This window comes from Xenopus laevis, chromosome 6L, assembly GCF_017654675.1.
Source record: "Xenopus laevis strain J_2021 chromosome 6L, Xenopus_laevis_v10.1, whole genome shotgun sequence".
Classification (NCBI taxonomy): domain Eukaryota; kingdom Metazoa; phylum Chordata; class Amphibia; order Anura; family Pipidae; genus Xenopus; species Xenopus laevis.
Window position 1 is genome coordinate 162038444 of NC_054381.1, and position 143327 is coordinate 162181770.

At 44.4% G+C, this 143327-nt stretch overlaps 10 protein-coding genes across 23 annotated transcripts in view; 4 read left to right on the forward strand and 6 right to left on the reverse strand.

Annotated features, from left to right (window-relative positions):
- Positions 1-4861: 4861 nt before the first annotated feature.
- On the reverse strand, positions 4862-19670 carry XB5759208.L (protein brambleberry-like L homeolog). 3 transcript variants are annotated; one of them, XM_041567018.1, is made up of 13 exons: positions 19531-19670; positions 14653-14932; positions 12827-12955; positions 10909-11094; positions 10211-10433; positions 9842-9958; positions 8815-8994; positions 7597-7803; positions 6877-7024; positions 6509-6570; positions 6193-6374; positions 5634-5734; positions 4862-5455 (listed from the first exon to the last, which is right to left on the reverse strand). In XM_041567018.1, the coding sequence occupies exons 2-13, from the start codon at positions 14908-14910 to the stop codon at positions 5317-5319; spliced, it is 1932 nt and encodes a 643-aa protein (XP_041422952.1). In that variant the 5' UTR covers positions 14911-14932; positions 19531-19670; the 3' UTR covers positions 4862-5316. The 3 variants fall into 3 exon arrangements, with proteins under 3 accessions (XP_041422952.1, XP_041422950.1, XP_041422951.1); XM_041567016.1 differs by having other exon boundaries at positions 5634-5737; XM_041567017.1 differs by having other exon boundaries at positions 5634-5737; positions 19425-19544.
- pycr3.L (pyrroline-5-carboxylate reductase 3 L homeolog) lies at positions 19665-29782 on the forward strand. Of its 2 annotated transcripts, none has more exons than XM_018268328.2 (6): positions 19665-19797; positions 23214-23278; positions 23965-24144; positions 24839-25051; positions 25544-25636; positions 29341-29782. In XM_018268328.2, exons 1-6 carry the CDS (start codon positions 19704-19706, stop codon positions 29521-29523), a joined length of 828 nt encoding a protein of 275 aa, XP_018123817.1. In that variant the 5' UTR covers positions 19665-19703; the 3' UTR covers positions 29524-29782. The 2 variants fall into 2 exon arrangements, with proteins under 2 accessions (XP_018123817.1, XP_018123818.1); XM_018268329.2 differs by having other exon boundaries at positions 24839-25027.
- Positions 29783-33185: 3403 nt separating this feature from the next.
- LOC108719470 (tigger transposable element derived 5-like) lies at positions 33186-35874 on the reverse strand. Its single transcript, XM_018268324.2, has one exon. It carries the CDS (start codon positions 35149-35151, stop codon positions 33547-33549), a length of 1605 nt encoding a protein of 534 aa, XP_018123813.1. The 5' UTR covers positions 35152-35874; the 3' UTR covers positions 33186-33546.
- Positions 35875-36010: 136 nt separating this feature from the next.
- Positions 36011-49849, forward strand: eef1d.L (eukaryotic translation elongation factor 1 delta (guanine nucleotide exchange protein) L homeolog). 8 transcript variants are annotated; one of them, XM_018266404.2, is made up of 11 exons: positions 36049-36177; positions 38901-38925; positions 41483-42709; positions 43651-43783; positions 45096-45170; positions 46940-47011; positions 47721-47808; positions 48062-48171; positions 48313-48534; positions 48646-48840; positions 48978-49064. In XM_018266404.2, exons 3-11 carry the CDS (start codon positions 41496-41498, stop codon positions 49014-49016), a joined length of 2148 nt encoding a protein of 715 aa, XP_018121893.1. In that variant the 5' UTR covers positions 36049-36177; positions 38901-38925; positions 41483-41495; the 3' UTR covers positions 49017-49064.
- Positions 49850-56389: 6540 nt separating this feature from the next.
- XB22062350.L (provisional ortholog of N-acetyltransferase 2 L homeolog) lies at positions 56390-72111 on the reverse strand. 3 transcript variants are annotated; one of them, XM_041567027.1, is made up of 2 exons: positions 72036-72111; positions 56390-58211 (listed from the first exon to the last, which is right to left on the reverse strand). In XM_041567027.1, exon 2 carries the CDS (start codon positions 58198-58200, stop codon positions 57379-57381), a length of 822 nt encoding a protein of 273 aa, XP_041422961.1. In that variant the 5' UTR covers positions 58201-58211; positions 72036-72111; the 3' UTR covers positions 56390-57378. The 3 variants fall into 3 exon arrangements, with proteins under 3 accessions (XP_041422961.1, XP_018123819.1, XP_018123820.1); XM_018268330.2 differs by lacking the exon at positions 72036-72111 and adding an exon at positions 58614-58756; XM_018268331.2 differs by lacking the exon at positions 72036-72111 and adding an exon at positions 58601-58699.
- LOC108719471 (E3 ubiquitin-protein ligase TRIM11) lies at positions 70390-72876 on the forward strand. Its single transcript, XM_018268325.2, has one exon. The coding sequence runs from the start codon at positions 70989-70991 to the stop codon at positions 72570-72572; it is 1584 nt and encodes a 527-aa protein (XP_018123814.1). The 5' UTR covers positions 70390-70988; the 3' UTR covers positions 72573-72876.
- Positions 72877-80815: 7939 nt separating this feature from the next.
- On the reverse strand, positions 80816-84535 carry lrrc14.L (leucine rich repeat containing 14 L homeolog). The gene is given in 4 exon segments (NM_001094425.1): positions 80816-82276; positions 82911-83543; positions 83919-84265; positions 84522-84535. Coding segments are annotated over 3 exon segments (1530 nt in total). The 5' UTR covers positions 84248-84265; positions 84522-84535; the 3' UTR covers positions 80816-81708.
- Positions 84536-84704: 169 nt separating this feature from the next.
- LOC108719472 (ranBP-type and C3HC4-type zinc finger-containing protein 1) lies at positions 84705-112914 on the forward strand. The gene is made up of 14 exons (XM_041567015.1): positions 84705-85182; positions 85943-86117; positions 91936-92067; positions 92551-92692; positions 93824-93914; positions 94508-94766; positions 96244-96362; positions 98332-98505; positions 106308-106468; positions 107725-107836; positions 107910-108089; positions 108182-108280; positions 109427-109570; positions 110776-112914. Exons 1-14 carry the CDS (start codon positions 85024-85026, stop codon positions 110854-110856), a joined length of 2028 nt encoding a protein of 675 aa, XP_041422949.1. The 5' UTR covers positions 84705-85023; the 3' UTR covers positions 110857-112914.
- A 3821-nt stretch (positions 112915-116735) lies between these two features.
- On the reverse strand, positions 116736-121865 carry cyc1.L (cytochrome c-1 L homeolog). Its single transcript, NM_001086910.1, is given in 7 exon segments — positions 116736-117126; positions 117821-117921; positions 118222-118382; positions 118588-118745; positions 119030-119156; positions 120339-120529; positions 121726-121865. Coding segments are annotated over 7 exon segments (930 nt in total). The 5' UTR covers positions 121813-121865; the 3' UTR covers positions 116736-117021.
- A 9354-nt stretch (positions 121866-131219) lies between these two features.
- nxpe3l.6.L (Neurexophilin and PC-esterase domain family member 3 like gene 6 L homeolog) overlaps positions 131220-143327 on the reverse strand; it is a 23268-nt gene continuing 11160 nt past the window's right edge. The window contains exons 7-8 of one of the 2 annotated variants that reach the window (XM_018268335.2): positions 135164-135220; positions 131220-131839 (exon numbers count right to left, since the gene is read on the reverse strand). In XM_018268335.2, coding sequence (XP_018123824.1) covers positions 131301-131839; positions 135164-135220 — 596 coding nt within the window. In that variant the 3' untranslated portion in view covers positions 131220-131300. The remainder of the gene's footprint in view (positions 131840-135163; positions 135221-143327) is intronic. The other variant, XM_018268336.2, reaches the window with a different exon arrangement.

Genomic DNA, 143327 nt, shown 5'->3' on the forward strand with positions numbered 1-143327 from the left:
CCCTTGATAAATCTGCCCCTTAGTGTATAACTTGCATTTATATTATTTTTGCCAAAGTGCATAACCTGCATTTTTCACCACTCTTTGTAGTCTATCTTTTAGCCAATTCTCTATCCAGGTACAAATACTATGTTCCAGGCCAACATTCCTTCATTTAACCAGTAACCTTCTGTGTGGCACTGTATCAAATGCTTTAGCAAAGTCTAAGTAAATCACATCCACTGCCATCCCAGAATCCAGGTCCCTGCTCACCTCCTCATAAAAGGAAATTAAATTAGTCTGGCATGATCGATTACGCATAAAACCATGCTGGCACAAACTCATAGTATTATGATTTGAAATTAAGTCCAGTATGTTATTCCTTAAAACCCTTTCAAAAAAAACTTTCCTACCACTGATGTCAGACTTTGAATTTCCTCATGCGTGAACCATGCATCATTAGTTGTATTACTAGGACTGGGACTATTTAGAAAGAAACCCTCAGTAACTAGTTCCTTATTTGTGTAAACAGATACAAAAATAACAGTTAAGAATCTCTGCTTTTTCTCTGTTCTCATCAACCAGCTGACCCCCCTCTTGTATTAAGGGTCCCACCCCTTCCTGCTTATTTTTTTCCATTTACATATTTAAAAATAATTTTGGATTATTTTTACTGCTTGCTGCAATACCCCTTTCCATATGGATTTTAGCTTGCCTGATTTTTTTGAATGATTTATTGGCCTCCTTGTACCTTAAAAATGTTTGATATGAATTCTCATGACCATCAAAGATCCAAACTACTTTTTCTTTCCCTCAGACGTGGAACATCTCTGAAGCCACCATGTCTTTTTAATGTAATGGGATGGGGGGTCACTATGTGAGTGTGGTTATTCCTGGGCGCAAGGAATTTCTCACACTCTGTGAAGTGGAAGTTTATGTGGAGAAAATTTACACTATAGATTGGATTTTTCATATGCCACTTAAGCTACCACCAGTCAATATCTGTAGGAAATAGAAATCCAAATAAGAAAACAAGTTTGGTTGATGACATTCACTTGGATGGATGGAGTCAGTTCATAAATAAGGCTGATAAATGCCTTTTTCTCCTGTTAAATTCTGTTGAAGTTAATGGACAAAGATGCAAAAAAAAACATCCCTGATTCTGTAAACCACAGCCCCTAATCTTTTATAGACCTGTAAGAATAATAAAAAAATCAAACATCTGATTGGTTCCTGTGGGCTGTAGTCAATCAAAAAAATATATGATTTCAGATATATGGATATAAGAATTAGTAACCAATCCCTAGAACAATTATTTCAAGAGTAAAACACAAATGTGGGCACATTTAAAATATTCAGATATGTTGGTTGTTTGCAGTTTAGCCAGATAATTGGTTTAAGGTTATTTTAAGAACAATTTGGTTAAGTTGGTGTTAGATTTCCCCCTCCATACGGAGAAGCAAAACACTGCAACTAGTCTAAAAGAATATATGGATAATGAATTGCATGGACTCATGAGAACTACAAAATAGCCCAGAAATAGAACATCTCCTGCTTAGGGTCTATTTTTAGGAGTGTCAAGCAGAGGGACCACCTCTCAGATGTGGTTAGTGGATCTTTGCACTTTGTCATGTCAACATCTCCTTTATTTGGCTATGGGATCCATTATCTGGAACACTTGGGACCTTGAGTTTTCTACAATATAAATCAACACACCTTAATGCTACTTAAGAATATTTAAACACTGAATAAACCCAATGGGATTGTTCTTCCATTAACATGGACCTCTGCTGCTTAGTCGCCATTGGGTACTAGGTTTTCTGTGCTCAGATACCACTACCGCATACGATGGAATATTCAGGACGGATCACTGTGCCATTACTACAAATTTATACGTAATCCAAGGAATTGTATCCATGATCCAGTGCTTAGTTTTCTAATCCTCTAATGAATTTCCAGGGACTGCAGGGTCCAGTATTTAGTCCTGAGTCTCCTCTAGGGTAGGACTGGACCACTAAGAAAAAGTTATTGACCCCAATGGGCAATGGAATCTGGAGCTCTAACCTGCTCTTTTCAGAAAAGGGACCGGTCTAATAGACCTTCTGGGGAATACAAAGTAATCTCCTAGGTCCCAAACTGAGTCATTGATCTGCAGTAGCAGGAATGAAGGCCTATTGGAACAGACACCTAAGAGACAAAATGCAAGAAGAATGAGGTCCTCCTCTGACTGACGCACTAATGGGCAGATTTATCAAGTAAAAAAATCTGAATTTTGAAGTCTAATTTTGAATTAAAATTTCAAATTTGAAAATGGAATTCAAATCTTCAAGTTTATTCTAGTGTAATTCGACTAGGGAATATTAAAATTCAAATAGCGTTATTAAAAACATATGTAATTTAAATTTCAAAATGTATCATGTACTGGCCCTTTAAGAATTCAAATTAGACTATTTGCCACTTTAAACCTGCGGAATTGCTGTTTTAGGCTATGGGGGACATCATGGAATCAATTTGGTGGCATCTGTAAAATCCATTTTTTTTTTCAAATAGATTTGTGTTTGCAGGTTGATCTTATTCACACAAATTTAAAAAATTAGATTTTTTTTATTTCAATTGGATGTTTTTCACTTAAAAATCTAATTTATGAGAGTTTTTATAAACTACCAAAACTTTAAATTTGACCCTTGATAAATCTGCCCCTAAGAGTAACAGGGGGATCTACCAATATTGCAGCCTTTTCTGCACTTTACTAAAGAGCCAGAAGGAGAAGCCAAAATAATTCAAAACTATAAAAAGTAATTAACGAAGACCAACTGAAAAGTTACTCAGAATTAGCCATTCTAGAATATACTGAAAGTTAACTTAAGGTTGAACCACCCCTTTAAATGTTTGAAGAAAACACCACTGCCCCTTACTTTCATTCATTCTACTTTCACCTTGTTTCGTCTCATTTTATTTTTGGAGACAGCACTTTGTAGAATCACTATACCACTTTAGAACACACAAGAAAAATCTGTGCATAAAATTTCTATGGTTCAAATTCCAAATTTCGCCATGTGCAAATTTTTTTTCAAAACTGCAACGAAAATTTGCAGCGAAAAACGCGCATAAGAAAAAAAGCTTTGACTAATGCATTTGGACAAAAAAAAGTCGCCATAAGAAAAAACACCCATTGACTTTAAGGGTCTGGACACTGGCAGATTGGGGAGATTAGTCGCCAGGTCGACAAATCTCCTTGCGGCGACTAACTTCCCGATCTGCCTTCCGTCGGCTAAAATGAAAATCGCCTTAGGGTAGGCACTCTGAACACTTTGTTTTCCAAAGTCGCCCGAAGTTTCCTTGTGAGGAAGTTATGGGCGACTTTGGAAAACGAAGTTCTAAGTGCCTGCCCCCAGGCAATTTTAATTTTAGTCGGCGGAAGGCAGGGGAGATTAGGCACTGCAAAGGAGATTTGTCGCCTGGAGACTAATCTCCCCAAATCTGCCCGTGTGCCCCGACCCTTATGCATTAGGACAAAAGTCACCATAAGAAAAAACGCCCATTGACTTTTAGGGTTGTGACACAAGAACAGATTCGGGGAAATTTAGTCACTTGGCGACTAATTGCCTCTTCTTCTGGGCATTAATCTCCCCGAACTGCCTTTGCGTGTCTTCCCGTCTGCTATAATGAAAAGTCACCTGTGCTAAAGCACACGTGGCGCTTTGTTTTCCAAAGTCGCCCGAAGTTTCCTCATGAGGCCAACGCCTATCGACTAATGCATTAGGCCAAAAAAAGTCGCCATAAGAAAAAACGGCCATTGACTAATGCATTAGTACAACAACTTGTTGTAATCTAGCATTTTTTTCCACTTTTGCAAATTTTTTGGCGAAGTGAAATGGGACAGATTCGCTCGTCACTAATTGTGACATATGTTGATATTGATTTGAGTAGAAGCTCCTGCAGGTTGCAGCACTTGTGTAGTTTGTATATTGAGTGATACTTCACAACAATATAAATATAGGATACAAGAATGTTTTTGGCACAGCATCAGCCAAGAGCACCAGAGGAACTAAAAATAAAGAGTGGGGCCTGTGTGAAGTGTATAGTAGTCAATGACGTTGTAGAAAGCCCAGTATTATCTATTATAATTTAATATACATTTGTCAAGGAGAATCAGGTATGAGCATTTTGACTACTTGTCGTGCACTTTGGTCTTTGCAATGTACACCTGTATTCTTTATTAATGGTCTCCAACGATCTTCACCAATTTGTGATTGTGTATCTTGATATTTAGGGCTCATGAATGGCAGGGAAAGTGTGACCCAAATAGTAATTTATGCCATTCAAGTATCTAATCTAGAGGTTGAAAGAAGACGACAATAGAAGTTCTGTAAACCCTCCGTACATGCCTCATCCTTACAGAGAGCTCAGTTGAAGAGTTTCAGTTTTCTCTCCAGTCTTCAATGCCCACTGCCCCATGGAACTTTGTATCTGTGCCAGGTAAATTGTCTAGATCTCAGGAACTAACCAGGGTCTCATGTAGAGCCCAGATGTTTGTTCCTTCTCTGGTTTGAAGCACCAGAATGGTCTTCCTTGGGGCAAAAAGGGCAGTAAAACAAAAGTAATGGGAGACAGAAGAATCTTATGCAAATGTGTTTTGGGTTGGATTTGGAAGACTGATGGCAAAGCAACCATCTTTCTGCTGGAGAATGAAATATCACTAGAGATCGGTTGTGCACTATATTAGCCAATCATTAACCCCTTTCTCATTGCAGCCAATTGACATCTCCCAGCATCCTCTCCACCAATGCTTTTAGATGAGACTAGTTATTCTTCCCACCACTAAGGAAACTAGAATATTGCCTTTGTTCACACGGTCCCCCTCAGAGCGGGTTCAAAAAGATATTTTTTTAAAAATTTATTATAAATAGACAGTATGTAACGACACGTACAAAAGTGACAGACTGTGGGAAATAATGCTTAAAATAAGTTATAAACAGTAAAGAGACCATTATATAATGCCTCAGTCTCATTAACTTTTCAGGAAATGCATCTATTTCCAGAGTCAAATATAAAAACTTGCAGGTGAGTCGGTGAGGGGGAAGCTCATATACATGGGGATAAGTGCCAAGTTGTTTTCAATGCTCGGAGAAGCTATTTCCATCCAGGAGGGTTGGCTCTTAAAGGTTCAGTAGATGTCCAAGTGTGAGTCATTTATCCACCGTGAGACAACCACAGAATTTGCTTTACAGAATTCCACACATTCTGTTGGCTTCTAGATTTTTATATATGTCATGTCTTGGAACATTTATGAAAAAGAATCTTCTATAATGGAATGATCCAGTCAAGAGAGGACCATCACGAGGCAATGTAGGACGCTTGGCCATTGGTATGCACACGGCAGAACTCCTGGCCCCCGCTGGCCTTATTGCGACAGGGTTGACCTGCCTTTGTGGTGGCCTGGCAGAACTGGCGAGGGGACATGGAAGAGATAGACCTGTGTTGGGAAGAAAAGAGAGTGTAGAAGGTGTAGAACAGCAGTCTGCCCACCAATCTAGTAATTAACTCTTAGATATAGAAAGGAGACGACTTAAGACAGAAGTCTTAACAGCCATGTTGCCCAGTTATCAGTATAGGTAAGTCTTCCTCAAGTTCTCAAGTCTCTAAATACTCACGTATTGCTGCACATGGAACTGTTTGGACTGTAGTTCTTGGATGAGGACAAGGCATCAAAAGCAGCTCCAAGGTGACGTTGGGAGACTGTGTCCAGCACCCCCTGCTGAAGAAAATTGTAAGGAAAGTACATTGCATATTAATATCATCATCACTTAGAAGAAGAATGGTCAAAATGTGTTTCATCCGCTCAATGATTACAATAAGGTCATAGGCAGGGAAGCAAAGAGACAAATGATTAGGCCCAGGCAGGTTCAGATCAGGGGTAACAGTGAAGACTTACAGGACCTCTGCTATAACTTCAACCTATTATTATCTTATACAGAGTTATACAACACTCAGATCATAGGTTCATTTCCACCCAGAAAACAATCTGCACACAAGTTCCTCTCATGTCTGATAAATCCAGAGATCTTCGGTCCCAAACATAAAGGCTACTAATTAAACAGACCTTTGTGTAAGTCATAGTAGAATTAAGATTTTAGGTTTAACAGCGGCAGAGACTGACCTCACCATACAATGTAATATGTCTGAACTACAAAAAACATTAACCCCCCCCACCTGCTTTGCGGAGATCTCACTGGATCGGATAGATCTGGACACACTGAGCCTCCGTAGTTTCATGGCGGGGGTAGAGTGGCTGGGAGTCTTCATTAAACTCTGCTGAGCCTTCCAGTTCATGGGAGCAGAAGCCACAATAGAATCATCTTTCACCAAAGAGTCGTTCTCCAGAAGAGAGTCATCTGTGTGACATAATAAATGGACTCGGCACATATGGAAATAAGGAGGCGCTGTGCCGACTCAGTACAAGAAGGGTTCCTACCAAGAAATTAGCCATTCATCAGGAATAGCCAATCAGAAAACTACTCTTACTCACCTTGTAAATCCTTGTCCTCCAGCTTCCTTAGCTCCTCTTTCAGCAACGTCAAATCACCAGCCCTGTGAGCAAAGAAAGACAGACCTGAGGCATATTTGTGGATATGTCACCAATAACTACCCACCCCCACCCTGCTCCCCCAAAGAAAAGCCAGCAGGGAATAATGGAAATTGTATTTCTAAAGCAGCTGAGACAATGGCTGTTTCTCCACATTAGAGAGGCTGGGACAGAGAACTAAAGCTAACCCAGGGCACTGGCTCCTGTAGGACCTCTGTGTGACCAGCAAGTGATACGGGCTAGTGAGACCATACAGACTGCTGCATATCCCGGGATTTAGTGGTACCAGTATTACTGGCTAGAACACGTACCTTTCTGGGGTAGAGGAGCAGTAGTCTTTGTCCCCAGCTTTGCAGGATTCAGTCACTGCTGGAACATATGGCGGTGGGAGAGCTTTGTGTTTTTTATGATTCCGGAACTTCACCAGGCCCCGAATAAAATTCACCAACATCCAGTTAGCTATAGGGAAACAGCCAGGAGATGCAATTATTGCAGCCTCATATCTGCATAGGAACATCTCAACTGACCCTCCTATCTGCATAGGAACATCTCAACTGACCCTCCTATTTGCATAGGAACATCTCAACTGACCCTCCTATCTGCATAGGAACATCTCAACTGACCCTCCTATTTGCATAGGAACATCTCAACTGACCCTCCTATCTGCATAGGAACATCTCAACTGACCCTCCTATCTGCATAAGAACATCTCAACTGACCCTCCTATCTGCATAGGAACATCTCAACTGACCCTCCTATTTGCATAGGAACATCTCAACTGACCCTCCTATTTGCATAGGAACATCTCAACTGACCCTCCTATCTGCATAGGAACATCTCAACTGACCCTCCTATCTGCATAGGAACATCTCAACTGACCCTCCAATATGCATAGGAACATCTCAACTGACCCTCATATCTGCATAGGAACATCTAAACTGCATATCTGCACAGTAACATCCTTAATGTGGAGAGGAATCAACTGCTCATCCCTGGAAGAAAACAGAAGGACTGAGCTGCGGAGAACTTACCTATGACCACACACACCAGCAGGACAGTGAGTGACCTGAAGCCCAGGGAGACATGATGGTTGAGTTCTGACAGAGCATTGAGGAGCACAAGGAAGAGAAGGACCGCTCGAGAGAAACCAGGTGTCTGCAGGAACGTCATGAGCAACGCCAGCAGAAGGAAATAGGCCCCATGAAGAACACATGTGTAAATGGCATTCAGGTTCATGCCTGTGGAACACGGATGTGGAAAGTTCCAACTTTACTTATCTTATTGGCCTGTTATAGGTCAAGTGTTATTAGACATTGGCCAAAGTGTGGCATGAGCACCTCATTTTTTGTAAAAAAAATTTTTAAAAGCAAACTTCAATTTTTCTTTTTTGTGTACAAATATTGGCTTTTTATGGTTTATAGCAGCTGGTCAACTCCAGAATGTGGGTTAGGCCAAGTGCTGGCACAATGGTGTTTATTGCAGCTGGTCAACGCCACAGTGATTTAGACAGAGTACTGGCGATTTCTTTCTGTGTTTTGTTTACAAATTCTAGCCAAATATTGCCTATAGCTGCCATTCAGCCTTTAAAACAGGGAAGCACTTTCAGATGTATGTTAATTGGCTGGGGTAAAAAGCTCCTTGCTTTCTCACTATAGCCCCTAAGTTAAGGGGAAGTGCACCATGGTCTTATTACTCAGTCACATGTTTACTGGGGGACTTTATTTTAAATGCACCACAATTATTCACAGGTGTATGTTTCTTGGCTGGGGCTCAGCTCTTTCCTTTCCCACTAGAGCTCCTGAACTAAAGGTAAGTGCACAATGGTCTTACTACTTTGGTTGCTGGGGGATAAACTTCTAATGCTCGCGTACAATGAGGAGTGCTGGCGTTTTCTTTGTGTTTTGCAGGCAGATTTAAAAACCCTGCAGGATCAAGGACAGCATTGGTTTGTTAGTGTCACTCATGACCACCTCCTGCATTCCCAGTGTTCTGATCTAACCAGTGGGCCCTAGGGCCCAATATCATCCACCCGATGGGCACATGGCCAAATAAGCGGATCTTTGCATGCATGGCCACCTCATATTGCTCCTTATAAAGTGGTGATTTAGTATATACATCAGTGCAAGGGATTCTAGAGCTGCAAATAGTACAGACTTGGAACCTGTTGCAATAAAGTAAATGGGGGTGCTCTGCTTTAATGGCCCAGCAAGATGTAGAAATGAATTACATAATATTCTCTGCTTTGTTACCTGCCCAACCAATGAATCCCTGGATGTACCCCAGTCTCTGTTCCACACTCCTGTGCATGTGCTCCATAGCGTAGAGAACCGTCCCCAGGCTCTGGTTCATTCTGTGCAGTTTCTCCATGAGGACATCATAATACTGGGACGTCTGGTTCTGGTAGGACAGGAATAGGGACAGGTCCGACTCTACAGGGACACAGGTTAAAGCTATAATTTATACTGCCGTTACCCCCTGGTATAAAGACTTGCTGTGCCAACTGTTACACGACAGTCCCTAAATGCTCATCAGTATTGCGCAAATCAAGTCCCACCCCCAACGGAACCAAACATTATATTCATGTGTATCAAGTGCTCTTCAGCCTGCAGAGCTGCACATAGAGTCATCATACGAGACAGTTTTCTTATAAAAACATTTGCAAAAGAAAAAAATTCTGTCACAGTAAATCCTAGAGCTAACTGCTAGGGGTGCTTAACCCATGTGGCTCATTAAGGGAATCACAATTATCCTTTATAATCACCTGATATCGATACATATAAACACACATTTTACTGTATATCGTATGCAAGCACGGTTGTTATCTTTGTACTGTTCCGGAGAAGCGGGGCCCCACAGTACCATATAAGGCCGGCCATGGACAGGAGACAAACGACTGTAGATTATGGTTATTCCAGTAGGTTTTATGGTAAGAGGAACATACTTGGGGGGGGGGGGTTCAACCCTATACATTGATCTCACATTAGTCTGCATAAATCCCCAGTCCTTGCCAGTAGTGATGAGCAAATCTGTCCAGTTTCTCGCTCCAAGTGCATTAAAGTAAATGTCCTTTTTTCTTTCCTGTGCGACTTTCCATGGCGAATTTTGTGGCGCAGCTTTGTGAAAAAATTCAAAGATGGCGAAATGCTGAATTTTGAATGCTGGAAAAAATTTGCTCATCACTAATTGCCATGGGAACATGAATACTAGGCTTCTATTGCCATTGTGGCCTCAATAGAAAAACTTTAGAATAAGCTGGAGGTTGAGGGGAGAACGTACCAATTTTGGTATAGACGGCTTGAGATCGGCTCCTCACCTCCGATAGGTCGGCCAGGATTGCTTTGTGCCCTTCCTGCAGCTCTGTGTCCTGCTCCACCAGTTGGCTACTCACATTCTCTGCAATGAAGCCACACAAAGGAGTTGTAACGTCCAGGTGAGTCGGAAGCCCACCAAGTGCCATTTACTAAAACGGCCGAAGACTAAGGTCACAGTGAGAATCCCCAAAGGGCTTTAGTTGGCCTTTAAGCTAAGAAAGGTCATGGTACAAGTACAGCAGTGACATTGTGGTGGTACCAATTACACCATTATACTGGGAAATTATACTGGGATACATTTTCTTGTATATGAGATTAAAATGAAGAACCTTACCCATCTTTTTTGTGATGCCTTCAATCAACTGAGCAACCAGCTGGTGCCCACTGGCAATAAGAGCTTTTTCCTCTGCCAGCATCTCCAGATTCCCATTGATGGAACCCTCCATCTTCTCCTGATTGTTCTGCAGAAGCTCCTGTTGGTCCAAGAGCTCATTCTGACTGCTCACCACCTTCTGCAGGGACTCTGACGTCAGCTCCCTCAGCTCTTCTTGTCCATCCTATAAAGTCATTTCTACTTCCTCAATCTAAAGAACTCAATGGACAACTCTTGGACATTAATTGAGCAATTTTGTGTTTAACATTTTACCAATTTATCTTCTTCTGCCTCAACCCAACTGCCAGGTTTGAGAGTCCGTTACATGGCCACAACGTTGGCAACTTAAATACAAGATCAGCAGGTCCACACAGTGGAATTACATTTTACATTAACAATGTATGGCACAGAACCCTCTACTATAATTTGCAATTGTGTGTTTTTAATTCCTTCTAGTATTGAATGGTGTCACTTTATTCTGCAGTTCTCAAGCTTTCATTTCAATACTAAGCACAGATTGCAGTTATGTATTGGGTACAATATGAATCTTGACTGTGATTTATTATTTTCCAGTTAAGCAGCTCCTATAAATGTGTTTAGAGTTGTGTCACAATATTAACATATAACAGACTCCCTTTGGTCTAAACCCTAGCCGGTACCTTCAGCAGCTTCATGGCTTCCAGTTGGCTCATGGCAGTTGACACCAGAGTGTTGACAGTTAGTTCAGTGCGACGGCGGAAGTGGAGCTGCCTTGTAGCATAACAAACGGACCGAGCCCTGTTGCTGACAATATGATAGGCATTCCAAGTGTCTGGATCCATGGGCTTTGTGCATTCCGCCAAAGTCTATCCAAGGGGGAAAAACAATTGATCAGTAAAACAAGCAACTCCCAAATGAAAGTTAAGAACAATAATTATCATTAAAGCTTCCATTGGAGGTCCAACCATTTGTCAGTGTTGCCCAAGTATCTAAAACTGTTACAAGAGAACATTGGGGTATCAGTCACTTATTAAATCCTGTCACTTCCACCTAAGGAACATGTCCAAAATATGATCATTTATCACCCAAAATGCTGCCAAAATTCTTATTCACTCATCACGTCTAGACTACTGTAACTCTTAATTGGCCTTCCCCTCCAGAGACTGTCACCTCTTTGTCCATAATGAAGACTGGCGCCAGGCTCATACACCTCAGCAACCGCTCCTCCTCTGCCAGTCACTGTGCCAATCCCTACACCGGCTTCCAATACCTTTCAGAATAAAATTCAAATGAATGACCCCGACATTCAAAGCACTTCATAACTCCCTACCCTACATCTGATCTCATCTCTATATACTCACCCAACTGCTTACTACGCTCCTCTACTGACCTTCTACTCAACTCTTCTCTCATTACCTCCTCACACACTCGCATTCAAGACTTTGCAAGGGCTGCACCCCTCCTCTGGAACGCTCTCCCACGGTCTGTCCGACTTTCTCCCAACCTTTCTGCTTTCAAGAAATCTCTTAAAACACACTTATTTAGAGAAGCCTACCCTTGCTCTGTTTAGCTACCAAATGAAATACCATATGTTACATCTCTCACCTGCTTATTTATTTCTTATCTTGCCCACACCTTGTCTCATTCCCTTCCCCTTTTAGATTGTAAGCTCTTTTGCACAGAGCCTCCCTCACCTTTGTATCAGTTACTGGTTGCTATGTATGTAACTATGTCCTATGTATGTAATTCTGTAAGTTCTTTGCATAAACATTTATTTTACAGCAGTGTGAAATATGCTGGCACTTAGATGTTCAAATTCAGCCATTGGTCAAAGAGATCTAGGGCAGTAAATAAATCTTAATTCAGAATGTCACTTGAACCGACTGTCAGGTAGAACATGCCCTATTAGCCTTCATGCTGAGCCCCCCTTGCAAATAGAGATGGAGCTGCTCCAAAGTTTGGGGGTCGCTGCTTTAGACTTATTGGGTGGAACTGTCCTTAGTGCTGACGCTCAATAGGAATTGCACTGGCTGCTGCCCGGAGCTGTCCCTGGTACTGAAGCTCAATATGAGCAACTGAAATGCGGGTTCTTACAATACACAATCTCACTCAGCACCTGCCATAGATACTGATACAGAATATACAGCTTCACCCGGCATCACCCAAACTGTACCCCTAAATCTAAGTCATGAAAACATTATATGATGAGAGAATGAACTTCACAGGGAAACCCCAAACACTGACACTTTTATCATTTCTCAGTAAAGTGCTGATCCAGGGACAGGTCCGTTTTAGGAGTTGGAAAGGTTTCATTATTTTACCCCCTTTTCTCTACATAATGGATAGAATTTACTTGGGCAAAATATAGAGGTGTCTTTTCTTTCAACCTCAGCTTCAATGCAATGAATGTGTCTCTGGAAGTTGTAAAAATTAATAAACAAAGTTTATATTTGATTCCAAATGCAGAAAGTTTTCCAAAGCAAAGGAATTTTATGAGATTGTTTCCATGAGACAAACATGGAGATGAGACTTAGTGACCAGTGAAAGGGAGAGTAACTAGGGTGGGCTTGAGACTCATTGGCCAGCAGCTGTACTTACCATGTCTTCTGTGCAGGGGTAAGTAGGGCGCCCCTCCACCTCAGCCTGGCAATTGAACAAGGACACCCCGAGTTTTGCTATCTCCTCTTCAGACATCTCCGTGCACGAAGCCTGTAACTGGCTCACAACCTGTCAATCACAAATATCATCATCATCAGTGGTTATATATAGTGCCAGTGAGTTATTAGAATAAGTTTTAACAAATAGGGGTCTTACAAGTGAGATTACAACCTAAAGGTGCATACACCCCGTAACCCTTTTAAGTGTCTGGTGATTATTTACATATGGATCTTTCATAAAACATAGAAACAATGAATTGTGGGGATTTCTATAATATATATGAAATCATATTCACTTCCATAGAGACCAGATATCAGGATCCACTTATGGATTTCTAACTAAACTGAAGGAATGTTCTGGGCACACATTAAACTATACCCTCATACTGTACTGTCTAAGGGAATCAATATGGCCCCTCCTCCTCCCATATGTATAAATACAAATCTACAGAGAAGGAATGTTCTGGGCACACAATAAGCTATACCCTCATACTGTACTGTCTAAGGGAATCTCCCTCCTCCCATATGTATAAATACAAATATACAGAGAAGGAATGTTCTGGGCACACAGTAAGCTATACCCTCATACTGTACTGTCTAAGGGAATCAATATGGCACCTCCTCCCATATGTATAAATACAAATATACAGAGAAGGAATGTTCTGGGCACACAATAAGCTATACCCTCATACTGTACTGTCTAAGGGAATCTCCCTCCTCCCATATGTATAAATACAAATATACAGAGAAGGAATGTTCTGGGCACACAGTAAGCTATACCCTCATACTGTACTGTCTAAGGGAATCAATATGGCACCTCCTCCCATATGTATAAATACAAATATACAGGGAAGGAATGTTCTGGGCACACAATAAGCTATACCCTCATACTGTACTGTCTAAGGGAATCAATATGGCACCTCCTCCTCCCATATGTATAAATACAAATATACAGGGAAGGAATGTTCTGGGCACACAATAAGCTATACCCTCATACTGTACTGTCTAAGGGAATCAATATGGCACCTCCTCCTCCCATATGTATAAATACAAATATACAGGGAAGGAATGTTCTGGGCACACAATAAGCTATACCCTCATACTGTACTGTCTAAGGGAATCAATATGGCACCTCCTCCTCCCATATGTATAAATACAAATATACAGGGAAGGAATGTTCTGGGCACACAATAAGCTATACCCTCATACTGTACTGTCTAAGGGAATCAATATGGCACCTCCTCCTCCCATATGTATAAATACAAATATACAGAGAAGGAATGTTCTGGGCACACAATAAGCTATACCCTCATACTGTACTGTCTAATGGAATCAATATGGCACCTCCCTCCTCCCATATGTATAAATACAAATATACAGAGAAGGAATGTTCTGGGCACACAATAAGCTATACCCTCATACTGTACTGTCTAAGGGAATCAATATGGCACCTCCTCCTCCCATATGTATAAATACAAATATACAGAGAAGGAATGTTCTGGGCACACAATAAGCTATACCCTCATACTGTACTGTCTAATGGAATCAATATGGCACCTCCCTCCTCCCATATGTATAAATACAAATATACAGAGAAGGAATGTTCTGGGCACACAATAAGCTATACCCTCATACTGTACTGTCTAAGGGAATCAATATGGCACCTCCTCCTCCCATATGTATAAATACAAATATACAGGGAAGGAATGTTCTGGGCACACAAGAAGCTATAACCCACAGGTCCCTATAAGAGAGAGTAGGACCCACCTTGTAGTGACAGCTGTCCAGTGGGGAGAGCTCTAGGCTTTTTGCCTCCGCCAAGAACTTTTCATCTGCCATGATCATTTCAAAAGGGGCACTAGGGAGAGACTTTGGATCAGCAGGAGCAGTGGATTCAGAGGAAGCGCCATGGGAGTGACTTGGTGATGACTTGCGGGTAAACCAGCCAAAAAATGCCAACGAGGGCCCGGCCAGTGAGATGAAGGTTAGAAAGAAGAGAGTCCTTCGGATTTGGGCTCCGTGCATAGCTGTGTTTGGGCCAGAGATTCTAAAATAATGAAACATGAGAATTGGAAAGGTTTCAGTCGATTAGAGAGAGAGATACTGTTCAACAGTATCCTAAATAGGCGAATCCTCAGATTCCTAACCCAGCACCCTGTCCTCAGCCAGAGCCAAGCAGGCTTCATGCCAAACCATCGCACCACTGATCACATCTACACCCTGCACGGCCTCATCAGGGACCACGTCCAAAATATGGAAAAATATTTGCCTGTTTTGTAGACTTTAAAAAGGCCTTTGACTCAGTGTGGCACCCAGGTCGATTCCTGAGACGTCTGGAGAGTGACATAAGAGGGAAGACATATGATGTCATAAAGAGCTCATATACTGAGAACCAATGCAGCGTGAAGATTAACGGGAAGAGAAACGAGTGGTTCCGGCAAGACCGTGGAGTCAGACAGAGTTGCAGTCCCACAAACTGCCCCCCTAACCCCACCCATTTCACCCCTCTACCTGCTTTGGCAATGCTTCATGTATTTGCTCCTGCCAATAAAGCTCATTTGATTTGATTTGATAGAGAGAGGATGGGAGAGGGGAAGAGAGGGGGAGAGAGGGGAGAGAGGGGGAGAGAGGGGGAGAGAGGGGGAGAGAGGGGGAGAGAGGGGGAGAGAGGGGGAGAGAGGGGGAGAGAGGGGGAGAGAGGGGGAGAGAGGGGGAGAGAGGGGGAGAGAGGGGGAGAGAGGGGGAGAGAGGGGGAGAGAGGGGGAGAGAGGGGGAGAGAGGGGGAGAGAGGGGGAGAGAGATGAATGATCAGAGGAACGAGAGAGGATAGAGAGCGATTGAGATGATAGATGAGAGAGAGGATAGAGAGCGATTGAGATGATAGATGAGAGAGAGGATAGAGAGAGAATAGTGAGAGAGAGATGATCGATAGATGATAAATAGAGCGATAAGATAAATAGATAAAAACTTTATTAACCCCAAAGGAAATTACTATGCCAGAGTTTGCTCGTGTAACATACAATCACACAAAAAACACATATTATACATAATACCATTAGGATACATTACACATTATAAATAACTAAAACAAACCACTACCTGCTTAAAAGAGAAGAATTAAAAACAGCAATAGCTGCAGGTAAAAAAAGCTCTCTTAGAATGTTCATCTAGGTAAAATCAGTCGATTACTAAAGGAGCTACGATATGACTTCAAACTTTCATGTAAAGGATGAGAATCATTTCTGGAAATACTCATTAATTTAGACATCTTCTCTAAAACCATCTGTAAGGTCTCTAATCTCATTCCTAAAGCAGAATCTGCCCTCCAATACAAATTATTAAATCTATTTACATCAACAGCCTTCAGTCAAATTCCCCAGCAACAAACATAACACTAGTTACCAGTGAATGATAAAACATTAGTATCATTTATTTGCAAACACCGAATGGATAAAGAAGGGCCGGTAATGTGGGTCTGGGACATACAAGTTGCCATTTCTCAGTAGCAAATCCTATTCTGGTTCGGATATTAAAGAGATACCGACACCAAAAATTAAACTCTTTTTTACATGTATCAGAGTATTGACTTTGAAAGCAACTTACAACTGTGTAATGTAAAGAAAAATAACCCATTATTAATCAATTTATTAAAATGGAATTAGTTAAATATCAAAAATCAATAATACTGTATGATTAGACTCAATTTAAAAAAATAAAATGAGATTAACTGTATATTCTACTAATATATCCCCAAAACAATCCAGTGATTATCCTCATTATCAGTAATTAATCTATTTAAATTAATACAATTAATTAAACCTCTTTCCAAAAGATAAAAAAAAGATAAAGTGCAAGTGTTCAAATATAAATAATTCATTTCTACTTTTAAAGCGACTTGTGCGAATGGTTGTTAATCCAAAATTCACAATGATTGGTGCAATTACCCTCTTTCAATTAATTGGGGCATCTAAAGTGCATATGCATTGGACTTAAGTCCTTAATTATAAAGTGACTTGTGCTATTGAATTTTAAAATAGTAAATAACCAATCCTTCAATTAAATTATCCTACGGCTCAATTCATTGTTACATATTGGAAAATTAAATATGTAGAAGTTGGAGTTGTCCCAAAAAATTCTGTTTTTCTATCTGGGACACAACAAAGATGGAGGGGTCGGCAATACCTGGGACTGTGGTCTCGTATTTTCATCTTCCCGAACTGTTGAGGAGAACTGATTTATCTAAAAAACCATGTATCCCAGGATGCTTAGCGAGAAGGAGAGATTGTAGAGAGAGGAAGTAATAAACGAGCCTCAACCACCCACCATTAGCTCAATTAAGCGTAAAAACCGAGGTTAGGAACGAGGAGGATAAAATTAGTATAATTATCAGTAGTATCTAAAATATTTGCCTGCGTTTTTATACTCATCGTTCCTGACCTTGGTTTTTACACTTAATTGAGGTAATGTTGGTTGTGGTTGAGGCTTGTGCCCCATGTTCCTGTATGAGGGGCTGACATATTTGTGCAGCAGGAGTCCGTTACTATTTAAAAATGTTAACCGACAGACTGAGATGGGACAGTCAGGTTGGCAAAACTGTCAGGTTTAGAAACTTCAACTAAAAACTTCTCAGCAAAAAACAATCAACATGACCTATAGGTAACTTTTAATAAATTCATATTTAAAAAGCCGTTTTTTAGTGTCAGTATCACTTTACTGTGCCGATTGCTTGGTCTGTACAGTACTCGGCTGAATGTGTGATGGAAAAACAGGAGAGGGACCGAATATATTGATATTATAGAAAACAGTCCACTTTCTGATTATTGGCTCGTTGCTCCGACTGCTGGAACCCCCAGACTGGACAGAAAGTTAATGGAGCAAACCAACCAAATAACTTACAGCAGCAAAGAGTGAGGTAAGTAGTTTCAATGTGACGATTATTAAATACATAACTTGGAATATACTGATTTTAATACTTATTAATTAAAGGACCAGCAACATAAATATAACAGAGATCCACAAGAAGCGTGTCCTTGATGAATACTGCCGAATCTTTTTAACGAAAACACCAAGAAAGTTTTCACTTAATTTGCGAAGCTTTTATTAAGAAATTACTTACCGATTCTTTGCTTGCGCTCCTCTTCAGAAATGGCGATGATCCATCGTGCGGCGCTTGATTTCTCCTCCCTGGCTATCTCCTATAGAAAGCAGGGAGGAGAAATCGAGCAACGAACGATGGATCATCACTCTGTCGCCCTTTCTGAAGAGGAGCACAAGCAAAGAACCGGTAAGTAATTTCTTAATAAAAGCTTTGCAAATTAAAAGCGAAAGCGGTCTTATTTTTTCGTTAAAAAGAAAAACTTTTTTTGTAAAAAAATTTTTATGTTACTGGTCCTGGTCCTTTGCCAAGGAGGGTGTCTAGCCCAACATTGGACCTCGAAGGTGGACAAGGAGCCAAAAGACTGAAGAAGCACCGGGGGATAATAGTAATAAATATAAGTAGGAGAAATGGAAAGGCAGCCATATTTATAGTTCAGACTTCAGTTCAACAGGTGCATGTGACATTGTGATTGGAGTGTTCAGTGATGACCTATAGGCAACTTCATATTTTAAAAAGTAGTTTTTTAGTGTCCGTATCACACTAAAGGGATACTGTCATGGGAAAAAAAGATTTTTCAAAATTAATCAGTTAATAGTGCTGCTCCAGCAGAATTCTGCACTGAAATCCATTTCTCAAAAGAGCAAACAGATTTTTTTATATTCAATTTTGAAATCTGACATGGGGCTAGACATATTGGCAATTTCCCAGCTGCCCCAAGTCACGTGACTTGTGCTCTGATAAACTTCAGTCACTCTTTACTGCTGTACTGCAAGTTGGAGTGATATCACCCCCTCCCCCCCCAGCAGCCAAACAAAAGAACAATGGGAAGGTAACCAGATAGCAGCTCCCTAACACAAGATAACAGCTGCCTGGTAGATCTAAGATCAACACTCAATAGTAAAATCCAGGTCCCACTGAGACACATTCAGTTACATTGAGAAGGAAAAAGTGCAGCCTGCCAGAAAGCATTTCTCTCCTAAAGTGCAGGCACAAGTCACATGATTGGGGGCAGCTGGGAAATTGATGTCTAGCCCCATGTCAGATTTCAAAATTGAATATAAAAAAATCAGCTTGCTCTTTTGAGAAATGGATTTCAGTGCAGAATTCTGCTGGAGCAGCACTATTAACAGATTCATTTTGGGAAAAAAAAAATTCCCATGACAGTATCCCTTTAAGGAGTTTGTAGATGGTTGTGTTTATTGTGCATCTGGAATGAGAAGAGTTAAGGGGAGCAGGAGGTGAGCGCAGGGTTAATAATGAGCAATAGATGAAACAACAGGTGTGAAACTCTGCTCATTCCCATGATGTATTTAGTTGCTGCTCCCTGTACATTTATACAACACACAGTTATAGCTCTGGCAGTTTATGTGACACATATTTGTTATAAAACATCCCAGGACCCCACAATCAGTAACAAGAGGAAGAAATAAGAGTCACCCACATTTATACAAGAGGAGCCCCAGTTGCAGCAGAAGAAGAACAAGACGAGTAAGTGATTGGGGAGTCTCTCAGAAGCGGCGGGAGGAGGAGGCGGAACAAACACTCACCTGTTCCCCAGATCTCACATTAGCGCAGCTGCTCCCGGGAAACGATTTTAAAAGATCGGATCGGTGACGTCACTTGGCAGGCACCAATCACTTCCCGCCTCTGCTCACGCCTCCTATTCGCTGCCTACACGCGGGCGCTGATTGGTTGCTCTCAGTCTCAGTCCCTCAGAGCAATGGCGGCCTCTTCTCCGCGTGTCTCAGTGCCGGTCGGATGTATCGGAGCCGGGCGAATGGCTCAGGGGATCCTGGAGGGGATTCTACACAAAGGTACCGCCCCGACTCCTCCCACACGGTGACTCTTATTGACTTCCCCGGCACTGACTGTAGTGTCTGTATATGATACACTTATAACTCCGCCCACTGACTCCTCCTCTTTCACTGACTATTCATTTCTTACTGTAATTACCCAGAACCCCTTGTATCGCCCTCCCTGCAACTTCCTGCTACAGCTCTGACACCACCCACTTTTGTCCGACGCCCCTCCCCCTATACATTGGCCCCTCCCCTTTATTACTCATCTGTCTATTCTCTTTATCCCTCTCTATTCACCTCCCCTTGTCTTTTGTCATGTTTTCTTACACTCATTTAGATATAGAAGAATTGTGCTCAAAAAGTAGTGTTTCAGGCTGATTTATTGAATATTTCTGCATAAATCCTAATAATCCCTCCCTTCTCTTCCACTTGCTGCTCCCTGAATTCCCAGGCTGTGCACTCAGCTCACTGCACTGTAGGACAGGAACCAATCAGCAGCTAGCAGGACCTGATAGGGAACTGAAGCCTGTCTGTGCTTGTGTGACTGCAGGGCTGTGATTGGCTGTCCCCTCCTACTGTGCTTCTGGCAGGGACACGCCCACCCCTCATTGGAAACACAGTCAGGGAGCAGAGAACATCTATAAGGAGCTCCAATAAAGGGGCTATTTTTAAAGATAATATTCATTTTTAGCACCATATAAAAGCAACACCATATGTTACTTATAATTGCCTACAAAATTAGGGTTTTATTCATTTATCCTATATGTCTCCTTTAAGTCTGACCACAGATTCTCAATTGATTGACGTCTGAACTAGGCCATTCCAACACATTTAAATGTTGCCCCTTAATGGCTCTTACACACGGGCGTTTTTTCCTGGGCTCCCCTGTGTTGCGCTTTCTTCCATTCAGCCGCAGTGGAGTGCAGGAGTGGACACGCTCAATTATTGTGAAGGGGGCTGAACTCACACGCAGCATGTTGCATTTCACCTGCATTCGGCATTTACATGCGTCTGTGTGAGTACAGCCCCCTTCACAATCATTGACTGTGTCTACTCCTGCGCTCCCCTGTGGCTGAACGGAAGAAAGCGTAACGCAGGGGAGTACAAGAAAAACCGCCCGTATGTAAGAGCCCTAAAGCAGTTGAGTGTTGCAGTTTAGTGATATGCTGCGGCTCTTTGTTCTGCTGGAAAATGAACCTCCGTCCCAGTCTCAAATCACAACCAGACTGACACAGGTTTTGCTCAAGAATATATTGTATTTGTATTTAGCAGCATCTTTCCCTCCACTCAGACCCGTTTCCCACCCCACAGCCTGACGCTGCCCCGCCATGTTTCACTGTGGCCGTGGGGTTATTGGGGTGATGGCGTGTGTTGGGTTTTGAAATTTTAGTCTCATGTGACCAGACACCTTCCTCCATACATTTGGGGAGTCGACCAAATGCATTTTGGCAAACTCAATATGTTCCTTCTTATTTTTAACTTTAATAGCTTTTTTTCTGGCCACTCTTCCATAAAGCCCATCTCTATGTACAGCTTATTGTTCTCCTATGGACACATCCTCCAGTCTCTGCTGTGCAACTCTGCAACTCCCTTACCTTTGGTCTCTGTGCTGCCCCTCTGATTAATGCCCTCCTTGCCCCCCGCTCTGTGAGTTTTGGTGGGAGACCCTCTCTTGGCAGCTTTGTTGTGGTACCATGTTCTTTCCATCTGAAGATGATGGATTTGATGGTGTGCCGGGGATCATCAAACATTTGGATATTTTTTTTTATAACCCAACCCTGACTATTTTTTTATATTTTTCTCATTTCACTTCACCAACTTAGACTATTTTGTGCAGATCCATCACATAAAATAAAATTAAGAAACTTTTAAATTACAGGTTGGAATGTAACAAAATAGGTAAAAAGCCAAGGGGGTGAATACTTTAACAAGGCACTGTATCTCTTCTACCCCATCTGTGCTGCACCCAATCTCCTGTGTAACCCTATTATACAATCATTATATTAACTGTGCTTAGTGATGTCATCCGTTATTATCCGTATTCAGTGATGTCATTTTTGACTTTATATGGTCACAGAACAACCCCTCAGTGACTTCTAATATCCTTATCATTTACAGTAGGGGGTACATTATCCCTTATAATACATGAGTGATACTCAGAGTTCCCTGTATAACTCAGCCTGCAGCCTTGTGCCTTTATATGGTCACAGAACAACCCCTCAGTGACTTCTAATATCCTTATCATTTACAGTAGGGGGTACATTATCCCTTATAATACATGAGTGATACTCAGAGTTCCCTGTATAACTCAGCCTGCAGCCTTGTGTCTTTATATGGTCACAGAACAACCCCTCAGTGACTTCTAATATCCTTATCATTTACAGTAGGGGGTACATTATCCCTTATAATACATGAGTGATACTCAGAGTTCCCTGTATAACTCAGCCTGCAGCTTTGTGCCTTTATATGGTCACAGAACAACCCCTCAGTGACTTCTAATATCCTTATCATTTACAGTAGGGGGTACATTATCCCTTATAATACATGAGTGATACTCAGAGTTCCCTGTATAACTCAGCCTGCAGCCTTGTGTCTTTATATGGTCACAGAACAACCCCTCAGTGACTTCTAATATCCTTATCATTTACAGTAGGGGGTACATTATCCCTTATAATACATGAGTGATACTCAGAGTTCCCTGTATAACTCAGCCTGCAGCCTTGTGCCTTTATATGGTCACAGAACAACCCCTCAGTGAATTCTAATATCCTTATCATTTACAGTAGGGGGTACATTATCCCTTATAATACATGAGTGATACTCAGAGTTCCCTGTATAACTCAGCCTGCAGCCTTGTGCCTTTATATGGTCACAGAACAACCCCTCAGTGACTTCTAATATCCTTATCATTTACAGTAGGGGGTACATTATCCCTTATAATACATGAGTGATACTCAGAGTTCCCTGTATAACTCAGCCTGCAGCCTTGTGCCTTTATATGGTCACAGAACAACCCCTCAGTGACTTCTAATATCCTTATCATTTACAGTAGTGGGTACATTATCCCTTATAATACATGAGTGATACTCAGAGTTCCCTGTATAACTCAGCCTGCAGCCTTGTGCCTTTATATGGTCACAGAACAACCTCTCAGTGACTTCTAATATCCTTATCATTTACAGTAGGGGGTACATTATCCCTTATAATACATGAGTGATACTCAGAGTTCCCTGTATAACTCAGCCTGCAGCCTTGTACCTTTATATGGTCACAGAACAACCCCTCAGTGACTTCTAATATCCTTATCATTTACAGTAGGGGGTACATTATCCCTTATAATACATGAGTGATACTGAGAGTTCCCTGTATAACTCAGCCTGCAGCCTTGTGCCTTTATATGATATATGCACTGCTTATTTATATTTTTAAAGGGGAAATCACACCTCAGAATGTCATGGTGAGTGCCCCAACGGATCGCAATCTGGAGAAATTGAAGGTAACCCATGCTGGTGTGTCAGTTAATATTACTGGGGCAGCCACTTGCAGTTGGTTGTTTTTTGCCAGCCTTTAGGGCCACTAGCAGGACACATGATGTGTAATACATATATGTTTATTTTCCCTTCTAAGGGGAATTCTGGTTACAGTAAGTTTAGTTGTAGTTAAATAATAAGAAAGATAAAACAGAATCATGGCTTCCTATGGAACGTTACAGAGCAAATTTACCAACTAAATAAGGGTGAAGACGTATTAGAGCTCACTCAAATAACTGATTCCAGTACAAACAAAATCTAACAAAATAACTGCCTTTTGCACAAATCCTGCATGTAGAGAGACATGATGTCTGGTGAGTTTAATAGAGTGACCTCTAATACATCTTCTAGGCAAAAGGAGCCCCCCTATAAGATATATTGGATGTAACTGTCAGTGAATATCTGACACCCAACTGCTGCATGAAGAGAGAATGAAGAGAAACAGATGCTGAGAGAGGAATAGTGAAGATAAACTTGATTATTTCAGAAACAATACAGAATATTTAACTGATTGTATTTACAAAGCTTCTCATTTCAGTATGATGAAACTTATATTAAATTTTTAGTAGTTGCCCTTTTAAATAATGGTAAATAAGGAACATCACATTGATATTTTATAGGGATGGGCCTAATATCAGGTTATTCCTTTCAGGCTCGCGGCTGTTGCACATCACATGATAACCGATCTGTCGTCTCTAACTGCCGAGTGGTGTTTCTGGCCACCAAGCCCCATATCATTCCCTCCGTCCTACAAGAGATTTACCCCAAAGTGACGGCTGATCACCTGATCATTTCTATGGCTGCCGGAGTCACGCTGGAGACCCTGGAGAAGGTGGGTACAGGGGCCATGATTGAGCAGGGGGTGTGGGGAGGTTTATAGGCAAATACAATATTCCCATGAGTTCACAATCAATGAGTCTATAGATATATAGTGAATAAAGTACCCCCTGAGGAGTTACTGAGGAGTTTCATGACCATATAAAAACACGAGGCCGAAGGCTGAGTTATACAGGTCATGGAACTCCGAGGTAACTTCTAATATCCTCATATTTTACAACTGGGGGTACTTTATTAATTATAATACACTAATTTTAGTGAGTCATGTGACAGAAATGACATCGCTACTCACCGTTTATAACTGATGACATCACTACTCACCGTTTATAAGGATATAATTTACAAGATATTCATGGCTTTTGTGTATTATATAGTGAATAAAGTACCCCCTCTTGTAAGTACGAGGCCGAAGGCTGAGTGTTATTATACAGGTCATGGAACTCCGAGGTAACTTCTAATATCCTCATATTTTACAACTGGGGGTACTTTATTTATTATAATACACAAATTTCAGTGAGTCATGTGACAGAAATGACATCAGAACTCACCGTTTATAACTGATGACATCAGAACTCACCGTTTATATGGATATAATTTACAAGATATTCATGGCTTTTGTGTATTATATATATATATATGTGCAGCCACTAGGGGGCGCTGTCTTTATTCCGCTCTTATTTTGTCTCCAGAATCTGCCCCTGGGGAGTAAAGTTATCCGCATGATGCCCAACTTGCCCTGTGTGCTTCAGGAAGGGGCAATTGTATTTTCGCGGGGGCAATGTGCCGGTGAGGTGGAGGCCGATGTGTTTGAGAGTCTGGTCCGTACGTGTGGTCTGTGTGTGGAGGTCCCACAATCCTGTATCGACATTCACACGGGGGTGAGCGGCAGCGGGGTGGCTTATGTAAGTACGGGGGGGGCACTGCTTCTCAAACTGCTAGGGGCAGATTTATCAAGGGTCGAATTGGAAATTAGAATTTTCTAATGTTTTTATGATCAAAACTGTGAAATTTGAGTTTTTCAAAAAATCCTAATCCGATTTTCGAGATTTATCATACGCTGGCCCTTTAAGAACCCGAATTCAAGTATTTCGCCACCTAAAACCTGACGAATTGCTGTTTGAGTCAAAGGGAGACGTCCTGGGCCTTCCTGAAAAAACTCGAATACAAGTTTTTAAAATTCGATTCAGCCAAGTTTATAAAATTTGATTTTTATCATAAATTTTGATTGGTCAAATTTTGAGGTTCATGGGAGTTTGTGGAAGTTTAAAAAAACTCACATGAATTCAAATTTCGACCCTTGATAAATGCGCCTCTACATGTCGCAAAATTTGGGGAACTTGCAGCAAAGTCTGAGTGTGACCCAAACTGATCAGCCTCCCTCTTCTCTCCCCAAGGTTTACACATTCGCTGAAGCGCTGGCAGACGGGGCAGTTAAGATGGGGATGCCCAGTGCCCTCGCCCGACAGATTGTAGCTCAGACTTTAGTGGTGAGGTTGTGACTGTGTAACTAATGTAGCGCATTCTACCCCAAAGTCTAATAGTGTCATGTACTTACCCTTTGTGTATCCGTGCGCAGCACCTTCCTCTTCTGTATATACACACACAGCATGTACACTCACACACTTACTCACACACACACATGGACAGACACACACACACACTCACACACAGACAGACACACACACACACTCACACAGACACACACACAGAGACACACACACACAGCATGTACACTCACACAGACACACACACATATACAAACACACACACACAGACAGACACACACACACACAGACACACACAGACATACACACACACATACAGACACACACACACACACACAATGTACACTCACACAGACACACACACACACAGACACACACACACACACTCACACAGACACACACACAGAGACACACACACAGCATGTACACACACACATATACAAACACACACACACACACACAGACATACACACAGACATACAGACACACACACAGACACACACACAATGTACACTCACACAGACACACACACACACTCACACATACACACACACAGAGACACACACACAGCATGTACACACACATATACAAACACACACACACACACACAGACAGACACACACACTCACACAGACACACACACACAGACACAATGTACACTCACACAGACAGACAGACACACAGACACATACACACACACAGCATGTACACACACACATACACACAAGAAACAAATAATAGAGAGCACTCACCCTGAACTCGCTGTATGCCGACCTTGCCGTCTGTGCTGACACATGCACACGTCTCTGGAAGAACACGCTGAGGGCTATGTCCAATAGGTAACCAAATCATGGAGCACCAGGCAGCATTTAGGGTCATATAAAAAGTCCAAATTTATTGATAATATATCATAAAATCATGTTAAGCAACAAAGTGAAACAGCCCCGCGCTTAACGCGTTTCGTGGCCTCACGCCACTTCTTCAGAAGCAGTTAACATGATTTTATGATATATTATCAATAAATTTGGACTTTTTATATGACCCTAAATGCTGCCTGGTGCTGCATGATTTGGTTACCTATTGGACACACAGACAGACACAGACAGGGCCACCATCAGGATGGCACAGGGGGTACTCCTGTACCGGGCCTGGGTCTTAAGGGGGGCCCGGCTGCGCTGCACTTTTCGAAAGAGCTGGGCCCCCCTTGAAATCGCCAAAGCTGTGCCGCCTCTTCCAAAGTCCAGAAACGACGAAAAGCCGAAGTCCCGAAGCGGCGAAAAGACCCAAAGCCACAAAAATAGATAAAGTTGATGCCACGAGTTCAATTCTACTGAACAGCAATGTGTGTTTTTGTTTTATATGAAAGCCCTGGCCACTAATGTATTATTTTTAGGGATGCGCTAAATGCAGGATTTGGTTCGGGATTCGGCCTTTTTTATGCAAATTATGGGCGGAAAGGGAAATCGTGTGACTGTCACGAAACAAGGAAGTAAAAAAATGTTTTCCCCTTCCGACCCCTAATTTGCATATGCAAATTAGGATTCGGTTCGGTATTCGCCCAAATCTTTTGCAAAGGGTTCAGGGGTTCGGCCGAATCCAAAATAGTGTATTTGGTGCATCACTAATTATTTTACTAATCTATAGGCCCCTGATCACCAATCTTCTGTTTAAACTTGTAGCCCTGATCACCAATGTTTTTGTAAAAACTTCTCTGTGGGACTCTGGCCACCAATGGCTTTTTATAACCTGTGAGTGAGGGGTTTAACCATTTTTAGGGCTGGTGTGGACTTTTTAGTGTGGGTGGGATGTGGGGTGCCCAGGGTTGGGGTGCAGTCTGGGGCCCAGTCTGGGGCCCTGCACACACAGGAGTGTAGACTAGTGGTTATATGAGGTGTTGCAGTTGTGTTAGTGCTGGGGGTATAAAAGTGCTACACTGATACAAGTGACCCCAGTGCAACTGTCACCAGTCTAACTGCCCCCCCCAGCACTGACTGACTAATAGTGGAGCCCCCGCATCTCATCAGCACATTCACGTGCCCTTCTGTGTTGCTTCCTCCCCATCAATTCCCCTTGACTTAATGTCACACTGTGCCCCCCCCACACTGACTTTGCCTTTAATTTCAACCCCGTCACTGCACATACAGGCGGCACTAGGACCACACGTCACTTCCCATGACCAATAGCCCTGGGCAACCTTATATGAGCTTCACAAAGGAAAGTGGGGGGCACAGCACTCGGGTGACACCCCCTGGGAGACAGGACAAGAGACGCGACACCAACTCTGGCCCCAAGTTAGTCTGTCATATAAAGGGTTAAAGTCTGATACACTGGATTCATAAATGCCAAGTAACACCACAAAAAGAAAATCACCTAAATAGTAGGGATGCACCGAATCCAGGATTAGTTTGGGATTTAGCCTTTTTCAGCAGGATTTGGATTCGGCCGAATCCTTCTGCCTGGCCGAACCAAATCTGAATTTGTATATGCAAATTAGGGGCGGGGAGGGAAATTGCGTGACTTTTTGTCACAAACCAAGGAAGTAAAAAATGTTTTCCCCTTCCAACCCCTAATTTGCATATGCAAATTAGGATTCGGAGGTTCAGCCGAATCCAAAATTGTGGATTCGGTGCATCAGACTCATTCATTTAAAGGGGTGACGCTGATTCACCATTGATTTAACTTTTAGTGAATTATAGAATGTCTAACCCTAAGCAACTTTTTCATTCACCTTCATTATTTATTTCCTATAGTTTTTTAAATATCTGCCGCTTTCTTCTCTTTCCAGCTTTCAAATGGGGGGGGGGTCACTGACCCCATCTAAAAACAAATGCTCTTTAAGTCATTACTTTATTACTCAGGCCTCTCCTATTCATATTCCAGTCTCTTATTCAGATCAGTGCATGGTTGCTAGGGGAATTTGGACCCTAACAACCACATTCCGAAATTGCAAACTGGAGAGCTGCTGAATAAAAAGCTAGATAATAGTCAAAAACCACAAATAATAAAAAATGAAAACCTGTTGCAAATTGTCTCAGAATATCCCTCTCTACGTCATACTAACAGTTAATTTAAAGGGGGACAATCCCTTTAATAAAGGGCAAGTAACACCAGGAAATGACCCAAATAAAATCATTTAAAGGGGTGTGTCACCATTGATTAACTTTTAGTATGTTATAGAATGGCTAATTCTAAGCAACCTGTCAATTGGTCTTCATTTTTTCTGGGTTTTTTTTATCGTTTTTTAATTATTTGCCTTTTTCCTCTGACTTTTTCCAGCTGTTTAGATCAGGGTCACTGACCCCATCTAAAAAAAACAAATGCTCTGTAAGGCTACAAATGTATTGTTATTGCTACTTTTTATTCCTCATCTTTCTATTCAGGCCTCTCCTATTCATATTCCAGTCTCTTATTGAAATCAGTGCATGGTTGCTAGGGGAATTTGGATCCTAGCAACCAGATGGCTGAAATTACAAACTGGAGAGCTGCTGAATAAAAAACTAAATAAGTCAAAAACCACAAATAATAAAAAATGAAAAGCAATTGCAATTTGTCCCAGAATATCCCTCTCTACATCATACTAACAGTTCATTTAAAGGTGAACAACCCCTTTAATATCAGTGATTTTGATGTTTATGTAGATGGCGCTACTTGTATTCACATGTTTCTCCTCTATCCCTTTAATTAAGGGGGCAGGCAAGATGCTTCTGCAGAGTGAGGAGCACCCAGCGAGTCTCAGAGCGGACGTGTGTACCCCAGGAGGGACGACAATTTTTGGGCTCCACGAGCTGGAGAAGGGGGGCCTCAGGGCGGCAGTGATGAACGCTGTAGAAGCCGCTACCACAAGGGCAATGGATATGGGGAGAAAGTAGAACTATCGCTACTGATCCTACTGGGCATGAAAACGGTTCAGAGAAGTGGCAGTTGTGGGTCAGGCTGTAAATTAGACACATGATTGTGTATAAGAACTGGACCAATAGAAACTCTGCTCCACCTGCTGCCTCCCAATATGGCTCCTGGGGCTGTGATGTCAAACAGGAGAGTATCGTGAATGGAAAAGACAAATGTATCAAATAAATACATAAAAATCTGTTGCACAAATTCTGAAGAATAAAATACACAAGGATTATTTGTCTGTGTGTTATAAGAGCGAGGGTTTTATTTAATGGGGTTGTTCCCCTTTAAATTAACTGTCAGTATGATGTAGTATGTTACATTTGGGTGCCCCCACAGCACCTAAACGCTTCCAAAGGCAGCCAGGCAATACGGGGTAGCTCTGACAGCAGCCCACCCTCAGCAATTGCAGCAACTGCCACATACAAAGCGACTGACAGTCGCACGGAGTCACGTTCAGGTGCCTCATACCCCAACACACACGTAACAATGACATTTAATACTCACACAGTCCCATGATAAATCCCTACAAAACTGTCAGAGATCATTGAAACACAAGAAATGGCCATCGGGACAAACTGTCAGCACTCACTGGTATGAGGTTATTCATTTAAAGGGAAAGTTCACCTGTAAAATGGCTGTTATTACAATGGTGATTTGCATAGCATGGGATTTTGGTGCAGCTGCAGGACTGGGGCATTTCTATGCCTTTCAGTGACCCCCCGCCCACACACACTTTTTATAGTTGTATATGAGGGGGGTGCAAATATTCAGGGGTGTAGAGAGTATTCAAAACCTATAAAGACTGGGGGCTCAGGAGGTATAGGGGGCCCTGTGGGGACTGTCTTATCGGCAGTTTTAATATATGTTTATTAAAAATCTCTTACCAAAGTTTTTTTTTTGGGGGGGGGGTCCTAAAATTATGTTACTGCTGGGCCCAGTAACCTCTAGTTGAAGGGGTTGTTCACCTTTAAATTAACTGTTTGTATGATGCGGAGAGGGATATTCTGAGACAATTTGCAATTGGTTTTCATTTTTTATTATTTGTGGTTTTTGACTTATTTAGCTTTTTATTCAGCAGCTCTCCAGTTTGTAATTTCAGCCATCTGGTTGCTAGGGTCCAAATTACCCTAGCAACCATGCATTGATATGAATAAGAGACTGGAATATGAATAGGAGAGGGACTGAATAAAAAGATGAGGAATAAACAGTAGCAATAACAATACATTTGTAGCCTTACAGAGTATTTGTTTTTTTAGATGGGGTCAGTGACCCCCCATTTGAAAGCTGGAAAGAGTCAGAAGAAGGCAAATAATTAAAAAAAACTATAAAAAAAAATGAAGGCCATCTGCTTAGAATTAGCCATTATACAACATACTAAAAGTTAATCAAAGGTGAACCACCCCTTTAAATGATTAATTCTATTTGGACCGTTTTCATTTCAGGAGTCAGAAGGTAAATAATTAAAATGAAAATAGAAAAATGAAGGCCCAGCTTAAAAGTTGCTTAGAATTGGCCATTCTGTACGAAAATGTAAATCTTAACCACTCCTATTAAGACACTGATCATAATATTTAGCTGCTGGGACCTGGGGTTTTCTGGATAAGGGATCTTTAGATAATTTGGGTCTCCCTACTTTAAGTCTTCTAGAAAACCATGTGAACATTAAATAAACCCAATAGGCTGGTTTTACCTCTGGATTAATTCTATTTTAGTTGGTATCAAGGTGCGGCTTTATTATTACAGAACAAAATGAAATGTGTGTTTTTTAATGAATGATTTGATTACAATGGAGTCTATGAGAGACGTCCTTCCCATAACTCTGAGCTTTCTGGATACCAGGTTTCCGGATAACCGATCCAATACCGGTATTTGTTTGTGGTTTTATTTATTGCAGTTAAAAGAACAGTAAATGGCACTAAAATTCATCAGTGATGAACTTGGCCAAAAAGTCTCCTTCTATGGGCAAATCAGGGCAACTGGGGGGGCCATTCACTCGGCCACTTCATTCAGCCTCCCGGGGTTATTGGAGTCTCACGTGACTGTTGTACAAGTTCTTTTCCGTATCTTTGAATCATGGAATTCCATGTGAGTCAGTGATCCGAATAACCAGAAAGGAGATTTCCCATGAGGCTATAGGGCTCATTTACATACCCTGGGTTGAACTAGAACACATGTACTTGCCTGTGGCTGTAGCAACCAGTCACATCTTCACTTCCTGGTAGTAGACTGATCAAACAAACTGCTGATTGGCTGCTATGGGCAACTATGTAAATATTCTAATAAATTAGCCTTTTAGTAGCCCCATCTGTCTCAGTTCCTAGCCTGATTGCTAAGGACATGGGCCCCAGCAGCTTGAATCCTGCTCAGATGGGAGGTTTATGATACTCTTGGCCAGTCTGAAGTTGCTCTTTCTTAGGGCAAAGACACACATGGAGATTCGGGGAGATTAGTCGCCCGGCGACAAATTGCCTCTTCTTCGGGCAACTAATCTCCCCAAACTGCCTGCCTATAATCTAAATCACTTGACGGGATGGGACTCGGGGGAATTTATTTTCCGAAGTTGCCTTGCGTGGAATCTTCTGGAAAACTAAGTGCTCTGAGTGCCATCCTGCCGGCGATTTAGTTCTACCCGGCAGCGAAGGCATTGCGGGGAGATGTGTCGCCCGAAGAAGAGGTTTTTTTTTGTCCCTTGTGTGCCTATACCCTTATAATTATGTGGCCCTTATTATTTAGTTGCAGGGGGGTCAGTGTTGCAAACATAAGTGGGTCCCCAGCACCCTAAATCTAGGGACCAGCTCACAATATGACATATACCAATATAACTTTCTATAGTTCTATTCATTCAGACCAAAATCCATAACAATCGGAGCAGCTGGAAGTGATGAAGAGCTTCGGCTCCTCTTTGCTTCCTCATCTGTGGACGTTCTGTGATCTGGTATCGTCCAATAGCATCACAAGACGATCAGCCGAAACAGCGGCCCCTACCTGGAAGGCATCTCCAGATAGCCTAGCACTATGGCTGCAATCGGCCAAACTGTCAGACCAAATGTGGGCATGTATGGCTAGCTTAATGGAACTTACCCGCTGACCTTTAGGGCTCAGCCACTTGGCACCGCATGTAGAAACTGGTCAAATGATTCCCTACAATTCTGTACAGAAAGTAATGAAAATAATAGAATACCAGTGTTGGTTTCTATGGTACAGAGCCATGACAATGAAAAAAGGGATGCACCGATTCCCTGAATTCTTCATGAAAGATTTGGCCGAATACTGAACCAAATTTCTATATGCAAATTAGAGACAGGAAGGTAAAAGTGGAAAAAAGGTTTTACTTCCCTGTTTTGTGACAAAAAGTTACGTGATTTCCCTTCCCGCCTCTAATTTGCATAAGCAAATTATGCACCGGAGTCGGATTGGCCTGGCACAAGGATGAGGTTGAATCCAAATCCTGCTAAAAAAGCCGAATCCGAACCCTGCCGATAAGGCCAAATCCTGGTCAATTCCCGAACTGAATCCTGAATTAGTTGAATCCCTAAATAAAATGGACCAATAACTATAGGCAGTGGTGAAAGCCGAGCGGAGAGTGGTACAACCCTGGACCCCCCAGCACTGAGATAGAAAGTCTCAGAGAAATACATCATAATAAGGAACTTTACTCCACTAACCCAGAAGTGACATATAATAATACAGGTGTAAGAAGTGTCCCCTGCACTGGGTGGTACTACCTACCTGAAGTAGGGAACTCTACACTAGGATGATCATTAGCATATTAACATTGGCTGGATTATTTGGCCCAAACATTTGGGGTTCATATTGCTACATTTTACCCAAGAAAACATTGATTAGGACGAGTTCGGCTCGACAGCATGCTCCAGAGGCGTTACATTGGGCAAAGGTGTATATTACTACCTAGTAGTGCAAAATATATACTACATCATAGCTGATCTACATGTGCTCACATATTCACTAGGACTTTCAGCTGCCCCATCCCATAAAGATCAAGGGCTCCCAGTGCAGTCTGTAGGTTTGCTCTGTAACTGCGCTTGAAGCCGCTGAGCTGTGGTGATGAGGGACCGCAGTTGCACTATTTTCAGGGGACTGACTTTCTGTGGGTCTTGGGCTTCTAACCAGCGTAAAGCTGTCTCTAGGCCGTGGATGGCCTCAGCCGCAGATGGAACTGGACCTCCCTCTTTTTCATCGACACTGATATCAATATCTCCCGAGCTGTCACCAGGTACAAGGAATGTGCAGACGGAACCGTCAGTTATGTCTATGACAGGTATGGAATCGTCCAGGTGAACCCACTCAGCAATGTCCTCGGGCAGTATTTGCTTGTAAGCCAGAGCAACAAGACTGGTCAAGTCGGCAAAGACCTTACTATACTCCTCTTCCTCAGTCTCAGCGCTGGCGTTTGTCTCAAAAGCTGCCCGGAGACCATAAAGCCAGCACTTCTCAATGCTCCCAGCCTGTATCATATTCCACGACTGGCCTGCCAGATAAATCATGTCTTTCAGCCTAAAGGAAGTGACAAAGTCAGATGGAGAGCTATCACAGGACACCATCATCTTGAGAAGCTCTCGTTTGTACAGTTGCTTGAAGGAGGAGATGACTCCCTGGTCCATGGAATGTATTTTATTCCTTGTGCTTTCGGAGAGGAACAAGACTCGAATGTTGCCATCAGCTGTTTGTAGATCCTCATCTGGTGGCTTCCCAGGACACTGGTTGACTAACAGCACTGCTTTCTGCTGGAGGCAACATCTCTTCAGGTAAAGCTTGACTGCAGGAACAAATTCTTCTAGGAACCAGTCCCTCAGGAGTTCCTGGGTCACCCATGCCTCTCGTGAGTACTGGTAAACTGCAGGGAACTTGTCCTGATTGTGGTGACGCAGGCTGGGTGGATCTTTGAGCTTCCCGACCACAAGAGGCTTCAGTTTATGGCTTCCTGTGAGATTGGCGGCCAACAGAATAGTAACCCTGTCCTTTATGTGTTTGTAGCCGTCTGGCTGTTTGGCCAAGATCATGTCACGTGTTTGGTCCGGCAGCAGTTTCCAGTACAGTCCGGTAATATTGGCGTTGTATATCTGTTCGTCTCCATAGCCACTGTCAGCGACTGGAGTTTTGGCCTGTTCTGGGTATATTATCACAGGATCCATTTCTGTTGGCCTGGCCTCTGATTCGCCATATATGCGCTGGCTGGATATTCCGTGTCTTTTCTGCCAGCGCCAGAACCAGCCGTGGCTGGCCTTGAAAGTGCATTCCTCCCCATAAATCTGCTTGGCAAATGCCTCTGCCTGCGCCTGGATAATAGGTCCCGACAGCGGGATGCTTTGCTGGCGCAGGGTAATGAACCAGCTATACACCGCCCTGTCTATTTCTTCTTCATTGGCAAGTCGCATCTTTTTCCTGTGGGTGCCCACATCGCCCCCAAGCTGGTCCAGAAACCATCTGAGTTTCTGTTCGTCCTTCAGCCAGCCCCGCAGGGTCCCCCCTGGCACCCCAAAATCCCTCGATACAGTGGCTTGCCTTTCTCCGTTTTTCACTCGTTCAATGGCCTCCAGCTTATCCTTGATAGAGTAGGCTTTGCGAAACGCCATCTTTACCATAGTGGGTGTGCATTCGGCGTCCCCCCAGCACCCGCTTTTCTCAGCAGCTCATAAACAGACGCCGGGTGCAACTCCACGGATACAGACAGCTCCGGCCGGTATATAACAGAAAATCAGGACTGGCCTCTGCAGGGAGAAATACGGCCAACTGCAACTTGTCAGTCTGCCATAAAAGTGTCCTTTTTTAGTTTCTCTCACACATTAATGAATGAAGTGATGTCAGAGTGGTCCAATTACCCTGTGCCAGTTCTTAGGTAATAATAACAGAACTATCAGTGGATTTCTCCACACAATGCTGCTGCAGGTGAGACAGGTGGTGCCAGGGAGAAGGCGTGGCTTGCCCCATGTGATGCCCTGTCAGCTTTTGTCCTTCACTGATAATGGAATTGGAAGGAAGCTGCAGTCGGTCAGGACGTGATGATGTACAATGCGGTATATTCTATTTCTCCTCAGCTCTCACAGCAGCAGCAACACCTCCCACATCCACTTCTGCCCGGCTGAGGATGGGCCGCAGGATGCTACGCATGCGCACAAACGCTTCCACTTCTCCCTGACGGCAACCTGAGCATCCCGCATGCGCGTTGCTGCGTAGTCGTAAATCCAATTGCGCATGCGTATTCCAGCCCCTTATGCGTCGCCATATTGAAGCGTTCTTTCTGTCAGGCACGTTCGCCAAATTAACTCCGCGTCAGCTTGTTACTGCGCATGCTCCAAATGTCAAAGCCCCGTCAGGCTAAACCAATTGGTAATGGAGGGAGGGGTCGGGAGATAGGAAAGCTGAGTAGAGAAGAATCAAATAATAGGGGAGAGTCCTTCATGACAGCGCGGTTAGTCATGTAAGGTGACAGATGTACAGCGGTATATAAAGCGGCACACAGGGCGGCCGGAGCCTCGTAGCGTTGGTGCGTTGGTAGAAGGAACCCCCACAATTGGGCTGCTCCAATCGAGCCTGTCTAGCTCAGCACGTCACGTGGTTCTCCTCGGCCCTTCCCTCCCGCACTCCAGGCTCGAAGCAGCGAATTCTGTGTGAGTAGCGACCGGCGAGTGTCTCTCGGGGCTGTGGGTTTGTCATTGTGAGACCCCTGTGTGGTTTTACTGTGGAAACAGGAGCCTGTACGGCCTGTGACTCCGGGGATAGTGTTTTACACCGCGTATTCCTTGTAATTCTCTCTCGCCGCTTTATCCCTCGGCTCAGCCTTGTGTTCTCGGTGCAACCAAACTCCATTGTCTGTTGGAGACACACGCACGTGCTGTCAGTCGGTTACACTGGGGGTGGGGCGAGCCTGGGCTGTTGCCTCGTGTTTATTGGTTATTCCTGGATCCTTTATCTGCCCTGGGTATCAGAGAGGGGGATATTAAAGGAGAACTTCACCCCAAATCACTGGGGGGGGATAATTATTCCCAATGGCTCTTGTTACAAACCTCCAACTCCCGGGCAGCTCTCCTCTTCTTTATAAAAGTGATCAACTCCCTGCACCCTTGCTACTGCTGGCTATTTACACTTTATACTACTTGCTGGGAGGCTTCGGCGACTTTCACCCAGAATTGAAACAGTTCCTGGCATTTCTGAGGCCCAGACATCCCCCACCAGCCCACTAAATAGTGATTGTCTCTGGCAACTTACAGTAGCCCCTCTGGCATTTGCCACAACCCACAGATTGTCAGTCCAGTCCGGGCCGAGCCACATGTTAAAGTAGTAGTCCCCAGGGTTGCACCCGGCCTGTATTCTACCGGTAAAACACCTGCCAAAGCCGGAATTACATATATCCTGGCAATGTAGTTGCTGGTAAATTTGTAATACCCTTAAATAAAATAAAAAAAGCCCGTGGCCCGTCCCTAATCCACTTAGGACGTAACTTTTTTTTCTTCCTTCTGGCCATAGTGTGACGTGGCGCTGCCTCTTTTGTTCCCGCCCCCCACCGGCGGGTAAAAACGTTGAGAAACGGTGGCAACCCTAGTAGCCACTGGGCATAACTAGTAATGATCACAAGGACAAATGAAGAGCTTCAGGACTATGGAGGTCCCAGGATCCCCCAGGAAATTGTGGCTCAGCATCCGCTGGATATGGATTAGTGATGTAACTTCATGTTACTGGGCCCCAACATATCCAGAACTTTCCTGTCTTACAAATAATACTAAAATTCCTCTTTATTTGGGCCTCATAGGGGCCCCCTACAGCCGCAGGGTCTGCTTCCGCTATACTTACACCCATCTCAGACCTATCCATATGCCTCGTAAGAAATCACCTAATGATATGACTTATCTCAGCCTCTATAATGATCTATATATTCAGTGTGTTTTTATTATTACTGGTCGTCCTCCTGTCTATCCTCATGGTTCTGGGGGCGCCTGTATTTAATGGGATCCTGTCAAGGGACAAAATGCTTTTTCAAAACACATCAGTTAATAGTGCTGCTCCAGCAGAATTCTGCACTGAAATCCATTTTTCAAAAGAGCAAACAGATTTTTTTTATATTCAATTTTGAAATCTGACATGGGGCTAGACATATTGTCAATTTCCCAGCTGTCTCCAGTCATGTGACTTGTGCTCTGATAAACTTCAATCACTCTTTACTGCTGTACTGCAAGTTGGACTGATATCACCCCCCTCCCCAGCAGCCTAACAGAACAATGGGAAGGTAACCAGATAGCAGCTCCCTAACACAAGATAACAGCTGCCTGGTAGATCTAAGAACAGCACTCAATAGAAAAATCCAGGTCCCACTGAGACACATTGTTACATTAAGTAAGAAAAAATAACACCCTACCAGAAAGTAATGCCACCCTAAAGTGCAGGCACAAGTCACATGACTGGGGCAGCTAGGAAACTGACAAAATGTCTAGCCCCATGTCAGATTTCAAAATTGAATATAAAAAAATCTGTTTGCTCTTTTGAGAAATGGATTTCAGTGCAGAATTCTGCTGGAGCAGCACTATTAACTGATTCATTTTGAAAAAAGACACGTTTTCTCATGACCATTCATACCATTCGGATGAATATCTGGGCAGAAATTAAACTCGTTCCATTGTTAAAAAACACCAACACGTTGTGACTTCATGTTGGACCTTTTCTTCTGGGACTGAATACAAATCTTTTAGCTCTAGACAATGTGTATATATATATATATATATATATATATATATATATATATATACGGTGCCTGTATGTATGTGTGTGTACGGTTTGCTTGGCAAAGGGGCGTGCCCCCAAATGTTGCCCTTCCGCATTAAAATTTTTGCGAGATTTTACGTGCAATCGCAGCCTTGTGTGCTTGCTTTCTCCAGATATTTGGAGGTTGCCATTACCTCTATCACTGGCCCCCAAGCTACTTTAGACTTCTAAGTAAAGTACGAGTGTTTGAGAGCTCTATATATTTTCTTTCCTGTGTATGTACAGTGCCTGTATATGGTAAGTTCTATGAGCCAACAAGCCCCAGGATTCATTGTCCGCAGTACGTTCTGTGCCCACGAGTTCTAAGCTTCTGATCAAGGTTCCCAGACATTTAATCATTGTGCCAGTGTACCCCTATCTCTGTGCATGTGTGTAGCCATATTAATGAGCAGGTAACTCCTTATATAAACTATAGAGAATGTTAAAATGAGTGTGACCAGCTTGGCGTGCATGTGTCATACAGACGTACCTACCTGTTCCCCGGCACTAACCTGATTTTCACTGGATCTCTTGTCTGCTGCCTGGACTCTGTGCTCTCTTCTAACTCTGCTTGACCTTCTCTTTCCTGCTGCCTCAGGAGTTGCTCACTCCACTGGTACATAGTGAGTATGCCTTCATCTTATGCCTCCGCCATGACTCCATCCCATCATTCCATGCATGAGTGCATGCCCGCCATGTCATCTGCTCTTTCCATGGGGGATCACCAAGCGAAAATTTAATATAAGCTTCCTCATACTGAAATAAGAAACTTTCTAAATATAATCCATTAAATATTCTGTATTGTTTCTGTAATAATCACGTTTATCTACACTATTCCTCTCAGCATTTGTATCTCTTCATTCTGTCTTAATGCTGCAGTTGCATGTCAGATATTTATTGACAGTTAGATCCAATATATCTTATAGGGGGCTTCCTTTCTTAGCAGTTGTATTAGAACCAGTACCAGATTCCAGTACAAACAAAATAACTGCCTTTTGCACATATGCTGCATGTAGAGAGACATGATGTCTGGGGATTTAAACAGAGTGAGCTCTAATACATCTTCTAGGCAAAAGGAGCCCCCCTATAAGATATCTGACTGGCATTTTGGCAATCTCAGTGGTGCCAATTTATATCTTCCTAACGGATTTGAGGCAGTTCCGAGCCGTACTTTAGGCTACGCAATCTCTGCTTCTTCAACAGTGTTGCCCCCACATGTCTGCACAGTTGTCTGGTCAGATAAGCCAATATACAATTAATGTCTTCCAAAGGGGGTTGGTTGTGGCAAGGGTCACCTTCCTCTTCTTTAGATGGTGATGCGATGCTCCCAACTCCTCTCTGATTTCCGTGTTACCTTCTGATTGGTCATGCAACGCCAAATGGAAAGAGCAATTCCATATTTATCAGCCTTGATTCCTCTTCCGCATTGTGACATTGCCTTGTTCATTCCATTGGCCTGTAGTATTGTAATGGAGAATCCATCTATTCTGTGCATGTCTTGTCTCTGTATTGCAACTAGTTAGCTTGTGTCACTGCATGCTGCTCATACCACTCACCCGAACTGGGGATTGGCAGCGCCTGACCAGGGTGCCCCTTGGTTATTAGGAAATTATTTCCCTTATTTGTAAGCAGGGGTTATTTTTCATTTATTACCCCATAGCCACTGACAATTGATGTGGGTATATTTGCTCAGAACATTCTTTTGCTATTTGTGCACTCTGTATTGATAACAAAAGCTAAATCTTATTGCCTAGGTCAGTATTTGCCACATACTCGGACACAACTACAGTTCTGTGTTGGTGAAAGCTTCTGCAGGGGCAACTGCAAGACTAACGCTGCTGCTGTTTTATAAACTTGAAGAGTAAATGTCCTGGGCACATAATAACCATACCAACTTGGGCTCATTTATAAACAATGGGCACATTCACACCTGGGCAGTAACCGAGGAATCGGTGATTTCAAACAGCTGCAGGTAAGAGCTGTTAAATAAAAAAAACTGCTTGGTTGCTACCCAGGAGCAAAATTGCTTAGTGTTTATAAATGACCCCACACTGTGCTATTAAATGGGGAATAAATGGAAGACTCCTAACCTAGAGATCCTAACCCTAATGGAGGACCCTAACCTAGAGATCCTAACCCTAATGGAAGACCCCTAACCTAGAGATCCTAACCCTTAATGGAAGACCCCTAACCTAGAGACCCTAACCCTAATGGAAGACCCCTAACCTAGAGACCCTAACCCTAATGGAAGACCCCTAACCTAGAGATCCTAACCCTAATGGAAGACCCCTAACCTAGAGATCCTAATTATTTGGCTGCAGGTAATTGTGAAGGTGAGAGAGACCCAACATAAGTTCTTGCTAAGACAGGAATCGGCCATTTTAACCTGTGCTGTGATACTTAATAGTAGGTGTTTTTCCAAGTAAAATGCCTGGTGTGGCTGGAAATGATGCAGAAGCCTCCAGACTATCTCAGTCTGCTTGCTCTTCATCCTCCCTCTAGCATATGCTTTTTGGTTCCATCTGTGGCATTGGGCACAGCTTTAGACACCAGTCTAGTTCTTGGTGGCAAACAGACGGAAGCATGCCCCATGTTCTAGCCATGTGCGTAAAGTCCAACACGAGGTGAAGTGAGCAGTTGGGTACTTAGCTTGCCTGGAATCTCTCATTTTGGGAATAGTCTGACCTGGCTTTCTATATATACAATAAAAAATGGATCTTCTGTTGGGTTACTCTTGCCTTTTTCTTGTTTCCTGCAGCCCAGTCCTTGCTATTAGTTCTTGCATGTTTCATTCTGGGTCTTGGGCATGGGATGGCTAAATGGGGAGTTGGGTTTTACACAAGAAGACTTTTTTTAGTTTCCAAGTCTTGCTAGAAAACTGTGCAATACAGTTAAATTGCCCTCACTGGGGTGGTGGGTTCCCTTCTTCCTATAGCTACCTACTCGCCTGCTGGGCGCATTTTTGTGTTCACCCAGGTGGTGGTGGGACCCCATAAGAAATGATTTCCCTTCCGCAAGCTTATGGGCTCCATCTTTGCATAGCATATATTTGAATAACCGCACCAGAACCTGTAGGTCGGATTAATTACCCTCAATAGAATGTCTTCTTGTGTAAAGCTCTGTATATTAACCTGCATGTTCTGATCAGTGCTTTCCAGTTGCTTAGTTTATGCTCTGTAGCGTTTCAGGCAGAATGAGGACCAGAAAACACCAGAGCCCAGTGGAGCCCACTTGGGTTGAGAAGCAAAAATGCAATGAGGCCACGCAGCCCAGTTGTGAAGCCCAGGCTGGGAATACAGCTACATTGCCCAAAGGCCAGAGAGAGCGCAGTGTCTCAAATGGTGTAAGCGCTTCAGATTCTGGCGAAAATTCCTTGAATATTGACCAAAAAAAAGTGAGTGGTAAAAAGCAGAAGAGGCGAAGAAAGTCTCCGAAGAACAAAGTTGTTATGCCAAGTTTCGACTGCACGCTTGCTGGGTTGATGGCCGATACGGTATGGCTGGATAAGTATGCGTATGAAGAGGCAGAACGCATTTACTATACACAGCGTGCTGCAGAGCAGGCCAAGGCACTAGAGACCAATCCACTAACCAGTACTGTGAAATTGACTACTCCAGAATCTGTGCATATCGTGTCTGGTAATGTACAACACCCACCCATTACTAACTGCTGCCACAACGCCGCAGTCGCTTGCCATCATGTAGATAATGGAATATGGCTAAATAAACTGAACTTTGATGATGCAGAGCATCAGTTTGTTATGCGATTTGGGTCACCCTTTGCCCAACATTCTCTTGAACTTTCACTTGAGCATGGAATCCCAGTGGCCGTACAGGGAACCCCTGATGAAGGGTATGCCAGCGCCATCCCAACTCCTGCCTCGCACCACTTCTTGGAACTGGATACTGTTGCCTCTATGGTTCCCTCCACCGACCCAACTGTGAATGGAAAGCCTCATTGGGCTGGTCTCCAAGATCTTCTGGCTGACGTGTGGCTAGACAAGCCTGCCTATGACCAGGCAGAGAAAAATTTTTATGAGACGATAGCTAGAAGCCACTCTCCGTTACAGGCTGGAGCACATCAACACATGCATTCGGGGAAGAAAAACAAGCGAGACAAGTGGAATCGGAAATCCACCACAAAACAGACCACCCCCAAGAAATGTGATTTACCCGTTATTCCTGAAGAGACGGCAGGAGGGCTGCTTCATAAACCGGTCTATTATTTCCTTCATCCGGACAGTGAAAATGTGTGGCTTGATAAGACTTCATACGACAAAGCAGAGGCAGTATTCTATGAGGCCCGAGGCCAACACGTGGATTCATCTTTAAATTTCAAGGATTCGCCCGCCTCCAAGCTTTCCCGTCCTGCCAAGTCCAAGCGATGCGTTGCCCCATGCCACTCTAAGTAGGATTTTGTTTGTGCTTTTAAATAATGTGGCCAAATGTGTTTTCTGCTCAGAATATTCCCTTTTTTTCTTATTGTATTTATGGGAAGGGTGTGGGATTGGTACTGTCCTCCCCATAATACCTCTCCACTTTATAGAGGCACTGGCACTTACTTGAAGGTAAATTCTCTAGACAGATGTGCATTCAATTCCATTAACTTCCTTTGCTTCTATATTATGCTGGTGGTACACATCGGGATACTACTGTTGTCTGATTCCAGGGAATAAGGTTTATAGGTCATTTATGGTGGCTATGCACGTACCAATAGAATTCTATCAATCAAAGTATGTGCATGGTGGCCTGATGGTCCTGGCCAAGAATCCATGCTGGGGCATTGTAAAGGCAGCCACACTGTATGGTATGTGTCCATTCAGCCCTTGGGCCCATTGGTCAGATGCAAAACGTCTTGGACCTTGTATGGCCACCTCAACCAATCTCTTAGGCTCGCAAACCATTCAGCTGTTCGACAAGTGTACAGCCATAAAGATGGGAAAGGGTTATACCGAGGAACCCCCACAAATGCTACCTGGTTTCTTCACATGAACTTATTAGCTAGTGAGCACCTGATTAACATGGTTTCTTTTCTGATTGGAGAAGAATATTGTTGTCTCAGAAGGCTTTGGCCTTGTATATTTAGTTTATTCTGTTCTTGTGTCAGTAGGAATAAGTGTTAATGATGGTCTTTAGTTCCTGTTGCATTGTAGCGCCCTTATTTGCATAATGAATAACAGATAAGCCATTTAGAGCAACTGTCATTTAAAGAAGTCATACCAGACCTATAGAATGAAAGGCTTTTTAATGCCCCAAGGAAACTGACCGTTTTATCTCGCCCTAAAAGCCTGTCCGTAACTAAACGAGATGAGGGTTAAGTAAAACTGTATTTGTTCTCCTCCTTTTTAGGAAAATGTCGGCTTCTGTCATCGCCACAGAGCAGGTCTGGCTGGACAAATACAAGTATGACGACGCAGAGAGACAGTATTATGAAAACCTAAGCGGGGGGTCTTCACCAAATAACCCCCATAACTCACCACAGGTAAGGGCTTTAGTGGCCAGAGTAGCATTGCAGCTTTTATAGACATCTCAGTGATGCATTGGTTTCCAGTTATGAGTGTCCCTGAATTGTAGGCCTTGACTCTTAGATGTGTGTCCTTGAGTTGTAGGGCCTTGGGTTCCAGTTATATGGGTGTCCCTGATTCGAAGGGCCTTGGCTTCCAGTTAGAGGGCCTTGAATATTTAATATTTGTTTGTCCCTGAGTAGTAGGCCCTTGACTTCCAGTTATATGGGTGTCCCTTAGTAGGCCCTTGGCATCCAGTTATATGGTTGTCCCTGATTAGTAGGCCCTTGGCTTCCAGTTATATGGGTGTCCTTGATTCGTAGGGCCTTGGCTTACAGTTATATGGGTGTCCTTGATTCGTAGGGCCTTGGCTTACAGTTATATGGGTGTCCTTGATTCGTAGGGCCTTGGCTTCCAGTTATATGGGTGTCCCTAATTCGTAGGGCCTTGGCTTCCAGTTATATTGGTGTCCCTGATTCGTAGGGCCTTGGCTTCCAGGTATATGGGTGTCCCTAAGTAGTAGGGCCATGGCTTTAAGTGGGTGTCCCTGAGTAGTACAGCCTTGGCTTCCAGTTATATGGGTGTGCCTGAGTAGTGATTTGGACAATCCAAATGTGACTCCAGCACAGCTAGATCTGGCCCTGGTCCCATTCCCAGGATGTGATCTCCTGACCTTCTCACCACACACCGTTCTTCTCTTATTTACTTATTAAAGATGTTGAAAGGTAGGAAGGGTTATTTCTAGCTTCCATCTCTGTTACCTACCTACTCCTGCTTAATGCCCGTCTTATTGTTTGGGGTGTCTACTAATCCTGTGCTACTGTTATCTTGCTGCCCTCGTAGGACAGGGTAATGGGGCTCTCGCTGTCTGTGCATGATGTGGGTGCTCATGGAATGTCTGTCTTAATCTCAGAATAGCCCCAGCAGCTTTTTTTTTTTTTTCTTGAACATAGGGAAAATTAGCAACATTGTGTTTGTGACTGGTTCCTTGCCGACCCACTAAATGGTGGCAATTGGCATTGCATGTGGGACTGAGCCCCATTTTAGAAGGACAGTTGCATTCGTGTAGTTAGCTTCATGTATTTCAGTCGCCCAGATCTTTTCTCGCTCTTCTGAAGAACCACAGTAGCTCTGTCCTTCTGTGTGTCCAGTTATGGGTTCCACATCAACCTATTAGAACAGTCCAGTTGGTTAAAGCCGAAAGCTTCTTGCATTATAATTGGATTCGTCCTTTTCTTTCTCTCTCTCCCTGTAACGTGTAAATGTATGTGGTTGTTTGTGCGGCGGCAGCAAGAGGATGGAGGGAGCACAATCCTCCGAGACATTGCGAGGGCCAGGGAGAATATCCAGAAATCGCTGGCCGGAGTGAGTACATATGGATGCAGAGTCTCACTGGCGGCGGGATCCAGCTGCCATATCCTAACCCATGTGTCTCCATTAACTATCTGTGACTCTGCTTCCATCTTTGTGTGTTTGTGTTGGGGTACATGGAAGGCAAGGCCAAACTGTGATAGGCTCCCACTGCAAACTGGGTTCATTCCACTTTATGGGGCTATAGTTGTAAATGGGGATAGATCCAAAACTTCCACCTCAGACTGTCTTGTACAGCTAATTTGTTAGAAGTCAGAGAGAATGGGACCCAATACTGGATGCACCTCTGCACTAGGACAGGTTAATGCAGTTCTGTCAAACGCTGGGTCTGTTTCATTGCCCCAATACAGTTATTTTGCCATTTACATGGCTCACATTGTGCTGCTCTTTTACCCGTGGTCAGTAAGCGGGGTGGGGGTGTTGGTCCTTTCCATTGGTCAAGGTTCGGTCACAGCTTTGTACTCTCCATAGTAGTGATACACAGGTTGGGACCTTTCAGACTCGCCCCTGCCCCAAGGCTGAGAGGAAATTGAAGAAAATGCACTTTATTCGGATGCCACCAGTGAGGTCAAATAGGGGAAGGCTTGTAGGTGATTATCTTACTGGAAAGGGCAGGGAGCTGCCGGGACGGCACTTGAATAATGGAAAGAGGTTTAGCCCGCCACCTACCTATCTGCTGCATGTTGGCCTGAACCGGTCTGATTTGAGGGTCACACAGATCTCAGATTAACCTGTGTAGTCTATAGCTATACCAGCAAAATCAAACTCTTAACAGACTACTTTGCAGGCTCCTCCCACCCCCTTAATGACCATGGGAAGAGAGCAGCACATAGATTTAGAACTCTCTACCTGGATAGTGTTTGTGATAGGCTAGTATGGTTAGCATGTTCCTCCCCTGCTGGTCTCTAGATGACAGTTTCTCCTTGCCTGCTGCTACCTCTTGCACCAATACACAACCTGCATGAACTTCCCTCCCCTATAACTATATGTCTAACCGTCCGTCTTTCCTCCCATCTACAGCGGCCCGATTGGTGTTCAGACCATTCTCTGTAGCGTTGCATGGTGTCTCTCTGTTTTCCCTTTTTTTATTTTTTTTTTGTGTGAAAATAACATTTCTCATGGGTGCTACCGACTGGGTCGGAGCTTGGTCACAGTCAGTCCGATCACAATTCATTTTACTGGCTGCTCCTGGGAGACCACTCTGTTCTGCAGTTCTGTTGGACTCTTGTCTCTAGCGCATTTAGCTGTTAATTTGCAACCAGCTGACCAACCATGGAGCAATATGATTGGGCTGCTTCTGGCCAAACTGCTTTGTATCTATATACGTATGGAATGGACAGCTCGTTGTTGCGAATTAACTTCAAGGTCCAAAAAAGTTTTTTCAAACTAGGAAACTGTAATCGCACTCCATTGATTTGCTCTTGTAGCTGGACATCTGCAATGTGGGGTTCCTTTATAATCGGCTTTTATGTGCTCTGTGTGATTCTCGCCTGGTTCTGCTTTCCCTTTTTATTGGCTGTTAATGTGCATATTGCTGTGCGGCGCTTACTCCTTGATAAGCACACGGTTGCCTCCATCAAACAGGTGTAGCCATGACACCTGACCTGCCTTCCAGTTGATGGATGTCGATAGTAGCTGGGGGCTGTTGTATGAAATGCCCCGAGTGTGTGCATGCTCTCTGTTCTTCTGCCCTGTATAACACAAGTTCTGTCCTCTTTTCCTCCTGACAAACAGCCATTAAATGCATATTTTCCCCTTTCTAGCTCAGGACAGTCCTGCATACCCCCAAAGAAGCTCAGACTGCCCTCCCCCAGAGCCAAACAGGGCCTTGTGCTGTAAGTTTCTCCTGATGACAGATCTGTAACTGGTATCATTGGGTGGTGAGCTGTAGGCATGGCCTCCTCAAATGCCACCTGATTGATTTTGTTGGCTTCTAAGTTATTGCCACAATCCGGCAATGAGTCCCCTAATGTCCAATTCATTGCACACACAGGCTGATGATACCCTAGAGGTAAGTGAGTGAAGCTCTTCAACGGCTGGAAAACTCTGTGGATTATAGGGAGTAGCACATGGACCTCTAGGTGGGCAGCCTGGCCTTACACTGCCTAAGGTTTAACAGGGCCATAGAGCAGTAAAATACTCACTTTCTGGCAAAGCAAGAGGGTTCCCAACAACTGATCACGACCAGCTGATTCCCCAAAACACAAAGAACTACTCTCCGATGTCTTTAGCATGGAGGTGTCCTTTGCACTTTAACATGGTAGAAAATGTAAAATCTAACTGAATCAGCCCTGAGTTTAGCACTGAGGCCAATTATTTCTTAGACTGTTGTCCCATTGGAGTGGCAGTGGCAAAACAATGGCGTCCACCATTTCTTTCCTGGAGAAGGCTTTGCCCTCCTCATCTTCTCTCTGCTTGTGTCAGCACTTGCTTATTATCCGCCCCCAGCTCATGTATTTCATTTTAAGCTTTTGTAGGTCATGTGACCTCTTTATACCCAAAGTTCTGCATCCTTCTTTAAACTCTTCTCCTTTGGTGTTTCAGAGCGCCGCCCCTTCCAACAGTGGAGACGGCAGTGAGCTGGCCGCCCGAGTAGCAAATCTGGAACAGGAGAACCAGAGCCTCCATAAAGGTACCAGACTCACTACTCCTGAATGACTGGGCGTGTTACTGTAGCTTTATAATACGGGGTGCAGTAACCATCCTGATTCATAGTCTTGAGGATTAGGAAGTGGGTGTGGCCAAGCATGGAGCTGTGTGCCAATGGGCTGCAGTGACCAATGTCAGCCTGTCTGTGGGCACCATAAGGAATGCATCTTGTTTCAGCTCAAGCCCTGATTTGCACATGGCCAGGGCCCCGGTTCACTTCTTCATTTCTATTATAGTTGTGAAAGACCTTCAGTCGGCCATTTCTAAGCTTGAGATCCGCCTCAGCACATTGGAGAAGTCTTCTAACTCCCAGAAACCTGCTGCTGCACCACAGCCTGTCATCAAGGTATAGAATGAATGGCAGCCTACCTGGAAGCTTGCTAGGGCGATATATTCTTCCTCTGGTTATCAGTGTACCAGAAAATATCTCCCCTACTTCCACCACCATCATCATCTGCTCTTATGTAGAAGTTTTGTTTCCTCTCAGGTGGCTGCTCCCGTACAGAAGGTACAAGTCACACCGGCTAAGGAAGAAAATGGTACCGGGGAGGATGATGATGACGATATCGACCTCTTTGGCAGTGACGATGAAGAGGAGGATGCAGAGTCGGCAAGGCTCAGAGAAGAGAGGCTAAAGCAATATGCTGAGAAGAAATCTAAGAAGCCTGGAGTCATAGCCAAGTCATCCATTCTGCTGGATGTAAAGCCGGTGAGTAAGGAATAGGCACCCCCACCCTTACTCACCCATCACATTTACCACTGATTTCTTGAGTATCTCACAGGCGGCAGTTGCGAGTGACGTTTCTGTTGGTCTCTGCAGTGGGATGATGAGACGGACATGGCCAAGCTGGAGGAGTGTGTACGAACGGTTCAGATGGACGGCCTGGTGTGGGGCTCCTCCAAGCTGGTTCCAGTCGGTTATGGTATCAAGAAGTTACAGATCCAGTGTGTGGTGGAGGACGATAAGGTTGGCACAGATATCCTGGAAGAGGAGATCACCAAGTTTGAGGACTATGTAAGTATCTGCTGCGAAGAACTGGACCCAGTGCTAATGGGGGTCCATTTGTCTGAGGCATTACTGAAGTTTTCATGTATCGTGCATCGCTTGGGTTCCAGCTCATTTACTAACACGGCTTCTCTTCTGTCTCTCAGGTGCAGAGCGTCGACATTGCTGCTTTCAACAAGATCTAACATGGAACCTGCCTTGCTAGATGATAATAAAGCACCATGCAGATACTGCTCCACGTCTTGTCTCTCGTTTATGTACCGACTGGGTGTCTCCGCTTGGGTCACTCGCTTTCCTACTGTTCTGTTGTCTTTGTACCCACGGGCATTCAGTTTGGCATGTGGTGTAGTGCAGTAATGGGCCCTACACAGAACACCTGGGGCAGCCATTCCAATGGAGTTAGGGCCTGCGTCACACAGCACATAAACTGAATAGAATGGGTTTGGGTCGTACACTGGAGGATAAATGATGGGTCCAATCCCATTCATGGTTCTATAGGACTGCACACAGATACAGAGTAGGGCAATGTTGCCAAGACGTTATCTGTAGGTTCTGAAACAGCTCACTTGTATATAATGCACTTTCACAACTGCTGGTCATGACTACATGGGCCAATGAAACCCTGCTGTTGGTCTCTTCTCCTGACACAATGTCCCCCAGCTCAGTGAGCACCAGACCCCTCAAGATTGTCAATTAACCCCAGTGTTGCAATTTTTTGCTCTAGGGCCTGAACATGACAGTTTGAGTGGCACCAAGTTTCCCTTTATTTTCCCAGTTACAGGTCTATAAGGCACATACTGTATTGGCACAAAGTTATTTATTGGCAAGCCTACTCTCCTGTGCTGACATCCCTGTGGTTGCTATGGTAACTACTCGGCAACATGAGTCTGAATTAAAGCCTGAGAGCTCCTATATGTTCTGTGTGTGGGGGTGAAGTAAATTACTAAAATCGGGAATAAAACTGGGGGCAGAAATGTGGATTGAAATTGGGGTGAAGAAAAGGAATGGGATAAAAATGGTTGGAGCTGGGGAAAAAAATGGGGGTGGAGCAAATAATAGGGTGGGTATTAGCAGACAGCTGAGGGTAAGGAATGGTGGTGAGATTTGGAATAGAGGCAGAACAAGAGAAATGGAATTGGTGAGGGGATTAGAAGAGTTGGAGCTGGAGATATGGAATAGGTGAGGCCACTGGATTAGAGGTGGAGCTGTGGAAAAGTAATGGGGATTAGATTAGCGGTGGATTTAGGAACTGGAGTAGAGAGGGAATGGTTGAGGGGATTGGAATAGAGGCAGAGCTGGGGAAAAGTAATAGGGATTGAAATCGAGGTGGAGCTAGAAATACAGAATGTTGGGAATTGGAATAGAGGTAGAGCTAAAGATAGTGAATGGCTCAGGGCATTGGATTCAAGGTAGGGATGTGTAAGGTGAAGCTGGGGACAGGGAAGAAGGTTGTAATAAACTAATAGAGAAAAAGTGGGTAGATCCAAATGAAAAATAAAGAAATTGGTAAAAAGGAGTTAAAACAAACAGATGGAGCTGGAGAAGACAAATAGGAATTATAATAATGGGGGTTAAGGCTCAGAATCAGAGATATAGAGTGAAATAAAACTTAGAATATTGACCAGCATGAATAAGCCCAGTCCTATTCAAATAGATACAAAATGGTAAAATCAGTGGAATAGGGAGTAGAGAGAGAAAGGCAATGGCTTCCCCGATTAAAAGACTGGCCTCAATCTATTGACCAAAAGGCAGTGGGACCAGGTAGATCCCAGACAGTAACCGGCCAATCGCTTTTGTACCAGGACCATTCCTAGCACAGGCACTTGTCCTCTTCTGCTTCTCCATTCATATAATGACTTCTACATCAGTGGAGAGGAGCTGTGGGGCCATACACCGGCCAACATTAGAAATCACGGGGCCCCGAACATATTCTGGACCCCGCCCACCCTACACCACAGTAAAAAGACCACACAGACATCAGCACTAAAAACAGTAAACCACCCCCACCCAAGTTATAAAAACCCATTAATGGTGAGGGCCCCCTTATACATGAAAAAAAAACATTGGCGCCGGGGCCCCCCTTGCAAGTTAAAAAGAAATATTGGGGCCACAGAGAATATTTTTTTAAAAAACATTGGCAGGGGCCTATAGAGTAATAAAATAAAACATTGGCCAGATATTTAATAAAACTGAACTCGTGGCTTCAGGATTTCAACTTCTCCTCCTTTCGGGACATCGGCAGATGAGAGGCAGCTGTGGCGCTGTCAAGGGGGGCCCGGCTATTTTGAAAAGTGCAGCACAGCCAGGCCTTCCTTTAGGATGGACTGTACCCCCCTGATGGCGGCCCTGCTGGCCAACATGCTGCTTCCCCAGCGGAGCTTCAGCTAATCCTGGTACTTATATACCCGTTGGGATGATTGGCCGCCAGCCACATGCCAAAAATCCCTTCCCTCTGATTGGGGCTGGTTAATAGGGCTGAGCCAGGTCTGAGTGGCGGGAAAGATCGAGATTTCACTTGATACTAATTCTAATACATTTTCAAAAGAATTGAATCAATATCTACAGGAAAAATTAAGATGAAAAACAAAAATCGTAATTTCAGGGGAAAATCCATTTCACAGTATTTTGAACTAATTTAAGTGAATAATGATAATCCAACAGAGATCGGGGGGGGGGCAGGAGGAGGAATAGCAGCTCCCCCTGTGTGTTTCTGGCAGTGTCTTAGGGTCAGGCCACACAGGGCGTTTTGGGGAGATTTGTTTTTGCTGCGACGCCTTCCCTGACTCTGTGGCGGCTAAAATAAATAAACAACGGCGTTAATCACACGCGGCAATTAGTTTTCCGAAGCTTCCTCCTGAGCTTTTGAAAACTAACCGCCGCATGTGAATGGCGCCGGTGTTTTTTCATTTTACCTGGCGCAGAGTCAGGGAAGGTGCTTGGGGAGATTGGTCGCCGCAAAAACGAGGCAAATTAGTGGCTAGGTGACCAAATCTCCCCAAAATGCCTGACCCTTAAGGGTTATTCCACACGGGGAGATAGCCTTGCGTTTGCGGTCGCGGCGACAAAGCGCCGCGACCGGCGCAGGCGACAGTTTTGTATGGGCGCCTATGTAAAAACGCCTGTGCTAACCACACGAGGCGATGCGCTTTTCAACAGTCGCCTGAAAATGCCTCGCCAGGCTTTTTCAGGCGACTGTTTGAAAAGCGCATCGCCTCGTGTGGTTAGCACAGGCGTTTTTACATAGGCGCCCATACAAAACTGTCGCCTGCGCCGGTCGCGGCGACTGGCGCGGCGCTTTGTCGCCGCGACCGCAAACGCAAGGCTATCTCCCCGTGTGGAATAGCCCTAAATGTCCATTTCACAGTGATAAGGCACAATGTTTCTGATTGGAGAGTCTGGACAGTGGCTGCACAAGGCCAAACATGATTCCGCGATAAAGGAGGAGGGTCCAGAAGACAAGCGGAGGCCGCTGAGTTGGGAAGGAATTCACTGTGTTAATAAGACGTGTCACTTCTCTGTCACTGCAACCTGAGCACCAGCAACAGAAATAGAGTGAGGAACTGCCTCCAGCCTGACAGCCAATCAGTGCGCAGGAATCATCCTCTCTGTACTGCGCATAGATTAAATCATATTGTGACATTCTCTCCCCCGAAACTGCTCTACTGGCAGATATATAAGGATTGTCCAAGTAAGGGCCGGATGCCTTTTTAGAAATGGAGAACATTGGTGTTACCAAAGCTCATAGTACAATTTCATCCAGGGACCGGTCCGATTGGATCTTGGAGTCAGGAAGTAATGTTTCCTCCTCTGAGGAACTCACTTTTACTTCAATCGTTCTCCTACTGACAAAGCCCTTTACACACATTACATCTAAATTACATTGTTGCATTGGGCCCTGTACAACAACCTCCGACCCTCACGCCCAAGCCCCACCCCATATCCCGCCCACTCCACATAACAGTTAAAAGACCACACAGACATAAGCTCCTAAAAAAGTAACCCCCCCCACACACAAGTTATAAAAAGCTATCGATGGTCAGGGCCCCCTTAAAAGTTTAAAAAAATTGGGGCCCCTAAAAAAATGTTTTAATTTTTAAAAAAAAAAACATTGGTGGCAGGGGCCCCCTTACAAGTTAGAAAAAATTGGAGCAACAAAAAAAATGTAAAAAAAATGTTTTACATTTTTTTTAACAAAAAACATGGGTGGCAGGGGCCCCCTTACAAGTTAAAAAAAAAAATTGGGGCCCCAAAAAAATGTTAAAAGAATTTTCTTTTTTTTAAAAAAAAAAACATTGGTGGCAGGGGCCCCCTTAGAAATAAAAAAATTGGGGCCCCAAAAAATTATTTTTAAAAAAGAAAACATTGTTGGCAGAGGTCTATAGAATATTAAAATAATACATTGGTGCCAGGGGATTAAAAAAAACCAAAATCACAAACTGGTGTTCAGTAGACTTCAGGACTTCAATTTCGGCTCCTTTCGTGACTTTGGGTCTTTTCGCCGATTCGGAACTTCGGCTTTTCGGCACTTCCGCATTCTACAACCTGAGAAATGGCCGCACGCCTCAGGCGCTCATAAGGGGGGCCCGGCTCTTTCAAAAATGCAGCACTGCCGGGCCCCCCCTTCAGGCCCGGGACACTTGTCCCCCCTGTCCCCCCCTGATGGCGGCCCTGTTTATTTTACACATATATATTTCCAATTTCTGCCAATCTATTGCTCATTTTAAATGTTTACATATTTATTGTGTATTCAATGTGCCTTTTTGTGCCTCACTGTGTATTCGTACACTGCTGAGATGACAATAAAGTTTACTTTGACGTTTGCCTCTGATCAAGTAGCAGTTATGCAGGTTTTATATATATATATATATATATATATATATATATATATATATATATATATATATATATATATATATATACACACGCAGGAATCGGATGAGAGAGGTGCACGTGTGTCTTTGTTCAATTTCATTTGACTTGTCAAGATTCCTGTGTTCTGGGTTGAGGTTCGTTACAGATTTCTGGGCATGATCTCAGATTTGCATTATATCTGAAGGAATGTTGTCATCCTTTTCCTGGAAACACATCGAGAGAATAACACAGGCACCAATCATATAATGTGAAATACACTGTTTTTTTTACTAAAATGAATATTTCAATGTGATTGGCAAGAAAGAACCAATGACATATTTTAATACCTTCCCCTTTCCTACTACTATAAGTATTGGGCAAGCTGACACCGCTTCCATAATAATATCAACGCTGTCATCTGATTGGACAGGAGGGAACCTTACTCAGCCCTTCCCTATTAAAGGGATTCTGACATGATTTTTATGGTGTAGTTTTTATTACTAAATGACACTGTTTACACTGCAAATAATTGACTGTACAATATAAAATGTCATTCCTGAAGCAGCAAGTGTATTTAGTTGTAATATTGGTGTGTAGGTGCATCTCAGCTCATTTTGCCTGGTCATGTGATTTCAGAAAGAGCCAGCACTTTAGGATGGAACTGCTTTCTGGCAGGCTGTTGTTTCTCCTACTCAATGTAACTGAATGTGTCTCAGTGGGACCTGGATTTTACTATTGAGTGTTGTTCTTAGATCTACCAGGCAGCTGTTATCTTGTGTTACGGAGTTGTTATCTGGTTACCTTCCCATTGTTCTGTTGTTAGGCTGCTGGGAGAAAGGGAGGGGGTGAGATCACTCCAACTTGCAGTACAGCAGTAAAGAGTGACTGAAGTTTATCAGAGCACAAGTCACATGACTGGGAACAGCTGGGAAACTGACAATATGTTTAGATTTTGTCATGTCAGATTTCAGCAGGGGAGATATGATAACTATGTATAAATATATCTGGGGATCATATAATAATCTCTCTAATGATTTATTTACCAGTAGGTCTTTCCAGCTGACACAAGGTCACCCATTCCGATTAGAAGAAAAGAGGTTCCAGCTAAATATTGGGAAGGCGTTTGTTACAGTGAGAGCTGTGAAGATGTGGAATTGTCTCCCTGAATCAGTTGTACAGGCTGATACATTAGATAGGTACAAGGAAGGGTCGGATGCTTTATTCACCAGTAGCTCCTCCCAGCAGACAGGAGGGAGCCAATGAGATTAGAGGAGGGAAAGGGGTGTTACATGGAGAGCTGGGAAGTGAATCAGTGGTACAGGCTGATACATTAGATAGGTACAAGGAAGGGTCGGATGCTTTATTCACCAGTAGCTCCTCCCAGCAGACAGGAGGGAGCCAATGAGATTAGAGGAGGGAAAGGGGTGTTACAGGGAGAGCTGGGAAGTGAATCAGGGGTACAGTTTGATACATTAGATAGGTACAAGGAAGGGTTGAATGCTTTATTCACCAGTAGCTCCTCCCAGCAGACAGGAGGGAGCCAATGAGATTAGAGGAGGGAAAGGGGTGTTACAGGGAGAGCTGGGAAGTGAATCAGGGGTACAAGCTGATACATTAGATAGGTATAAGAAGGGGTCTGATGGTGTTTAGCAAGTGAGGGAATACAGGGATATGGGAGATAGCTCATAGATCTGCATCTTGGAGTCTGAGGCAAATTGGAGAGGGTTCAGATGGGTTTTTCACCTTCCTCTGGATCAACTGGCAGTTAGGCAGGTTATATATAGACTTAAAGGGCATGTAACGGCAAAAAAAATAAAATCCCATTTTTTACTTTATTTAATGAAAAAGAAACTTATCTCCAATATACTTTAATTAAAAAACGTGTACCATTTTTATAAGAAACCTGACTGTGTGCAGTGAAATTCTCCGTTCATTTACTGCTGTGGATAGGAATTGTCAGACGGTCCCTAACTGCTCTGCTGGGAAACAATCATACTTATGAACAGCAGGGGGAGCCCCCGCCTTACTTCCCAGCCATGCAGAACTCAAGCAGCTTTGTTTATGACGATCCCTAAGCAGCCCAGACCACACTGAGCATGTGCACAGTCTTGGTCTTGCAAAGATGTATATAAGTTACAAGATGGTGACCCCCTGTGGCCAACTTTAAAAGCATGAATTATTTGTTTGATTAGGCTTGTGGTGCAGTAAGTTCATGTTTATATTTAGTATACAAAATACAGCATTTCTAGCCTTATTCTATTTTAGACTTTACTTCACCTTTAAGGTTGAACTTGATGGACGTGTGTTTTTTCAACCTAACTTACTATGTTACTATGTTCTTCTGCCCCTGCAGAACATGGTACAGTCCTGCAGCTTTAACACTCAAGCATGAGACTCCTCCTCTTTAGGGAGGGGGGAGATACCTACCAGCTACTGCCATGAAGGTGTTCTTGACACCTGGCTGAATAGAGTTGCTGGGAGTTGGTGCATGTAGCTGCCCTCCACTTGACTGGCCTCACTTCTTTCCTACTGACTAGAGGGCTGGTATTGTTTTCTGCAAAAGGTGACCCCCCGTTCTAGCGACTAATTAGTAGAACCCCATCATGTGACACAGGAGCAGACTATGTAATTCCACTCCTGTGAGAGGTATAGGGCTTGAGATACATACAAAATGAAGACATCTTAATTGTTTAAGAATACAGAGAAATGTGTCATAATCTTCATTTATTATATGCACATACATACAATTGATATGAAAAGTCACGTGTTTTTATGCAGTTTCGGAAGTTTACAGCACCTTCTGTCCCACGTGCTCTTATCTACAGAGGTGAAACATTCTAAATATGAACCCCAGGGGTCTTCTTAACAGTTTGATACCCAATTTGCATAGGGTGTCACAACTACTTGGTCCGTATGTGTATTCAGTATGACTTGCCCCATAAAATACAAAACAATAAAATACATTCTGCCTGTTATTAACAGTCACCAAGTCAGCACTTTTATCTGGTTTACACTATTTCTAAACAGTGGGATATTTTCACTTAAAAACACATAATATCGGGACTTTTGGGTCCAGCTTATTAATATTATTATCTGAAAGTATATTGAACACATCAGAGGGGCAGAGCATTGGCCAAAGGTTGCTGAAGCCAATAGATCAGGAAACATTTTGAACTTAAAGAGAACCTGTCACAATCAAACAGGTTTTGTAGAACATTTATGGCAATAGAAACCATAGGTTTTAGTTTCCCTTTAACTCAGGAGCATATAACATGCAGCATTCCAGCACTTCTTAAACTACAGTTCCCAGCATTCTCCAACAGCCTTTCCTTTCTCTCTCTAGCACTAGTTCAAGGCCCCAGTATAACAAACCTGGTATCTATGCAAGACCTGCCCATGCTATGCCAATATTCATTTTGTATTCAACATTTATCTTTTTAAATACTGATAGAGGTTGCTCTCCTAGTCACGAGGGACGGTCATTATTATCTGAGTTACATCTATTTAAGATGACAACATTTCTACACTACAATTGCCTGTTCTGTAAGTAAACCTGTAAGTCCACATGATTTCCATTGGAATGAATAAGGGGTAATTATGGTGGGGTTTGTTACCCCTGGTGCAATTGCCTTTAAAGGCCTGTAAATTAGTAAGAATCTATAATAAGGCAATTTTGTGATCCCCCCCATCAGTGTGTTAGTCGCACTTTGGTGGCACAATGGGCTCATCCTTAGGCACAAATTTTCCATTGAGGACAATCCCAAACTTGTCTCTGAGCACATGTGGGATCTCGTCCTCCATCAGGTCACCTGTGGTCTTCACGGTGCCTCCTCCTGCCGTGTATTCGGTGCTGATCAGCCTGTGCCCCATGTAGGTCATTCTGCCTCGGGGGAGCAAAATGGAGCAGAAGGACTTGCAGAAGAAGATGGAGCTTGGGGACATCTGTTGATAGTTACACATCTCTCTAAAGTCCTCAAACCTCTGCTCTTCCAGAGTGAACTTGTAAAGGATTTTCCAATCTCCATCTTCCTTCCTCTCCAAGTACCACTCCTCCTCCTCTGTCTTCTGCAGCCGGAACACCCCACTCTCGTGCTCCCCTTCCCATCCTGCCTCCAGGGGGATTGGGAATGCAATACCTTCTCCAAAGCCTACGTCACAGAGCCACCGCCGTCCCTCAAGCTCCACTGCCAGGATCATGTGGTCATAGGGAGGCCCATACACTTTGGTTATACTGTTCCACACCCTGGCCGAGAGAACCACAGGTTGGTACCCCGACTCTTGGAGCACCCACAGAAAGAGCCCATTGTTCTCATAGCAGAACCCATCCCTCCTCCTCTCTACAATTTTATCATAGATAAGAGCTTGGTCCAGAATGATCTTCTCTCCACTGTGAATGCTGAGACTTCCGAAAGGCACCGAGAGGAGGTGATGGTGGTGTAACTCACGCAGTGCAGCCAGGGAAGGTGGCTTTTGGGTACTGAGACCAACCCTGTGCAGATACCTCTTTAGATCCATCATCCACAACCAACCTACAGAAGAATAATACATGGTCAGTGCAAAGCAAATTTCTTCCCAAATGTCCAAGGAATGCAAATATTCTATGGGAGGACCCCAGGATAAAGGCTCCCGCACCCTAACAAAGCACCCAGCATATTCAGAACAACATTGCTCTCCATTGTATTTATAAGGAGGATTGTTCAAGTTCTCACAGGTTACTGCTTGCAGTTACATCAGAATACCTGCAGGTGGCACTACAACATGGGCAGCTTCCTATACTGACTAATGTTTGATCCCCAAATACAAGGAAGTAGAGGCCTCTGAGACAGCATTCAGACTAGAAGATAGGGAGCACAGGGAGTAATATGAGTATCATCAGAGTAACAGAAGGATACAGATACTGAGTGAATGTGGATCCTACCACGGCAACTTACAGCTCTCCACCTTCACCAGCGCAGCAGTCACAGATCTTCCCCCAACAGAGTTCAGGGAACTAAAGTGAAATTTGAACTCTGTGAGGAGCTGAATATGCAGAGCACAGAGTCTGGGGAGGAGCTGAATATGCAGAGCACACAAAGTAAGCCTGAAGGAGTCAGTCAGCAGTTAGTGCAGCAGTGCTGACAGATTGTTTTCCTCCTGAAAACTTAACGCCATTGTTTTGTTGCCCTAAAGAAAATAGAATTTGAAGCAACTTTCCACTGTACATTAAAGCAGTATCTGTCTGCCCGTTGCTATTCACTACACTGCTGGTTCTGGCTGCTGACTACAGCTGCAATGATTTAAAATGTAGCTAGAATCATCAGTGCAAGGATTAGTAAAGGAGAGGCAGATAGAGCTTTCCATACCAATTACCAGCCCCTATTTCTGATTTTCTCAGACTCACTTTTATCTGGTATGGTGCCTATGGATTGGAGAAAAGCTGATGTTATTCCAATATTTAAAAAGGGATTACGATCTCAGCCTGGCAATTATAGGCAGTAAGTCTGACATCTGTGGTGGGTAAATTATTTGAAGGTTTGTTAAGGGATCACATTCAAAATGTTGTCCTACTGAATGTCATTATGAGCAGCAATCAGCATGGCTTTATGAAGGATAGGTCATGTCAGACGAATTTGATTGCTTTTTATGATGAGGTAAGTAAGATGCTGGACAGTGGGGGGCAGTAGATCTATTTGGATTTTGCCAAAGCGTTTGATACTGTGCCCCACAAACGACTGCTTTCTAAACTAAGGTCTGTTGGGCTTAATGAAGTCGTTTGCACATGGATAGGAAACTGGCTACAGGATCGGGTACAGAGGGTGGTTGTTAATGGGACATTCTCTACTTGGAGTAAGGTTCTTAGTGGGGTCCCTCAGGGCTCGGTATTGGGGCCACTTTTATTTGTAGATGATAAACTTGTCTGTAGCAAGTAATGCCAGTCAGCAGCATCAAGGGCAAATAAGGTCTTGACTTGTATTAAATGGGGCAGAGAGTCACGAGAGGAGGGGGTCCCACTGTATAGAGCACTGGTAAGGCCCCATCTAGAATATGCCCTACAGTTTTGGTCTCCATCACTCAAACAGGACATTATTGTATTAGAGAGGGGACAGAGAAGGGCAACTAAGCTGGTAAAGGGAAAATCTTAGCTATGAGGAAAGACTGGCCAAATTGGGGATGTTCACTCTGGAGAAGAGGCGCTTAAGGGGAGATATGATAACTATGTATAAATATATAAGGGGATCATATAATAATCTCTCTAATGATTTATTTACCAGTAGGTCTTTCCAACTGACACAAGGTCACTCATTCCGATTAGAAGAAAAGAGGTGAACGCCTAAATATTGGGAAGGGGTTTGTTACAGGGAGAGCTGGGAAGTGAATCAGTGGTACAGGCTGATACATTAGATAGGTACAAGGAAGGGTCGGATGCTTTATTCACCAGTAGCTCCTCCCAGCAGACAGGAGGGAGCCAATGAGATTAGAGGAGGGAAAGGGGTGTTACAGGGAGAGCTGGGAAGTGAATCAGGGGTACAGGCTGATACATTAGATAGGTACAAGGAAGGGTCGGATGCTTTATTCACCAGTAGCTCCTCCCAGCAGACAGGAGGGAGCCAATGAGATTAGAGGAGGGAAAGGGGTGTTACAGGGAGAGCTGGGAAGTGAATCGGGTACAGGCTGATACATTAGATAGGTATAAGGAAGGGTCGGATGCTTTATTCACCAGTAGCTCCTCCCAGCAGACAGGAGGGAGCCAATGAGATTAGAGGAGGGAAAGGGGTGTTACAGGGAGAGCTGGGAAGTGAATCAGGGGTACAGGCTGATACATTAGATAGGTATAAGAAGGGGTTGGATGGTTTTTAGCAAGTGAGGGAATACAGGGATATGGGAGATAGCTCATAGTACAAGTTACATAGTTAAATTGGGTTCAACCCCTGCAAACGAAAACCCAGCCCCATACACTCTAGTCTGAAGGGGAGGCCTCTGGTACGTGATTCTCTTTATGGGTAAAAAGGTCCCCTGCTATTTGTCTATAATGTCCTCTAATGTACTTGTAAAGTCTAATCATGTCCCCTCACAAGCGCCTTTTTTCCCCCAGAGAAAACAACCCCAACCTTGTCAGTCTCCCCTCATAATTTAACTCTTCCCTCCCTCTAACCAGTTTAGTTGCACTTAGTCTCTGCACTCTCTCCAGCTCATTTATATCCCTCTTAAGGACTGGAGTCCAAAACTGCCCCCATACTCCAGATGAGGCCTCACCAGGGACCTATAAAGAGACACAATTATGTTTCATCCCTTGAGTTAATGCCCTTTTTTATACAAGAACTTTATTTGCTTTAGTAGCCACAGAATGACACTGCCCAGAATTAGACAACTTGTTATCTACAAAGACCCCAAGATCCTTCTCATTTAAGGAAACTCCCAACACACTGCCATTTAGTATAGAACTTGCATTTATATTATTATATAACCTGCATTTATCAACATTTGATCCAGGGACTGGTCCCATTGCCATTTTGGAGTCATATAATCGAGGTATTTATTGATTCGTATACGATTTGGGGGCAGATTTGTGATTATAATCAGGGCTGTGGCTATTTTTGGTACCTATCTATCTGTGTAATGAAAATATAATGTAGTGTTGCTCTGCACTGGTAAAACTCGTGTGTTTGCTGCAGAAGGACTAGTATAATTAGTAATTGTAAAGCAAAGTCAAAGTGAAACTACATAAAGCAACACAATTGGAAAAGCTAATGGAAGGTGACGTATATCTGTAGTGTTGCTGCTAAATACAATCCAACATTAACTAGAAAGTATTCTTCTTACACAATTGCTTCTTATCCTCCTTCACAGAATCTCTTACATCTGATCTCGTTATTTTCACTGCTTCTATTAAAGTTATTACTAGTTGGAACATTTTTGGCAACTCCGACTCCAGATTCCCAAAATTGCTGCAGACTCCACAGCTCTGGTTAGAAGTCCTGCCGTATTTATCCTGCTGCGAGGGGTAAGAGCAATACTTATTAGCAGCAGACTGAAGTTACTCAGGGTTTATACTGTTTGTATCCAGGCAGCTCATCCTTCAATATCCTCTAGTTCTCTCATTTATGTTACAAACAGAATCATTATATAGTGAATAAATTATAAGGATATTACAAGTTACCGAGGAGTTTCATGACCATATAAAAGCACGAGGCAGAAGATCATGGAACTCTGAGGTCACTTCTAATATCCGAATATTTTGCAACAGGGGCTACTTTATTTATTATAATACACAAGTTTCAGTGAGTCATGTGACAAATGACATCACTAAGCTCTGATTATAACCGGCGACATCACTAAGCTCTGATTATAACCGGTGACATCACTAAGCTCTGATTATAACCGGTGACATCACTAAGCTCTGATTATAACCGGCGACATCACTAAGCTCTGATTATAACCCAGTGACATCACTAAACTCTGATTATAACCGGCGACATCACTAAGCTCTGATTATAACCGGTGACATCACTAAGCTCTGATTATAACCCAGTGACATCACTAAACTCTGATTATAACCGGCGACATCACTAAGCTCTGATTATAACCGGCGACATCACTAAACTCTGATTATAACCGGTGACATCACTAAGCTCTGATTATAACTGGCGACATCACTAAGCTCTGATTATAACCGGCGACATCACTAAGCTCTGATTATAACTTTTTACATCACTAAGCTCTGATTATAACCGGCGACATCACTAAGCTCTGATTATAACCGGCGACATCACTAAGCTCTGATTATAACTTTTTACATCACTAAGCTCTGATTATAACCGGCGACATCACTAAGCTCTGATTATAACCGGCGACATCACTAAGCTCTGATTATAACCGGTGACATCACTAAACTCTGATTATAACCGGTGACATCACTAAGCTCTGATTATAACCGGTGACATCACTAAGCTCTGATTATAAGCGGTGACATCACTAAGCTCTGATTATAGCCAGCGACATCACTAAGCTCTGATTATAAGCGGCGACATCACTAAGCTCTGATTATAACCGGTGACATCACTAAGCTCTGATTATAACCGGTGACATCACTAAACTCTGATTATAACCGGTGACATCACTAAGCTCTGATTATAAGGATATAATATATAGGATATGTATGGCTCACTATTATATATATTTCTGGATGTGATATTGCAGTTAATCATATGAATAAGAAGTACCTTATACCTATTCACCGAATTGGAGAACTATAACTCACACCCCACAAAAAAAACTTTTCCAAGTTGGAGAACTTTAGCTCACAGCCTTCCTTGCTATTTCACAATTGGGGCAAGCACCTATCATAACCAAGGAGCAGGCCCGGACTGACCATCTGTCTGTTCAGGCATTTGCCCGTGGGGCCGCTCTATATCTTGTGTAAGTGGGCTGCTCCTGATAGATCCGGCTGGCTTTAGGACCGCTCCTCCATCCTATCTCCCGCTGTGGCTCCGCCCCCTCCTCTCTGTGCTCATGCTGCTGCCTCTGCCCTGCTGCCTGTGTCCCAGCTGATTTGTTCCTTAGCTGATAATTATGTATAATTAACATTTCCCCTGCAGATCTGCTGTATATCGGCCGTGTAGAGAAATATGTACAAGTCAGTTTGCAGATTTGCTGGAGAATCACAAGTGATCTAAACCTGTTACACGTGTTTTTATGTCCCTTTCCTGCTTCCAACAAAATGAAAACCATTTCAGTTCTATTACACAATTAGTCTATTTATAATATAGAACTTTTTCTGCTTCAAGTTGCTGCTACGATAAGTCGAGATGAAATAAATATTTATATACGAACTGATCATATGAATTTAATGCTATAAATTAATTGCCACATATGAAATTTGATAAATGCATTTTGTACATTTACTCCAATTTACTCCATTTAATTAATTAATGATTATTATTTTTCATTAAGAAGAAATTTACAAGAGTGCGACATAAGGGACCTTTTTCGTTTCAACCTGTTACAGAATTAGGTTTCCTTCCTTACACTTTTCCTTTGCTTACAAAATGTGATTGACTTAGATCTTATCTGCAGAGTTCAGCTGAAAATATTGGTTTTCTCTCATCTGACTTGTGACTTGTGCAGCAGCAGATACGCCACAAACTGCTTCTTATAAGAACAGCTGAGCTGCAGTACCAAGTGCAACATCAGACACAGTTTGTTCTATTTGTAAATTAGCTTTTCAACTGGAAACAGGAAACTCTGAGTATCACTCATGTATTATAAGGGATAATGTACCCCCTACTGTAAATGATAAGGATATTAGAAGTCACTGAGGGGTTGTTCTGTGACCATATAAAGGCACAAGGCTGCAGGCTGAGTTATACAGGGAACTCTGAGTATCACTCATGTATTATAAGGGATAATGTACCCCCTACTGTAAATGATAAGGATATTAGAAGTCACTGAGGGGTCTGTGACCATAAAAAGGCACAAGGCTGCAGGCTGAGTTATACAGGGAACTCTGAGTATCACTCATGTATTATAAGGGATAATGTACCCCCTACTGTAAATGATAAGGATATTAGAAGTCACTGAGGGGTTGTTCTGTGACCATATAAAGGCACAAGGCTGCAGGCTGAGTTATACAGGGAACTCTGAGTATCACTCATGTATTATAAGGGATAATGTACCCCCTACTGTAAATGATAAGGATATTAGAAGTCACTGAGGGGTTGTTCTGTGACCATATAAAGGCACAAGGCTGCAGGCTGAGTTATACAGGGAACTCTGAGTATCACTCATGTATTATAAGGGATAATGTACCCCCTACTGTAAATGATAAGGATATTAGAAGTCACTGAGGGGTTGTTCTGTGACCATATAAAGGCACAAGGCTGCAGGCTGAGTTATACAGGGAACTCTGAGTATCACTCATGTATTATAAGGGATAATGTACCCCTACTGTAAATGATAAGGATATTAGAAGTCACTGAGGAGTTGTTCTGTGACCATATAAAGGCACAAGGCTGCAGGCTGAGTTATACAGGGAACTCTGAGTATCACTCGTGTATTATAAGGGATAATGTACCCCCTACTGTAAATGATAAGGACATTAGAAGTCACTGAGGGGTTGTTCTGTGACCATATAAAGACACAAGGCTGCAGGCTGAGTTATACAGGGAACTCTGAGTATCACTCATGTATTATAAGGGATAACACACCCCCTACTGTAAATGATAAGGATATTAGAAGTCACTGAGGGGTTGTTCTGTGACCATATAAAGGCACAAGGCTGCAGGCTGAGTTATACAGGGAACTCTGAGTATCACTCATGTATTATAAGGGATAATGTACCCCCTACTGTAAATGATAAGGATATTAGAAGTCACTGAGGGGTTGTTCTGTGACCATATAAAGACACAAGGCTGCAGGCTGAGTTATACAGGGAACTCTGAGTATCACTCATGTATTATAAGGGATAATGTACCCCCTACTGTAAATGATAAGGATATTAGAAGTCACTGAGGGTTGTTTTGTGACCATATAAAGGCACAAGGCTGCAGGCTGAGTTATACAGGGAACTCTGAGTATCACTCATGTATTATAAGGGATAATGTACCCCCTACTGTAAATGATAAGGATATTAGAAGTCACTGAGGGGTTGTTCTGTGACCATATAAAGGCACAAGGCTGCAGGCTGAGTTATACAGGGAACTCTGAGTATCACTCATGTATTTCATGGAACAGAATGCTAACACTAGTGATATGCAGGTCAGGTTTTTCCCACCCGCACGAGCCAAACTTCTGGGTTCCTTTTATAGACCTGTGCCGACCCACCGATGATGTCACAAAAGGGGCGGCTATAAAACCAGAACCCGGAAGTTGGAAGCTGGCAGTTTAAGGCGGCAGGCGGGGAGAGCAGGAAGAAGAGCTCAACCCAGACCCACCTGCTAGAGTCCTGCAGCGGGTCGGGTACCCGCGGGTTACCTGCAAAAACCTACAGACTATAATCTATTATTCCATCTATTTAGCCTCTTTATTCTCATAGAAATAGGGAATGGCCATGAAATAGGCCAAATGTTTAGCAGCATGAGGGGCCACCGACACCTGGGCCCCCCGGGACTTTTCCTGGTATCTCGGTGGGTCAGTCCGACACTGCTCCAGCTCATGGCTCAAGGGAAGCAGCATCACAGCTCCACTCACCCACCAACCTGAGCGAACACAGCCTTCCTGCCATCCACCCGGTATCCCTGATCTGACAGCAACACGTTCTTATGGGATAAACTACAACTCCCAGAAACCACCGCGGCACAACTTCCTTTCCTCTGTCCGGAAAGCCGGCTCTATCGCTGTCTGCCAATGTCGGCTAAAGGGGCGGTACCAGAGCAATACCCACGTACTAGAGTTGTGCCATTACACCAGTCCGCCACAAGGTGCGCTAACTGCTATTTCATGTAGTAATCAAATTGAGATACTGTTTCCTGGAGACTAGGCCCTCAGACTCTACCGTGTGTACTTCCTGTCCCTCAGACTCTACCGTGTGTACTTCCTATCCCTCAGACTCTACCGTGTGTACTTCCTGTTCCTTTAAGCTGGCCATAGACGCACAAATCCTATCGTACAAATCAAGGATTCGTACGATTTTCGGATCGTGTGTGGAGAGATTGGTCGTTTGGTCGATCAGACAGACCGATCCCACTGGAGCTCATTGCGCATCGTAATCGGATCGTTCGCCCACACGGCCGAATGTTCAGATTAACCCCGATATAGCCATGCTCATTAATGGCATATCGGGGAAAGATCCGCTTGTTTGGTGATATCGCCAAACGAGCAGATCTTTGCGTCTATGGCCACCTTAAGACTGTGTCCCCCAGACTCTACTGTGCGTACTTCCTGTCCCTCAGACTCTACCGTGTGTACTTCCTGTCCCTCAGACTCTACCGTGTGTACTTCCTGTCCCTTAGACTGGATTTCCCATCCCCCATTGCTCTGTCCTGATAATGAACATTTGCATAAATAAAGGGGAGGGGACAGGGTTGATGAACAGCAGTGGATCTAGAGGCGCTTGCTATGTAAATCTGTCTCTCAGACTCTAATGTGTGTACTTCCTGTCCCTCAGACTCTATGGTGTGTACTTCCTGTCCCTCAGACTCTAATGTGTGTACTTCCTGTCCCTCAGACTCTATTGTGTGTACTTCCTGTCCCTCAGACTCTATTGTGTGTACTTCCTGTCCCTCAGACTGGAGATGCGCTGGAGTTACAATCATTTTTTATTTTAATTTCCCAATCCCCATTGCTCCCGTCCTGATGATGAAAATTTGCATAAATATAGGGGAGGGGACAGGGTTGATGAACAGCCGTGGGTTTAGGGGCGCTTGCTATGTAAATCCGTCCCTCAGACTCTACCTGTTCCTTTACTGACGTTGACTGAGGGGGGAGCAGTTGATTTTTATTGAGCCCAAACATAAGGAGCCAAAACCCTTGAAAACTCCCCGTCGACTTCCGTGTGAATTCCCTGCAGGTGCTGCGACCAATCTATAGAAGCCTTTCCAAGCTCTGCAGGTGACTCAGGGCTCCGCCTACTTATAAATCACCCACAATCCCGCAGTGCAACATAAGCCCTAAGAGTCCCAACAAATTTCCAATACAAACTTCAGCCCAAGTGAAAGACTTTGTTGCTAGAAGTCACATGGGTTCCTATGTATTCAGTTTCTTATGATTGAGATTAGAAGTCAACACTCACCCATAGGGTATATTAGATGCAGGTCTGAGGTGGCCACTTCCACCCCTTCTTTAAACAAATTGGATGAACAGACGGCACCACACTTGACGTAAAAGGCCTTTATTCCAAAAGGGCTTATTTCAGGACAAACAAACAGCAGCGACGTTTCAGGCTCACAATCGCCTTTTTTCAAGCGACTGGATACAAATTAGTGAAAGCGTTTTGTTTTGTGTTCACGAATACGATCTTTAACCATGCGGGACATTTGCCCCACATACTGCGAGCCACACGGGCATTTAATCACATAAATCACAAATGTGGAAGAACAGGTGAAATGTCCCCTCATTTTTATCGGGGTACCTTTATGTGAGAGATAAATCCCTTCACCACGTTGGCAATTGGAGCAACAATTACAGATAAACAGGGGAAAGTGCCATTTTCTATAGGTCTAAGTACCGGCTGCGTTTCCTTAATATCCCCAATGTCAGATCTAACTAAACGCGACCCCACTGTTTTACTCTTTTTAAAGGCCATAACGGGGGGTGACTTAAACTCCCGTACATTCGGAATGTCCTCAGCGACCCCCAATGTTTCTGCACAATCTTAGTAATATGTGAGGACAGGGGATTATACTTGGAGACAAATGTCAGGCGGTCACCCTCTTTAGCTTTACCTTTATAACTCCTATTGGGGGGCTTCCACTTGCGCCCGCTCTTCTTTCAATAGGGCTAGTGGATATCCTCTCTCTTGGAATTTAATGGTCATCTCATCCATTCTTTCCTTGAGGGAACTCTGGTCAGAGACAATGCGCTTTACCCTTGTATATTGGGATTTGGCTAAAGATTTTTTAATATGCGGCGGATGGAATGAATTAAACTGAAGCAAAGTGTTTTTATCAGTCGCATTTATGTCCTACACTATTTTCCCAAGACAAAGAATTCTGCCAAAAATGGGAATCCATTGTTAATAAATGCTCCATTGATTTAATGCTGGCCACGATGGAACAGCTGCAAAAAGAGCTGCCAGAGATGGAACGCACAGTGGAAACCGAAACCAACCTGATACGGAACGCTTTTCCGCCAGAGGATGTTGCAGAGGGGATGAGTAAGCTAACGGACCATTTGGAAAAGTTCCGCAATGAGGTGGAGGCACGGAAGCGCACAAAGTTCCAGCGCGACGCCTCTGACTACACGTCAGGAAGAGTTTACCACTGGGCCATATCTCCTAACCGGAGACCCTCGAGGATGCCCCACGCAAGAGGAGAGGATCGCGCTCCACATCAGCCTCTACCACCTCTTCTTTTTTAGGTGGGTCACAATCGACTGGAGACACATCAGAGGATGACGGCGCGGCGGCAGAAAACGCCACAGGAAAAGCGGTGCGGCCTTATCGCAACCGACGCAGACCCAAACGGTGGTGAATATTTCAGCTTAACCAGCGATCAAGAGAAGGTACTGTCTAAGGGCCTGTCATTTGGCTCAGTAACACGTCCAGACTGGACTTAGAACTATATCGATTTTTTAGAAATATTAAATTAAAGGTCCAGTTCTGTGATGCTGAGGGGATTCAATCGTCTGGCTTACCTAATACTTTTTTTGGGGATAATTTAGGATTAAAACCCTTGAGCCAGTATATCCCCACTGTTGACAATGTTTTTATTGAGGCTTTTATTACTAATGTTACAAGAGATGTTGCAACACTTGAAAGTCAATGGGGCAAATTCACTAAGCGCCGAAGCGCCTAACGCTAGCATCAATTTGCTAGCGTTGGGCATTTTCGTTACTTCGCAAATTCACTAACGAACGCTGGCGTAAATTCGCTAGTGTTACTTCGCACCCTTACGCCTGGCAAATTTTCGCTATGGACGTAACTACGCAAATTCGATAACTTGCGCATTGTACTGAACGCTACCTTTTACGCTAGACTTCCTTCGCCACCTCAGACCAGGCGAAGCGCAATAGAGTAGATAGGGATTGCTTCAAAAAAAGTTCAAATTTTTTCTAAGTCCCAAAAAACACTGGCGTGTTTTCTATATTATGGGTGATAGGCTGAAAAAGATCGAAAAAAATTTTCGGGCTCCCCTCCTTCCCCCCTACATTTCCTGACTCATGGCAACTTACCTAGACAGTGGGCACAACTTCGGATTTTAGTAAATTTGCGGAGCGCTGGCGAAACTACGCCTGGCGAAGTGCGGTGAAGTTACGCCTGGCGCAACTACGAATCTTAGTGAATTTGCCCCAATATAGGAAGGGTGAATTTCATGTATGAACTTATAATTTGAGTTCCACTGAACACAGGGCACTGCGGGAACTGAGTCAAAATGAGGAGCTGCTTATCAAACCTGCGGATAAAGGGGGAGCAATTATAATATATAGTTATAATGGATAAATTGGCTTCTATGCAGGAAGTCAGACGACAGTTGTCGGATACTAGTACTTATAAACCCCTCAATCATGATCCACTGTTTGAGATCCAGAACAAAGTTCATAATTTGGTGTGTGAGGCATTGGACCTCCAGGTCATAGACACACAGTTGGCCAGATTTCTGAAAAAAGATAATCCAGTTACTCCAGTCTTTTATGCGTTGCCCAAAATACATAAAAGACTGGAGTCTCTACCAGGTCGACCAATAGTGTCCTGTACAGATTCGGTGCTCTCACCCTTATCTATTTTTGTGGACCGCCTGATTAATCCGTATGTCTTACAACATAGGTCCTATCTTAAAGATGATTTTTTGAGTAAAATAAAAAATATCGGAAAAGTTCCAGAGGGGGCGCTCTTGGTCACGCTTGATATGGAGAGTCTCTACACCTCTATCCCACATGATTGGGGTGTGGAGGCTGCCGCCTCGAGCTGACGCATGATGTATCGATGGATGGTGCCCAAAAAAATGCCATACTACAGTGCTTATGTTTGGTTCTGCAAAACGACGATGTCCTTTTTCAAAATGATTTTTTTCTTCAGATAAGGGGAACGGCGATGGGTTCCAACGTGGCCCCGTCCTATGCTAACATTTATATGAATAACTTCGAAGAGAGTAACGTATACACCAATGAATTTTTCGGCAAATATTGTTGGCATTGGGTTCGCTTCATTGCCGATATCTTCGCAATATGGACGGGACCACGTTGGACTCTGGACAAGTTCTTTCAGGAGGTTAACGGGGCATCAGCCTATATCAGGTTAACCCTTGATGTTAAAACTGACGGTATTTCCTTTTTGGATACTTTGATAATTTTGAGGGATGGGGTACTGCGGTCAGATCTTTACGTTAAACCGACTGATAAAAATACTATGCTTGCCGATTGTGAGCCTGAAACGTCGCTGCTGTTTGTTTGTCCTGAAATAAGCCCTTTTGGAATAAAGGCCTTTTAAGAATTTAGCTCACGTGTGGTGCTGTCTGTTCATCGAATTTGTTTTCAGTTTCTTATAACCCAATATTTTCCTTGTTGCACATGTAAAGACAATAAGGGGTTAATGAAATGCTTGTTGAGTGTCTAGCTCCTCCCCACGCCTCTAGACACGCCTCCTGCCTTTATGCCTGAGGGATCCAGAAAAACAAGTTTCGTTTCTCTCTGAGGCAGAAAACTTTCCATTTCTCTCCTGGTTCCCGTTGGTCACGATGGCGAGTGCCGGTGTTAGAGTCGAGGTGACGTGCACCATCTGCCTGAGCATTTACACTGAGCCCGTAACTCTGCCGTGTGGCCACAACTTCTGCCAGGGCTGCATTAACAAAACCTGGGACTGGCAGGAAGGTGTGGAGGAAAAGCCCCCCTGCCCCGAATGTAGAGAGAGATTCAGGAGACGTCCGGAACTAATAAAGAACTTGCGGCTGCGGAACATCGCAGAACATTTTCTTCCTGAGCAGCCAAAGCAAGAAAATACAGACATCTACTGCACCTACTGTGATTCCTCTGTGCCCGCTGCCAAGTACTGTGCCCTGTGCAAGGCGTGTCTGTGCCAGAGTCATGTGCAACTACACAGCAGAGCCCACGTCTTAACGGAACCCCCAGTCTCCCCAGCAAAGCACAAATGCTCCGTACATGACAAACTGCTGGAGTTCCACTGCCTTGAGGATGACGCCTGTATCTGTGCCTCCTGCTGTTTGGTTGGGGTGCACCAGGGCCACAGGGTGGAGTCGCTGAGCGAGGCCTCCGAGAAGCAGAAAGAGAAACTTAAACGTGTTCTGGAATATCTGATCCCAAACAAAGAGGATACCGAGAAGGGTCTTGTGAAGCTTAAAGGCCGCAGGGACCAAGTCAAGAAGAAAGCGGCTGCAGAGCGTGAGAAAGTCACTGACCTATTCAGGTGCATCCGGGAATGGCTGGAAGCCCTAGAGAATCAAATCCTGGAGGAGATCTCCAGACAAGAAGAGCAATATTCCCTTCCATACTCCGATCTTATCCAGGAACTGGAAATACAGAAGGAGCAGCTCTCCCAGAAGATCCACGACATTGTGGAGCTGTGCAACACGGCCGATCCATTGACTGTCCTTCAGGGGTCAGAGAAGGCAGAGGATCTTGATTATGTGGAGAAGAGTTTTGTGCAGAGACCTCCTCCAGTGCCGGATTTGGACAAGTATCTGCTCAAAGAGACGTTAGACACAGGGTTGTGTGATATTGTGAGGGGGGCAACACAAATGTGGGATTACGGGCAGAAGGTGACTGACCTGGAAATGGACATAAACACTGCCGGCCCTTATGTGACTTTATCAGACGACGGGAAATCTGCCAACGACTGGAATTGTGACCAGGAACATCCCGAAACCCCCGAGAGATTTGAGCAGAATCAGGTTCTGAGCACCAGGGGCTTCTCGTCGGGGCGCCATTACTGGGACGTGGAGGGCAGCGATTTTGGTAGATGGTGTGTAGGAGTGGCCTATCCCAGCTTGGAGAAGGAAGGAGTTAGGTCACTTATTGGGTTTAATGAGAAGTCCTGGGGTTTGTACCAGATGGATAGGAATTTCTTTATGAGTCTTTTACAAGGGTATCAGTATAAACTCTTACATAACAACAAGGAATATGAATTGCCTGGTATTTCATCCTGCAGGAGAATCAGGATCTCGCTGGACTACAAGGCCGGACGCCTGTCCTTCTATGAGCTGAGTGACCCCATTAAGCACCTGTTCTCCTTCACTGCCACCTTCACTGAGCCCCTCTGTGCCGCATTCTGGCTTGAGTCTGGTTGGGTGAAAATCATTAGCTGAGGTTTTGCCCCTCCCACACATGATCTGTAGAGAGGGATCCATTGTACTGCCTGGAGCTATATCCCCCAGACAAACAAGGATCCATAGTGCCCGGGGGCATTTCAGCAGGAATAGATATCTAAACCTCATACTGGGGCATATAGACCTTGCATATAAGGTTTATTATACTTAAAGAGGCTGTTCACTTTTATATTAAACGTTTAGTGTGGTGTAGAGAGGGATATTCTGAGACAATTTGCATTGATTCGAATAAGAGACTGGAATATGAATAGGAGAGGCCTGAATAGAAAGATGAGGAATAAAAAGTAACAATAACAAAACATTTGTAGCCTTACAGGGTATTTGTTTGTTAGATGGGGTCATTGACCCCCATTTTAAAGCTGGAAAGAATCAGAAGAAAAAGACAAATCATTTTAAAACTAATAAAAAGAAATAATGAAGAATTGGCCATTCTATAACACACTAAGAGCCAGATTTACTAAGGGTTGAATTTCGAAGTTAAAAAAAACTTAGAAATTTTACCCTCGAATTGAAATCCCTCAACTTCGAATATTGAAGTCAAGGGATTTTTACCGTATTCGATCGATCGAACGAACGTTTAAATCGTATTCGATCGAATCAAACGATTCTAACGATTTTTAGCGATCGATTGAAGGATTTTTATTCGATCAAAAAAAAAAAAACTTAGAAAAGTGCTGTGGAAGGTCCCCATAGGCTAACATTGCACTTCGTTAGCTTTAATTTGGCGAAGTATGAAGTCAAAGTTTTTTTTACAGAGACAGTACTTCGATTATCGAATAGTCGAACGATTGTATTTCGAATCATTTGAATCGAAGTCGAATGTAGCCTATTCGATGGTCAAAGTACCCAAAACTTTACTTCTGAATTCAAACTTTTTGCAATTCGAACCATTCACTCGGGCTTAGTAAATCTGTCCCTAAAAGTTAACTTGAAGGTGAAGCACCCCTTTAATGCTTTATTATAATATCATGTTTATTATACAGGCCTGTAAGTGATCACAGGGCACATCATTGCTGTGGGCTGATACAAGTCACGGCTATTCAGCACTTGCACCATATTCTACTCACAATCGAATCCTACAAGTCCCCGGCCTGCAGAATATTATATACAGATCAAGGAACAAAGCCCCCTTAGCTCATAATACATAAATAGTACATGCCCCATCCCAAATGGAGATTGGAGGTGTAAACAGTGTATTCAGTGTCGTTATATACAGTGTCTTATATGCCCCAGTGCCCGGGCAAAGGTGGTAAACCTAGGCCTCCATATGTAATACACCTGCACAATACAACCCTCATACACCTGCACAATACAACCCTCATACACCTGCACAATACAACCCTAATACACCTGCACAATACAACCCTAATACACCTGCACAATACAACCCTCATACACCTGCACAATACAACCCTAATACACCTGCACAATACAACCCTAATACACCTGCACAATACAACCCTCATACACCTGCACAATACAACCCTAATACACCTGCACAATACAACCCTAATACACCTGCACAATACAACCCTAATACACCTGCACAATACGACCCTCATACACCTGCACAATACAACCCTAATACACCTGCACAATACAACCCTCATACAACTGCACAATACAACCCTCATACACCTGCACAATACAACCCTCATACACCTGCATAATACAACCCTCATACACCTGCACAATACAACCCTCATACACCTGCACAATACAACCCTAATACACCTGCACAATACAACCCTCATACACCTGCACAATACAACCCTCATACACCTGCATAATACAACCCTCATACACCTGCACAATACAACCCTCATACACCTGCACAATACAACCCTCATACACCTGCACAATACAACCCTAATACACCTGCACAATACAACCCTAATACACCTGCACAATACAACCCTCATACACCTGCACAATACAACCCTAATACACCTGCACAATACAACCCTAATACACCTGCACAGAAAAAATACCTGTAGAGGGTGCTCATATAGTTCAAAAAAAAATTGAGTGTAGTTTTTAATGCATTTATGAATCTTTACACACACCTCCCAACATTTTGGAAATAAAAAGAGGGACAAAAAAGTTTCTTGTGGCAATTTTTGACCACGCCCATTTTTGTGGCCACACCCCCTAATTACCATGTTCATTTTATAAAATTTGGCAGGTTATGAAAGTGGTCTTTGTTTTTTTTTCGATTACAGTTTTGCTAATGAAGGTGAATTGCCCTTTAAGCTGTGAGTCTAACTTTTCCCAAGGGACCCCTTATCTTATATTGTTACAATTACTTATTTGCTTATCTTGAAATTGTTACAAAGGTATCTTATCTGCAGCTGTGGCTGTTCTGGGCTCTCTGCCAAAAAATTAAGTTAGAAACATTGTTTCTTTTTCTGGATTCTCAGTGCAGAGAAAATCACTTTCCAGTACAAACGAGGGACTGCGGGTTGAGCTGTCAAAAGAGGGACTGTCCCTCTAAAAACATGACAGTTGGGAGGTGTGCAAATGTAAAATGTAAAATACAGGAAATGAATTACTTTTTCCAATATTATTCCAGCCACTGATATTGTTACTGTAAGTGCCAGTTACAGGATTGGCTATTGTTTGTTTGAATTTATTAGTTGCCCCCACGGGCATAAACGTTGGCTTCATTCTTCTATGTATCGTGATTTGTTTTATGTATCGAGATTTGTTTTATGTATCGTGATCTTGTTTCTGTCAATAAAGTTTTTCCGTTATTCTGCACAAAACTATTGTTTCATTGGTGCCGGCCTCACTTGGTTATTATGTTAAAGGGATGGGTAACTTTTATGGTATAGAATGGCCAATTCTAAGCAACTTTTCAATTGGTCTTCATTACTCATTTTTTATCGTTTTTTAATTATTTGTCTTTTTCTGCTAACATTTTCCAGCTTTCAAATGGGGGTCACTGACCCCGTCTAAAAACAAATGCTCTGTAAGGTTACTTTTTATTCCTCATCTTTCTATTCAGGCCTCTCCAGTTCATTTCCTTATTCCTTAGTCTCTTATTCAAATCAGTGCATGGTTGCTAGGGGAATTTGGATCCTAGCAACCAGATGGCTGAAATTACAAACTGGAGAGCTGCTGAATAAAAAGCTAAATAACCCAAAAAACACAAATAATGAAAAAATGAAATCCAATTGCAAATTGACTCTGAATTGAATATCCCTCTCTGCATCATACTAACAGTTCATTTAAAGGGGAACAACCCCTTTACATGGTCACAGACTGGACATCCTCTAAACAATTATCTAACCAGTGTATCCAGGGGGGCGTGTCTTAGTTGGACAGAAATGGTCATGCCTTCACCGGCCCTGTTTATGTCATTGGGGCTACATTGTACTTGTTGGAAGGGCCCTTCTCCCAGGGGCCAGGTGACCCAACAGGTTGATAATTGTGGGAAGCCCCTAATTAGTACTTTGGGACCTTGTGATTCCTTATGGAGTAAAACATCAGAATTTTTAGGGCCCTGAATGGTTGGTTGCAACTCCCATGACCAGCACAATCTCCATCGAGACCTTGATATTGCCTTAGGACCCAAGCCAAGGATTCCCCAACCCAGGGTACAAATAAACACTCACCCCAAATCTCCCCCTAACTGACCTTCAGACTGGGCCCCCTTAGCTCATAACAAGGTTACAGATATATAGAAACATTGGGGTGTCACCCTGCTATAGTTCCAGGGGTACCCAGGGTACAAATAAGCACTCACCCCAAATCTCCTCCTAACTGACCTTCAGACTGGGCCCCTTAGCTCATAACAAGATTACAGATATATAGAAACATTGGGGTGTCACCCTGCTATAGTTCCAGGGGTACCCAGAGTACAAATAAACACTCACCCCAAATCTCCCCCTAACTGACCTTCAGACTGGGCCCCCTTAGCTCATAACAAGGTTACAGAGATATAGAAACATTGGGGTAACAGTCACCCTGCTATAGTTCCAGGGGTACCCAGGGCACAAATAAGCACTCACCCCAAATCTCCCCTTAACTGTCCTTCAGGCTAGCCCTCTATCTTGGGCTTCTGTCTGCCCTACTGTCTACATCTTGCCCTATGGTCTCCATTTTGCCCTACAGTCTTCATTTTGCCCTACTGTCCCCCTCTTGCCCTACTGTCCCCCTCTTGCCCTGCTGTCTCCCTCTTGCCCTATGGTCTCCTTCTTTCCCTACTGTCTACATTTTGTTCTAATGTCACCATTATTTCATACTTCCCCTGTTCCTAAATTTAGTGTTTTTTATACAAATTTCTGAAAATCCCCTTAAGGCTTACAATTTATGGCATCTTATCTCTCACGTGTCCTTTAATGCAGGGATAAAAGATATTCAATATGAACGCCAAGGGTCTTCTGAACAGTTTGAGACCCAATAGTTATAGGGTTACACGACTATATGGAAGAATCAAGTCATGATGAACAGTGTGGAAAGCAATAAAATCACCGGAATCAAATCCAAGCAATCCATAGGTAGACTGGGGTATAGTTCTATGTTTCAGTAGCCTCACTGTCCAAGAGAAGGTTTATGGGCACAATCAGCTCAAACAGCTCTTTACAACTGAACCTGCAATAAAATACCTACAAATGTAATAAACTTGCTACCAATGCAATACAATCACCAAACACAAGAAACTACACATTGTGATTAGTGGTCACGCTGAAGGTAAACATTTTTTAGGGCAAATAAGATAAAGTAATAAAGGCAACATCCAATGACAGTGAGGAATGACTGGACATTGGGAAGTTGCACACAAGTATATTTTATATCAGGCAAACTTGCTTTTTGGGGTTTATATTCCCTTAAAGTGTTTTTTCACCTTTAAATTAATTTTAAGTATGATGTGCTTGATGTATCCCAGGTTGATATTCTTATAGCAAGAGAAGTGACCATGAAGTGAGCCTGGCTGCACAGTTGGCTGTAGAGAGGTGACCATGGAGTGACCCCAACTTTAGAGCTGGCTAAGGAGAAATGACCCAACTGTAGACCTGCTAATAAGTGACCATGGAGTGACCCCCAGCTGTAGATAAAGAGGCAGGACAACCAGTGTTGTGGGTTTGAAAGTAAATGCTGTGGCTATGGAGAAGTGTGTAACAAATGCTCAACTCGGTGGTCTAGTGGCCAGCGGAGAAGCCTGCCGCATGGTTCCATCTCCTCTGTTGCCGGATTCTCTATGGCACGCGCAGTGCGCACTTCCGGGTTTTATGCACCGTGAGCATCATGACGTCATCGCGTTTGGTGCAAATTTTGAATATTTAAAGTGGCTTCTAGAAATAATTGCCTGTTGTTAGGTCTAACTTGATTAGTTCCTGGGTGTTTATTCTTCGTGAATTCTACTGTGTATTCTGGTTTTGACCCTTGTCTGCCTATTCTGAACTCTGCAATCCTGACCCTTGCCTGCCTAACTATTCTACACTCTCCAATCCTGATCCTTGCCTGTCTGACTATCCTGTGAACTCTGCCTGTACCGACCCGGCCTGTCTCTCACACTATTCTGTTTGATCCTTCCGAGTTGTGTTGCCTTCCCTCCTAAATCCTTGATAAACAATCGTGCCCCTTTGCTCATCCAGAATTCTTGCTTGGCTCCTCTCTCTTATTAAGACCTGGCGGCATCTGAGTAGCTGAGGGCTCCTCCCAAGGCCAAATGCGGCTGCTACAGGCAGAAGCAGAGCTGTGACCAGGGAGCCTAGCACTTGTTCTGGATTTAGGGTGCCGATCGTGACAGTACAATGGGCCAATGAGAAGGAAGAAAATGGACGCCGAAGGTCTTGCTACCGCTATTCCTTCACTCTACCCTCCTCCTGCGCATAGAGCAGTGGTCCCCAACCAGTAGCTCGTGAGCAACATGTTGCTCTCCAACCCCATGGATGTTGCTCCCAGTTGCCTCAAGCAAGAGATTATTTTTGAATTCCAGGCTTGAAGGCAAGTTTTGGTTGTATAAAAACCAGATGCATTGCCAAACAGAGCCTCAATGTAGGTTGACAACCCACATAGGGGCTACCAAATGGCCAATCACTTATTCTTATTTGGCACCCCAAGAACATTTTTCATGGTAGTGTTGCTCCCCAACTCCTTTTACTTCTGAATGTTGCTCACGGGTTCAAAAGGTTGGGGATCCCTGGCATAGAGGAACAAGAGGGCAAACAGGACTACATCATTTAAGGTCTGCGTTCTCTCTCCGACAGGCTAGATGCAGTTCAGCAAGCCTCTACTTTGGTTCCTGAGGGGTCTTCCCCGTCATCTACCCTGGGTAATAGAGGTAGTCCTCATGAACCTAAAATCCCCTTCCCTGAGAAGTTAAGTGGGCATAGGAGCAAGTTTTTGTTTTTCAAGAGGCAAGAAAGTTGTACCTCAGGTTTTTCCCTTACACTTTTTCTACTGGTAAGGAGGAAGTAAGGTTGTCCTTAGAGGCAGGGAAAACCTCAAAACCTAAATGGAGAGGGGAAGCTCCATTTGGGTCGATAGATTTCCGCTCCCCAATTTGCCTCTAGGATCTTGATGCCCGTCGTTTTATCCTGACCTGGGGGTTCAGTTAAAATCTCTGCCTTGCTGGATTCTGGGGCTGCTGGGAATTTTTTGGATGCTGCCTTCGCAGAAAGCTATAATATTCCCCTTACACCTCCTATGAGAGTTTGGGCAATTGATAAGAGCCCACTGGGGTCAGGTCTGGTAACCCAAAAATCCAAGGCATTGTCCATGTGTGTAAACAATATGCATTGTGAGAAATTATCTTTTCACTTTCTTGATGGTTCTTCGTCTCGTTTAATTCTGGGGTTACCCTGGTTACAGGTACACAATCCCCACATTGATTGGGTAACTGGGGAGGTTATTCAGTGGGGATCTTAGTGTAAAGATTCTTGTCTAGTTTCTACTCAAATGGTGCCACTTACTTCCCTAGAAGAATTCCTTTCTGTGATGCATTGTTCAAAGATTCGTTCTGGGGTACATGGTTCCCTTTCGGCAGCTACGTCCGCTCAAAAAAGAGCAGCCAATAAGTCCCGTAGGGAGGTACCCAAATATCAGGTTGGGGACTTGGTTTGGTTTTCTACAGCTTTATTGGTCCATATCCTATTATGGAGATTGTTAACCCTACCTCTGTCTGTCTCAAGCTGCCTGATATGTTTAAGTTATCTAACCTGTATCATGTTTCTCCGTTAAAACCTGCTGTACAGGTCTGCCAGCAATCGTGTCGTCCTCCGGGGTTGTTAAAGGGTCAGCCCGAATTTTTAGCCCAGAGACTACTTGGTAAGTTACAGTACTTAGTACAGAGGAAGGGATACAGTTCAGAGAATTCTAGGGATTCTGTTTCAGATGTCAGGGCTGGAAACAGTTCCATCCCAGATTTCCTGACAAGCCTGGGGGTCCGGTGGCCCCTCCTCGAGGGGGGGGTAATGTAACAAATGCTCACCCTGGTGGTCTAGTGGCCGGCGGGGATGCACGCCGCGTGGTTCCTTCTCTGTTGCCAGCTTCTCTATGGCATGCTCGGTGCACACTTCCGGGTTTTACGCGTTGCCAGCGCCATGATGTCATCACGTTTGGCACGAATTTTGGATATTTAAAGGGGCTTCGGGCTAGAAGTGATTGCCCGTTGTTAGGTCTAACTTAATTAGTTCCTGGGTTTTTATGAATTTCATGAATTCTACTGTGTATTCTGGTTTTGACCCTTGCCGGTCTGACTATTCTGAACTTTGCATTCCTGACCCTGGTCTGTCTCACTAACCTTGCTTGAACTCTGCCTTTACCGTCCCGGCCTGTCTGACCACGCTATTCCATTTGATCCTTCTGAGTGGTGTTGCCTTCCCTCCTAAATCCTTGGTGAACAATCGTGCCCCTTTGCTCGTCTAGAAGTCTTGCTTGGCTCCTCTCTGAGTAGCATCTGAGTAGCTGAGGGCTCCTCCCAAGGCCAAAAGCGGCTGCTACAGGCGGAAGCAGAGCCGTGACCAGGGAGCCTAGCACCTGTTTTGGATTTAGGGTGCTGATTGTGACAAAGTGACCATGGAGTGACCCCCAACTGTAGATAAAGAGGCAGGACAACCAGTGTTGTGGGTTTCAAAGTAAATGCTTACTGCTAAACACTATGGGTCTGGGTGCACTTGCCCAGACCTTCAGTGTAGGGAGTTTACACAGGAACCATCAATGCAGGCTGGCACGTACTGAACCACATATGGTAGAAGATCAGGACCCGAGGTGTGAACATTTCAAAAAATATACGTTTATTTTCCATAATGATTAAAATAAAAGTCTTACTCATTTTGTGTCACCATGGGACACTTTGTCATAGGCTTAAGTGAAGTGACCAGGGAGTGACCCCAACTTTAGAGTGGGCTAATGAGAAGTGACCTTGGAGTGACCCCAGCAGTAGAGTTGGCTAATATGAAGTGAACCCAGGTGTAGAGTCGGCTAAAGTGACCATGGAGTGACCCCAGTTGTAGAGTCGGCTAATGAGAAGTGACAATGGAGTGACCCCAGCTGTAGACTTGGCTAATGAGAAGTGCTATAGAGAGACCCCAGCTGTAGAGTTGGCTATGGAGAAGTGACCATGGAGTGACCCCAACTGTAGAGTGGGCTAATGAAAAGTGACCATGGAGTGACCCCAGCTGTAGAGTTGGCTAATGAGAAGTGACCCCAGTTGTATAGTTGGCTAATGAGAAGTGACCATAACCCAGAAAATGGAGTAGAAGAAGTTGTTGATACTGCTAACACAATGACCAACATAATGCAAAGAAAAAAAGAAAAAAAAATGAAATAAAATGTGTATTAAATATGTCCAATTAAATAAACAATGAGTAACAATTTCTTCTTATAAAGAAAAATTAAGCAAAATTATGGAGTTGCGGAAAACTTTACAAGACAGGACTGGAATCAGAGGGGTTGCAAGAACCACATGAGAAGAGCCTGAGTGGTTTGGTACCCCTGTTTAAAGAGGAAGTTGCACTGTTGGGATTCAGTGGGAGACATGGGGCCCACTATACACAACCATAGAGAAGCAAGTGTGTGCTTTAGGTGTGAGGATTACAGGCTCAGAAAATCCAGCGCCCCCTGCAGGTATATACAGAAAAGTGGAAGTAGAGTGTGTATGGGATGGTTAAAGGCTGAGAGAGTCCAGAGTCCTCTGCACATACATGTCAGTGGTCCATACCATGTCCATCCTCTGGGCTCTCATCAGCATCTGCTGCAGTTCCTCCCCAACACGTGTAAGTTTCTCATGGTCAAAGGAAGAGTCCAGCGAGGCTGCAGTGGAAGAGAAATGCGTGGGGTCACTGTAACAATCCACAGGAAAAGGATAAACCACCAAATGTAACTCAGGCAGTCGGACCAGGTTCTGCAGAACCATTCTCAGGCCATCGGAGGAGATGGGATTGCAAAAGAGGCCGAGGTAGCGAAGCCAAGAGCAGCGGCACAGAATGGGCATCAAGGCACTGAGATGGGCATCTGCCAGCTTGCACTCCATTACGTCCAGGTACAGGAGGTGCCCCGATATCTCCGCCAGAAGGTGCAGGAAAGGAGTCAATAGGAATTCAGACAAATTGTTCCCACTCAGGTCCAGCTTCCTTAGAGAGGACATGTGGGAACTCTGAGAAAGATAGGAAAGGTCCATTGGCAGCAGGGAACAGAAGGCCAACTCCAAGCTCTCCAGCGGTCTCTGCAAACCCCTGTAACAATACAGTGACACATTAATGGGGCTACAACTGAACTGTACCCTCATTCTGTACTGTCTAAAGGAAACAACATGGCAGCTCACAGTCACAAATTTACCCCAAAAATAAACAATTTAGCTTCCAAGCAGCCAATAAAAAGAAATACATGTTGCATCTTCTCTGAAGATTAAATCTTAGTATGATGCAGACAGTGATATTATAAGATAGTTTATGGTCTGATTTCTTGTTCATACGAGCACACAGCTTCCTGTTCGCACGAGCACAATCAAAACAAATCAGTTTAAGGAGAGGCCTCCTTATAAACAACCCCCTCCCTTCCCCTAGTTGCAGCTTTAGTTAAGACTTTCGAATAAGGAGCAGCTGATTTATACACAGGCTTTTCAGTGAACTGGTGATTTGTGTTGATTGCGCTCGTATGAACAGGAAGCTGATTGCGCTGGTATGAACAGGAAGTAGATATGTAGTGTCAGACTGGCCGGGGAGTGCAGCACCTTCAGTTTTTTTCATCTGGTGCATATTCCTTGCATGAGTTTGGGTCGTGCATATGCTGAAGAAAAATGGTGGTGCCACACTCCCCTTGTAAAGAGCAACATGTAGCAGTGACTAGCCATTTGTAAAAGCCATTTACCCAAGGAGCTGGCGTAAGCGGCCAGACAGGCGGGAAGAGCCCAGATTCAGTTCTTTGAGGGCACCTAGTTGTCCGAGTTGAGAGGCGAAGCTCTGCAGTCCTTCCTCCATGACAGGGGAAAGGCGCCTCACATCAACATTGCTGTATGGCAGTTTGAGGCTCTGCAGGTGGGAGAATTTGGCCATATGCGGGAGGAGGACATTGAGGCCGGAGAGTCCGAGGTTATTAAATCTCAGGTCTATCTGACGGACACTCCCCGGGTTCAGCAGTTCGAGAAGCCCCGCAGTGCTACGAAGCGACAGCTCCTCGGCCCGGAAATCTCTGCACTGCAGACGTAGGGGGCTGTGTGAGCTGACCAGGAGCGCCTCCCGCAGGACTCCGTAGGAAGTGCTATTCACAAAGAGGTCCACTCGCACTTCAATGTATAACGGGCTGGAGGCTGGAAGAGCGTTAATATGGCAGCTCCTCCTACGTTTGGACACCTGCATCACCTCCTCACTGTGGCGCTTGGACACATCGATACAGGCTTTGGCCAGAGTCACAGTGCGAGACCATAAACTCATAGTGTCGGGGTTCTGCTCAAGTCCCTCCTCCTGCATCCCCGTCATATCCAACAGGCGCAGCCTCTGCCTCCTGTACAGAAAGAACAAAAAGGCGTCAGCCCAAAGTGTTTCCTAAAATTCATCTATCAATCATAGCAATGTGACAGTTGCGATTGTCCCTGCACATCACATGATCTCACTGTCGCATGCAAACCCACCAAACTGTCCCAATGGACAAATTCAATCATTATGACTTTCCAATGGTGCCGTGGATTCCTATGATACTCTATACAGCTGATGTCTGGTACCAGGATGAAACGAGGCCTCGGTACTAATCAGTACGACTCTTGAGTGAGATCATGTGATGTGCAACTGCCACATAAAGACAGAGACATGCCACCGACAGATGCTAGCGGAGGTGCATATGCAGAATGGGCATCTCTATGTTGCACAGCAGCCGCCTTACCCAGCTTGGGGTCCCTCAGGGCCCTTGGTGAGCGCATCACTCAGGTAGGTGATGACCCCCAGGATGACAGTTTGCACACACAGCTTGCTGGGCTTCTCTGTCGCCAGTTGGGGGTCACAGTGCCTGTTGCTATTCAGAAGCTTGTGGAAACTGAGCACAGCGAAGGGCCACGTCTGCACCAGGTCCTGCAGCACCAGAGTCTTCTTGCCCAGGAACGCAGCCTTGAACAGAGCCGGGTACAACTCCTTGGGCATGAGGTCCAGCGCCCGGCGGAGGGAGGAGTGGTCACACACCAGCTTCTGGGCACACACAGACACCAGAGACTCCATCTTTGTTATGGGCACTCGCTTCCTGACACATTCAACAGGGGAACAAAAAACAGAGAATAATCAGCTGCAGAACCTTTATATGGGCCCCAAATCTCTTCCCACTGGGCCACAAATGCCCCTCCTCCAACAGAAGCCCCACCCCCAAGCAAGTGCCACTCACAGCTGAGCCTGAGGTAAAACTCACTCCCTGCCCCAGACAATTGCCTGAACCTCAGCCCATCGGGACACCAAACCCCTCAGCCCCAGAATGAGACACATTTCCCCGAGTTCTTACACATCAGAGGCAGCGAGTCCCCCGCGGGCACTGCCCCCCATTCCAGGGCTTCAAACTCCGGGCGGATACAAAGAGCTTCATTCCAACTCGCCCAGTGATTGGTCGCTGCCCCAGTGACGTCAGCGGCGCCATATTGGGAGAGGCAGGCGTAAGACGTATTGAGAACGAAAGGGAAAGTAAAGGCAGGCGCGGCCATATCTGTAGCGGAGGAGGAGATATAGCCTTTCCCTAAACAAATTGGCCTCCGCTCATAGAAATTCTCGTCCTTTGCTGCCAAACCCCCTCCCGCCCGTGAGGAGCGTCTCAGGCAGTGGATGTCACGTGGGCGGGAGTCACGCGCAGTTACAATTCGTGAACGAGAGGAGGAGTCAGAGTTTATCCGCTAGTGACCAGCAGGGGGCGCCGGAACCAGGAAGTGTCGCGCTGAGGCCCATGGACCGGGCACAGTCCGGTGTGAGGGAGTGAGTCCCGCCTGAGTCTGACGGAGGAGCTGGACACAGACATGGCGGCGAGTAAAGTGCCGGTCCCGCTGCCCACGGTGCTGATGTCTGTACGGGCCTGGCTGGGGGTCCCGGGGAGGGAGGCGGTGCAGTTACAGCTCGTCCTGGGACCGGACAGTGTGCGCGACTTCCGCCTCTTGGTGCGGGGCCTGACGGGAACGGTGAGTCTGGGGGCGGGGCTTCTGGGAAAAGCTGAGTAATTCTGTCCCACTACTGACCCTGTGCCCCTGATACTGACCCTGTACCCCTGATACTCACCCTGTACCCCTGATACTCACCCTGTACCCCTGATACTCACCCTGTACCCCTGATACTCACCCTGTACCCCTGATACTCACCCTGTACCCCTGATACTCACCCTGTACCCCTGATACTCACCCTGTACCCCTGATACTCACCCTGTACCCCTGATACTCACCCTGTACCCCTGATACTCACCCTGTACCCCTGATACTCACCCTGTACCCCTGATACGGACCCTGTGCCCCCTGATACGGACCCTGTGCCCCTGATACGGACCCTGTGCCCCCTGATACCGACCCTGTACCCCTGATACCGACCCTGTACCCCCTGATACCGACCCTGTACCCCTGATACCGACCCTGTACCCCCTGATACCGACCCTGTACCCCCTGATACGGACCCTGTTACCCCCGATGCGGACCCTGTACTCCCGATGCTGACCCTGTGCCCCTGATGCTGACCCTGTACTCCCGATGCTGACCCTGTGCCCCTGATGCTGACCCTGTACCCCCTGATACGGACCCTGTACCCCCGATGCTGACCCTGTACCCCCGATGCTGACCCTGTACCCCCGATGCTGACCCTGTACCCCCGATGCTGACCCTGTACCCCCTGATTCTGCACTGAGAGTCCACGCTAGGATTGGGGGGTACAGTGACAGGACTGTGTGTGTTTCAGGTTGTGACAGACTTCAAGCTGAGTGACGTCTCGTATGAGCAGAAGAGCAGCAAGTGCCACGAGTTACTGGTCCCCGGGCTCCCAGGCAGCTCCATAGACTTCTCCTTTGATGAAGAGCGAGAAGCCCTGAAATGGTGGACTGTGCTGAGCAGCTCTCTGAGAGAGACACGCAAAGGTGGGTGGGGCCTCTGTACTTCTGACGCAAAGGTGGGTGGGGCCTCTGTACCACTGACCAATGGGCCGAGACTGCCCGGTATTTGGGCCATTGTTTCCATTCTGCCAGCCTATAACTCCCGGAACATTCCAACATATTATTACATAGTAACAAAGTTAGGTTGAAAAAACGCCCATCATGTTTGTCTACATATAACCTGCCTAACTGCCAGTTCATCCAGAGGAAGGCGAAAAACCCATCTGAACCCTCTCCAATTTGCCTCAAACTCAAGTCCAATGGGACCAGTCCCTGGATCAACTTGTACTATGAGCTACTGTATCTCCCATATCCCTGTATTCCCTCACTTGCTAAACACCATCCAACCCCTTCTTATACCTATCTAATGTATCAGCCTGTACCCCTGATTCACTTCCCAGCTCTCCCTGTAACACCCCTTTCCCTCCTCTAATCTCATTGGTTCCCTCCTGTCTGCTGGGAGGAGCTACTGGTGAATAAAGCATCCGACCCTTCCTTGTACCTATCTAATGTATCAGCCTGTACCCCTGATTCACTTCCCAGCTCTCCCTGTAACACCCCTTTCCCTCCTCTAATCTCATTGGCTCCCTCCTGTCTGCTGGGAGGAGATACTGGTGAATAAAGCATCCAACCCTTCCTTGTACCTATCTAATGTATCAGCCTGTACCCCTGATTCACTTCCCAGCTCTCCCTGTAACACCCCTTTCCCTCCTCTAATCTCATTGGCTCCCTCCTGTCTGCTGGGAGGAGCTACTGGTGAATAAAGCATCCGACCCTTCCTTGTACCTATCTAATGTATCAGCCTGTACCCCTGATTCACTTCCCAGCTCTCCCTGTAACACCCCTTTCCCTCCTCTAATCTCATTGGCTCCCTCCTGTCTGCTGGGAGGAGCTACTGGTGAATAAAGCATCCAACCCCTTCTTATACCTATCTAATGTATCAGCCTGTACCCCTGATTCACTTCCCAGCTCTCCCTGTAACACCCCTTTCCCTCCTCTAATCTCATTGGCTCCCTCCTGTCTGCTAGGAGGAGCTACTGGTGAATAAAGAATCCAACCCTTCCTTGTACCTATCTAATGTATCAGCCTGTACCCCTGATTCACTTCCCAGCTCTCCCTGTAACACCCCTTTCCCTCCTCTAATCTCATTGGCTCCCTCCTGTCTGCTGGGAGGAGCTACTGGTGAAATAAAGCATCCGACCCTTCCTTGTACCTATTTAATGTATCAGCCTGTACCCCTGATTCACTTCCCAGCTCTCCCTGTAACACCCCTTTCCCTCCTCTAATCTCATTGGCTCCCTCCTGTCTGCTGGGAGGAGCTACTGGTGAATAAAGCATCCAACCCCTTCTTATACCTATCTAATGTATCAGCCTGTACCCCTGATTCACTTCCCAGCTCTCCCTGTAACACCCCTTTCCCTCCTCTGATCTCATTGGCTCCCTCCTGTCTGCTGGGAGGAGCTACTGGTGAATAAAGCATCCGACCCTTCCTTGTACCTATCTAATGTATCAGCCTGTACCCCTGATTCACTTCCCAGCTCTCCCTGTAACACCCCTTTCCCTCCTCTAATCTCATTGGCTCCCTCCTGTCTGCTGGGAGGAGCTACTGGTGAATAAAGCATCCGACCCTTCCTTGTACCTATCTAATGTATCAGCCTGTACCCCTGATTCACTTCCCAGCTCTCCCCTGTAACACCCCTTTCCCTCCTCTAATCTCATTGGCTCCCTCCTGTCTGCTGGGAGGAGCTACTGGTGAATAAAGCATCCGACCCTTCCTTATACCTATCTAATGTATCAGCCTGTACCACTGATTCACTTCCCAGCTCTCCCTGTAACACCCCTTTCCCTCCTCTAATCTCATTGGCTCCCTCCTGTCTGCTGGGAGGAGCTACTGGTGAATAAAGCATCCGACCCTTCCTTATACCTATCTAATGTATCAGCCTGTACCCCTGATTCACTTCCCAGCTCTCCCTGCAACACCCCTTTCCCTCCTCTAATCTCATTGGCTCTCTCCTGTCTGCTGGGAGGAGCTACTGGTGAATAAAGCATCCGACCCTTCCTTGTACCTATCTATTGTATCAGCCTGTACCCCTGATTCAGGGAGACCATTCCACATCTTCACAGCTCTCACTGTAACAAACCCCTTCCCAATATTTAGGCGGAACCTTTTTTCTTCTAATCCGAATGGGTGACCTTGTGTCAGCTGGAAAGACCTACTGGTAAATAAATCATTAGAGAGATTATTATATGATCCCCTTATATATTTATACATAGTTATCATATCTCCCCTTAAGCGCCTCTTCTCCAGAGTGAACATCCCCAATTTGGCCAGTCTTTCCTCATAGCTAAGATTTTCCCTTTACCAGCTTAGTTGCCCTTCTCTGTACCCTCTCTAATACAATAATGTCCTGTTTGAGTGATGGAGACCAAAACTGTACGGCATATTCTAGATGGGGCCTTACCAGTGCTCTATACAGTGGGACCCCCTCCTCCCGTGACTCTCTGCCCCATTTAATACAAGTCAAGACCTTATTTGCCCTTGATGCTGCTGACTGGCATTACTTGCTACAGACAAGTTTATTATCTACAAGGACTCCAAGCTCCGTCTCCATTATGGATTTGCCTAGTGCAGTCCCATTAAGGGTATAAGTGGATATTGTTACATCCCAGGTGCAGGACTTTACATTTATCAACATTGAACCTCTCCCTAAGTCATTAATGAACAAGTTAAATAAAAGTGGCCCCAATACCGAGCCCTGGGGGACCCCACTAAGAACCGTACTCCAAGTAGAGAATGTCCCATTAACAACCACCCTCTGTACCTGATCCTGTAGCCAGTTTCCTATCCACGTGCAAACGACTTCATTAAGCCCAACAGACCTTAGTTTAGAAAGCAGTCATTTGTGGGGCACAGTATCAAACACTTTGGCAAAATCCAAATAGATCACATCTACTGCCCCCCCACTGTCCAGTATCTTACTTACCTCATCATAAAAAGCAATCAAATTAGTCTGACATGACCTATCCTTCATAAAGCCATGCTGATTGCTGCTCATAATGACATTCACTAGGGTAACATTTTGAATGTGATCCCTTAACAAGCCTTCAAATAATTTGCCCACCACAGATGTCAGACTTACTGGCCTATAATTACCAGGCTGAGATCGTAACCCCTTTTTAAATATTGGAATAACATCAGCTTTTCTCCAATCCATAGGCACCATACCAGATAAAAGTGAATCTGAGAAAATCAGAAATAGGGGCTGGTCTAAAACTGAACTAAGCTCTCTTAGAACCCGGGGGTGTATGCCATCAGGCCCTGGAGCCTTGTTTACATTCGTTTTTATTAAAGCTTTATGAATCATATCCTGAGTCAGCCACTGACTAGATTGAGCTGAGCCATTAGTGCAGCTATAAAGTGAGCCTGGGAACTCAGACTCCTCTATTGTATACACTGAAGAAAAGAACTGATTTAACACATTTGCCTTATCTGTATCTGTTACAACCATACTGGTACCATTATTTAATAGAGCAACACTCTCAACCTGCATCTTTTTACTATTAATATATTTAAAAAACTTTTTAGGGTTAGTTTTCAACTCCACCACAATTAACTCTTCATTTCTTTTCTTAGATTCCGGATTGCTGATTTACAACATTTATTACAGTGTTTATATTCATTAAATGCAGCTTCTGTCCCTACAGATTTGTAGTTATTAAATGCCTTTCTCTTCTTTCCCATTAACTTCTTTACTTCTGTATTAAGCCACACAGGATGATTCTTAAAGCTTCTACGTTTAGTCCTTAAGGGAATAAATTGAGAACAGTAATGATTTAATATCATTTTAAAGGACAACCATTTCTGTTCTGTATTTTTAGCTGAAGACTTAATGCCCCAATCAATACTCTGTAGCGCAGCCCTCAAGGCACTAAAATGAGCTTTTCCAAAATTCATGGTTTTTGTTGCCCCAGTATATATTTGTTTTTTGCACCAGACATTAAATGATATAACATTATGGTCACTATTACCCAGGGGTTCAATGAATTGCACATTTGCTATAAGTTCTGGCTCATTTGAGATCACTAGATCCACAATAGCATTATTTCTGGTTGGCTCCTCAACAACCTGTGCCATAAAATTGTCATGTGACAGTTTATAAACTTGTTCCCATTAACTGATCTGGCAGTACTGTTGCTCCAGTCAATATCTGGCTAATTCCCCCATTATCATTACTTTACCCAAACTAGCAGCCTTTTCTATTTGCATCAGGAGCTTCGCCTCCTCCTCGTCACTTACATTAGGGGGTCTATAGCGACTCCTACAATTAATTTGCTGGATTCTTTACAATTGGTGAAGAACTCCACCCATAAGACTTCTGCCCCCTCATTTTCTAACATAACCTCCTCCTTTATATTAGATTTAAATCCTGCCTAACAAACAGACATACCCCTCCTCCTTTTCTATTGCCTCTGTCCCTGGGAAAGAAAGTATAGCCACTGATATTTACTGCCCAGTCATGTGACTCATTCAGCCATGTTTCGGCCAATCACATCATATTTTCCCTCCAGCAGCTCCAGTTCTCCCATTTTACCAGTCAGACTCGTTGCATTTGCAAACATACATTTAATACTGTACGGTGCTTCTGAGGAAGTGGCGTAAGGCAACGAAACGCGTTAAGCGTGGGGCTGTTTCACTTTGTTGCTTAACATGGTTTTATGATATATTATTAATAAATTTGGACGTTTTATATGACCCTAAATGCTGCCTGGTGCTCCATGATTTGCTTACTCAATACATTTAATACTGGTATCATATTGAACATATGACATGTGCTCCTTCCTATCCTTAACAGTAACCCCCAACCAAATCTCCTCCCCCGTTTTCCTTTTCTTTGCCCACATTCTCATCTAACCTGTCTTGTATTAGGCTGCTGAGCATGCTGGGAGCTGTAGTCTAGCAACATCAAGGCTGGTCAATACTGCCCAATAAAGCAGTGCAAGTCTGATTGTTTGCTAATAAATGTGCCCATGGGGTTCTCAATTATACAGTAATTGTCCTCCAGTTATGCTGATTGGTTACAGCTAACGACCTATGCTCCGAGTCAGTCTCTTCCCATAGGCATCATCTCTTTATGTGTCTTCTAGTCTGATCCTTGTCTCCCCGGCCCCGGGAACAGTCTGTGGCCCCTTAGCCGTCTGCCCATTGGTGGGTTTTTGGCCCTTTCACTTCCTTAATTGGAGAAGTATCTGCCCATTGTGCCTGGAGCCCGACCCAAACTTCTGCTACTCTGTTTCTATGTCTGTCTCTCTCTCTCGGTCACCCTCTCAACTTCTCCCTTTCAGTTTCACCCAGTGCCCCTGCCAATTTCATCTCCTGGCAGACAGTCGCCCACTCAAATCCCTTATCACTAGTATTAGCCCCCAGGTTCTGTACCTGCCAGCCCTCACGTGCCCCCCCATTTGACATGTGCTTCAGAGTCAACTGATTGTCTCTGCTTTGCCCCGGAGCCAAACCATTCTGTAGCTGCTCCCTAAATAACCCATCTTTAAGGGATTTTGGGGAGTTCATACTGAGCATTAGAAATAAAACCTGCTGGTATTTGGGATTGTTACAGGATTCACTTCAGTCACATTGTACTGTCTCATGGCTGCTGTGTGAGACGTGATGTCCATCAGCCCTATCCGCAAACACTGGAGATCTTATTGGAACATGGATGGGCACATGCAGCTGATAGATGTGATGAGAGTGGACTCCCGCTGCAGAACTTCACCACTTATTCCTTCCTGCTTATTTTGCCCACAGATCTGCCCATTCAGGGAAATGGAGGCAGCAAACCTCCTGTACTCGATAAGCCAGCGACACCAGGGAACATGAATGACTATAAATGCCTTTCAGCCGAAGCACCAGAGGTGCCCCTGGATTTATGCACAAAAGGTAAGTGGGGAGTATCGTGGGGAGTATCGTGGGGAGTATCGTGGGGAGTATCGTGGGGAGTATCGTGGGGAGTATCTTGGGGAGTATCGGGGGCAGTATAGAGGGGATTGTAGGGAGTATAGTAGGGCAGTATAGTGGACAGTATAGAGGGGAGTATAGTGGAGAGTATAGGGGGCAGTAGAGAGGGGGGTATAGTGGGCAGTATAGATACCATGAACACTTACAATAAACACTTACTCATGGGGAGTATAGGGGGCAGTATAGAGGGCAGTATAGTGGACAGTAGTGGACAGTATAGAGGGCAGTATAGATCCCATGAACACTTACAATAAACACTTATATGAATATTTAATGCCATAACTGATCATTTTTGCTCTGTTCACACCCCCCACTAATGCCAGGCCACACCCCTCCAGTGCCTCGTTTTGTGTTGGGGATTATTCACTTGCCTCGACTGATTCATTTCACTCTTTCCTTATGCAGAAGATTTAGGCCTTCATCTGAGCAGAGCCATAGAGTGTGGGGACCAGGAGTCGGCCTCCAAGTTTGCAGTGGCGCTGGCGAAGCAGAAGGTTCCCCTTCAGATCCAGTTAAAGCAATCCTGTTACCCGAAAACTGAAATCTGGTGAGTACTGGGAGCTTGGCAACAATGAGGTGTGGGTGTAGTGATCTCATGCACCGAGCACTCCCTGCACTCACTGGAACATTCTCCGGACTCGCTGGATCCCCCCATCTGGTGGCCCCCCAAAAATAATGTGCTGCACGCCGGTGTTTATGCATACACTCGGGGGCCCCAGAGGTTTGGAACCAGGAGGGCCCCTGATGCTTCAATTGTGACCCTGCCCATGGCATTAGAGTGATGTGAGAGGAAGGAGGCTTCAAGGCCTTATTATGTACAGCTTAGAAGAGAGACATGGGAAATATACGGGAGGGGCTGACAAACGAGATAAGTAATAAAAAGTAACAATAACAATGAAACTGGAGCCTTATGGAAACATTTTTTGTTGACTGCTGGGGTCTGTGACCCTCATTTGAAAGCTGAAATGGAAAAAAAATGTAGTTTTTATTTCTAAATGACACTGTTTACACTGCAAATAATTGACTATACAATATAAAATGTCATTCCTGAAGCAGCAAGTGTATTTAGTTGTAATATTGGTGTGTAGGTGCATCTCAGCTCATTTTGCCTGGTCATGTGATTTCAGAAAGAGCCAGCACTTTAGGATGGAACTGCTTTCTGGCAGCCTGTTGTTTCTCCTACTCAATGTAACTGAATGTGTCTCAGTGGGACCTGGATTTTACTATTGAGTGCTGTTCTTAGATCTACCAGGCAGCTGTTATCTTGTGTTAGGGAGCTGCTATCTGGTTACCTTCCCATTGTTCTGTTGTTTGGCTGCTGGGGGGGGGAGGGGTGATATCAATTCAACTTGCAGTACAGCAGTAAAGAGAGACTGAAATTTATCAGAGCACAAGTCACATGACTGGGGGCAGCTGGGAAATTGACAATATATCTAGCCCCATGTCAGATTTCAAAATTTAATATAAAAAAATCTGTTTGCTCTTTTGAGAAATGGATTTCAGTGCAGAATTCTGCTGGAGCAGCACTATTAACTGATGTGTTTTGGAAAAGAAAAAAAATTCCCATGACAGTTTCCCTTTAAAAGGTGAAATACCCCTTTAATGTCCTTTCCCAGCAGGTATGTGTCCCTTGCCTGTATGTGTAATATTAACATGCGTGTGTATGTTGTTCCCACAGTATGAAGGTGGGGGTAGAAGACGCATCGGATTCAGTGAACATCTCCACGTATGTCCAGCCCCACACTACCATCTCTTTGCTCAAACAACAGGTGTGTATTGTGCGTGTGCCGCTGACCCCGTGTTATGTACATATGATATCATGCACAGTCGGCATGGGAAGCCTTTCATTCATGAGAATTAGATGGGGGGGGGTAACTTCCGGGTTCATTGGGGAGAAATCAGTGGCAGTAGCAGGTTAAGTGACTCTTTCCCCCACTTACTGGTAAAGGTCCCCTGGGATTCTCCCCATTCAGGATTCTACTGACTGACATACAGTAGTTACATACAGTCATATGAAAAAGTTTGGGAACCCCTCCTAAAGGAGAAGGAAACCCTTTTACACCCCCACCCCAGGTATACTTTAGTAGCCACAGAATGACACTGCCCAGAATTAGACAACTTGTTATCTACAAAGACCCCAAGATCCTTCTCATTTAAGGAAACTCCCAACACACTGCCATTTAGTGTAGAACTTGCATTTATATTATTTTTGCCAAAGTGCATAACCTGCATTTATCAACATTGAACCTCATTTTCCAGTTTGCTGCCCAGTTTTCCAGTTTAGACAAATCACTGTGCAAAGTGGCAGCATCCTGCATGGAACCTATAGTTCTAATCCACGTCCGTATTGCGTCTCACGCAGATATTCCGGGAGCATCAGTTCCACCCGAGTATTCAGCGCTGGATCATTGGCCAGTGTCTGTGCTCAGATGACAGGACAGTCGCTTCCTATGGAATAAAAAGAGACGGGGACACGGCCTTTCTCTATCTGTTAACCGCCAAACAGGCGAAACTCGGGGCGCAGGATCCATATCTGAGCGTAAACCCACCTCAGACTCCCGACTCTGCAGTTTATAAGCAAAGATCCAATACTCTTCCCCCACGGCCAGCGCCCAAGCCCAGTGAGTAGCCATTTGTGCCCTCTGTGCTGCCTGAGCTCTCAGGAGTTCACTTTAAATGTTAATCATGTGGGAAGGAGGAATTCGGAACCCAGGGGAGGGAACTGTTCTCTGTTATCTCAAATTAAAGTGATATACACACAGATTTTCAACATAAAAGAGAGGATTACTCATGGGATTTGTATGTGTAAAGGTTCTGCATGATTTCAGGCATTTCTGGATTATTTGGTCTCGCCCTGGAGACTACTAACAAGCTTTTGTTTTGATGCATTTGTGAGATGGATGGAGTCAGCCTGTTTGGGTATAGAAAGCTTGTCAGGCTGCTTTTAGGTGGGAAGGAACAGGGAATACACAGTGAAATGCTAATACACCGTAAAGGAGAACTAAACCCTAAAAATGAATGTGGCTAAAAATGTCCTATTTGATATAGTGAACTTATTGCACGAGGCTAAAGTTTGAGCTTGTCAATAGCAGCAATGATCCAGGACTTCAAACTTGTCACAGGGGGTCACCATCTTGGAAAGTGTCTGTGACACTCACATGCTCAGTGGGCTCTGATTGGCTGTTGAGAAGCTAAGCTTAGGGCTCGTCACTAATTATCCAGCAGAAAATGAGCTTCCCTGGCTGTAATATAAGCTGATGCTACAGGTTTGCTGATTATTACATTCTGATGCTAATTGCACTGGTTTCTGTGCTGCCATGTAGTAATTATGTGTATTAATTACTAATCAGCCTTATATTGTGACATTTCTATTCTATGTGTACTGTATATTGTGAGTGGCTCCCTAAGCTCAGTAAGTGACAGCAGCACAGAGCATGTGAATCAGTGAATCAGCAGAAAAGAAGATGGGGAGCTACTGGGGCATCTTTGGAGACACAGATCTTTACTGCTAAAGGGCTGTGGTTGCCTTGGGCTGGTACAGAAGCACAAAACATCATGTACAACATTTCTAGCTACTTCTTTAGTTAGGCTTTAGTTCTCCTTTAAAGGGGGTGGTTCACCTTTAAAGTTAACTTTTAGTATGTTATAGAATGGCCAATTTTAAAAGACGTTTCAATTGGTCTTCGATATTTCCTGTTTATAGTTTTTGCATTATTTGCCTTTTTACTTCTGACTCTTTCCAGCTTTCAAATAGGGGTCACTGACCCCTTCTAAAAAGCAAATGCTCTGTAAGGCTACAAATGTGTTGTTATTGTTACTTTGTATTACTTATCTTTCTATTCAGGCCTCTCCTATCCATATTCCAGTCTCTTATTCAAATCATTGTATGGTTGCTAGGGAAATTTGGACCTAGCAACCAGATTGCTGAAATTGCAAACTGGAGAGCTGCTGAATAAAAAGCTAAATAATAAAAAACATGAAAACCAATTGCAAATTGTCTCAGAATATCCCTCTCGACATCATACTAACGGTTAATTTAAAGGTGAACAGCCCCTTTAACTCACTCTCTTTGTATTTTCATATAAACTTCATTCCTAGATACCGGTCAGAGGACGGAGCGCACGGGAAGGGTGAATCTAGTGGACGTGGCCAATAAACTGTACTTGGAACTGGAATCACTGAATCTGTCTGCAGCTCCTCCTCCTCCTCCTGCTCAGGTACCTTTATCCATACAGAGTATCCGTGTTACTGTGCAGCCAATATATTTGCAAACTACGAATTTAACGCTATTTTCGCGCACAACAACCTTGCGCGCCATTTGCGAAAATGTATTCACACTGCGAATTCGCAAAAACCGGAAAGACGGGCAGAGCAGTGCAATATATTAGCGCTCAGCAAAAAACATGCGCAATACAACCATTTGCGAAAAATATGCGCTGCGCGAACTTTATAAATGACCCCCACTGATCCTGAAGCAGCCATGCAGTTGGTTTTTATCTACTGTTCTGTCTCCCCCTGTACAGTTTGTGCCAGGGCAGGGTATTATGTATATGGGAAATCTAGACAGCAGGTAGGAACATAATACATGTGCATGGTTTTATATACAGTATATATATATATATATATATATATATAATACACAAAAGCCATGAATATCTTGTAAATTATATCCTTATAAACGGTGAGTAGTGATGTCATCAGTTATAAACGGTGAGTAGTGATGTAATTTCTGTCACATGACTCACTAAAATTTGTGTATTATAATTAATAAAGTACCCCCAGTTGTAAAATATGAGGATATTATAAGTTACCTCGGAGTTCCATGACCTGTATAAAAACACTCGGCCTTCGGCCTCGTGTTTTTATATGGTCATGAAACTCCTCGGTAACTTATAATATCCTTATATTTTACAAAAGGGGGTACTTTATTCACTATATATATATACACACACACACACACACACACACACACACAAAAGCCATGAATATCTTATAAATTATATCCTTATAAACGGTGAGTAGTGATGTCATCAGTTATGAACGGTGAGTAGTGATGTCATCAGTTATTAACGATGACTAGTGATGTCATCAGTTATAAACGGTGAGTTCTGATGTCATTTCTGTCACATGACTCACTAAAACTTGTGTATTATAATAAATAAATTACCCCTTGTTGGAAAGTATGAGGATATTGCCTCGGAGTTCCATGGCCTTCGGCCTTGTGCTTTTATATGGTTATGGGACTCCTTGGTGACTTATAATATCCTTATATTTTACAATAGGGGGCACAATATATATATATATATATATATATATATATATATATATATATATATATATATATATATATATATATATATATATATATATATATATATATATATATATATATATATATATAGCAACAAACAAGTAATTGTAGCACACTCCCCAATATTGGGGAAAATGGCCCAGCTGCATCCAAAAGAAATGAATATCCACATGAAAAACTGGATCTCTCACATGACTTATGAATGAGTCAAAAAAAAATATATTTTTCATCAACATTTCAGTTCTCCTAAGAAGACCTTGAAGTTTTTAAATATATATTAGTATTACTGGATCACTAGGGGCACTGTGTGTCTCTCTGCTATTGGTCCAGTAACTAGTCAATTGGTCCAGTAACTAGTCCATTGGTCCAGTAACAAGTCCATTGGTCCAGTAACTAGTCCATTGGTCCAGTAACTAGTCCATTGGTCCAGTAACTAGTCCATTGGTCCAGTAACTAGTCCATTGGTCCAGTAACTAGTCCATTGGTCCAGTAACTAGTCCATTGGTCCAGTAACTAGTCCATTGGTCCAGTAACTAGTCCATTGGTCCAGTAACTAGCCCATTGGTCCAGTAACTAGTCCATTGGTCCAGTAACTAGCCCATTGGTCCAGTAACTAGCCCATTGGTCCAGTAACTAGCCCATTGGTCCAGTAACTAGCCCATTGGTCCAGTAACTAGCCCATTGGTCCAGTATCTAGCCCATTGGTCCAGTAACTAGCCCATTGGTCCAGTATCTAGCCCATTGGTCCAGTAACTAGCCCATTGGTCCAGTAACTAGCCCATTGGTCCAGTAACTAGCCCATTGGTCCAGTAACTAGTCCACAGGTCCAGTAACTAGTCCACAGGTCCAGTAACAAGTCTATGTTGTGCCCGCAGGCTGGCTGGTCCTGTTCCGTCTGTACCTTCATCAATAAGCCGACGAGGCCGGGCTGTGAGATGTGCAGTTCCAACCGACCTTCCACGTATGTCGTCCCTGAGGAATATAAACCCGACGAGAAGGAGCGGAGGCGACTGAAGATGGAGCAGGACAGTTTGCAGCAATATAAAAAGGTACCAAATCACCCCAAGCAGAGCCCAGTTCAACTATATCCTATAACCAGCTGTGATTGGCTGACTGATAAAGTGGAGTTGAGTTGGAGCAGTTGATATTGGGCATTCCCATACTCCCCTGCACTGTAGCTTTAGACAAAGGGAAGCTGGTTCTGCAGTGGTTGCAATTTGGGCTTTTCCATGTACTAATATGGATTAAACTACCTCTCATTTCATGCCCCATCCAATATGGCACAGTCCAGCAGCCCCCAATGAGCCATCAACTGCTTCCAGCTCTTTCTTCCAGATTTTGGTATAAAAGTATTACCTCCATAAATGGGCAGTCCCTTATATAGAGCTTCCATATGGAATCAGTTAATGGCTCATTGGGGCCGCTGGACTGTGCCATATTGGATGGGCTGACGGGGAGATTTGTCACCTGATTACTATTTATAAGTATTGATGCACTAAATCCACTACTTGGGATTTGGCCAACTCCCCGAATCATTTGTTTAAGATTCAGCCGAATCCTAATTTGCATATGATATGACCATCATTGTACTGTGAGCACAATTTAGCAGAAACAGCCTGCTCAGTTTATTTTTATATATATTTTTATATAGATATAGATAGATAGAGATTTTTACTTCCTTGTTTTGTGTCAAAAAGTCACACGATTACCCTCCCCGCCCCTAATTTACATATGCAAATTAGGATTCAGGTTCGGCCGGGCAGAAGGATTAGGCCGAATCCTGCTGAAAAAGGCCGAATCCCGAACCGAATCCTGGATTCAGTGCATCCCTAATACAGGTATGGGACCTGTTATCCAGAATGCTCGGGACCTGGGGTTTTCCGGTTAACGGTTCTTTCTGTCATTTGGATCTTCATACCTTAAGTCTACTAGGAAATCATGTAAACATATAATTAATAATTATTGGAAGCAAAACCAGCCTATTGGGTTTATTTAATCTTAGTTGGGATCAAGTACAAGCGACTGTTTTATTATTACACAGAAAAAGGAAATTAGTTTTAAACATTCGGATTATTTGGATAAAATGGAGTCTATGGGAGACAGCCTTTCCGTAATTCCGATCGTTCTGGATATCGGGTTTCCGGATAACGGATCCCATACCTGAATATATTTATATAAGTCAGGCATTTGAATCCACTGTCGTTAGTATACATAGAAAAAAAAAAACACCAAGACAAATGAAACTTTAAAATCACAGTGCGTTTATTAAGAAACAACTTACCGAAACTCCGCTTCTGTTCCTCTTCAGAAAAGGCAACACAACTACGATCCATCGTGCGGCGCTCGATTTCTCCTCCCTGGCTATCTCCTATAAGGACACAGGAGGAGAAATCGAGCACCTGCAATTGCTTTTTATGAAGAGGAGCGCATGAGTTTCGGTGAGTTATTTCTTGATAAAGACTTGGTAATTTTAAAGTTTCTTTTGTCTTTGTGGTTTTTTTTTTCTATGTATAATAGCAAATTTTTTTAAAAAAATTTGATGTTACTGGTCCTTTAAGACAAGGGTGGTGCCATACTGCTGAACGCTTGTGGAAGACTACTGCTGCTTCTCACTGGGCTTTGGCTTCTGTGTAATTGATTTCTCCCCCTCCCCGGACAGTCAAGCAGTATGGCAGCCCCCTTATGTGATTGGATATAGCAGCTCTCATGTGATTGGATATAGCAGCTCCTCATGTGATTGGATATAGCAGCTCCTCATGTGATTGGATATAGCAGCTCCTCATGTGATTGGATATAGCAGCTCCTCATGTGATTGGATATAGCAGCTCCTCACCTGATTGGATATAGCAGCCCCTCATGTGATTGGACATAGCAGCCCCTCGTGTGATTGGACATAGCAGCTCCTCGTGTGATTGGATATAGCAGCTCCTCGTGTGATTGGATATAGCAGCTCCTCGTGTGATTGGATATAGCAGCCCCCTCATGTAATTGGATATAGCAGCCCCTCACCTGATTGGATATAGCAGCCCCTCACCTGATTGGATATAGCAGCCCCTCATGTGATTGGATATAGCAGCCCCTCATGTGATTGGATATAGCAGCCCCTCATGTGATTGGATATAGCAGCCCCTCATGTGATTGGATATAGCAGCTCCTCATGTGATTGGATATAGCAGCTCCTCATGTGATTGGATATAGCAGCCCCTCATGTGATTGGATATAGCAGCCCCCTCATGTGATTGGATATAGCAGCCCCCTCATGTGATTGGATATAGCAGCCCCCTCATGTAATTGGATATAGCAGCCCCTCACCTGATTGGATATAGCAGCCCCTCATGTGATTGGATATAGCAGCCCCTCATGTGATTGGATATAGCAGCCCCTTATGATTGGATATAGCAGCTCCTCATGTGATTGGATATAGCAGCTCCTCATGTGATTGGATATAGCAGCCCCTTATGATTTGATATAGCAGCCCCTCATGTGATTGGATATAGCAGCCCCTCATGTGATTGGATATAACAGGGTTGATCTCATTCCCTCAGGCAGTGAGGTGTCTCCAGTGGAACCTTCCCGACGTTCTGATGTTCCTAAATAGTTGCGCTCGTTGGCTACAGAGACCATTTCTCACCAAAATCTTCTCTTCTTTCTTTTTTTTTGTGTTTAAATCTCACCAGGGAAAAGGAAGGAGAGAAGCCGAGTTCTCTTGCAACTCGGGTCAGAACGTCACCTCCCTGGAGGATTTCACTATCCTGTCCACCGAGTCCTACTAGCGGCCCGTGCCCCGCCTCTTGTCAACTGTTCCTCCCGCTAGAAGTCTCCTGCTGTGGGCGTGGCCTGTGGATTGTTTTCACCTCCTGCTCGCCTGGGGACAATGGAGTGCTAGAGAGCCGCATCACTTGGACAAGTTGGATGTATAGACTTATATCTTTTGTGTAGATTTAGAGCTGAAATGTGACATTGTGAATATTCTAATGCTCTGATTGGCTATTGCTCTGGCCTAGGAAATGTTCTCATGTTTTGATTGGCCTCAGGTCTGTTCTAGGCCAGCCCACTTCAGAACCAGTTCAATGTAGAGCTTTGTTTCATGGTACGGTCACTAGGTATGAGCGAATTTTTATCAGCGTCTTTCGCCACGGAAATGATGCCTATAGACTTCAACGGGGGAAAAAAAATGTTGCACGTCAAAAAACATTTGTCGCCCATAGACTTAAATGCATTTCAGACAATTTTTACCAGTGACAAATTTTTGTCGAAACGAGTTAAATTCACCCATCCCTAATGGTCACATGTGCCAACAACAGCCAATCCCTTGCTTTAAATTCTACTATGCACAGACAGGCGTACCCCCCAAATCCAGATATTGTCTGATCAGCAATTTCACTAGATTCTCACCCTACAATCACCTACCTGTCCGGATATTAAATGATTTAGTAGCTTAGGAATTTGGGGTGTCTGTCCCCCCAGCACAACCCGGGCTCAGCATAGCATTTCAGTCAATGGCAGTTACTTGCTCTGTGCTGATTGGTTGGACATTAACTGTTGTTTTTTTTGTTTTTAAACTATTTATTTTAACTCTTTTGTTGGGGTTTCCCATGAGTCACAGCAATGCCTGGTAAGGTTAGTGGGTGGGTAATTGTGATATTTAGTGGGAGGGTGCAGCTGTTATAAGAGGGGTCCCTTTCCCCAAGTGACATGTTTGTTTGAGGACTTTTAGTGGAACTGATGAGGGGGTGCAGCAGCCCCCCACTAAGTAGAGTAAAGTCCTGCAGCAGGTCGGGTACCATGGGTTACCCGCAAAAATCTGCGGTACCCTGCGGGTTGAAGTTCCAGGTGCGGGTATAGATGCGGGTCGGGCCGCGGGTCTTCTCAATAGTGATTTTTACTCCATATTCTTTTGATCACGCCTACTTCCGATGATGTCACTTCCGCTTTACAGTGACACTTCCTGCTTTACTCCTTTTTTTCTGACCACGCCTACTTCCAATGATGTCACTTCCGCTTTACAATAACAGCACTTCCTGATTCTTGATGGTCAGCGGGTCCGGGTTGCGGATAAGATACTTGCGGGTCCATGCGGGTAAGAGTGCAGACTGCAGGCACGGGTTGGGTACAGGTTCCAAAAAATGGACCTGCGCAGGACTCTAGTGTAGCGGTTTCCTTTATGAAGTACCAGGTGGCACACAGGGTTGTTATAGGGGTTCATGTGCAACTCATGTGACAGTTGGGGGTGGCAGATATACAGATCTCCTCCCCTGAGCATAGACATATGGACCGAAGCTCCTCCCTGAGGGACAAACTCGCAGTCCTGCTTGTAACCAGGGGAGGGCTTTGTAACAGATACGGGATAATCCTGTGGGCCAATCAGGGAGTGATTTAGGTGTAAAGTGCGAATGTTATGGAGAAGTTGGAAATTATTTGTAGCCACTTAAAGGGATACTGTCACACACATCAGTTAATAGTGCTGCTCCAGCAGAATTCTGCACTGAAATCCTTTTCTCAAAAGAGCAAACAGATATTTTTATATTTAATTTTGAAATCTGACATGGGGCTAGACATATTGTCAATTTCCCAGTTGCCCTTGGTCATGTGACTTGTGCTCTGATAAACTTCAGTCACTCTTTACTGCTGTACTGCAAGTTGGAATGATATCACCCCCCCCCCAGCAGCCAAACAAAAGAACAATGGGAGGTAACCAGATAGCAGCTCCCTAACACAAGATAATAATATTCTAAAATACATCTTTGCCTTCCCAGCATCCCTTGTGCCTTACGCAGTAACTTTCCCAGTACCATAGAAAGAATACAGGGCCCAGTGTGTAGATTTAGGTTATTTACTCCACATAAAGAGGAAATATGATGCGACTGTCAGTTGAGTGTGTCATCAATAGGCAAGTTTCCATTAGAAGACCTTTCATGCACTTTATAAAGATGGAACATTTGCAAAGATCTGACAGTTGCAACTATGTGCCGGTCTCAAATAAACGATGTGCCGGTCTGACAGTTAAATGGGGCTGATCCAAATACCTCTGTGCCTTTCTTCCCATTGCTGAAGGTTTATGGATTCCACTGGGAAATTGTCTGCACCCCTACCTCTGTTACTGATCCCCAACAAATAAAGTTTTAACTTTCATTTAACACTTCCAGCCTGTAGATCTCTTACTGGTCTGAGCCACTGTCCAACCTCACTGCCTTTTCCACTAGATACATCTGACAGTTCATCAGCATCACCATCAGCATAGGAAGGGGTTCTTTACTGTAAGGGCAGTCAGGTTATGGGATTCCCTACCAAGAGAGGGGGAATGAGTGATTCATTGGTGGGGAGGAAAGGAGATCTCACCATCAGCATAGGAAGGGTTCTTTACTGTAAGGGCAGTCAGGTTATGGGATTCCCTACCAAGAGAGGGGGAATGAGTGATTCATTGGTGGGGAGGAAAGGAGATCTCACCATCAGCATAGGAAGGGGTTCTTTACTGTAAGGGCAGTCAGGTTATGGGATTCCCTACCAAGAGAGGGGGAATGAGTGATTCATTGGTGGGGAGGAAAGGAGATCTCACCATCAGCATAGGAAGGGGTTCTTTACTGTAAGGACAGTCAGGTTATGGGATTCCCTACCAAGAGAGGGGAATGAGTGATTCATTGGTGGGGAGGAAAGGAGATCTCACCATCAGCATAGGAAGGGGTTCTTTACTGTAAGGACAGTCAGGTTATGGGATTCCCTACCAAGAGAGGGGAATGAGTGATTCATTGGTGGGGAGGAAAGGAGATCTCACCATCAGCATAGGAAGGGGTTCTTTACTGTAAGGGCAGTCAGGTTATGGGATTCCCTACCAAGAGAGGGGGAATGAGTGATTCATTGGTGGGGAGGAAAGGAGATCTCACCATCAGCATAGGAAGGGGTTCTTTACTGTAAGGACAGTCAGGTTATGGGATTCCCTACCAAGAGAGGGGAATGAGTGATTCATTGGTGGGGAGGAAAGGAGATCTCACCATCAGCATAGGAAGGGGTTCTTTACTGTAAGGGCAGTCAGGTTATGGGATTCCCTACCAAGAGAGGGGGAATGAGTGATTCATTGGTGGGGAGGAAAGGAGATCTCACCATCAGCATAGGAAGGGGTTCTTTACTGTAAGGACAGTCAGGTTATGGGATTCCCTACCAAGAGAGGGGAATGAGTGATTCATTGGTGGGGAGGAAAGGAGATCTCACCATCAGCATAGGAAGGGGTTCTTTACTGTAAGGGCAGTCAGGTTATGGGATTCCCTACCAAGAGAGGGGGAATGAGTGATTCATTGGTGGGGAGGAAAGGAGATCTCACCATCAGCATAGGAAGGGGTTCTTTACTGTAAGGACAGTCAGGTTATGGGATTCTCTACCAAGAGAGGGGAATGAGTGATTCATTGGTGGGGAGGAAAGGAGATCTCACCATCAGCATAGGAAGGGGTTCTTTACTGTAAGGACAGTCAGGTTATGGGATTCCCTACCAAGAGAGGGGAATGAGTGATTCATTGGTGGGGAGGAAAGGAGATCTCACCATCAGCATAGGAAGGGGTTCTTTACTGTAAGGGCAGTCAGGTTATGGGATTCCCTACCAAGAGAGGGGAATGGGTGATTCATTGGTGGGGAGGAAAGGAGATCTCACCATCAGCATAGGAAGGGGTTCTTTATTGTAAGGGCAGTCGGGTTATGGGGTTCCCTACCAAGAGAGGGGAATGAGTGATTCATTGGTGGGGAGGAAAGGAGATCTCACCATCAGTATAGGAAGGGGTTCTTTACTGTAAGGACAGTCAGGTTATGGGATTCCCTACCAAGAGAGGGGAATGAGTGATTCATTAGTGGGGAGGAAAGGAGATCTCACCATCAGCATAGGAAGGGGTTCTTTACTGTAAGGACAGTCAGGTTATGGGATTCCCTACCAAGAGAGGGGAATGAGTGATTCATTGGTGGGGAGGAAAGGAGATCTCACCATCAGCATAGGAAGGGGTTCTTTACTGTAAGGACAGTCAGGTTATGGGATTCCCTACCAAGAGAGGGGGAATTAGTGATTCATTGGTGAGGAGGCAAGGAGGTAGTAAGGGAGCAAATGTATTGGTTACTAGAGCCGTCTGTCACATTCTCTGATCTGATGACTGGAGACATTTCTGTGCATCGTCCATGCAGCATGGCAGCTCCCGCTGATCAGTATAAAGTTGTAGATGAGGCCGTGTCAGTCACATGTGTATGAGCAACGCACAATCTCTTCCCCCATCACTTCCTGTGGGTTTGGGCAGGAAGAGCCGAGAAGCAGAATGTGTCTGTATAACCTGCCCCTGTATTGGCTCTGAACTGGGAGACGTGGGGGTGTAATGACAAATCCTCATGGGGGGCTGATGTACAGAGGGAATAATGAGTCCTTTGATATATACGCCCCCCAATATCTCATTACCTGGCACCTTCTTTCCTGGAACTGGGCCCATCTGGGGTGGGGTTGAGATGCTCAGCAGAAGTAGGTCATGGAGTGGTTTCATGGGTGCAGTCACCCCTCTTGGCCCCTTATGAGATCAGTCGCACCTACACAATGTCACAGTGACCTCAGCATTGTCCCACCTCGTTTATCTACTGACCCACAAACTGCCACGTGACACAGACATCTGGGGGACCAGGGATCCCCTAATGTGCCGGTGCCATATGAGAAGTTTATTGGCCCTGATTCTGAGTGAGAGGATCAGTGAGGAGACATGAACCCCTGTAAGATTTAGCCCCAGTCTTATAGTCTAACTCCTTATCTTAATAGCCTACATTTCCCATGATGCCTTCTCACACACCCACTGATTTCTGTCTGCTGAGGGGCAACAACTGACATTCTGTGTTACAGGCTTTGGAGGAGGAGAGATCCCTGAACTTCCAGCACCTGCTGCAACTGGACAACGAGGTTCTGATCCCAAACCAGGAGCCCATTGACTGTCGGATTTGCTTCTCCGAAGTCCCAGTGGGGGGCGGTGTTCTGCTGAGAGAATGTCTGCACAGCTTCTGCAGGTACGTCCCCCACCCACCTCTAACTACCCCAAATCTCCCCCTAACTGACCTTCAGACTGGGCCCCCTTAGCTCATAACAAGGTTACAGATATATAGAAACATTGGGGTGTCACCCTGCTATAGTTCCAGGGGTACCCAGGGTACAAATAAGCACTCACCCCAAAACTCCCCCTAACTGACCTTCAGACTGGGCCCCCTTAGCTCATAACAAGGTTACAGATATATAGAAACATTGGGGTGTCACCCTGCTATAGTTCCAGGGGTACCCAGGGTACAAATAAGCACTCACCCCAAAACTCCCCCTAACTGACCTTCAGACTGGGCCCCCTTAGCTCATAACAAGGTTACAGATATATAGAAACATTGGGGTGTCACCCTGCTATAGTTCCAGGGGTACCCAGGGTACAAATAAGCACTCACCCCAAAACTCCCCCTAACTGACCTTCAGACTGGGCTCCCTTAGCTCATAACAAGGTTACAGATATATAGAAACATTGGGGTGTCACCCTGCTATAGTTCCAGGGGTACCCAGGGTACAAATAAGCACTCACCCCAAAACTCCCCCTAACTGACCTTCAGACTGGGCCCCCTTAGCTCATAACAAGGTTACAGATATATAGAGACATTGGGGTGTCACCCTGCTATAGTTCCAGGGGTACCCAGGGCACAAATAAACACTCACCCCAAATCTCCCCCTAACTGACCTTCAGACTGGGCCCCCTTAGCTCATAACAAGGTTACAGATATATAGAAACATTGGGGTGTCACCCTGCTATAGTTCCAGGGGTACCCAGGGTACAAATAAGCACTCACCCCAAATCTCCCCCTAACTGACCTTCAGACTGGGCCCCCTTAGCTCATAACAAGGTTACAGATATATAGAAACATTGGGGTAACAGTCACCCTGCTATAGTTCCAGGGGTACCCAGGGTACAAATAATCACTCACCCCAAATCTCCCCCTAACTGACCTTCAGACTGGGCCCCCTTAGCTCATAACAAGGTTACAGATATATAGAAACATTGGGGTGTCACCCTGCTATAGTTCCAGGGGTACCCAGGGTACAAATAAACACTCACCCCAAATCTCCCCCTAACTGACCTTCAGACTGGGCCCCCTTAGCTCATAACAAGGTTACAGATATATAGAAACATTGGGGTGTCACCCTGCTATAGTTTTGCACCCATGGGTGGGATGAGGCCAGTGGAATGAAGGGTTAATTCCCGGGTGACTAACACGGTGCGTTTGGTTGCTAGGGAATGTTTGCGGCAACTAGTGAACTGCTGTGAGGAGCCGGAGGTTTCGTGCCCATTCAGGGATGAGACGTTCGGGTGTAACAGTAAACTGCAGCAGCGGGAGATCCGGGCGGTGAGTGCAGAACAATATCAGGGTCGGAGACCCCCGGCACAGACTGACCCGTTTCCCTCTCTCTCGCTGACAGTTGGTGTCGCAGGAGGAGTACAGTCGCTTCCTGGAGCGGGGGCTAGTGGTGGCAGAGAGTCGTAGCCAAAACAGTTACCATTGCCGCACGGCTGACTGCAGGGGCTGGTGCATCTATGAAGATTCTGTCAATGAATTCACCTGCCCCATCTGCTACGCCCACAACTGCCTCATCTGCAAGGTAAGTGCCCCCAGCACAGACCCCAATATTCTGTAAGGAAAATATTTATACTCCTCCCACCAATCACGTGCGTTGTCTCCGCCCACTGGCAGGCCATACATGATGGAATGAATTGCCGGGAGTACCAGGATGATTTACGTACCCGAGCCCAGAACGATGCGGCCGCCAGGCAGACCAATGACATGCTAAAGGTAACGCAGCAGTAAGGTCTCGCTTATCCGCAAGCTCCTGCCATACACTCCCATAGGTCACATTCAGACCTTAGCAACTCTATGGAGCCAACCTGCTCTGAGGAACTGCGGGTTATAGAGAGGAACTGCGTGTTATAGAGAGGGACTGCGGGTTATAGAGAGGGACTGCGGGTTATAGAGAGGGACTGCGGGTTATAGAGAGGGACTGCGGGTTACAGAGAGGAACTGCGGGTTACAGAGGGACTGCGGGTTACAGAGAGGGACTGCGGGTTACAGAGAGGGACTGCGGGATTCAGAGAGGGACTGCGGGTTACAGAGAGGGACTGTGGGTTACAGAGAGGGACTGCGGGTTACAGAGAGGGACTGCGGGTTATAGAGAGGAACTGCGGGTTATAGAGAGGGACTGCGGGTTATAGAGAGGAACTGCGGGTTATAGAGAGGGACTGTGGGTTATCGAGAAGGACTGCGGGTTATAGAGAGAGACTGTGGGTTACAGAGAGGGATTATAGAGAGGGACTGTGGGTTATAGAGAAGGACTGCGGGTTATAGAGAGGGACTGCGGGTTACAGAGAGGGAATGCGGGTTATAGAGAGGGACTGTGGGTTATAGAGAGGGACTGTGGGTTATAGAGAAGGATTGCGGGTTACAGAGAGGAAGTGCGGGTTACAGAGCGGGACTGAAGCTTATAGAGAGGGACTGCGGGTTATAGAGAGGGGTGATGATAAACCTGCTACAAGATATAGAAATAACCAATGGGAGGAGCCCGGGTGATATAGAAAGAACCAATGGGAGGAGCCCCGGGTGATATAGAAAGAACCAATGGGAGGAGCCCGGGTGATATAGAAATAACCAATGGGAGGAGCCCGGGTGATATAGAAAGAACCAATGGGAGGAGCCCCGGGTGATATAGAAAGAACCAATGGGAGGAGCCCGGGTGATATAGAAAGAACCAATGGGAGGAGCCCGGGTGATATAGAAATAACCAATGGGAGGAGCCCCGGGTGATATAGAAAGAACCAATGGGAGGAGCCCGGGTGATATAGAAAGAACCAATGGGAGGAGCCCCGGGTGATATAGAAAGAACCAATGGGAGGACATAAAGCCCAGAGAAGCAGAAGGTTCTGATATAAAGTCCATTTGGCACAGACGCTGGTTCAGACGGGGGAGGCGATGTATTGTCCCGTGTGTCAGATTATTGTACAGAAGAAAGACGGATGTGACTGGATCCGCTGCACCATGTGTCACACTGAGATCTGCTGGGTGACTAAGGGCCCGCGCTGGGGGCCACAGGTAAGTGACCTGAAGTTACTCTTATGTCTCTTGTGGGGTCACTATGGTCCTAGTGCTGCTCCTGTGCGGGGTCTCTGCTCTACTCCTCTGTGTAACCAGGAGCCCAGTAACTAGAGATTGTGCTGGACATGCTGGTTGGCTCCATGAATGAACCAGACTGGCTTCAGCTTATATCAAACTCCACCTCCCTGGTTCTTTTCAACAATCATGAAAGGAGCAGACAGTTTAATAAACGTTTCCTTATCTGCAAGCCTGAGGCACTCACAGCTACTGCTGGAAGTGGAGTCATTACACAGATCTTTTTGACATTCCTAATATTTAGGGAGGAGGGAGGTTGGACAGAATGAAGGGTGTATTTATTAACATGTTAATGACTCCACCTTTCCACTGGCTCCACCCAATGACTCAACCTTTCCATTGGCTCCTCCCAGTGACTCTACCTTTTCACTGGCTCCACCCAGTGACTCCAATTTTCCACTGGCTCCACCCAGTGACTCCACCTTTCCACTGGCTCCACCCAGTGACTGTACCTTTCCCCTGTCTCCACCCAATGACTCTACTTTTCCATTGTCTACACCCAATGACTCCACCTTTCCACTGGCTCCACGCAGTAATGCTACCTTTACATTGGCCCCACCCTTACCTTGGGGGCCCCCTACAACTTTCCCCCCTGTCCCCCCCTGATGGCTGCCCTGGCTCCAACCAGTGACTGTACCTTTCCACTGGCTCCACCCAATGACTCCACCTTTCCACTGGCTCCACCCAGTGACTCCACCTTTCCACTTGCTCCACCCAGTGATTCTACTTTCCTCTGGCTCCACCCAATGACTCTACCTTTCCATTGTCTCCACCCAATGACTCCACCTTTCCACTGGCTCCACCCAGTGACTCCACCTTTCCACTGGCTCCACCCAGTGATTATACTTTCCACTGGCTCCACCCAATGACTCTACCTTTCCATTGTCTCCACCCAATGACTCCACCTTTCCACTGGCTCCACCCAGTGATTCTACTTTCCACTGGCTCCACCCAATGACTCTACCTTTCCATTGTCTCCACCCAATGACTCCACCTTTCCACTGGCTCCATCCAGTGACTCTACCTTTCCACTGGCTCCACCCACGGGGTGTTTTCTCATTAAAGCAATCACTATGGCAGCTTCCATTCTAGACTAACATGTCGCTCTTGTTCCTTGTGCCGCACAGGGCCCCGGAGACACGCTGGGAGGCTGCCAGTGTAATGTAAATGGGAAAAAGTGTGACCCCCGGTGTCAGAATTGTCACTGAATCCAAAAAGGGGGGCTTTCTACCCAACCCATACGGCTGGAATGTTACATCTCTATGGAAGATCCCCAGCTCCACCTCAACATGACTTTATTTCCCATGGAATTTATCTGTTTGTCCTGCAATTACTCCCATCACGGGGTACAGGGACCATTGGCCGTGCCATTTCCCAATACACAGAGACCCCCGGGCCATTCCTGGACCCCCTCGGATGCAGATTTGGGATATTTGGGATGTTGGACTGGAGAATGAAATAGAGAATTAAGTATTTGTCGCTCACAATCTGTTTCCTGCGACACTAACGTGATTTCTGCCTGATTTTGACTCTAATCAATAATATTAATAATTGCGCTTTTTATTTGTAAGAATTGGGGAACATTATTATTTATGGGTTACCTTGGGGGTGGGGTTAGTGAGATCCAATTCACCCCCCCCTGTGGTGCCACATTTACTTCTCCTTTAATGCAGAGAATGTGGCAGTTTAATCTATGCAGAGCGATACACAAAGCTGCTGCCAATTGTATTGTCCCTCATTAAAGGGACAGCGTTGATATGTAACACTCCCAGATATAGAGAAACCTGCAGTTATTGGCAGCAGCGGATATTATTAACTTCTGTACAAACTGGAATTCAGTCTCAGGGTGAAATATCACAAAGGACAAGTCGTCATATGGCCATATTTTCGGTGGCGTAATTATGGGCGGCTCCTTCAGCAAAGAATTGAGCTTTGCAGATGGTCGTATTTGTTTGCTTTCGGTTTTTCCTCTTTATAATGTTCAAACTCTCAGGCTGCTCCCTGCTCTCTAATGCTACTAGTGTGGGGTCCTTCACAGTGACCAACATGGAGTCTACAGTCCACTGGCGAGCGGGCAGCACCGGGCATAGAGCAGGGCAATAACTTGCAAGAACTGGCACTTGGCTTTTGTAAGGGGATCACTAGCAAAGAGCCATCACTAAGGTTATATCAGGGGAATCACGAGCAGGCAGCACTAGTGTTATATCAGGGGAATCATGAGTAGGCAGTACTAGGATTATAGTAGGGGAATCACGAGCAGGCAGCACTAGTGTTATATCAGGGGAATCACGAGCAGGCAGCACTAGTGTTATATCAGGGGAATCACGAGCAGGCAGCACTAGGATTATAGTAGGGGAATCACGAGCAGGCAGCACTAGTGTTATATCAGGGGAATCACGAGCAGGCAGCACTAGGATTATAGTAGGGGAATCACGAGCAGGCAGCACTAGTGTTATATCAGGGGAATCACAAGCAGGCAGCACTAGGATTATAGTAGGGGAATCACGAGCAGGCAGCACTAGTGTTATATCAGGGGAATCATGAGTAGGCAGTACTAGGATTATAGTAGGGGAATCACGAGCAGGCAGCACTAGTGTTATATCAGGGGAATCACGAGCAGGCAGCACTAGTGTTATATCAGGGGAATCACGAGCAGGCAGCACTAGGATTATAGTAGGGGAATCATGGGCAGGCAGTACTAAGGTTATATCAGGGGAATAACGAACAGGCAGCACTAGGATTAAAGTAAGGGAATCAGAAACAGGCAGTACTAGGGTTATAGAAGGGGACTCACTTGCTGGCAAGCAGCACTTGGCTGGGGAATCATTCATAAGAAGTCAGTCCCATGTTTATATCCGAGAAATCACTTGTGAGAAGGCAGCACAGTGTTAATAGCAGTATTACCATTTGCACCCATGCAGCACTAGTCATCTAGTAGGGAATCACTTGTGAGCAGGCAGCACTAGATTTACAACAGGGAATCACTTGTGAGCAGGCAGCACTAGATTTATAGTGGAGAAGTCAATTAGCAGTTGTGAGCAGGAAAGAGGGAAAAAATGAAGGAAAACAAATTGGCCGGTGCAACTGATGAGCTCTATGTCAAGCAGATTATTTTCCTGTTTAGATCACACAATACACATTTTGTGTGTGTGTCATGGCTGCTTGCACTTGTCCAATAGGAATGCGCCACATCATCACACGCCTGCTGGACTCACAAGATGTCACTTTGCTTGCTTTGTGTGTGACAATAAAATGCACTATTCTGACACTGTCCCTGTGTGTGTATATTTGGGGGGCAGTTTCCTGCTATTTGGGAACCCAGTCTCTTACCTATTCCCGGGCTGGCAGATCATAAGGAAAAGATCAGGAATTTTTCTAGGAAAAGTACCAGATTGTTCATAGTTCCTACTCCGTTACACGTGACTAGATACATGGGATGTGCAACACGGAAGTGCAGAGTTGCAGCTCAAGGAGTTGAGTAGGGATGGGTGTCCTTGGTTGGTGGAATCCACCAACAGATGTTCCACAACAGACCATGATCCCTCAGGCTTATTGGAGGTCACTGACCCTTACAGAAGAGATACCCAAAGGATTCACCAAGTAGTGATGATTTCCCGGTGAGTATGGAATCTCTGTTTCTCTAGTCGGCCCTTCTGTCAGTGCAGACCAGTGGGGACGTCCAAAGCTGTCCCTTAAACAGGGGTGGGAAGGTTGACCCTCCATTACATCAGTCATTCATTTATTCAACTGCAGCTTGTAAAGCTTTACGGCCAAACACGGCCTTTGTAGAAGCAAAAACTGAATGGAACTGGTAAAATTCAATATAAGTGTTGGGTGAAGCCCATGTGGCTGCTCTGGGGTAGCCAAGTTTTAAAGGGCCGATGAGTTACTTTGTGCTCTTGTAGAGGGAGCTGCCACCAGGAATGGTTGTTGTTTGTGGCTGAGAGTGTAGGTCTGGTTAATGTTCTCTACGAGTCGTCTTGTGATAGTCCTTTATGACACTGCTAGACCCTTGTGAGCTGGAGCGTAGGAAACTAGGAGTGAGTCTGATCGTCTAAAAGCCGTTGTCCTTTTTTGTAGGTCTTTATCTCCCCTAACCATGTCAAGCTTGTGTCGCTGTCTTTCCTTATCATTAGTCGCATTTGGACAGAAGGATGGAAGAACAACCTTCTGGTTGATACGGAACCTCAATACTACTTTTGGTAGATAGCCAGGTACTGTCCAGAGGACGACTTTGTCGTTGTGGACTACAAGCCACGGCTCTTTATGTGACAATGTTGTACGAAAGCATTTACCATTTTAGGTTGCAGGTGTTAAGCGGTTCCAAGGGTTCCTTTTATAGTACTAACTATACTAACGTTAAGTCTCATGGGGGGTCTAGTCCTCAGAGCTCCTTGAAGGAACTGTTGGATGTCTGGTTGATCTGCCCAATTGAAGTGAAATAACACAGAGGCAGATACCTGAGGTTCTAGGTGCTAATCCCTTTTGGAACCCGGTGATTAAAAAGTCAGTCATTACTTGTGGTGTACTGTCTTCCTAAAATGGTTGTCTCTGCTCACACCAGTCCAGAAAAGTTTGCCAAACTGTGGTAGACTTTCACTGTAGATGCCTTCCTTGCTTGTAGAAGAATGTTTATTACTGGTGGGCAAATAGCTCTCTTGGCCCACAATTGGGTGTGAAAAGCCAAGCTGTTAAACTGAGCATGGCTAGCTTGGGGTGTCGGATTGGACCTTGTAGAAGAAGATCTGGTCTTAAAGGCAGTCTCAATGGTCTGGAAATGGACATGCTGAGAAGATCTGTGTACCGGAGTCTGTTGGGCCAATCTGGTGCAATTGGCATGTTATTACTTTTTCCTGTTTGATCTTGGCTACGACTCTGGGTAGTAGTACTAGTGGGGGAAGGAATACACCTTCTGGTATATATATATATACAGCTGATAATATCTTTGTTCAGAATTGGAACCCAGGAAACTGCACTTTCTGGGGTGACTTGCCTGGGAGCTGCGCTGTTTGTAATGCGGCTTGTGTGATAACGGATCCGTAATAGAAAACGGGGAGTCACTATGACGTCATTACATCACTCACAGTCACGTTCCGCTATTTGAGCTGAAACTGTGTAAATGTTACAGTCTGCTGGTCCAGATTGCTGCAAGTTGTGCCCAGTACTGAACTGCTGGCGGTGTCGCTGGATCAGATCTGCAGTTCCATTTAGGCGGCACATCGATGTGCTGATGGGGTTTGTAGGCAGTTTATACAAACTATTAGCAGAGTGTCACGCGGGATCTTTATTCAGTGGCCCAAATAGCTCTGCATATTTATCTGCCCAAATCCTATTTAAGACACACATTGGTAGATATTTAGTTAGAGCTGAATACTGTACCTGTGTGGCCTGAGAGTATAGTCCCCCTGCTGTAAACTATACTGCCCATATACCCCAGTCTTGTGACAGTTACTGTCAGGATTCCTCTATTCCACTTACTGCAAACTGCCAGCAAGGAGGGAATAGGATAATAGTGTTGGGTGACGCTCTGCCTGCCTCCTTGTTGTAACCTCCTTCACCTCCAATGCAGGACAAAAGAACTGGGGAAACAGAGGCGGAGCCTATTTATCCTGAGGGAGGGGCCAACAGACCAATTCTTCTGTCCCGCCTCCAGAGGTGAACCTGGACATAACCCACTGATCTGCACTGACAGGAGGGCGACTAGAGAAATATGCAAGCGGCGAGTAGGGGAATAAGCGAGCGAGTAGGAGAATATGCAAGCAAGCGAGTAGGGGATATGCAGGGGAGTAGGGGAATATCAAGCGAGCAGGGGAATAGGCGAGCGAGTAGGAGAATATGCAGGTAAGTAGGGGAATAGGCCAGCGAGTAGGCGATATGCAGGTGAGTAGGGGAATATGCAGGCGAGCGAGTAGGGGAATAGGCGAGCGAGTAGAATATGCAGGCGAGTAGAATATGCAGGCGAGCGAGTAGGGGAATAGGCAGGCGAGTAGGGGAATATGCAGGCGAGTAGGGGAATATGCAGGCGAGCAAGTAGGGGTTATGCAGGCGAGTAGGGGAATAGGTGAGCGAGTAGGGGAATAGGTGAGCGAGTAGGAGAATATGCAGGTGAGTAGGGAAATAGGCGAGCAAGTAGGAGAATATGCAGGCGAGCGGAGTAGGGGATATGCAGGCGAGTAGGGGAATAGGTGAGCGAGTAGGAGAATATGCAGGCGAGTAGGGGAATATGCAGGTGAGCAAGTAGGGGTTATGCAGGCGAGTAGGGGAATAGGTGAGCGAGTAGGAGGAGAATATGCAGGCGAGCGGAGTAGGGGATATGCAGGCGAGTAGGGGATATGCAGACGAGACAGCGATACTCACACAGGGCAGAATTCTCCATACAAAGCAGTAGTAGCAAGATCACAGTATTTATGCTTCACACGAGTGACAAGAGCTAGCACTCAATTCTCAGGACAGGAAATGAGGATTTATATTAAAAGGAGCTGATTGGCTGAACCTAATTAACTCACGCGCTAGGCTGGGATTTGACACGTCCATGAGGGAAGACAGAACACACACACTGTCACCCACACTGACTCTCCTGAACTCACACTCAGAGTGCACACTCATTAGCCTGAGGGGATTGAGCCAATTATTTCCAATGCTGCAAGGAAGCAGAAAAGCCACAAATAGAGCAACAGGGGGAGCCAGTATCAGAGAGTCTTCAGTTCCATGGGCAAAAAGCAGTGAGAAAACAATATGGCGGCAGCACCACTGTTTTTATCCGGCACAGACAGGACAATGGAATTTTATTCAGTTTATAGTGTGCGTTGCTCAGTGTTACTAGGCAAGAAATAAACCAAACAGCCAATCAGACTGCAGGAAATGAAGAAACAACAACAGAAAAACAGCGCAACAACTTCTCCAACTGCACTGGCACAAACGACTGTGTACAAAATATAGCCATGCAGCAGCGCTGATCACATGCAATGCTTGGGGTACGGCTGTGCTGTTCTCTCTTGAGTTCATTTTCTTCTGGTGATGTCGGAGTTAAACGGACGTTCCCATACCCAGAAGCCCCTGCTCTCACATCAATCATCAGCCGGTTTGGTTTAAAAGATCTATTTTTGTTTAATTTAAGGGAAGTAATGGACAAAAGACAATGTTTTCTTTGCACGGGTCCCTTTATCTCCTCGGGGGGCTTCTTTTCGGACTTTAACAGAGAAGAAAAATTCCCTATGACAAAAAAAAACCCATAAAAAAAAAAGCAAAGATGGAGCTACGGACGCAGCGTCTGTGATGTTCCTGCTCCGAGGAGCAAAGGGGCCGTGTGTTTGGGCAACTCCTCCATTGCAGCCGCTAGCCCAGGCCACTGATACACAGGGGGGCACAATCCGTTACTTGGGGGGTCTGTAGGCGATCTTCCTGGACTTCAGAACACTCCATCTGTGTCTCTTCATGTAATAGATGAGAGGGATGAGGATGGAGGAGATCATCAGCACCTGCGGGAGGAGACATTAATGTTGGCAGTCGAGTAGATCTGTATAATGAGGAGTGTACTACACTACTGACACTGCGCCTATACCCCGGCACATCCTGCTGCAGCCAATCAGAGGAGGAGGAGGAGCCTCGCTAGTGCCACACACATTATTATTTATTAAATATATATATATATATATTTATATATTACACAAAAGCCATGAATATCCTGTAAATTATATCAGTTATAAACGGTGAGTTCTGATGTCATTTCTGTCACATGACTCACTGAAACTTGTGTATTATAATAAAGTACCCCCAGTTTGGGGCGAGTCATTGCAGCAGTTCTCCCTGAGACTCTCTATCTATCTATCTATCTATCTAATATATATAGTGAATAAAAGTACCCCCTTTTGTAAAATATAGTATATATGCTGGGGGGAAAGGGAGGGGGTGATATCGCTCCAACTTGCAGTAAAGAGTCACTTAAGTTTATCAGAGCACAAGTCACATGACCAGGGGCATCTGGGAAATTGACAATATGCCTAGCCCCATGTCAGATTTCAAAATTGAATATAAAAAAATCTGTTTGCTCTTTTGAGAAATGGATTTCAGTGCAGAATTCTGCAGGAGTAGCACTATTAACTGATGCGTTTTGAAAAAAACATGTTTTCCAATGACAGTATCCCTTTAAAGATAAGAGGAAAAACCACTCACTTTAAGGCCCATGCGCTTGCGATGGTCGTGTTCTGGTTCTGAAGCCCAACGCAGGAATGTGGACACGTCCTTAGCAACCTGAGACATGGTGGCCGGTGTCCCTGGGAACAGCAGAGAAAATATGTCAGGTAACACTGGTACTGAGACTCTATATGAACTGCATATTCGTGCCACTCTAACGCCACTCTAACGCCACTCTAACGCCATACCCCCCCATTTCACTGGTACTGAGACTCCATATGAACTGCATATTCATGCCACTCTAACGCCACTCCCCCCATTTCTCACATCCCTGCAGAGAAACATCAGACAAGCTGGGCAGTCTCACTTTCTGGCACTAGGATTAGGCTGAGTCTCTATCAGAGTGTAAATAAAATGTCTGCCCAGCTGAGGCCACTCACCATCCTCATATTCCAAAACCTCGTTATAAATAGGGGGTGCCATCCCGACGGCCTGGCCTGGGAAGTAGGGGTTGTAGTAAAGTCCTTCTCTTAAAGTGACGCCGGCAGGAGGGTCGCAGTAACCAGTCAGAAGAGAGAAGATGTAATCCTCGCCCCCGTGCCTGTAACACAACATTTATTACCACAAGGATAGAGGGGGTGTGTCATACTGAGAGACGATAAAGGGGCGGCGGCTATAGGAAGGTTAGGCGTCAGCACCCCAGGGGGAGAGGGAGGAGCCATGGGAGGGGTCTGTTATACTGAGAGAAGATAAAGGGGCGGCGGCTATAGGAAGGTTACATTTCAGTGGGGGACAAGTGAAAGTACCTGGCGTTGGCGATGTAGCTGAGATCTGGGGGCAGGGCCCCGTTGTTGGACGCTCTGGCCGCCTCCTCGTTGGCATACGGTTTGGGGAAATAATCGGACAGTTTCCCGGGGCGAAGGAACATCTCCCCATTCTCATCCGGCCCATCCTGAATCTCAAACTGAACAAAGACACAAAGTGGGGGGTCAGTGGGGAAACTCCCCTCAATAGAATCTTCTAGTGATGCCAAGTGCAGGGAAATGTACAGCCAATGAGGGGCCACTATTCTCCTCCTCATTAATGGACAGCGATTCACTGGGGGGACAATCGAGCAAATTTGTGACCCGCCACCCTCCATGAATTTAGTTGCCAGGCTGGTTCCCTTTTTAAGAGAAAAGTTCACTGAATGGGGGGTCCTTAGATATTGGCCCCCCCTGCTTTACTGATGATGATGATGGACTTTACCTCCTCCGCCAGAGCTTTGGCTTCTGCTTCAGTGTGGGAGACGCCGATGAGATTCCTAAAGGCCAAGTATTCCATACTGTGACACGCGGCACACACCTGCTTGTACACCTGGTAACCACGGCGGATGCTGAGTAGGAAACAAACTGACAGTTAATGGTGACGAGGAAGGGAATCAATTGCGGGACACTCATCTGCCTTGTGATTCGCTGAGTAAGAGAGGTTGGTCCGGGCAGGTGATTGGCCAATAAGTACACGACTCACTTACACCAAGAAAAACGGTATATTATGATCTGCATTATCAGCAACTGTCACTTTTTACACATCTTGCAGCTGATTGGCTGATACAGCAATGTTCTCATATCTGGAACCATGTTTGGAGTTGAGGGGGACCCTGATCTTTGACCCCAATAAAGTCCTCTCTGTCCCGTCCATTTCCCCATCTGCCGGTATGTGGGCGGGCTCACGTGACATCACTGTTTCAGGAGGGATCTATCGAGGGGCTGAACAATCCATTCCAATTACTTAGGGATCAACTTTTTTATAATTTTTGTATTCTGCTAAATCGCAAATTCTCCACAAACACAGAACTGGGTCCAGACTTTGATTATCATGTTCAGAGCTGAGAAAATCCCCTAAAAACTGAGTTCCTGGGGAATTATAGTCACATGACAGTAGGGGGTTCTGTTGCAGTTTGGCTGGGAACACAGGATTCCAGCGAATCACAATCCTGAACTATAATTGGTCAAATCCTGAACCTCAGGTGCCCATCACTGTCCTGCAAAGGGCCCAGAGCCTCATGATTGCATCAGCCAATCAGAGCAGGAGAAACGTGCCAGTGACTCACAGCAGGATTGTGTTGGTTGAAGCTGGAAGACAATGATTGGTTGAGAAACAGAGAGATATATTTTTGGAGGGAGTTTACTGACCTCAATTACGTGTAAGTGTCATACAGTGATGGTTCTACCTGAGCTCAGGGGCCAAAGATCAGATCTACTTACTGACTGGCGAATGAGAGGCCTTCGCTCAACCCGACACTCGCTCAACCCGACACTCGCTCAACCCGACACTCGCTCAACCCGACACTCACTGAGTGAGACTAGGATGGAGTGCCAGTAAAGAAGCTTCTAGATGATTCACTGCACTTTGGAAAGCCACACCCACCTGACTGCAGTTATAATGGCCATGGTATATGTACGTTGGGGGAGGGGGAATATTGCCTTGTTACCAGTCTGACCCCCAGTCAGGAGCAGAGTCAGCACCAGTGAGACAAATATTGACATTGCCCCCAGTCTCCAGGTTGCCCCATTACCTGCCATGATCCAAAGAGGAGAGAAATCCACTGTGGCTCCATGGGTAGGAGGGTGGGTGCAGCTCTAATTCACTGGCTTTCACTGATTGGTGGAGAGCAAATGCCAAACCGGAGCCTCCAGCGACCAAAATACCCAATGTAGAGAGAGCCACTTTCCTGCCCCGGGACAGAGCCGAGAACGACATGTTGGCCTGAAAGACAAAGAAATGGTCACAGGCTGTAACGAGGGGTTGCCGGCTGTAACGAGGGGTCGCCGGCTGTAACGAGGGGTCGCCGGCTGTAACGAGGGGTCGCCGGCTGTAACGAGGGGTCGCCGGCTGTAACGAGGGGTCGCCGGCTGTAACGAGGGGTCGCCGGCTGTAACGAGGGGTCGTCGGCTGTAACGAGGGGTCGTCGGCTGTAACAAGGGGTCGCCGGCTGTAACCCCCGGGGCTGGGATTATGGTGTCACTGTGGGGTCTCTCTAAATACAAACAGTTGTACTGAGTCACTGTGAGTGTCAATTAGTCTTATAAGAATGTCCTGACCTCCAGCACAAGAGCAGAAGTACAACTGACTCCTACACTGAATAATAATAATAATAACAACAACAATACATTCAGCAGCCACATCTCCAACAAGATCAGACTGGAGGGGGGGTAACAAGTTAAAGGGCAAGTCATGGGCCCCCAATATCTCTTGTAAAGTCACATGTGGCCCCAGGGCCCCTCATTACACTGTGAATAGGATCCAGGGGTGTCACAGGCAGTAGAGACAGGGGCAACTGTGGGGGGGGGTCAGTAAGGGGCTCAATCCTGTGGGCGGGGGGGGTCACAATGTGCAGGGGGGACAATAACAAGAGAAGATGTAGAGGGGGAGGAGCCTGTATTACTCCGTTACATCTGAACTACAACTCCCAGCACCTCCAGCAGTGAGTCAGTCAGTGAGTCAGGACAGGACAGAGGGAGGCAGGAGTTAGAGGGTGGAGGATACACGGCTCCTGGGCCACTGACACACAGTAAGTCCATTACACACGGGCTCAGGAACTAAAAGTGGGACACAGGCGGGATCCAAGTGCAGCGAATCAGCTTTGAGTTGTGATTTACTTGTGATTGGCTGCAGCGGGACGGACAGCTGACAGGAAGGTGCTGATTGGCTGCAGTGAAACCCCGGGTCGAACAGGGAATAAGCCCCATTAGTTGTACAGAACCACCCGCCTCTACACCCCCCATGCCGTGTCCATTTGTAGCCTTGTCCCCAAGCAGCGACCCCTCAGCAGGAAGACGGTACAGACCGAGCTCACACACCGGTGACCTTCATTCAGTGCCCGGTCACTAGCCGAGACTTCCCCGCCTCTTCCCCCTCTGGCCCAGGAAACCACAAGCGCATCTCTCCCATTAAACTCTCACCTGAGGAGCCACCGGCCAGGCCACCCGTCCCCCTTGCAGTACTGCTCCCCGCAGCGACCTCCGCAAAACCAGGCACGCCGCCGCCATCTTTCTCTCTCACACAGGAAGCTTGATCCCCGCCTTCCAGCCGGCTTTACGTCACTTCCGGACCCGCTACCAACTTGGCACTCAGCCTCACGTATTTGGTCTGACTCTGCGCCATCTTGGTACACCTCTAGTCACTGACGTCATATTTAATTACATTGGGCTGGCAGTAGCCATCTTAGTACACCCTAACGCTACTTATATATCTCCTATAGTTTATCGTTATATAGTAGAGATAAACACTGCGACATATATAAAATCACTATTCTTAAACAAAAGTGTAAGATTCTTGATGCAAATCATAGCGCAGGCGGGTTACAGGGAGGGAGTACAAACATGCCGCCGCTGACTTTCCCAACTTGCTTCCTTTGACCATGAACCACCTTTGCTGCCTCCACTGCGCATGCGCACCCTGATCTTGGCTATTGAGGGGCGGGAACATAGATACAAGTGTAGCTGTCACTCACCTGCACGTCACTGTCACTCCTTTTTATTATTATTATTATTGTTATTATTATTATGCGTAATCCTAGAGTTTCCCTCAGGTACAGGGCCAGGATCTAATATATATTTAGTAACCTTGTGTAACTTGTATCAGACTCATGACAGGGCTTGTTCCCCTTTAAATTAACTGTTAATATGATGTAGAGAGGGACATTCTGAGACAATTTGTAATTGGTCTTCATTTTTTATTATTTGTGGTTTTTGACTTATTTTGCTTTTTATTCAGAAGTCTGGTTGCTAGGCTCTAAATTCCCCTAGCAACCATGGATTGATATGAATAAGAGACTGGAATATGAATAGGAGAGAGACTGAATAGAAAGACGAGGAATAAAAAGTAACAATACAAAACTAGGGATACACTAAATCCACTATTTTGGATTCGGGCTGAACCCACGAATCATTCATGAAACATTCGGCCAAATAGCAAATCAAATCCTAATTTACATATGCAAATTAGGGGTGGAAAACATTTTTTACTTCCTTATTTTGTAAAATACAGTGTCACATGATTTCCCTCCCCGCCCCTAATTTGCATATGTTAATTAGGATTTGGTTCGCTATTCGGCCGAATCTTTCATGAACGAATCCTGGTTTCAGTGCTTCCCTAAACAACACACGTGTAGCCTTACAGAGCATTTGTTATTAGACGGGGTCAGTGACCCCCATTTGAAAGCTGCAAAGAATCAGAAGAAAAAGGCAAATAATTAAAAACCTATAAAAAATAAATAATGAAGACCGACTGAAAAGTTGCTTAGATTTGTACATTTTATATTCTACTAAACGTTAAATGAAAGGTTTTTTAAAGGCAACAATATCCCATCTGTAACGGTCCAGTGTAACGTCTTTATAATATTCCAAAGGAATTCATTCAACATTCTGCCTAAATGAGAGGAATAAAAATCTGCTGAGCTCAATGGGATTTTATTCGAGATTTTGCACAAAGTCCCCGTCAGGCGTCGGCTAAACCCTGAGCGAGTGAATGAGGAACATTAATCCCACGTATCTTTTATTAGATCAGAGTCCGTGTAATTGTGTTTATTCACATTCCCGTGAGACAGAGATCTGACAGTACATACCTCCCAACATTTTGGAAGTAAAAAGAGGGACAAAAAATTTTTTTCCGCACGTAGCGCAGCAATTTTTTTGACCACACCCCTTTCTGTGGCCACACCCCCTAATTACCATGTTTGTTTTACAAAATTTGGCAGGTTATGAAAGTTTGAAAATATTTCTCCTTATCTAAACTGTGTTTTTGTGTCTCAAAATTGTTACAAAGTATCTTATTTGCACCTGTTAGCTGTTCTGGGCTCTCTGCTAAAAGCCAATTAAGTGAGAAACTTTGTTTCTTTTTCTGGCTGTTCAGTGCAGAGAAAAGAGGGACTTTCCAGTACAAATGAGGAACTGCGGGTTGAGCTGTCAAAAGAGGGACTGTCCCTCCGAAAAAGGGACAGTTGGGAGGTATGACAGCAGAGACCCCTGAGATATAGAGATGGGAAAGTGCAGCAAAGGCTCCAGCAACTGTCACTTCTACTAACCGGCAGATTTATCAACAGTCAAATTTCAAAGTAATGGGAGTTTTTTTGAACTCCCATAACTTCGAAATTCGAACGAAAAAAGACCAATCAAAATGATCAAAAATCTAAATTAGTTTTTTTGGCGAATAGGTCCGTTTTCGATCGCATCCGATCAAAGTTTTTCCCAAAAAAAAAAAAAAAATTGACCAATTGACTCTAGGAGGTCCCCCATAGGCTGCAACGGGGGCAATTCGGCAGGTTTTAGATGGCGAATGGTCGAAAGTCAAATTCAGTACATAAATAAATATCGATATTTGCATTTTCCAAATTTTTTTGCAAATTTGAATCTAATTTGGACTATTCCCTAGTCGAAATACTCAAAAAAATTGCTCAAGATTCGAATTTTAAAAATTGGAATTTTCACTTCAACCTTTGATAAATCTGCCCCTAAGTGTGTCAGTGAGTGCAATTTAGGCCCCTCAGCTTCCTGTTCCCACAGGCCTTGACTTTAGGAGGGTCATTTAGTAAAAATGGAATAAATCTTGTTTTTAAAATTAAAAAAAACACAACCAAACTCCTGTACCCAATTTTAGCTTATTTATTACTGAAAAAAAGCTCCATTTAATTTGTTTGGGTAAGAACTTGAGCGAAAACCCAAATCAGAGAATTTTTTTCTGATTTTTTTTCCCGAATTGCTCCATTTTTATAGGCTTTTGCCTGAAAAGTTAGATTTTTTTGGGATATTTGCTAAAAACAGTTGGATTTTCTGGCTAATTCCACAGAAACTTGCACAAAAGAATCAGAACCTGTCCCATTGACTTATATACAACCTGGACAGGTCTGAGATGCCAGATTTTCAGATGGGCGAATTTGACCCATTTCGTTTCGGCCAAAAATCTGCCGCCCACGAAATGTCACCGACGCCCATTAAAGTCTGACTTTTTGCAGCATTGGCCTTTAATAAATCGAAAAAAATTTGAGTTTTAAAAAAGAAACAAAACATTTTGAGTTTTGCCGCAAAAAGCCCCACCGGAGTTTAGTAAATAACCCCTTGGCTGCTGCAGATCTAGGGCCCAGTTAGGGACTGAGGGAATTGTCTAATAAGAAGCAGAAGGTTCATTAGTCAGGTCTGGGCTGATACGTTAGAGCCCCAGGCTCCAGCGCCCGTTAGGGTCAGTGACCCCGGTTAAGCCCAGTTGTATCCAGAGGAGAGTCAGGACCCCAGGAATATGTCTGAGAGTCCATTAAATAATGACAAATCTAATGTACTGGATCTAATGGAAGTTACAGCAGGAATTCCACAAAAATATAAAGTCTATAGAAGAAGCAGCCTCAACTGTCACTTATTTGTGCAGCACCACAGGGGTTAATGAATGGTTAATGAATGATTAATAACTGGATTACTTGTCCTTTAGGCTAAGGCCACACTAGGCGATAGCGCCGCGATTTGACTCGCGGCGACTTTTCGCCGCGACTTTTAAGCCGCAATCGCTGGGGAAACTTTTGCGCTGGCGTCTATGGGGAATAGACGCGTAAAAACACACGCGGCGATCTTTTTTCTATTGTCGCTCGAAATCGCCTAGCGAGGCAATTTCGAGCGACAGTAGAGAAAAGATCGCCGCGTGTGTTTTTACGCTGGCGATTTTTCGCGATTCCCCATAGACGCCAGCGCAAAAGTTTCCCCAGCGATTGCGGATTAAAAGTCACGGCGAAAAGTCACCGCGAGTCAAATCGCGGCGCTATCGCCTAGTGTGGCCTTACCCTTACTGATATTCTGTCTATTTGCTCTTTAGTTCTGCCTTTGGTCTCTCACTATAAATACAGCAAGTCTTTCACTTTCTACCCGAATCTTAACCCACGCCTTGCCAGGCTGCTCACAAACTAACAGATCATTGGGTTCAATATGTTCCACAGTCATTACAGGTACAGGGATCCGTTATCTGGAAACCCGTTATCCAGAAAGCTCCAACTTATGGAAAGGCCGTCTCCCATAGACTCCATTTTATCCAAATAATCCGGATTTGTAAAAATAATTTCCTTTTTCTGTGTAATAATAAAACAGTTGCTTGTACTTGATCCCAACTAAGATATAATTAATCCTTATTGGAAGCAAAACCAGCCTATTGGCTTTATTTCATGTTTATATGATTTTCTAGTAGACTTAAGTGAGGTTTTTTTTTTATACCTTAAATAAACTCACTTAAACTTGAATGTTTTCTTCCAGCAAAGTTTATGGGATCAGCAGATTTATTGTTTCTATAAGTCAATGTGTGAGTGACCTCTAGTGGCCACAAGAGGCAAATATAGAAATAAAAACTTCATGTACTTGTGCCTCTTAATAAAAACTGAATTTATTATGACGTATTAAAATCCATTAGACCCCACAAAAAGCCTAATGAGTTTCCAGCTTACCCAGCACTTAATCATATTCACGGCCCCGTGGGTTTTTTTTCTAAAAGTTTACTTTTCCTCTTCAATCTAAGAATAAAATAGTGGGACTGGGAGGTTATTTAAAGGAACAGTTCGGTGTAAAAATAAAAACTGGGTAAATAAATAGTCTGTGCAAAATAAATTTTTTTTTATCTAATATAGTTAGTTAGGCAAAAATGTAATGTATAAAGGCTGGAGTGAGTGGATGTGTAACATAATAGCCAGAACACTACTTCCTGCTTTTCAGCTCTCTAACTCTGAGTTAGTCAGTGACTATAAGGGGGGCCACATGGGACATAACTGTTCAGTGAGTTTGTAATTGATCCTCCGCATTTATGTCCCATGTGATCCCCCTCAAGTCTCTGTTTGGTTACTGCCTGGTAACCAATCAGTGGAAAGCAAGAGAAGGGATTTTCGAAAAAAACGTACATTTTTCGAATTGACTCCAAATAGGTTCTAGGAGGTCCCCCATAGGCTAAAACGGCAATTCGGTAGGTTTTAGATGGTTTTTAGTCACAGTACGTGATAAATTTCAATATTCAAATTTTCGTTTTTTTTTTTTTTAATCGAATTTGGACTATTTGTCTACTCAAAGTACACAAATTCGAATTTATTTCATTGAAATTTTCACTTCGACCTGTGATAAATCCGCCCCTATGGGACCGGTTACACATTAACATTTACAAACTACTTGGGGTCTTAAAAATGTTTCGTTTCCAAAAGGCGTCACATCTGAAACTCTCGTTTCTTGCTCTGCAGGGACATTCGATCAATTTCCGAGTGTGTTTCCGATTTACAGTGGTGTGAAAAACTATTTGCCCCCTTCCTGATTTCTTATTCTTTTGCATGTTTGTCACACAAAATGTTTCTGATCATCAAACACATTTAACTATTAGTCAAAGATAACACAAGTAAACACAAAATGCAGTTTTTAAATGAGGGTTTTTATTATTTAGGGAGAAAAGAAATCCAAACCTGTGTGAAAAAGTAATTGCCCCCTGAACCTAATAACTGGTTGGGCCACCCTTAGCAGCAATAACTGCAATCAAGCGTTTGCGATAACTTGCAACGAGTCTTTTACAGCGCTCTGGAGGAATTTTGGCCCACTCATCTTTGCAGAATTGTTGTAATTCAGCTTTATTTGAGGGTTTTCTAGCATGAACCGCCTTTTTAAGGTCATGCCACAACATCTCAATAGGATTCAGGTCAGGACTTTGACTAGGCCACTCCAAAGTCTTCATTTTGTTTTTCTTCAGCCATTCAGAGGTGGATTTGCTGGTGTGTTTTGGGTCATTGTCCTGCTGCAGCACCAAGATCGCTTCAGCTTGAGTTGACGAACAGATGGCCGGACATTCTCCTTCAGGATTTTTTGGTAGACAGTAGAATTCATGGTTCCATCTATCACAGCAAGTCTTCCAGGTCCTGAAGCAGCAAAACAAGCCCAGACCATCACACTACCACCACCATATTTTACTGTTGGTATGATGTTCTTTTTCTGAAATGCTGCGTTACTTTTACGCCAGATGTAACGGGACGCGCACCTTCCAAAAAGTTCAACTTTTGTCTCGTCGGTCCACAAGGTATTTTCCCAAAAGTCTTGGCAATCATTGAGATGTTTTTTAGCAAAATTGAGACGAGCCTTAATGTTCTTTTTGCTTAAAAGTGGTTTGCGCCTTGGAAATGTGCCATGCAGGCCGTTTTTGCCCAGTCTCTTTCTTATGGTGGAGTCGTGAGCACTGACCTTAATTGAGGCAAGTGAGGCCTGCAGTTCTTTAGATGTTGTCCTGGGGTCTTTTGTGGCCTCTCGGATGAGTTGTCTCTGCGCTCTTGGGGTCATTTTGGTCGGCCGGCCACTCCTGGGAAGGTTCACCACTGTTCCATGTTTTTGCCATTTGTGGATAATGGCTCTCACTGTGGTTCGCTGGAGTCCCAAAGCTTTAGAAATGGCTTTATAACCTTTGAAATTGAACTCAGGTGTGATAAACCACAGTTACGTTATTTTTTAACAAGGGGGGCAAACACTTTTTCACACAGGCCCATGTAGATTTGGAGTTTTTTTTCTCCCTTAATAACGTAAACCTTCATTTAAAAACTGCATTTTGTGTTCAATTATGTTATCTTTGACTAATAGTTAACGGTTTTTGATGAGCAGAAACATTTAAGTGTGACAAACATGCAAAAGAAAAAGAAATCAGGAAGGGGGCAAATAGTTTTTCACACCACTGTATACCCTAATGTTCCTAGACATGTAAGTCCTCATGTAATTAGCAAGTGTTTATGACTCCTGTATAAATATTCAGCTGCACTTCCATAACTCCCAACGAGAGGTCAAAATATGGGAGAAGCTGATAAACTTCTGTCTTTTTTCTTTGTGGGTTCCATATGGACAGGCAGCCACACACCTCCCAACATTTTGGAAACAAAAAGAGGGACAAAAAAGGGTTGGCCACGCCCATTTTTGTGGCCACACCCCCTAATTACCATGTTCACTTTACAACATTTGGCAGGTTATGAAAGTTTCAATATATTCCTGTGTTTTTATTTAGTTATTACAGTTTTCTCATTGGCCCCTGATGGACAATTACTCCTGAGATATTTGTATAGAGTACAGGCTAAAGGCGGCCATAGACGTAACAATTACCAGCTTTCTTGGAAAAGACTTTTCCAAAAAAGACGTTTTCTGGATAATGGATCTTTGTCAGGAGTGACAGGTAGAGAGTTATAAGGATTAGAATTTTGGCTGTACAGGTATGGGATCCATTATCCTGGAAACCCATTATCCAGAAAGCTCCAAATTACAGGAAGGTCGTCTCCCATAGACCCCATTAGACCCCATTTTATCCAAATAATCCAAATTTTTAAAACGGATTTCTTTTTTCTGTGTAATAATAAAACAGTCGCTTGTACTTGATCCCAACTAAGATATAATTAATCCTTATTGGAAGCAAAACCAGCCTATTGGCTTTATTTAATGTTTATATGATTTTCTAGTAGATTTAAGGTATGAAGATGGAAAACCCCAGGTCCCAAGCATTCTGTATAACAGGTCCCATGCCTCTAGCACCAAAGAATATGGATCCAAGTGCACAGACCTAGAGGTAGGCTCTGTCCCACGGAGGTTCCACTTGGGAAGCCTGACAGCTGGGGTTGACACTTGCATGTTGACTAACCATAGTCTTCTCATTGGTCCCTGATTGACAATTACTCCTGAGTTATTTGTATTGAGTAAATGCTGAGAGACTTGTGCTTATCAATGATCTGGATATAGAACTGCCAATAAAATGGTTATTGCTCATTTTAAGAACCACTGGTGTCCATCTTATTGCCTCTACCTGGGAGATATAGTTCTGCAACACCCCGCACCCACATTACACAAGGGGCCTCAAGATGGGCAATATTCCAGTTGATACCAAATGGGGTGGATATTGCCAATGGGAGAATATTGTGACTAATTAGCCCCTCTGTGTCTGACTTCTGCAGTTCCAGGGAGGAATTATTTTACCCTGATCTGATGTTTTGTGGGGGTCGCAGTTATGGCTACACCGGGTGTTGTCTGTTTTACCATCGGTGCAGCAGTGAGTCGACCTGATATCTGGAGCTCCGGTCAGAATGGATTGGGCTTCTCATTGGAGATCTTTGACCTGCTACTAAATCTGATCTGCCTATAGCCTTTATTTTTTGAGCAAAATCTGAGGTTTTCTTCCTTTTGTCATCTAGTTCAAGGCTTCAGTTTCACCTCTGTACAGACACAGGGTTTGCTTTCATTTATTGCAGGCGTGTCCAGCTCTGGTATGTTATATTTATGCCTAGGACCTAGTTATGAGCCTGACATTACAAGAATATAACCTCGAGGCCTAGTTATGAGCCCATGAACTTCCTTATTATGGTTTGTTTTCTCCTTGCAGTGAGTTATAGTTTAGTTCAGCAACAGAAGAACAGTGAGCCGGGGCCCTGCACATAAAAGGTGGGCCCAGCGCACACATACCCGGCCCTCCCTGCAACTCCAATGATCACAATTAGGCCAATTTCATTTGTAAATCAATTATTTTAATGTCAATTTCAATTAATTCAATCAGTTTTTAATTAGTGAATTTATTTAAATCCCATTCGTTATTTATTGCCCCAGACCTCTCCCTACTCCTACAGATCAATTCTAACTGCTACTTTAAATATGATAGTGTGAGGCAGGTGGGCGCCAAATAGGGGTCGTCATTCTTGTCTCTTTCTGACGTAGTTCTACTACACCCCACTCCAGGATTTATCCCTGTACTCTGCTTCCCCATTAATATAATAAACATTTATACTGAGCAATACCAACACATTTCTTCATCACCCTAGTCGTTGAAGTTTCTGAAGGCAACATGGCAGGTCCACCAGCCTCATTTAACAGAAGTTTAACAAACATTTTGGTTAATCCACACCCCTCTATCCTGACCCCGTTGCAGTCAGGCACAAATTAATGAGATAGAGAGGAAGGGAGATAGGGAGGGAGGAAGGGAAAGAGAGAGGGGGGGAGGATGAAGGAAGGAAGGGAGGGAAGAAGGAAGGAAGAGAGAGGGGGGAGGGAAGAAGAGAGGGAGGAAGGAAGGAAGAGAGGGAGGAAGGAAGGAAGGAAGGAAGAGAGGGAGAGAAGGACGAAGAAAGGAAGGAAGGGAGAGAGGGAGGGAGGGAGGGAGGAAAGAAGGACGAAGGAAGGAAGAGGGAGAGAAGGACGAAGAAAGGAAGGGAGAGAAGGACGAAGAAAGGAAGGAAGGGAGAGAGGGAGGAAGGAAGGACGAAGGAAGGAAGAGAGGGAGAGAAAGACGAAGAAAGGAAGGGAGAGAAGGAAGGAAGGAAGAAAGGAAGTCTATCAAAAGGACCAAGCCAAGGAGTGGGTACAGTTCAGTGTAACTGAGGGGTCAGAGCCACCACATGGGACTGGGGAGGGAATTTGCATCCAGTTGTTGAAGACAAACTAGTCACTTTAATGGGGGAATGAGATGGTCTTTACTGGAACTCATGGAAAATCTTTGACAGTGTCGAGATTGTGGCCTGTCTTGTGTCTCACATTGGACAGATGAATGACAACAGTAAGTCAATCTCATTCTTGATTATGACTGGTGCAGGGTGGAGATCCTGGTGTAGGTAATGGCAGGTGGTCATTTGCCAGTTGTCCAGTATAGTAACAGGCAGCTCTGAGAACATGGCCCTCATTACCAGGTCCAACTGAAGGGACAGCCAATCACTTCCATAGATGTACTTGTACCCGGTGTTACCAGACTTGATGAAGACCTTGCTTAATGGACTGCGTTTCATTAGTAGGAGGACAGATTCCCGAATTTTACGAAGTTTATTTACATAAACCTTCACAGGGTATAAAACATAATGGGCCAGGCAGTTTATGACAACCACCAGCCCTGCCCCACCCAACTGATCCAATTCAGTTGCTATAAAATGAAGGTCTTGATTTACACTAGTTGCCAAGGTTAGAGCAATATGGTGCCCTTGCCAGTGCAGCCCAATCTTATGTTCTGTGTCTACAGCCACAAGGGGCCCCGGCAGGGCTGCTGGTAGTTCCTCATAGAGGTTTATTTCCAGAAGAGCTGAAATGACATAAAGGAGAACAACGTTTAGTTAGGGGTTCATGAATACATTTCCAGTTTCAGACTTGTCCTTCAGGAGAAGCTGGACATGGTGGTGTGGGTTGGAGATAGAGCACAGCACATGGGAAGGTGCCTAGACTCTGTTTCAATTCTTAGTAAGTTCAGAATCCATGGAGCTTGGGTCAAATAAACTTTATCTTTTACACAAAGTGGTCTCAGGTAACTGAATTTCACCAACAGTTCTGGTGGAGAATGCGGGCAGGCTGGAGATTGCTGATTTAGGTAAGTGACTGGCCGGACTACAGTACAGAAGTGATAATCTATGAGAGTATATTCATGAGCACTGATCTGCCAAGCTTTCTAGTTCTGCTCCTTGTTACCTATTAAAAATGTACTAACCAATCCTGTAAGGCAACAACAGTTAGGTCCGGGACTTGAGGGGAACGTTGAGTTAAGGATTGGGAATGACCCATTGTGGATCAAGACTTACTAGAGCCTCCTGCCCAACAGGGAACTAATCTGTATATCAGTGTTGGACCTAAGCCTGGCAGCCCATAGAGGTGATGGTGGAGAGATGGACATGAAGTAGTGTTCTGTGTTTTAAAGTTCAACTGATTTACCTGGGAGGGAGAAGTCATAGCAGATTTCCTTGGTGGGATGGTGGGACCATGGATAAGGCAGCAGAAAACACATTAATGAACAAAATTGTATCCTACAGACCTCAATACATGTATTTCCAAAGTAACTGACATCATTATCTTTGTATATTCCAAGAAGAAAGGCGATAAATCCAGCCTTCCTCAAATTCTTTCTGTAATTCCTTCTGAACATACGTTTAAATAGTGTTCTGCTCAACATATTGGGTCGGTAGGAGGTAGATCCGCTGCTAAGTGCTAGTGTTTGATGTAAAGCATTGAGTGGGAGTGCAAGGAAAGTGTATGTAGAGTGTGTGAATGGGTTATGTATAGTGCAACGAGGAGGAGGCTGGATTTCTGCCATTGTAAATGATGAATTGTCAGAGAGAGCCTCAGTAGAGTCTGGCCAATGTACAGTTAGATCTGAGGGATCCAGCATTACAGAACTTTTTTGGAAACTATCGAAGATTTATGTAGAAATGAAGGAGAATACATTGTATGCTGATAAAAAGGGCATTGGTGCATTATGTGGATTAGAGGATGAATAAAAGGCTTGTGCATTGTCTTGAGTGATGAAATAAAGCTTTACATAAAGTTGCTGTGTTTAACACATGTATAAGGGTTTGCAAGTTATTATGCACATTTAACTAAGGATAAAGGAAAAGTAAAAAAATAAATAAAAATGTTACATAGATGCTAAAGGGGCAGCCATCGGGGGGGCACAGGGGAGACAGTCGTCCCAGGCTCATAGATTTAAACTTTAAAGGGGGCCCAGCTGTGCTGCACTTTACAGATTAGATGGCCCCCCTTGAATGAAAGCCGGACGTCGCCAAAGCTGCTGGAGAAGTTGCCATCACCAAGGAGAACAAAGAAGATCACACACCAAACTATAGGTATTATAGGTAAGTTCCACTGAACACCAGTGTGTTTTTAATCTCCTATGAGGCCCCTGACCACCAATGTTTTTTTTTTTAATTTTTATGGGGGGCCCTGGCCACCAATAGGTTTTTGTGCACATGTGTTAGCTCTCATGTCTTTTTGGCTTTCTTACTGTGGTGCGGGGTTCTCAGGGTCTGGCCCTGTGTTTGGTATGTAAGGTCCAGGGGGCCCAGAAAATGTTCTTGTTCGGGTCCCTGTGATTTCTGATGGCGGCACTGTCTGTGCCATAGGCCACACCCCACTCTGTTACCCAAGCTGGTAGTTGCTTCTTGGGGAATATTGAGGTGATGGCCAAGGGTGTTCATGAGAGAAGGGTTTCCGCTCTTCTGTTCCTATATATTAGGGCAATCAGTCCGTATTAGGATATTGCGGGAGTGAACCATCAAAGGGATTTTATCAAAGGTTTAATCTTAGGGGCAGATTTACTAAGCTCGAGTGAATAATTCGAATGGAAAAATATTCGAATTTCGAAGTATTTTTTGGGTACTTCGACCAGTGAATTGGTCAAATTCGATCAAATCGAACGTTTTGAAGTAAAAATCGTTTGACTATTCGACCATTTGATAATCGAAGTACTGTCTCTTTAACACTTCAACATCATACTTCGCCACTTTAAACCTACAGAGGTGCAATATTAGCCTATGGGGACCTTCCCCAGCACTTTTCTAAGTTTTTTTTGGTTGAATAAAAATCCTTCGATTGATCACTTAAAATCGTTCGAATCATTCGATTGAAGCTTTTGCGCTAAAATCCTTTGAATTCGATATTCGAATTCGAAGGATTTTACTTCGAGAGTTAAAAAAACCTCGAAATTCAACCCTTGATAAATCTGCACCCACAAGTTTATAAACCTTAAATTAACTCACAAAATTGATTTTCTTCTAATTTAAGAAAAAATTTGAATAAAAAAAAAAAACACCTGATAACTCGAATCACTCGAGTTTTCAAGTGAAACCCACCGAAAAAAAATCAAACATCATAAAGGCTATTAACATCTTTAAGTGGTTAAAGGGACCTCTGCCATTGACTTTTAGTATTTCCGGATTCAAGCTATTTCCAGCTTCAGGGTTTAAGAAATCTAGAATAATTTTAGTTTTTTTTTTACAAGACCCTGAAAAATGTGATTTTTTTTTTAACCCAAAATTTTTGGCTCTCGTAAAACTTGAATTTTTTGGAAAGACACAACTCGACCGTGTCATTATACAGCGATACATTTCGTGGACTGAATGATTTTTTTCATTATGTATTTCTGATGTATTGTTGAGATATATATATATATATATATATATATATATATATATATATATATATATATATATATATATTGATGTTTATGTATTCATTTGTCAATATTTGGCTTTTCAGTGTCCTGCCAGTAGACACAGAAGTTACATGAGACCCCCCCCCCGGAAGTGTTTTTGCTCAAAATCAAGAATTGTTTTATATATATATATATATATATATATATATATATATATATATATATATATATATATATATATATATATATATATATATATATATATATATATATAGCTGACTCTCCTTACGCTGTGGTGCATTGTATGGTTTCCCAGCTATTCCAAGTGATACAACATTCATCTGCAGGTGCTGTTATTAAGTATCAGGTATGTAATGGGTCTCTTCACCCTATTGTATAAGATAATGGGAGCGTCAATAAGGCAGGAGGACATGCAGCGCTTCATTGCAATCATTTGTAAATCATTTGTAAATCATTTGTACAACAAACCTGCTCTACCTGATCCCTTTAGTGCCGTTTTATCATCCCTTCCTGCCCGACATGAGTCTGAAGAGAAGGAACAATGGTTTAAGTCTGATGTACGCAAACCCAACATGGACATCTTGCAGGTGGCTCCTTGACAACAGCCTGGTTGCCCAGCCCTCTCTTTTGTTATATTTGGCAAATGCCTCACCCGCCGCTCCCACATCTTAAAAGGAGGCATTTGTGCTGCCTGATAAGATGGTTCCAAACACCTCCCTAAGGCAATGTATCCATTTGAATAACTACAGGTAGACTATATTCAATGACTAAAATGGTGCACATACTACTACATAGTAACATAGTGCCCATGTACATACTTGTCTGTGTCCATCAGTTCTCCAGCTTGCCAGATGCCTGGTCAGTGGCCAAAGCCGGTGGAAGCCACAGTTGAGAAACTAATCACATAATTTGTGTGCAGGTATGTAATGAGGTGCAATGAACTGCAAGGACATCAGTATACCAAATCTCCCTATACCATCCCATCCCCAAACGAGTGGGAAAGCTAAAAAGGTTAAATGGAGTCATTTAACAAACAGAATTAGCAAAATGTGTGTAAAACCAAGACTGGAATGATGCCCCAGCCCTTATGTCTATTAGACTCACACCACAAACTCTATTCTCAATTTACTCTTCTTTGTCAGATCCAGTAGATCAGGAACATAAACCCTCAAACCAGGCAATTGGGTCCTTTCAAAAGGTCATTTTTCCAAGGCCCTCCTGCCATGCCGGGAAGGACCACATCAAGTTCTTCTAATGACGGAGACTGCAGTGAAAGTTGACTGGAAACCCAACTGGATTCCAATATCCCACAACAAGAAGACTTATCTAATGCCTGTTTTGTAAGTCTGGGGTAAGTGTGGATATAATGACACCCCTTTCTCTGTATGACTTAAATCCCAGGGATATCAGGAACCAGTGCTAAAGCAGTAGGTCCCATTGGGTGAATACTTTGCTTCAGTACCAGAATCATCACATCTATTTCACTGTTGCTAAAAGCCCCCAAACTGGATTAAAGACCATGAACTTGTCTCTTCTTGATTTTCCTTGCTGTGTTTCTCTCTAATTTTTTTCACGAACCAAGTTGTAAGGATCAACATATATACTCATGCTCGTGTGATACTGTTCATGACATATAACGTGTTTCTCTGTATCTCGTTTGATCCAACTTGAAACTAAGTCGTTTCCCTCTAGCCTAGGGGTTGCCACATTCTGTGCGATAAAACTCCTTGTAGGGGGCGGGACTGTGATGTGTTGGGGGTGGAGTCACAATGGAATAGGGATGGGTCCATGAGGCGAGGGGGCGTGCCATAATGTCATGGATGGGGCTATAACATGGCAATATTGGCCGAACGCCACGTCAATCATAGGAAATCCTGCTCAGTTTTCCTAATTTGAAAAACTGGGCAGGCAGTTTTGACCTGGGCAGCCTTTAAAAAACCAGACAGGTGGCAACCCTACTCTAGCCTGAAATAGTTGTGTTAGCCCCCCGGATGCCACATATATCCAGTGTGTAACTGTGCTATGAAAGAAAGGTATAAAGGTTTCGCTTGCCTATGAATAAATGAGACAAGATTGAACTGTCAACCCAGTCGTGTGTTCCTTGTTTCGTTCTCCCAGTCAGCCACACATCATACATAGAGGCGCAGGACACTTACAGTTCATGGTACCAGAAATGGGGTGTCATTAGTCGGACGAGTAAGTACAATGTGTTATTTCTTGTCCCGTCCAGTGGCGGCACCGCCTATTTTGTTAAAGGACACGGGAATAGAGAGTGAGGTTAAAGTCCCCTGTCCAGACTTGAGTTAGAGTCCCAAGGAAAATATTAATCTAGAGACTGAGGTTAGAGTCCCCCGTAGAGATTGGGGGTTAGTTAGAGTCCCCCGTAGAGATTGGGGGTTAGAGTCCCCAATCGGAACGTGTTAAGGTAACACAGAGATGGACGAGGTGTCCAGTTAGAATTTTGAACCTGACCCTAATATTAATTAATGTTCATACATACATTGGAGCCTCCAGAAGGGGACCTTTCTTTTTTTTCTATCCGTTAGGTCACTGTCCTGTGATTTGTTAAACTGTGAGTTTGTCACGATCGGCACCCAAAATCCAGAACCAATGCTAAGCTCCCTGGTCTCGGCTCTTGCTTCAGCTTTTAGCAGCCGCCACCTCGGGAGGAGCCCTCGGCTAATTGGGTGCCGCCAGGTCTTATAAAGAGAGGAGCCGAGCTAAAGGGGGCCATAGACGCAAAGATCCGCTCGTTTGGCGATGTTGCCATTAATGAGCATGGCTATATCGGGGGTAATCTGATTGTTTTGCCGTATGACCGAACGATCTGATTACGATGCGTAATGGGCTTCGGCGGGATCGGTCGGGTCAAAATCAAACCTGACCAAACGACCGATCTCCGCCGGACGAAAGCTGCTGGCACACACGATCCGAAAATCGTAAGAATCCTCGATTCGTACGATAGGATCCGTGGGTCTATGGCCACCTTTAGGGTTCTGGACGAGCAGAGGGGCACAATCGTTAGCAAAGTCTTTTGGGCAGAAGGTCTCAGTACAGGGAGCAGACAGAAAGCGTAATCAAAACCAGGCGGGTCGGTGCAGGCAGGATACAACGGAGTCAAACAGGCAAGGGTCAAAACCAGGATATCAATCAAGAAGAGTCAGACGAGTCGGAATACAGATTTCAGGATAGTCGGTTACCAGGCAGGGATCAGGATCACGGAAGTCAGATTTGTCAGGCAGGCAGGGGTCAAACCAGGAATCAGATTCAAGATACAAACAGGCAAAGCACTCAGGAACTCTTAGAGAAGAACCTATAACAGGCAATGAAAAAATACCAAAGGCCCCTTTAAATATCTTTTAATTTCGCGCCATTGTGCGCTGGCGTCATCCTCTTGCGCCTATAAAACAAGAGGATGCGCGCCCTAAGGAGCCGGCGCACAGGAAGATGCGGCACGGCATGGCGGGCGTCCCCACCGAACCACTAGACCACCAGGGTGAGTTGTTACAGAGTTCTAGTAATCAAATACAGTATATATGCAAAGTCTATTGGAAATTGCTACACAAGGGCTACAACAGGGAACTTCTCTTGCTGGTGTTCACACATCACACGCTAAGAGATAACAAATTATATATATATATATATATATATATATATATATTATATATATATATATATATATATATATATATATATATATATATATGTAGAGAATCTGATTCGGGGAGATTAGTTGCCCAGAGACAAATCTCCTCTTCTTCGCGGCGACAAATCTCCCCGAACTTCCTCCCACCGGCTAGAATGTAAATCACAGGCGGGATGGCAATTACAGGGAAACTTTGGGTGACTTGGAAAATGAATCGATCCGAGTGCCGTCCCTCCAGCGATTTACATTGTAGCTGGCTCCCGGGAGGCAGTTCGGGGAGATTAGTCGCCCCGAAGAAGGAGCGATGTATCGCCGGGCGACTAAATCTCCCTGAATCTGAGCGTATGTCTCTGCCCTTAAAGAAAGAGCCTGTGATAACAGAATTCTTATCTGCTCAGTTTTTAGACACAGTTTAGTCCTGATCACTAAGCTACAACCAGGAGTACTTTCATATTGAACAAGCAGTCCTTTCTTCTCAGTCTAAATGTTGAATTATATTGATATATGTCTCTGTTTCTTTGCCAACATTCAGAATCCACGTATATACTGTCTCTCTTTAAGGTTTGATTTATTGTATAAATGATTACCTGTTCTCAGTTCTATTGCTTCCATCTGCAATCACTATCATTAAGTACCCACTGGGTGTTATGACCTCATTGTAATAAAATAATATAATTTGCATAATCTATATAACTATTATTGCAAAAGAACCTGCTCTACCTGTTCCCTCCTGCTCTACCTGTTTTATCAGCCCTTCAGAACCAAGTTATGTCTAAAGAGAAGGAACAATGACTTAAAGCCAGATGTACATCTATCTGTGTGCAACATAATCCAGGTAAAACTGCTCCAACACCTCTAAAAGCCATATATTCATTCCAGATGTTGTAGACAGATTCAATTTAGTTATCCAAGTGTTGCATTTTTGAATGTGTTGACCAATTCTCTGGTAGGCTAGAAGCTTGGCCAGTAGTCAAGGCTTGAGCAGAAGTCATGGCCAAAAAGCTGTTTAGCAGAGATTATGTGCAGTTAATGTACTGCCAGAAGGCATTGTCCTCAGACCAAGGTACACATTTCACATCAAGGTCTACATACCTTACTATCCAAAGGCTAATGGGAAGGTGGAAAAGTTAAATGGCATAATTAAAATAGACTCAGCAAGGTGTGTTCAGAAACCAAACCTATACGGCCAGATGTTTTGAACCTAGTTCTCATGTCTATCCCCAAGGCCTAACTAAGCTCACACCCCATGAAATACTTTTTGGGAGACCAGCATGCAGGGCCCAATACTTTCCTCCTGCTGATCTGCTGTGCATGAACTATGGAAGTTTGACTCATTATGTTACCCAGTTGCATAAGGAACTGACCAAACTGCATTCTCAAGTTTATTCTTCATTACGAGAGAGATCTCATACCCCAGAGTCCTCCCAGATAGAGGAGCAGAACCCTTACATAAGTCAAGCTGCACCATCAAAACTACTCTCCTTTAGCCTTCTGTTAGGTCTTCTAATGTTCGTTGACAGCATCACCAATGAATCTGGTGTGGAATGTTTAAAGGGGTTATTCACCGTTTAGTTAACTTTTAATATGATATAGAGCAGGGGCGCTCCACCAATGAGGCGAGTTGAGACACTCACCTCAGGCGGCAGCGCCCCCTGGTTGCCAGGGGCGGCAAAAATGCCGCCCCTGGTTGCCAGGGGCGGCAAAAATGCCGCTCCTGGTAACTAAAAGCCGAATTTCCGGTTTTCAAACCGGAAATTCGGCTCTTCTAGTGCAGAGAGCGCTATTGCTCTCTCTGCACTATGCATCGCGGACGGCCCCTGCCCTCTCCGGCGCTGTAAAGGTTAGTGCCGTGGGGAGGGGTGGGGGCGGCGAAAGAAGGCTGCCTCAGGCGGCATAATAGCAAGAATCGCCTCTGATGTAGAGAGGGATATTCTGAGTCAATTTCAAATTGGTTTTCATTTTTTATTATTTGTGGTTTTTGAGTTATTTAGCGTTTTATTCAGCAGCTCTTCAATTTGCATTTTAAGCAATCTGGTAGCTAGGGTTCAAATTCCCCTAGTAACTATTCATTGATTTGAATAAGAGACTGGAATATGAATAGGAGAGGGATTGAATAGAAAGAGGAGTAATAAAAAGCAGCAATAACAATAAATCAGAAGAAAAAAAAAAAATAAAATAATGAAAGCCAATGGAAAAGTTGCTTAAAGGGATACTGTCACGGGAAAAAATTTTTTTTTCAAAATGAATCAGTTAATAGTGCTGCTCCAGCAGAATTCTGCACTGAAATCCATTTCTCAAAAGAGCAAACAGATTTTTTTATATTCAATTTTGAAATCTGACATGGGGCTAGACATATTGTCAATTTCCCAGCTGCCCCAAGTCATGTGACTTGTGCTCTGATAAACTTCAATCACTCTTTACTGCAAGTTACAGTGATATCACCCCCCTCTCTTCCCCCCCCCCAGCAGCCAAACAACAGAACAATGGGAAGGTAACAGATAACAGCTCCCTAACACAAGATAACAGTTGCCTGGTAGATCTAAGAACAACACTCAATAGTAAAATCCAGGTCCCTCTCCCAAAGCCTGGTAAGAATCCACAGGAATGTGGCTCGTACAGACCCATCTCACTTTTGAACTGTGACGCCAAAATTCTTGCTAAGATCTTGGCTAGGAGACTTATGCTGGTGATAGAAAGCATTATTGGCCCAGACCAGTCTGGCTTTATGCCTGGTAAAAGCACAGCTGTAAATCTACAGAGGCTATACACAAATTTATCCATGAATCATGACAACAAAGGAAATAGACTGTTAGTGGCACTGGACATTGCTAAAGCCTTCGACACAGTCGAATGGGCATACCTGTGGCAGGTGATGGACAAAATGGGGATTGGTCCGAAATTCCTAGCTTTTACCCAGCTGCTATATGCGAAACCTTCGGCACTGGTAACCATCAACGGTATATCCTCTCCTCACTTTGTTCTTACACGGGGAACAAGGCAAGGCTGCCCTCTATCACCACTCCTATTTGCTGTAGCAATCGAACCACTTGCGGCCGTTATAAGGAACGATCCAGAAATAGTTGGTTGGAAACTTGGGCCCATCCAGGAGAAAATTCAACTGTACGTGGATGACTCCCTTGTCTACCTGGCGGATAGCGGTAAATCATTGGAACGACTGACAGAGGTTCTCACTACCTTTGGTAATTTTTCGGGCCTACAGGTCAATCTATCCAAGTCTAGTGTGCTTCCAGTGGATTCCAGACCTGAATCTAATGCTCCCCTTACCCCTGAATTGTCTGTGGTCTCAAAATTTAAGTACCTGGGGGTAGAAGTTTCACTGCCAACATCATCCTATTGGGACCTGAATGTGTCCCCGCTACTGGGCCAGGTGGAATCCAAATTTAAGCAATGGGCCTCACTTCCGCTAACCCCACAAGGCAGAATTAGTCTGATAAAAATGACCATTCTCCCTAAGATCCTATACATACTATCACACTCTCCTATAGCCATCCCTTCAAGCTATTTTCGAGCTTTGGATAAACTAATGGGACCCTTTATATGGGGATCAGGACGACCCCGATTAAGACTTGGAATCCTAAAGAGGTCAGCTTTGCATGGGGGTGCGGCTTTGCCGGACTTTGAGCTTTATTTTTTAGCTGCCCAACTTGCTCATATCAAACCATGGATCACTGCAGATCCACGCTGCCTCTCTGCTACTCTTTTGGGGTTGACCGGGAAACTGGGGATACCAACTGCGCAAAGGCTGCTAAGGAATCAGACAGGTAGGAATGTCAGCAAAGAACATCCCTTAATACTACTAGGCCAAATACTACGCGCCCAATCTTTGTGCTTTACCCAAACGAAGCACCCTGACACCCCTATATGGAACAACCATCTCCTCAAAGAATTCCAAAACATAGAATCCGCAGGGTCATGGTCTAGCAAAGGTATAATGACTATTAATCACATTGTCTCTGACAATTCACTCAAGCCGTTTGCGGTACTCCAACAGGAGTTCGGAATTTCAGAATCTTCCTGGTTACTGTATGAGCAGGTCAAACACGCATTCCTTGCTGACCCCTTTAAGTTGGGTAAACCCCCCTTTTGTAGAATATTAGAGCTGCATGACAACCAACACTTAATTTCCAACTTATATGACGTGCTGAGATTTTGTAAACATGATAGACTTAGTCCCAATCTACTTGCAACTTGGCAGAAGGATATTCCCACATTGACAGCCGAATGGCAGGATGCTCTAGAAGCCCCTAGATTTCTCTCGCCAAATGCTGATCATAAAATGATTCAGAGATACATCATTCATAGAGCATACTTCACACCGGTGCGGTTGAACAGAATGAATCCACAACATCCACCAACTTGCACTCGGTGCAGGGTAAATACCGGCTCTTTTATACACATGTTGTGGGAATGCCCCAACCTGAATCTTTATTGGCGTGAGGTATTCAATACTATTTCAAATGCAGTATCGGTGGAAATACGACCCACCCCAGAACTGGCTATACTAAATGTAGGCGAAAGCTTCCACTACAACAAATATCAATTGACTACGATTCGGCAAAGTCTTTTCCAGGCTCGCAGACATATAACAATGGGATGGAAAAATCCGGTGGCCCCGACTCACAAAGGTTGGTTGGAACAAATGAAGCTCTACATTGATAGGATGCAATATTTGTTCACTAAAAGAGCCTCCTCTGGAAAATTTGATTTAATATGGGGAAACTGGCCCTCTTCCTAGTAGATAAGTAGACGTGAAACGGCTCTTTACCCGTTAAAACCCCCACTGTGAGAGGTTACAAACCACGGACTCCCATTTTAGTTGATTGATGATGTTTTATTTTGCTGTATCTGTTTCACACGTTATGTGTACATTGATATAAATATGACATGCAAATGACAACAGGCTAAATTAGTTTCGCAAATTGAATGTACTTTGCAAAATGTTTAATACCATAAATACACTGTCGG

Excerpts from the sequence above, each read along its gene's own strand:
- XB5759208.L (XM_041567016.1), bottom strand. The coding sequence starts at position 14,910 with ATGCACGGAGCCCAAATCCGAAGGACTCTCTTCTTTCTAACCTTCATC. Across the intron at positions 6,375-6,508 it reads GGAGGACAAGGATTTACAAG|ATGACTCTCTTCTGGAGAAC; the intron begins GTGAGTAAGAGT and ends TATGTCACACAG. Across the intron at positions 5,456-5,633 it reads AGTTCCATGTGCAGCAATAC|GTCTATCTCTTCCATGTCCC; the intron begins GTGAGTATTTAG and ends TTCCCAACACAG.
- pycr3.L (XM_018268328.2), top strand. The coding sequence starts at position 19,704 with ATGGCGGCCTCTTCTCCGCGTGTCTCAGTGCCGGTCGGATGTATCGGA. Across the intron at positions 23,279-23,964 it reads GCAATCTGGAGAAATTGAAG|GCTCGCGGCTGTTGCACATC; the intron begins GTAACCCATGCT and ends TATTCCTTTCAG. Across the intron at positions 25,052-25,543 it reads GCGGCAGCGGGGTGGCTTAT|GTTTACACATTCGCTGAAGC; the intron begins GTAAGTACGGGG and ends TCTCTCCCCAAG.
- LOC108719470 (XM_018268324.2), bottom strand. The coding sequence starts at position 35,151 with ATGGTAAAGATGGCGTTTCGCAAAGCCTACTCTATCAAGGATAAGCTG.
- eef1d.L (XM_018266404.2), top strand. The coding sequence starts at position 41,496 with ATGAGGACCAGAAAACACCAGAGCCCAGTGGAGCCCACTTGGGTTGAG. Across the intron at positions 43,784-45,095 it reads ACCCCCATAACTCACCACAG|CAAGAGGATGGAGGGAGCAC; the intron begins GTAAGGGCTTTA and ends GTGCGGCGGCAG. Across the intron at positions 48,535-48,645 it reads TTCTGCTGGATGTAAAGCCG|TGGGATGATGAGACGGACAT; the intron begins GTGAGTAAGGAA and ends TGGTCTCTGCAG.
- XB22062350.L (XM_041567027.1), bottom strand. The coding sequence starts at position 58,200 with ATGATGGATCTAAAGAGGTATCTGCACAGGGTTGGTCTCAGTACCCAA.
- LOC108719471 (XM_018268325.2), top strand. The coding sequence starts at position 70,989 with ATGGCGAGTGCCGGTGTTAGAGTCGAGGTGACGTGCACCATCTGCCTG.
- LOC108719472 (XM_041567015.1), top strand. The coding sequence starts at position 85,024 with ATGGCGGCGAGTAAAGTGCCGGTCCCGCTGCCCACGGTGCTGATGTCT. Across the intron at positions 92,068-92,550 it reads CCTGGATTTATGCACAAAAG|AAGATTTAGGCCTTCATCTG; the intron begins GTAAGTGGGGAG and ends TTCCTTATGCAG. Across the intron at positions 93,915-94,507 it reads TCTCTTTGCTCAAACAACAG|ATATTCCGGGAGCATCAGTT; the intron begins GTGTGTATTGTG and ends CGTCTCACGCAG.